General features: G+C 30.4%; 1 protein-coding gene and 1 long non-coding RNA gene across 7 annotated transcripts; one reads left to right on the forward strand and one right to left on the reverse strand.

Moving 5' to 3' along the window:
• Positions 1–6,324: 6,324 nt before the first annotated feature.
• Positions 6,325–116,304, forward strand: LOC122857589. 6 transcript variants are annotated; one of them, XR_006374231.1, is made up of 15 exons: positions 6,325–6,786; positions 7,546–8,030; positions 12,371–12,564; positions 12,658–12,878; positions 12,964–12,994; positions 13,066–13,206; positions 15,720–15,949; positions 16,027–16,141; positions 27,642–27,710; positions 58,889–58,995; positions 111,244–111,444; positions 111,607–111,838; positions 111,975–112,118; positions 115,745–115,981; positions 116,102–116,213. XR_006374231.1 is itself a non-coding variant. In XM_044159837.1 (12 exons), exons 2-12 carry the CDS (start codon positions 7,649–7,651, stop codon positions 111,716–111,718), a joined length of 1,803 nt encoding a protein of 600 aa, XP_044015772.1. In that variant the 5' UTR covers positions 6,325–6,786; positions 7,546–7,648; the 3' UTR covers positions 111,719–111,949. The 6 variants fall into 6 exon arrangements, 2 of the variants coding, with proteins under 2 accessions (XP_044015772.1, XP_044015773.1); XR_006374232.1 differs by having other exon boundaries at positions 115,829–115,981; XR_006374233.1 differs by lacking the exon at positions 115,745–115,981 and having other exon boundaries at positions 116,102–116,304.
• Positions 116,305–118,242: 1,938 nt separating this feature from the next.
• LOC122857613 lies at positions 118,243–119,915 on the reverse strand. The gene is made up of 3 exons (XR_006374244.1): positions 119,778–119,915; positions 119,175–119,685; positions 118,243–119,095 (listed from the first exon to the last, which is right to left on the reverse strand). It is a non-coding gene; the product is annotated as an uncharacterized LOC122857613 (long non-coding RNA).
• Between the last annotated feature and the right edge of the window lie 24,264 nt (positions 119,916–144,179).

Raw genomic sequence — 144,179 nt, forward strand, 5'->3', positions numbered from 1 at the left:
TATTTACGGCAAGCTGAAATAACAGACGAACTTCCCGGCTCTGATTATAATATATATGTATTACTTACCAGATCGTTGTTTTCGGTTTTTTTTTGCAATAATACCAGTCTCAGTCAGATTGACGTTGACTAGCTCAGGCTCATTTTCCTCAATATCCATCGACTCGTTATGCAGGACTACAGGCATATCAGCAAGACCGCCAGTAGCTTCATTCATTACGTTTTCTTCGTTAACGGTCTCTTTCTCTTTGTCCATATTCTGGTTGTCAAACGTCTCTTGAGGCTTGTTGCTTCGTACAAAAGCCTCGGAGATCCTGATTAGTCAATGGCTTGGGCAGAGACAACGTAGGAATAGCATCGGGTGTCAATATTCTTTTCTGAATAAAAATTCAGGCTTCGAAGTGGCATTTGCAAATATAACGACTTCTCAATAAGGCAAAAGATAAGTCGAGCAGATCGACATTGCCAGGAGCTCTCAACCATCGTAAACACCTACAGTACAGAAAAAAATGAAAAAGAAATTTGTATAGTGGCAACTAAAAAATTTTTTATTTTTTTTTATCCCTTTGCATTAATTCCTTAAGCTTTTTTTTCTTCCTAATAAATTCAATTTAATTCTCCCTAATAATTTTCTCGAAAAAATTAAATTACTACTAGCAATAGTAAGTATGAAAAATTTAAATTGTACGATAAAAAGAAAAATTAATTCAAAATAAATTTTTTAATATAATTTTATTTTATTTTAGTTATTATTATTTCATTAAAAAGCACCGAAATACAACTACGAAACTGAGCACAAAAGAGAAACGATGTCCCCCGTTGGTGATGTTTTCTATTGGTATCCGGTGTTACAAAAAAAATAATAATAACTAAAATAAAAAAATATTATATTGGAAGTTAAATTTTAAATTTGCTTTTTTCGTTGTAACTTGACTTTTTAATTACTCATTAATTTGTTTTTTTTAATTAAGCCCACCACTGCTCGCGCCTTCCGGGCGCTCACTTGTCATTTAGCTACACCTTTTATTGGTTAAAAACACAAATTATTTTCTATTAAAAATTTAATTTTCTTTCAAATAATAAATTTTTTTAAAACTAATAAATTTTTCTATTGATTACGCCCCCCACTGCTCGCGCCCTTTGGGCGCTCACTTGCCATTTCGCTACATCTATTAATGTATAATAATATAAACTGTTTGGATTAAATTTTTCTTTTACATTAAATGCTTAGCTTTTTTTTTCACGCGAATAATTTTTTCGAAAAAATTAAATTACCATTAGCAATAGTAAGTATGAAAAATTTAAGTTGTACGATAAAAAAAAAATTGATTTAAATTAATTATTAATACAATTTCATTTCATTTTAGTTATTATTATTTCATTACAAAGCACCGAAATACAACTATGAAACTGAGCACAAACGAGAAACGATGTCCCCCGTTGGTGTTGTTTTCTATTGTTATCCGCTGTTACAAAAAAAAATAATAACTAAAATCAAATAATATTATATTGGAAATTAAATTTTAAATTTGCTTTTTTCGTTGTAACTTGACTTTTTAATTACTCATTAATTTGTTTCTATAATTACGTCCCCTACTGCTCGCGCCCCTCGGGCGCTTACTTGCCATTTAGCTACATCTTTTATTGTTTAATAAAACAAATTATTTTTTATTAAAAATTAAATTTTTTTTACAATTAATAAATTTTTTTAAAACTAATAAATTTTTCTCTTAATTACGCCCCCCCCCCTGCTGGCGCCCTTTGGGCGCTCTTTTGCCATTTATCTACATCTTTTATTGTATCGTAATATAAAATGCTTTTAATTAAAAATTTCATTTTTTTTTTTCCAAAAAAATTGAATAAACAAATTCGCGAATAATATGAATGACCAAAAATTAAACCAATAATTCTACAACTATCCCCGACTTCTTAATGACTAATTAATTTCCTTTCTATCAAAAATATTTCCTATCTAAATTTTAATGGTTTTTAATCAAAAAATAAAAAAATCAATCAATTTACAAATATCTCCAATATCAAAAAAATCACATTAATAATTCTTCAAGCCACCCAAACATAACAACTACTATTTAATTTTTTTTCCATGTAGTTTATTGTCGCGTAATTATCGTTCATATATTAATATTATATTTCAATTTACTTACCGTACTCGATCACCAACAGGAAATGAAAATAATGGGAGACACTTTCCTTTGCACCAACACGTGTTTATAGCACATTGTCTACCCATCGTGGATATATCACAATAAATATCACAAATTAGAATTCACTATTACAATTCAAACAAAAACCTATATAAATTAAAAATAAAAAAGAACCTTGCAATTCAAATTAGTATATTGGGTTATTAAATAAAATAAAATTAAAAAAATTTTAGATTTTGGGGTTATGTTATCTCGTAGGAACAAGATTCCCAAATAATGTTTGTTTTATAACAAGATAAAACAATATATGATTCTCAAAGACGTCAAATTCCCGATTTTATTTCAATAATTCTATTGTATCACTTATTCAATGTAAATTAGACAATAAATTTATTTAATCAGCACACGAAAACTCAGACAGCGTGTTGTCACTTTTTGTTTTTAACGATTATTGTTATTATCCCGAATTACGAAAAAAGTAGTGGCGCTGATATCAGCAATCTTGACCCAGCTAGACCTGCCGATAAATAAAAAGGTTGAAAAAAGTCGGCATCGTAGAAAGTATATTGCTCTTATACCACATTATTTGCTGTCTCTTTCTACGACAAAAATTGGTTTTCTGCGTTGATGTACGGTCCACTGGTTACAAAAAATAAGCCCCTACCGATAGGGGGGGGGGGCTCGTAACTTGACTTTTTAATTACTCATTAATTTGTTTCTATAATAACGCCCCTACTGCTCGCGCCCTTCGGGTGCTCACTTGCCATTTAGCTACATCTTTTATTGTTTAATAAAACAAATTATTTTTTATTAAAAATTAAATTTTTTTTTTCAAATTATAAACAAATAAATTTATGTATAAACCTTATGACATAAAAATTAAACCAGTAATTGCATAACCAACCCGGACTTCTTTAAAAGTAATAAATCTTCCTCTTAATTACGCCCCCCCACTGCTCGTTACAAGGCTCGAGTTACAAGGTAATTCGAGCCATTGGTTAAATTAATTCTACTTTATCAACAGACAGTGGTTATTCATTATGATGACATTCTTGGCATCGTATGTCTAATATTATGTTTCCACTCTGTATTACGTAGAACAGTGTATAAGATATTTTTCTTCCATATTTTATTTGTTTTTCGCGGGAAAATTACAAAAATAACCGAATAATTTATACATGAATCATTTGTATTTAACAATAAAAGAAAATGTGTTGAAAAACATTTCTTGTGAATAAAAATTAAAAAGTAAATTGTTGACCGAGAGAAGTCGAGACGAGACGAGAGATAGATGACGAGAGACGAGAAAATTCGAGACGAGAGACAAATTTTCTCTCGTCACGAGAGACGAGACGAGACGAGAGACAGATCTTTTAAAGTCGAGACGAGACGAGAGAGAGCCGATTCTCGTCTCGTCTCGTCTCGTCTCGCGGCATCACTAATTATTCAGTTTTACTGTAGAATAATTATAACTTAATCATTTATCAAGATTAATTTTTGAAGGGTGCGTTCCAAAAATCACTTGGTAGTCCATTTTGATGTGGTAACATCATGGGATAACACGTGAGATTTCTCGGTTTAAGTTCTCGACAAGTCGTAAATTTTCGTTTGTTTGTTATTGTTTATTATATTTTTTTTTTAATTTTGCAACAAGCCTGAGAGCCAGGTAATCAGGTTCCCCGGGAGAAAAAAGCGACCATAGAAATTAACCGGTGTGAGACGTTACAGACGTTAAATTGCTTTTATGGTTAAGCAGTAAATAGGCCAGTTTTTATGGTTAAGACGTTATTCAAAAAAAAAAACCGCTTGACCATGGAAAAAATGGCTCAAGCATAGAAAAATTGTAATTGTGAAGTAAAAAAAAATGGGTAAAGACGTTAATATCTATGGTTGAGCTATTGCTATTTATACGAGTATTTGAAATATTATCGGTGGATGGTTTCTTTCTTTACACAAATTTATTTCTGTGCGGGATAGATCCTACGACTTCCTAATTACTAAAACTATACCCTAACGCGCGAGGCCATATTTACATGTTGAATAAATTTGAAATTTTGTTCACGAAAGCTACGAGGAGATCCATAAAAGTATTATGGATTTAAAAAATTAAAAAAAGTCCAATATCGTTATATTATTAATTGACAGTAGATATTATTTGCCTTTCCGTTTTAATCAATCATGGCGAATGTATCTAAGGAAAGGGTGTGACCAAAAAATAAATTCCCAATCTTCATTAATTCTTCAGCAATATTTGCCATAATAAATTGATATAATTATGGAAAATATTGCTAAGAAATTAATTAAGATTACGAATTGATTTATTTGTTTATCAACGTTTGCCATAATTAATAAAAAGGCTATGTATCTAAGAAATTGAAGTGGCCAAATAAATCAATTCGTAGTCTAAATTAATTTTACAGCATTATTTTCTATATTAAAATAAAATTATTGTGTCAAATTGCAGTTGAATTAATCTAGATTATAAATTAATTTATTTGGTTACATCCTTTCCTTAGAAAAATTTGCCAATAAGTTTTTAATTAATTAATTATGGAAAAAATAGCTAAGGAAAGGATGTAACCATTTTTCATTTTTTTCCTTCTTTTTTTTCCAAGTTTTTTTATTCTTTATATTTCATATTTTCCAAGTTTTTTAATGGACTTAGAAAATTTTCAATATTTCTACTTTTTTCTAAGTTTTTTTTATGGATTAAGAATATTTTTAACATGTTTGAAAATCAATAATAATAAGTAAAGCCTTGCTAGAGTATAGAAATTAACGGCTCGACCGGTGAAAAAATCCGAACGGCTTAACCATAGTAAATAACGTCTCGTGCAAGGATTTTTTTTTTTCACTAAATATTCGTTAACATCTTAAGTATAGAAATTAACGTCTCATAAAACGTCTTAAATGGGTATTCTACGGGAAAATATGGGTATTCTACGGAAAAAAATGGGTGTAACCGGTAAAAACATCATGGGATAACACGTGAGATTTCTCATTTTAAGTTCTCGACAAGTCGTAAATTTTCGTTTGTTTGTTATTGTTTATTATATTTTTTTTTCAATTTTGCAACAAGCCTGAGAGCCAGGTAATCAGGTTCGTCTCAAGCTTTTGCCCGTCGTCAATTCCTAGCGGGGTATAGGACATAGTGAAGTTGGAAAATCAGAAACTCGATCGTTTTATAAGTTATACTACCATCTTTTCGACTACGAATACGACATATTTTCTGAGTGTTATTTATCTATTTTTTGTTTAAATAACAAAACTATAAAATTTTGAATAATAATTGTCAATAAATAATCTTGATTATCTGATATTTTTATTGCCATCGATTTTTATGCAAACCTAACGATGATTTTTCATTAGAACTTATCTGAAACATCTTTAAGGAGTGATTTCAGATCTTATCATTTAAATAAAGCGTTTATAACAAATGCTTCCTTTAAATTAGTGAAGATTTGAGTGGAACAAAATATTACATGTGACAAAAAAAAAAAAAAAAAAAAAAAACAAGCATTAATTTAATATCTGTAAAAATAAATTTTCAATAGCGGTCTTGTTACAAGGCCAACATGCGAGTTATACAATATAAAAATAGAGCTCGTGTCGCTAGCCTTCAGAATATTATGTGTCAAACATCGAATCATATCAGTTGACCGAATTGTACATATTGGAGTTGCATAACTCATAATCGTATATTGCTTTATCATATAGTTTTTGTCATCCTTAATTATTCTTTTTTTCTGTTGTTATTCGAAATTTACTTCTGTATTTCATATATAATTGCTTGCCTTTTGAAATGTATAAACTTCTAGAAGATATACCAATTAAAACTTGTTTTTCCTTCATTCATTTAGTTAGTTACCTTGCTCGCGAAAATTTTCCGTTCAAAGTAATGTTTTTGTAAACCGTATATTAGTGATAGTGCGATTTTTCTTTTCTATTTTGTTATTTTCAACCTAAATTAATAACATTATCAAAACCGATAGTTCTCAAATTAAAAGATAACCTCGTTTGAAAACCTTGATTAAAAAAATATTCTCCCATTTATATATATATATATTTTTTTTTTGATTTCAATCTAAAATTGGAGTGTTGAATGCGAACCAGACGATACAGAAATGTTTCCAATGACTTCATTTTTTCATGTGCTCTCCGTGTGTTTCTCTTTGACTTTTTTCGTTACTCCCCGCCTCTTTTCTCTCATTGCATATTGCTTTATCCTCCAAGAGTAATGCATTATTGTAGTGCGTGCAAGAACGACTTGTAGTCATGTGTTTGAAATTATGAATCCACTGTTTATATTTTATTGATAGTGGCGAATAAATTATCGGATACAAATCATTTTTACGAATGTATTTTTCCTTTAACTGCAGCTTATCGAAAATCAAAAATACTTATTATCTATTCACTTATATTTGCTTGTATATTTCATTGTGTATTATAATGTATTTTTAATAAAGATGTAGAAAACTTTTGCATAATCACAAGAAGTATTCAACTACTATTGTGGAATGAGGCTGACGATAATTTTTTTTTTATTGTGTAATGGTCTAGAAGGAATAAACCTGTAATTTTATTTGCCTGGACATTATTTAATACAACAGAAATAAAAGTCGGTTAGTAACATATTGTAAAATACTATTTTCCTTGTTTCTGGACGTTTTATCAGTAATAAAAAAAAAATAAAAAAAAAGTTCAACTACATACATGTTCTTTGAACTTTAACATATTTCATTGAACATTAATGCATTTTATTGAAATTAAAATAAGTTTAGGTTAAAGAATAATCTGATTCTTATAACGAAATTTTTAGTGTTTATAATAAAAAGTAATCACATAGATCCAATACTACCAGTGTTTATTATTATAAATAATCGTCCACTCAAATATGACATGATGTCTATTGAACTAAAATGCAGAGTAGTTTTTGCAAACAATAAAAGGTTCAAAACAAATATTCAGAGTTTAAGTCAAGTCAAGTCATATTGCAAATTTCGTTTGAAAAATATTTTCTTGAAGTGACTCTTCTGTTGATCAAAACAAAACAGTATTGCTTGTAGCGAAAATATGAGTTATAATAATTACTTATATTAAATAATACTGTTTAGGCCAAGAAGATGTGTGGCTCAAGTTTGAAATTTTTTTTCTTGTCACTATCACTCCATATTCTAAAACAAGAATTTATTTGAATAATATAAACAGAATTTTCTTTTACATATAGATTTACATAAGATTTTCTATTTCTTAATACAAATAAAATTTTGTTTCTACTGAATAATTTTTCTTTTTTTTAAACAATTTTTTGTCGGGAAATTCATTTCTAAAAGCTAAAAGAAAATTTTCGGAGTCTATAAACTAATGAACGATATTTTCAGAATCAAGCAACGTCAGGTGACATAAAAAAATCTAACAATAAGATGATGGTCATAAAAGCTTCATGAATCAGTACTTATTTATGATTCTACATGTTCTATAATCATGAATGATAAAATTATACCAAGAAGAAAACTTTCAGTTTTTCAACGATCCTTCGATATTAATACGGTATTTGAAACGACTCAACATGATATAATCACTGAAAATCATAGTCTGAATGACTGCTTTCCAATTGATAATACTACGATGAATAATTCAGTAAGTGTCAGTACTGCTAACATCAGTCATCCAGAAAGAGACGATAGTTGTGATATAATTTCTCCATCTACCAGTGAAAAAACTGTTTTTCAAGCATCAAGATTCAGTTATTTATTTGAAAAAAATCGAAACAAAAATAACAATGATGATAATAAAAGAAAAAACGAAGGAAACGTTACATGCCGTGAACAGGTAACTGTTGAAAATCAATGCAATGATGAAAGAGGTAAATACTCAATTTCTATTACAATCAGAATAAATTTCTTATAGTCATATATGAAACTACGCAGAATAAAAAACGTAATTTTTGAAAAAGAATAAAAAAATTAATACTCAGTTTAAGTGAATCGACGTTTGTATTGCTAGATGCCGATTTCTACACTTTTTCACTCCTGTGCTAATTCGACGTTGTATATACGTAATACTTTTTCAATACATAAATTCGCTGACAGCTAGAATAATTCCAATACTCTTCAAATACAGGGTATATATGAAATGGGTATAGAATTTCCATACATACGCTTTAAGGGATTTCGTCGATTTTTTAAAACGAAGAGTGAGACAACATTTTTCTCTGTTTTTTGTCTTTTTCGCACTCATAAAAATATTGTGTTTCTCAAAGTCATCCGCAAGAGGTCTTTAGTGATTTTTCAATAATTCCTCATAAAAATCAATTTTTTCATACTTTAATTATTAATTGTAAAAAAACTAAGCTCCAAACCTCTTTTATTATTTTTCTATACGTTTTGTTTTGTCTCATTTTATAACCCGATAGTTTTTTTTCACGATGTCATATTGTCGATTAGAGATATTGGTATTTTCATGGACTTTTTTTTGACAAAAATCGCATTCTCCATAAGAGCCCATGTTAAAAGTTGTCAACTTTGAAAATTAATGAAAAAATAACGAGCTTCCACACAATTACCAAAAAATTACATAAAATGTATTAGTATTTCAAGAATCTACTGTATAAATTTCAAAGCATTCTCATATTCGGAAAAAAATCGACGAAATCCTTTAATACCTACGACCATTGATAATTTAAAAAAAAATTTAAGATTATTTTATGAACAATATTCTTGTACGTTCATAAATTATTCACGCTCAATTAAAATTTTGAAACCTATAAGAATTTGAACTTGGGACTTTTATTATATTGACCTTGGATTTATTAATCATCCGGGAATTGGACCCGCGACTTGCTAAACTACTTATCAAGCCTATGCCCTAACACGCAAGACCAACTTTACAATGTTAAAAAACAAAAAAATTTCTTTTACTTGACTACAAGTCAATACAAACAAATCTAACATACAAACATCGTAAAAATGATGATTTTATTTTTTATTTTCCAAGAAGCTACATCATGCAAAATAAAGTGACATCACGACTACAAAATACACGGAGAAAAATTTACATTTTTTTTTAATATAATACCATAGCAATTTTTGCGTTGTGTTACAGTAAGCTGGAACCATATGAGGATCATATTAAATTTTGAGACAGACCATAGCAATTTTCATTGAAAAACGCCACTTACTGGCCGTGCGATCTTCCGCGGTGTACCATAGTAATTCTTGCGATGGGCAAACGCAAAATTTATTATGTTTATAAACGCTTGTGAAAAAATATTGTAAAAAAACATTTCAAGCTCAGGATTTGAACCTCATATCATCGGGATACAAATTCTACGAGTTATCCGCTGCGCCACAACATCGTATCTGTAAAGGAAATATTATTTGTTTTACATTAACAATTTGAAAATAAGCAAAGTCACGCCTGCGCAGTCGACTAAAAAGTGGGGGCAGTTGACATTTCTGAGTCCTTCATCAATTTTGCTATGGCCCATTGTAATTTTAAATATGTTGCTTTGTATTTGTTAGTGACACCTACAGGAAATCCAAGAAAGTTATTAAAATTACTATGGTACATTGTAAATTTTCAGAGGATCATTTTAATTTTGTCCATAACAACAAAGTAAAATTTTAGAAATAAACAAAGCAAAAAAAAAAAAAATATTTTTTGCTATGGTGCAATGTAATTTTTAGACTGGATTATTTTAAATTTTAAATTTGGTTTCTGTAAAAATTTCTTTGTGCGTTGCAATTTTTTCATCGGGGAATAGCAAAAAAAAAACATGACAAAATCGCTATGGTACATTTTAATTTTTCAATACTACAATTGTTTTTTTTCGTTGAAATGACAGTAAATTTTTTAATAATCATAATATGGTTCTATGGTAATGCGGCACCATAGTAATATTGAGTGAAAATTTTTCTCCGTGTATACACCACTGAAAATACTGTTTACAACCTCGACTACAACTAATAGTTTCGTAGCGAATTACAAACGACTTCAAACATGGGAAATGAGACGACACGACTACAACGACTTCAAATGACTACGTTTTTTTTTTCGAATTTATTCACTTCTTAGTCTCATTCTCGTCTTTTTTCCAATTATTCTATTTATTTATCAACAACAATACAATTCGAATTAAATTAAAAAAATTAATAAATGGAAACGAATTATTGTTAAATTAACAAAGTTATTAAATGTTGTTCAACTACTCTTGAGCATCTAAGTAAATTGAATCTGACATTTTAAGTTAGCCATTATCAGTCTAAACTAGAGCTGACAGTGTTTTTCGATATTGTTTTATATCTATCTAAACATGAGATTTTATTGGATGCTTAATGACATTATTTGATTTATATTCTAATGTATACCAACTACACTGTACCCTGATCTTTTTCGTAGTGCTATTTAGTTTAGGCATACGAGAAGAGAAATTTTTAGTAAATATTACTAAAGCGTGATAGTAAAATTTATCGGTGATGACCTTTCTTGGACTTATTTTGATTTACATAACTAATTTTTCCCCCTCTTTTGAAGATTTCAGTAAAAATTCCACCATTGGTAATATGCTGTATCAATTGGTAAAATTTACTAGTATTTATCCCTAATTCTTCTCGATATACGTCACGAATCTTTAGTATATCTTGTCGCATAATTTAGTATACCTAAAATGTACCGACTGCCGATTGTAAATTTTAATGAAGTTTATAATAATATTTATGGAAAAATGTTGTCCTATTCACTGTAAAAAAAAATTCTATATTTGATAACAAAACTTCTTGTAAATAGAATTTTCGTTCTAGGAAATTTTCAGTTTTGAAAGAAGAAAAAAAGTTCTTGTTATGAATAGAAAACTTTTTGTTAAAAGACAAAACAATTCTTGAAACATGACAGATTTAGATTTGAAATAAACCTAAAATAGATTTGAAAAAAGAAAAATTATCCTCGTAATGATAATAAAACTTCTTGAAATAAATGCTAAAAAGGTCTTGAATTGAGACGCATACTTCTTATAAAAAAATCTTTTTGTTCTCACTTCATGAACAACAGTTCCAAATTTTAGAACAAGGCTTCTTGGAAATAATCCAAAATGGCCTTGAATTTAGACGCATACTTCTTGAAAAAAATCTTTTTGTTCTCACTTCAAGAACAACAGTTCTAAATTTTAGAACAAGGCTTCTTGGAAATAATCAAGTTGTGTTCTTGAATTGAGAACAAAAAGATTTCTATCAAGTCAAATTTAAATTCAGTTCAAGAAGAAAATTACTACTGATTTAAATAAATAAAAAAATTATTGATTTAACATTACTTTTGTTAATTACCAGAAGTACAGTGCAACTTCACATTGTGAACCATATTTTTTCCTAAACTAATTACCTATGAGGGGAACCGAACCCTTGACCGACGCAAACCACGATATCTTAAACCTAACGACTTTCCCACCGAGCCACGAGCGCATGTACATGACAGGACGAAAATTTCTGTTCTCATAAAGCACGACATTTAAGAAGAAAAATTAAATCATATTCCAATTTAAAAAAAATCAAGTTTGATAATAAATACTTACGAAAAATATAAAACTAAATGATATCAAAAAATCTAATATAAAAAAAAAAAAAGATGTGTGTTATTGTACGCACAGGGAAGTGAAACTTCTTTATTTTAATAATTTTTTACGCGATCGGTTAGGGGTAGATTGAGTAGGTTTAGACTTGAACGGCCAGTATAGGTGGCGTTCTTTAATGAAAATTTCTATGCTCCATCTCAATTTTTAATATGATGCTTTTATGGTACCAGCTTACTGTAGCACAACGCAAAAATTGCTATGGTATTATATTTTAAAAAATGTAAATTTTTCTCCGTGTATATGACTTCAAAAATTGTAGTCAATAAATTTTAGTGGCTTAATTGACTACAAGAACGGCTATTACGCTAACAGAGTAAAATTCATTTTAGTTATAGCACATTATTAAACTGCTGAATACACTTGGGGATTTTCTATACTTTAATACTGAAATCGAGCCATGGAAACATAAAATGATACCAAGTATTGTAACAGTATTGGAAATCTATATGTTTTTATATATTAATATTATTTTCAAACTTCTTCTATTCTTTTATACTCGTTCCGTAATTTTTCAATAGTGACTTTTTTTATTCCGGGTCGTTAGTATAGCTATTTCCTGTCAACCTATAATTATTCTACAGATTCAAAATTTAGAACACTTGATAAAAATGATGATATTCAGCGTAATAAATCACGGAACAAGTTCAAATCAATTGACAAAATACCAGGATTCGAAGTGATGAAATCAAGCGATGGGAATTTGTCAGAGAAAAATAAACTTGATGTGCCTGAAGATCAAAACGGAAATAATAAAACTGACAACAAAATGATTGAGGTTCATAATAATTGAAATATAATATTAATGTTATAAAAATAGAATTGATTGTTAAACATGTGAAACTTAATTGTAAACAAACGTCGTTTCCAGGAATCAAGTAAAATGAGGAGATCAATGTCAATTGACGAAAAAACTTATCGTTACAATCAAAAAAACAAAGTCATTTCTTGCTGTAATTGTCAATCAAATCGGTCCCAACAAGAAAACATAACATTGCGAAATTCGATAACAAACGAGGAATTTCAAGTGCCAAATCATGAACTGTTTCAAAAATCAGAAATTGTTAATCATATAAGTTTTGACAATACCGAGTAATAACTTTTGATTAAATTCTTTTGTATTTTTATTTACTAATGAAAAATGAACTGTAACATTCTATTTATTCATATTTAACAGCATCATTAGTTTGTCTGAAGAGGAGTTAGAGGTATGTGAAATGAAGCCTACATACAAAAGATTTCGACTGAATTTCCCAATTTTATATCTATTTAATCCTAGCGTAAGTATCTAGCATTCTCAATTGGTGTTTTAACGGATAAAGGAACATTATTTCGTCGACGAGAAATTTCGATCCGACAACGAGACCAAACTGAAAATAATCTCGTCAGTGAAATATTTCAAATGCAGCACGATATTCAGGCAAGTCAAATTATTATTATTGTGCGTAAACTTTTGCGTGTTTTAAATATAATGCCCTAATTTATGTTTTTTTGCTATTTATTATAAACATTAGCTAAAAAATAAGAACGCAAAATTTGTTCAATGAAATGACGATAAATGTGAATTTGCAAGATATTAATATTAAATAACCGAGGATTCGTAAATAAAAATGAAAGAAAACTAATGATTAGCCCGTGAATTGACAGTTGAAAAGTTATCGAGAATTTAAAGAAAAAAAAAAGAGGTTTTTCACATTTTTTGGTATTATGGCTCTGATAATTGCTTATTTAAAAATTTAAGATATGTGGATCGTAGAAACTAACTAAATATGAATATATATAATTATATATATAAATATAAATATAAATATAAATATAAATATATATATATATATATATATATTTCAAATATATATTTGTTCATAGGTTGCTGGTTCGAATCCAGATTGGGGAATTTTTTTTTTTTCTTTCTTTAAATTTATAATAAACAGATACAACATAAAATTTTTCTATACCGACTGATAATAAAAATAAAATATACTATTTTACCATCTCTGTTTTACCGATCAGGTTGCGGTCCCCTGTTCCTTCCGATCTACCTTTCCCCTTAGCGCCCTCGTATCTACAACTCTGGTAGAGACACTACTGACGTCACATTGTCATGAAACTGCTGCCACGTTTCAATTATTCCATGTTAAAGCTTTTTTTCAAGTTATCTAGATAACCTCCCGTGTAGGAATTGCCAAGACTCACAACACGGCCAAGTCTTGTTCCAATAATGGCACCCAATGCTTGGCAGCCAATCGTGCGCCATCCATGGGCCAAGGCTTAGCTGACTCATGGCTGGGTATTTGCTTACCAAGGCTCGTATTTTGATACTTGGCCGACCATTAGTTGAAGAAGAGGTGGCCAGCTCTTATTAAGCCATTTATCGGCCGAGTCTTGGTAAATTATTGGGTGGCCAAGACTCGAAACAGATGATTAAGTCAAGGCTTGGCTCATTAAAGGCTGGCTAGTCATCGATCGACCGTTCATCGGCCAAGTCTTGGTTAATTATTGGGCGGCCAACACTGGGAATATACATTAAACCAAGAGTTGGCACAATAAAAATTGGTGAACTTGACTTGCCATTTGTCGGACGAGTATCGATTGTTCTTTGGGTCACCAAAATTGATTATTTTTTCTTCTTTCGACATATATTAAGAGCCGCTGTTATGAATTCAATATTCAAAATTTTTTATTCAATTATATATATATATATGTGTATAACAGCTATACTCATTTTTTTCTTACATAACGAAAATTTCAAGAAAAAAAATTTTTTTTATATAAATTATTAAAATATATTCCGAGGTTAATGAAACAAATAAAATTTATATATCGGCCGAGTGTCGGTTGATTCTTGGATTGCCATGATTATGATGTAAATTCAAGTAGAACAAATTTTCCTCATCTCCAATTATTGCTGCTGTGGTTAAGTAAGTAAGGCTCTGGAGTTTCAACTAGAAGGTCCGTGTTCAAGTCCTGGTGATGTCAAATATTTATGGTGTAGTTTTTTCAGTCAAATAAATTATTAATTATATAAATAAAAAATTAAATTCTTTAAACAAATAAAAATTTTTTTTTTTTTATAAAATTATTAAATTTTTGGAAGTCTTGGCCGAGTATTGGTAGCCAAGCTTGAATTGGTGTCAATCCCCAAGCCTGGTACAAGCACTGACTAAGAGTGGTAGCCAAGACTTGGCAACATTTTGCCAGGCACGGCCCAATGCTTGGCCATGTTGTTTTCTCCTTCACGGGAGTTGACACTAAGATACACTCAACAGATAGAACGGATTTTCCAGAAAAGAAATTCGTTCGGGTTAGCTGTACACCTTGTATACAGATCGTGAGGCAGTTCTTATTCCGGCATCTTATTTACATCTTGATCCAATCTGGATCAGGAAATTTGACGGCTGTCCTCGTTCAGGTATCTTTATTATCTCCTCATCCAGCCAGAACCAGGATAGTTTTATCACACCTTGGATAGGGGTAGCCTGATTCAACCCTGATCAGAACTTGATCAATTGATCAGGTTACCTCTATTTAATTTCCTGGTCAGGATAGCATCGAGTAATCCTTTATAGGGATAGCCTAATCCATTCCGGATCAGGACTTAATCAAGATAAAAGTATCAAATTGATACTTTTTTAAATATTTCATAAAATATTTCGGTGGGGTCAAACAGATGCCTAATCTCAAAGAGATTTAAAAACAGGTGACCTCGTCAAATTTTGTTTAAATCTTGATACAATTTTTACCCAGAAGCTGTGTCCTTGAGAATAATGCATTTTCCCGATACATCACTACCATAAGCTTTCTTCCAATGAATACTATTTAAAATTCGCGATATAGAGTTTACTGGTGCTTGCAATCAATATTAAAAAAATGTATCTGCAACAAATTATGATTCACACAGAAACAAAACTTAACAACAGGTATTTTTTTACGCAGGCACTCGCTCTACCATGTTCCGACAGTGAAACTGTTGAGAAAATCGAACGGGCAAGAAATCGAATCGCTATATTATTGACATGTGCACAGAAAGTTTCTTGCGCTGCAGAGACAGTGGGCGCCATTCAGCAAGAGTGTAAACTTTCACATGACGTTTATCAAACTGATCAATATCTAAAAGTCTTACGCAGTAGATGCAACAAGTATGCAATGAATCTTGCAGAATCCAAGTAAGACTGTTTGAATTGAATAAGTTAATTTTTACATTGAGCAAATAAGATTGTTGCATAAGATTGATTATTTCTAGGCGAATTCTGTCGGAAAACAATATAATCATCGATGAAAATAATGGTGAACTAAGTGAAGAATTGACTCCAACACTTCGATACCGTGGACTACCAAGTTCAACGAATCGCACTATGGTTAGAAATTATTTAAACATCTACCCGAGTAGAAATTCAGGTCAGGTTCGGATCAAGCATCCTGGACCAAGGCTTTTGACTTGCCTGGATTTCTGGATCCGAACCTGATCAGGATGTAACGCTTTTTCGTAAGGTTTGGATCCAGAATGGATCAGGATACCTGATCAGGCGGTAGTAAAGATACATGATCCATAATGGATCCAGATACTGGATCCGAACCTGATCAGGATGTAACGCTTTTTCGTAAGGTTCGGATCCAGAATGGATCAGGATACCTGATCAGGCTGTGGTAAAGATACATGATCCATAATGGATCCAGATTCCGGATCAAAACTGGATCAGGATACATGATTTATTCAAAAAAAAAAAAAAAAATTAATAATTTCAAATTTATTTTTTTTTTAAATTTGAAATCTAACGCTTAACAGAATACAGATAAACTTTTATTATTACAAACTGACCTAATTGATAATTTACCTAACTAATTATTGCTACGACCGGGGTTCGAACCCTTCGCCACGGATTACAACGCTAGTACTTGACACGCTGGCCATTGAGGCATTCGATAATTGTACTAACTTTGTCCTCGATAGTTCTATTGTTCAATGATTAGGATAGCATCAGGTTATTCGTTTTATCCATAGAGTAGCTGATCCATTTGGATCAAGACTGGATCAAGAAAAATTATTTGAAAAAAAAAATAAATGCAATAATTTTTTCTTGATCAAGATTTGATCCAGAATGGATCAGGCTACTCTATTAAGGATAAAATACAGATAGCCTGATGCTATCCTGATCAGGCAATTTGTAAAATCACATTTCAAAATTTGATACTTTTTTCTTTATCCATTTTGGATCCAGCTAGCCTACTTAAATTAGAGTAGCCTGATCCATTCTGGATCAAATCTTGATCAAGAAAAAATTATTTGAAAAAAAAAAATAAATTCAATAATTTTTTCTTGATCAAGATTTGATCCAGAATGGATCAAGCTACTCTATTAAGGATAAAATACAGATAGCCTGATGCTATCCTGATCAAGCAATTTGTAAAATTCAAAGACGCGGAATTTGATACTTTTTCTATATCCATTTTGGATCCAGTTGTTTACTTAGCCCTTATTATAGTGTCCATTTGGATCAAATCTGATCAAGAAAATTATTTGAAAAAAATAAATTAATAATTTTTCTGATCAAGATTTGATCCAGAATGGATCAGGCAATACTCTATTAAGTGATTAAAATACAGATAGCCTGATGCTATCCTGATCAGGCCATTCTACTCTATCTTAGTAGTTTGATCTAGTCCGGATCAGGACTTGATCAAGATGAAATTATTTAAAAATTGAATAAATTTAATACTTTTATCTTGATCAAGTCCTGATCCGGACTGGATCAGGCTATCCCTATTAAGGAAAAGATGTAGTTGCCTGATCCAGGCTTGATCAGGATGTGATAGAGTTACTTGAATAGGGATAGCCTTACGATATCCTGATCAGGCCTGGATCAGTGTTCAGGCTATCCTGAACAAGTTTCTACTCGGGTAGTCCCTAGGAATTGCCAAGACTCACAACACGGCCGAGTCTTGTCCCAATAATGGCAGCCAATCGTGCGCCATCCGTGGGCCAAGGCTTGGCTGACTCATGGCTGGTTATTTGCTTACCAAGGCTTGTATTCCAATGCTTGGCTGACCATTGGTTGAAGAAGAGGTGGCCAGCTCTTATCAAGCCATTTATCGGCCGAGTCTTGGTAAATTATTGGGTGGCCAAGACTCGAAAAAGATGATTAAGCCAAGGCTTGGCTCATTAAGGGCTGGCCAGCCATTGATCGCCCGTTCATCGGCCAAGTCTTGGTTAATTATTGGGCAGCCAAGACTGGGAATATACAATTAAGCCAAGAGTTGGCACATTAAAAATTGGTGAACTTGACTTGCCATTTGTCGGACGAGTATCGATTGTTCTTTGGGTCACCAAAATTGATTATTTTTTCTTCTTTCGACATATATTAAGAGCCGCTGTTATGAATTCGATATTCAAAATTTTTCATTCAATTATATATAGGGGAACCCGAGATGAAAAAATCAAGTATTCGAATAGTATTATTGATATTTTATAGTGTTTGAATTATATCCGGCGATGTTTATGAGGTATTGTGAGAATACTTATGAGTATTTTCGATATTTTGGTGGTATTATGAAAGAAGTAAATGAAGAGCTCGAATATCGGTTCTTGGATACAATTATCCCTGACAGGTATTTTAAATGTTTGGGTATTTTAAAAGTCTTTGAAAAGTATTCTGATACTCCAGTTTTTGGACTTAGAAAAATTTCAATATCATAGCACCGTATTATGTAATAAACTCCAATTATTTTTATAGTTAAATAATTTATTTATGAATAAATTAATAATTATTTAATAATTTTTTCTATCCTTATATTAACATTTCCAATTTATTCTAGTAATCATGCTAGGGACACCACATCTTTTCCTTACATACATTTGCCAATAGCTATTTAACTATAATTAATTATGGCAAATGTTGATTAGGAAAGGATGTATAGTCAAATAAATCGAGTCGTAATCTAAAATAACGATAGTGAATCTCTTTTTTAATTTTTTAAATAAATTATATTTGTATCGACTTCGTAGGTTATGTCAACAAAATTTCAAATTTGATTAACTTTTAAAAATGGTCTCGCGGTAGAGTGTAGGTTTAGTAATTAGGAAAACGTAGGATCAAACCCGGATAGAAACGAATTTATGTAAACAAATATATATGTAAAACGCACTCTTGTTGGAATTATTTTTTTCAAATAATCAGCAGGTATTTTAACCGGATACAATTGTATTTTTGAGTATCCCGAGCAAGTATTTTAACCGGATACAATTGTATTTCAAATACTCGTCAAACATAATTATCTTGCTAAAAATACTTTTCAATCGGTATTCGAAAAGTACTTTTAATGGCGCTCAGAAACACAATTTCAAGTATCAAACACAATTGTGTTTCGTCAAAATACCTCAATTTTTTCATCTCGGGAAAGCGGGACAAAATGGAACACTTAAGGAAAAAATATAAATCGATGTATGACAATAGTATTTTCCGATTAGTTTTTCTCACTTATTAATAAAAAAAACATAAATAATTTTTAAAAATTAAAAAAAAAATTATTATTATAAATTTTCTTTATTGTTGTTTAATAAAATGTGATATTAATCACAAAAAATAATTTTTTTTTATTTCTCTTCATGTATAATTACGAACAATTGCTTTTAAATTAATTTATCACTATTTTTCTCGACGAACAAAAAAAAACATATAAAAAATAATTTTCTTTGTTCTTAAAAAAAATGTTCAAAAAATTTTCAAAAAAATTTTTTTTTTATTGCATCTATTTTCTTCCGGCTTTTTTAATCGAAGAGTGACGAAAAAATGAAAAAAAATATGAGTCAAAATATTTTTTTGGGTGTTCCATTGTGCCCCGCCGTTCCATTGTGCCCCGCTTTCCCCTATATGTGTATAACAGCTATACTCATTTTTTTCTTACATACCGAAAATTTCAAGAAAAAATTTTTTTTTTATAAATTATTAAAATATATTCCGGGGTTAATGAAACAAATAAAATTTATATATCGGCTGAGTGTCGGTTGATTCTTGGATTGCCATGATTATAATGTAAATTCAAGTAGAACAAATTTTCCTCATCTCTAATTGTTGCTGCTATAGTTAAGTAAGTAAGGCTCTGGAGTTTCAAATAGAAGGTCCCGTGTTCAAGTCCTGGTGAAGTCAAGTATTTATGGTGTAGTTTTTTCAGTCAAATAAATTATTAATTATATAAATAAAAAAATTAAATAGTTTAAACAATTAAAAAAATTTTTTTTTTTATAAAATTATTAAATTTTTGGGAGTCTTGGCCGAGTATTGGCAGCCAAAACTTGGCCCAGTATTGGTAGCCAAGCTTAAATTGGTGTCAATCCCCAAGCCTGGTGCAAGCACTGACCAAGACTGGCAGCCAAGACTTGGCAACATTTTGTAGCCACTCACTCATTCACTCTCATTAGTTATATGGGCAAACACTCGCTCGGTCTACGCGTTCGCTCGTTTCGAGCGTTGGCTCGTCCAGCCGTTGGCTTGCTCCGAGCGTTACATGGCCGACACACTGTTTTTTTTTTCACTACCCTGCGAAAAGAAGTTTCACTTCAAAAACAAACATAAATTTTATCAAACATCGTCCGATTCGGTTCGGTAGTTCAATAAATATCTTGCAAAAACAAATTCTGACACTACATTTTGTTGAATGAAAAAAAAAATAAAGGGCCAAAAAATTTGAAAAAAATATCGTAATGTCTACAGATGAAGCGTCGTCGATTGGGACATTGCAGGAATTGATCGGTTAATATTTACAATTGGGCTCTGTGAGAGAATGGAAATAATAAATCTAATAAGGCCCAAAAATTGAGAATAAATATGATGATTGCGTTTGAGGAAAAAAATGTAACATAATGGACATCGTAAAAGCCAATTCGATCCAGAACTTCAATTTTTATCGCAAAATAACAAAAAGTCACACGAAAAGTTAAAACATAAGTGTCCTACGGAACACTAAAAATCAAGATAGAGACTTCGTTTAGGCTCAAAACATTCGTCTTCAAAAACTCTAGAGCCCGCATCATAGACTTTTTCTGCTATGAGCGAAACAAACAAATTAAAGCAAAACAAAAACACCTTGAAATCAAAAAATATGGATCATAGAACAAAAAAGTTTTCAGAAAGCACTAGAACTTTCAAAGGAGCTTCTTTTAAGCTGGATGCAAAGTCTTCAAGTTAATAATAACTCCAAAAATGGCGATCCTAAAAAAACGACAAAATAACGCCAACAATAACTCGTAAAAAAAAATTAGCGTGTTGCGAGTACGCGGGAGGGAAGTGAAACTTCTTTCAGAGTAGTTGCATGTCACGTTATAATAATATGTGTTGTACACGTTATAATTTATGATATCAATGGTATTAATAATAATAATAATATTAATCACGATATAATATTGATAATATTATTACTAATATTATTTAAACTGATAAAACACAACAACTCTTCATGTCGAAATAATCATGATTCTTTAAACCCGCGAGATAACTATTGCTATTACTTTAACTATTTTTTGAAAATCAATTATTTAAGTATTAAACTAAGTTGAACTGTTTAATAATATTTAAATAAAAAAAAAAGTCGCACACGCATACACACATAGCAGCTGACGCTCCGAGTTTATACGCTAAATGTAGTACATGTTGTATGCTTGCCGGCTTCCCTTTTCTCTATGTAATTCTCCTCTCTTTATCCGCTTGTGACCGAGTGTGTGATCGCGCGTGTGACCAAGCATGTGACAGAGCGTATAACAGAGCGTGTAACAGAGCGTTTGGCGGAGCGTGTGACACTCAGCGTGACGCTACTGGGGCTTTGAATTTTGTCGCTACCCTCCGTAAAGAAGTTACATTTCAAAAATCAAGATAAAGACTCCGTTTTAGGATTAAAAAAATGCGTCATTGAAAACTCTATCGGCCGCATCATAGACTTTTTCCGCTATAAGCTTTTAATGCAGAAAAAAATAAAAAACATTTTTTTTTTTTTTCAAAAAGTATATGCATCAGAAAACAAAAATTTTTTAGAAAGCACTAGATCTTTCGGAGAAACTTCTTTCGAGCCTAATACAAAGTCTCCATGTTGGAAATAACTCCAATTATGGTGGTCCGAAAAAAACGACGAAATGATGCCGACAATAACTCGTAAAAAATCAAGATAGAGACTTCGTTTTAGCCTCAAAAAATGCGTCTTTGAAAACTCTATCGCCCGAATTATAGACTTTTTCTACTATAAGCAATAGTTTTTGAAGCAAAAAAAAAAACCTCAAAATTTGAAAAAAAAACGACATTTTTTTCCTTTTCTCAAAAAGTATGCATCATAGAACAAAAATTTCCTGAAAAGCACTAGACCTTTTGAAGGAGCTACTTTTGAGCCTAATACAAAGTCTCTATATTGATAATAACTCCAAATATGGCGGTCCGGAAAAAACGAAAAAAAATGGAAAAAAAAAACAAAAAAAAGGCGTCAGCAATAACTTGTAAAAAAAATCAAGATTGAAACTTCGTTTTAGGCTCAAAGAATGCGTCTTCCATAACTCTATCACCCGCAACATGGACTTTTTTCGCTATAAGCAATAGCTTCTGAAGCAAAACAAAAAAACCTTGAAATTTGAAAATTTTTTATCAGAAAGTATCACATCTATCACAGAAAAAATATCTTCCAGAAAGCACTTCTTGAAAAAGCTTCTTTTATGCCTAATACAAAGTCTCTATGTTGACAAGAACTCCAAATATGGTGGCCCGAAAAAAACAAAAAACGGCGCTCTATTTTATCTTGTGACAAAATTAAGAATAGTTATTTCTTATAAATGAAATTAAATTTAATAAAGCTATTGATCAATGGCTAAAAAAAGTATGTGACTTATCTCTTAATTTCTTTGGCTACATTATTTAATATTAATATAGCATTTTTAATCAATTTTTTAATAATTTTGATAAATTGGGCAATAAATAACTCAACGTAGAATTGGATCAAAGACTTCGTAACAGGCTCTTATTTTGCGTCTCAAAAAACTCTAACGCCCGCATTGTGGGTTTTTTCCGCTATCTTCAATGGTTTTTGAGAAAAAAATAAAACTCCAAAATTTAAGAAAAATTAAATAAAAACAAACGGATTTTGAATTTTCTGTATCAAAAACTATCGGAGATACAAAATGAACCCGTATTCTATATGATAGAACTTTGTGAGGACTTTGATTTGAGTCTAGTTTGATGTCTCTATCTTTATTATTCCAAAAGTTATAACACTTTTGAACAAATCTAAAAAAATTAAATATTGAATAATTCAAAATAGAATTGGAATTAATATTTTAATTAATTAGAATTAGAATTAATATTTTTATTAAAAAAATACAAATCTATTATAAATAAAGCTCATTATGACGTTTAAACAATTCAAAACAATAAAAATTAATAAATTGACTATCTCTTAATTCGATGTCGAAAGTCTGTCGAAACCCGTGTAGGAATCGCCAAGCATGGAAACATGGCCATACACTGGCCGATAAACGGCAGCCCATGATTGGTAGCCAAGCAAGGGCCATTAATGGGATATACTTGGCAAACGATCGGTCCATTATTGTGTTGCCAAGATTGGCAGTCTTGTCTTGGCCAACGTCTGGCCATTAATTGGCTGGCCATTTAATGGTTACCATTCATCGGCCAATTCATGGTAAATGCATTGCTGGCCATTTAATGGCTGCCGTTCATTGGCCGATCCTTGGCAAATTCATGGCTGGCCATTTAATGGGTACCATTCATCGGCCAATTCATGGCAAATTCATGGCTGGCCATTTAATGGCTACCGTTCATCGGCCAATTCATGGCATATTCATGGCCGGCCATTTAATGGCTGCCGTTCATCGGCCAATTCATGGCAAATTCATGACTGGCCATTAACGGCTGCCGTTCATTGGCCGATCCTTGGCAAATTCATGGCTGGCCACTTAATGGCTACCGTTCATCGGCCAATTCATGGCATATTCATGGCTGGCCATTTAATGGCTGCCGTTTATCGGCCAATTCATGGCATATTCATGGCTGGCCATTTAATGGCTGCCGTTTATCGGCCAATTCATGGCAAATTCATGACTGGCCATTAATGGCTGCCGTTCATCCGCCAATTCATGGCAAATTCATGACTGGCCATTAATGGCTGCCGTTCATCCGCCAATTCATGGCAAATTCATGGCTGGCCATTTAATGGCTGCCGTTCATCGGCCAATTCATGGCAAAATCGTGGCTGGCCATTAATGGCTGCCGTTCATCGGCCAATTCATGGCAAATTCATGGCTGGCCATTTAATGGCTACCGTTCATCGGCCAATTCATGGCAAATTCATGGCTGGCCATCAATGGCTACCGTTCATCGGCCAATTCATGGCAAATTCATGGCTGGCCATTAATGGCTGCCGTTCATCGGCCAATTCATGGCAAATTCATGGTAAATGCATTGCTGGCCATTTAATGGCTGCCGTTCATTGGCCGATCCTTGGCAAATTCATGGCTGGCCATTTAATGGGTACCATTCATCGGCCAATTCATGGCAAATTCATGGCTGGCCATTTAATGGCTACTGTTCATCGGCCAATTCATGGCTGGCCATTAATGGCTACCAACCATCAGCTAATTTTTGACAAAAAAAAAACAAGACAATAGAAAAAAAAAATTCAACAATGGAGCATTAAAATTAAATAAATAAATAAATATATTTGTATTTGAATAATCATCTTCAAAAAAGTCTACCAAGTCTACGAGTGAACTTAATTACTACAAGAGAACAAAAAACTTCAGAAATATATATATCGCGCTCGTGGCTCAGTTAGTTAAAGCATCGGTTTAGTGTAGGTTTAGGTTTTCGGTCGAGAGTTCGCGCCCGGCGAGAGGCAGGAAAAAAAAAACATTTATTATAAAAAAAAACAAAGTTGGACTCGATAATCTATATATGCAATTGAAAAAAAAAATATTTTTTTTATTTTTATTTATAAAAAAATTAATTTCGCAAGTAATGGGCCAATCTTGGCAAGTGTTAATGCGCCAATCTTGGCAAATGTTAATGGGACAATCTTGGCAAATTTTAATGGGCCAATCTTGGCAAATGTTAATGGGCCAATAATGGCAGCCAATATTAGAATGGTGTAACGCGCCAGGCCCGGCGTATGAGTGGCCCATTAATGGCAGCCCATTAATGGCAAAATTTCGCCATGCATCGGCCGTTGCATGGCCGTGTTGTAGTCTCCTACACGGGAAGGCGGTCAAAACGATGTAGAGACAGAGTCAATGCACATATAGTGATATAAAATTGAAAAAAAATTATTTTGGCTATTGTTCAATCTTTAAATGCTTTTATATACTGTTTTATTTTCTTTTTTCTTATGCAATTGTTATTAACAATAGATTGAAAAGCTATTAACAAAAAAAAAAAAACATTTTTTTCATTATTACAAGTTTTTTATGTTTTCAAATTATATTTTTATTAAAAAAATAGAAATCTATCATAAATAAAGTCCATCATGATGTTTAAACAAGTTAAAACGATAAAAAACGAATAAATTAAGCACCTCTCAATTCGGTGTCGAAAGCCTGTCGATTCAGTGACAAAATATCTCGGTAATAATGACCGAGTCAATTACCGATGAATGGTCTGAGGCTCGACAGCTTTCTGACTCCAGTAGATATGTGAATCATGTCAACCTAACCTCTCTACCATGTATAATTGAAACTCTCATTTAATGATTTAATACATATACTTTTGGTTTCTTTGTCACGATTTTTATGGATTTTCAGAATTATAAATAACGATAAAAAAAAATATTCAAAAAATATTGATGGGTTCTTGAAGCAATTGACATTAATACCACGTACAAATTTGTTCAATAAATCTTTATCAATGACTGAAAAAATGTGAAAAAAATTAAAATTTTTTTTTTTTTTTGTACTTAGTATATCTGACTCTGTCCAATGTTAAGAGATAGGGCTTAGATTTGAGACCACTCCTTCAAAAAAACACTCGGGTAACACGTTAAATATAAATTAAATGAATGATGGCAAAGCCTCATCACCAATGTCAGTTTTAACATGTATAATTTTAAGACGCACCTTGCAGTTTGGTGACCAGACTCAAAGTGATTTTATATTTTAATAATTCACTTCACAAGAAATTACCACATTACAGTCTGGTTGTAGTAACTGGGTCCTTACGGCGCAGGTAGGATTCTCCAATAGTGAACAACTGTGCCAGGCTTGTTACAAGCTTGTGTCCCGAGTCTTGGCAGTCTGAAATTGTGCCTAGCTTGACATAGGCAATTTTGCAATCAATGCACAAGCCTTGTTAATCCAGGCTTGTACCAAGCTTGTGCTTTTCAATTTTCCTGGCCTTACATAAGCCTCGATAGTTCAAGCTTATGACAAGCATGTGCTTTTCGATTTTCCCGGCTTTACACGAGCCTTGTGTCAAGCTAGTGCACGTCGTTTTATCAAGCTTGACACGAATCTTGACTTGAGCATATACTGAAAAAAAAAAAATTATAGTACCATGCAGACCATTTTAATCTGACAATAAATTTTTCTCGAAATATATGGCTTAAATTAAAAAATGATTGAAGTAAAAGTTGTAGGATTTGAAGGAGGACATAGATAAAGGAAAAAAACTTTTTTTCTCGATTATCTAAACAATATCGATTTTAACACATTAATTTTTCATCAAATTGGTAAGAACCGTTTTTTCGTTAGTATCAAAAATATAGAGAAAAATCCATCAACATGTTGCATGTTTATCTGCAGATAAAATCGGGCTAAAAAAAAAATAATTTTATCGAAAAATTTCTCAACTTAAAAGTGTTAGTTTGAATGCAAACAACTTTTTAGTACAAAAAAAAATATAGTAACCATTAAAAATAACTATGTTCATACCTGAAACTCCGCCATTATGAATTTTTCAGTTTTTTTTTTTTCTTCGTCTATGTCCCCCTTCAAATGCTACAACTTTTATTTGAATTATTTTTTAATTCAAGCTATATATTTCGAAAAAATCAGATTAAAAATGGGGCAGTCTGTATATAATAATACTATATAATTTTATATATGTATTTTGAATAAAAATTATCGGATTGCGACTATCGTGTTGGGCTCATGCAAGGACTGTGTAGGTTCAATAGAATTGATTCATATAAAAAATTTTGACTGCAACTTTCATAGTTACCTCGATGGTTGTTATGAAAGTGCATTGGAGTTCCATGTAAACGGCATGGGTTCAAGACTTTTTCGAGTCCGTATTTTTCCTTTCAATGATTCCGATTGTTCAAACTGTGTCAATAAAAAAATATTAGTATTCAAAACTATAACTAATTAAAATAGTTGTCATAATAATTCAATTGATATATTTTTTTTTAATTTTGCCATAATCCTAGTAATAAAGCCTTGGTACAAGCCTGGTAGTCCAGCCTTGGCATATTCTCAAATACTTAACAATCTTGGCACAAGCTTGGAGCACAGGCCTGACATAAGCATGTGAGCCTTGTGCCACACCTGGCACAATCCTCAACTCTTCTCTGCAGTGTTTACCATTGAGTTATGTATCGAACTAAACCATGCAGATATTCTAAGAATCGAACTGAACAAATTTGTTTAAACGCAATAAAATCGAAAAAGTTTGAGTTTCATATACAACCTTGCATGGAATAAATACCTACAAATAACAAAGTCAACGATGGTCATTGAGATTAAAGTAACAAAGTATGGTTGTTATTTTTAATTCGAGAGTTTCTTGAGAATTCTTGTCACGTACCATTACTATAAAAAATTCGATTCCAAAATTTACGTCAGAAGACAAAAAATGTATACTTTATAAATAATACTTGTTTTAGGTCACTAGGAGAAGAGCCAGTATAGCAACGATTTTTCGATCAATTGGGAACTGTCAAGAAAGATCAAAGGCAAATAATTTATTTTTACAATTATCATATCCAAATGACAATGATTTTTGTAATTAAGGTATAGAAAGTTTGACTTTATATATAAGTAACATTCCGTAATGTCGTGAATTTTTGTACTACTCAAGTACGGTAATGTCACTTTCTATTCCTTAACTGACAAAAGTACTTTGTGTTACTAGAGATAACGTAAGAAACTGATTTTTGAAAATCTGTTTACTTAAAGTTATCTTTTTTTTCAATAATAAACTAATGTCTTGGTCCAAGAAACTTGTAACTTTAAGTAAATGCATAAAAATTTTATTTTTAATCCATACACTGTAAAGAAGAAGGTAAATGTCAGATCTCAAGATCCTGGAAATAATTGTCCTTAGAATAAGATAACAGAGTTATGATTGCAGATAAATGAGTTTATATACCAAAAAGTATTTCTTTGAAACGTAAAAGTATTGATTAAAGAGGAAAGATGTCTTGATATAAAACATACTGTAGTTTGTTTCAAAATCAAAACGTCATTATTTAAAACTTAATATTCCAATCCAAATCTCTATGATTTTTCAATTTAATCTTTGAGGCTCTAAACTGAGGCTAAAAAGTATTATATCAGGCTTTCTTTTTCTTTATACCATGTTATAATGATAATTGAATGTAAAGAACATTATTCATCCACCCATATGTAAGTTTCTTAATCGATATTGATCAAGAGTCAAACAATTTTTTTGTACTACCTCAACCCGAGTGGAAATTTTAGTCTGGTCCTGAACAAGGTTTCTAGATGAGTTACTGGATTTAGACAGGTCATCCGAAGCTAGAATTTGGGACGCCATATCGGGGATCAGTATAATATATTATCATAATTATATTTTATTTAAAAGAAAAAAAAAAAAAAACTCGTTCAGGTTATTTTATTCAATAATATCTTATAAACATTAATATTCTTATTATTATTTTATTTCATATTAATATATTGATCATTAATGATGATTACAGATGCAAAAAAAAATTTTAATCATTTATTTTGTGACTGCAATTCATATAACTTGACGCCGTAGCAGTTTGAATTTGCGCGGCTCCGCCATATTGGGGATAACGACGATTTTACTTCGGATGACCTGTATATTGGGAATTATTCTAGGGACCTTGGTCCTGAATTTTGAATTTGGCTTATTACAAATGTTAAGAATTAGTTGAAAGATGACCGCTAGGTCTCGCGAGTTGCATTGATTATTTTCCCTTGCTTCTACCAGTAAACAACGCCAAATAAAACTTTGTGTTACCGAAATAAGTTTGACACATATTATAAAAATAGATAATATAATTAAAGAAGTTACAAAACATAAGTCATTCTTCAGTCAAGGAAGAGTTTTCTTGTTGCCAGAAGACAACTTCTTGGCAGAAACTTGCTTAAAATGAAATTAAAAATAGTTCAAATTAAGGAAAATTATGTTTGTATAAAGAAAAATAAAATTATTGTTTAAGACATCATGTTGCTTCCCAGGTAGGAATCGCCCAGCCGTAACGATTGTAACAGGCTTGGCACAAGCTTGATTTCCAAACCTTGTGTCCCAAGTTTGTGTCGAGCCTGTTACGATGGTCTGACTCTAGGCTCACACAAAGCCTTGGAAATCAGTCTTGTGTCAAGATTGGATTTTAAGTTTGACACAAGCTTGGATTACAAGTTTGTGTCAAGATTGGATTTTAAGTTTGACACAAGATTGGATTTTAAGTTTGACACAAGCTTGGATTACAAGTTTGTGTCAACATTGAATTTTAAGTTTGACACAAGCTTGGTATACCAAGCGTAAACATGACATTTATTTCGATTCATCAGGCATTATAATTGTGTCAAGCCTGTACTTTTTTGTTTTACCCGGCTTCACACGAGCCTTGTGTCAAGCTCGTTTTATCAAGCTTGACAAGAGACTTGACGTGTGCATATATTCAATTAAAAAAAAAAAAAATTATAATATTTAAATCTACATATATGTAGAGTGTAAATAGAAATTTCAAATAGCAATTATTAGGTTTTGAGTATCGTGCCAATCTGTTACAAGGACTGTATATTAAGTCTCGAATATATCTTTGATTCATATCAAAATTTTTTGTGAGTTTGTTATGAATACCCCGGTGGTTGACGTGATAGAGCATCGGAATTCCACGTGAGAGACCTAGGATCGATCCCCCAGTACGCCGTTTATTTTCGCTCAAATTATTATCGTTAATTCAACTTGGATCGTGTAAATAATAATAATGTCAAAAATAATAAATTAATAATAATAGTTATTTATATTTATTTATAATTTTTTTTGCAAGACTGTGTCAAGCTTGGATTCGAAGCTTGTGTCAAGCTTGGATTCGAAGCTTGTGTCAAGCTTGGATTCGAAGCTTGACACAAGCAAATACATGGTTATCATTCCAGGCTCTTACCAAGCTTGACACACGCTTGGAATCCAAGCTTGACACAAGCTTCGAAGCCTGGAATCCAAGCTTGACACAAGCTTGTCCCAATCGTCGATTCCTACCTGGGTTATATCATTCTGATAATTTTTTTTTTCATGCAATAATTGGTTTGTGTCAAGGAGAAAACTTCTAGTTGTAAACCATATGAGTTTTAGACATAAACATTATTGTAGTTATTATACGGAAATAACTTGTCGTTTTAAGCGACAAAGTAGTTTCAAACAAGAAAGAAACTTCTAGAAAAAAGTATTAATACATCTGAGCCAATCAGATTCACTGCCGTAAAAAACTTCTTTCAAACCGTTTTTCCTTTAAACAAACAATAATTTCTTAAATTATGGAAAAAAAATTCAAAAAAATATTTCATTCTTAATTTAAATAACTATAAATCTAAACTACCTGTCTAAGTTCCAAAATTTTGTTGTAATATTCGCCATCGTGGCACGTAGGATAACGCGTTCGCTTCCAACACAGTCAGTCCTGAGTTCCACCCCCACATTAGGCAAATAAAAAATTCGTTTTCGGTTAGTTTAGAAAAAAAACTGAAAACTGACATGCTATCTGCTATAAAATGATAGCGATGTATTAAATGTAAAATAAAGTGCCTTGAGTCAAATTGTTTAATGTTTAACGTTGGCAAACTTTTTTCATATTCAACGTCTATCTGGATGAAAATTAAGGTATTCTGATATTGATCTGAAAACAAAATTGTTAAAATTCAAGACACTTTCCTGTATAGAAGCATAAGTTGAATAAAAAACTAGTGAAAATTTCGCCCACTTACACTGAGAGAATTAAAACGTGAAATATCATTAAAAATCCCTTTATAATCACGGGTCAATATCACCAGATTGCACTCTAACGTCCACTACTAAATATTCTTAAGGTAGTATGTTAATTTCGCAGAGAAACAGCGAAAAATTCACAGAATCAATGTACATTAAAAAGTTAAGTTGCTCACATAAACTACGGGGTGATCCATACGAGTATAATTAATCTGAAGATTGAAAAATAGGTCGATCACCGTTATATTATAGAATTGACATTAGAATATTTATTAATAGGGTTTTACTTCATTATAAAAATAAAATGCATACCTATAATTTACTCATTTGACGAATAAAGTTAAAAAAATTAATTTTGATAAATTAAAATACCAAGGAAAAAGCAGTAGTTAAGAAAAAGATGAAGCTAAGGAATTAATGTAGACAAAGAAATTATGTGGTAAGCAACATTAATTCCTAAGCTTCATCTTTTTCTTAACTACTGATTTTTCCTTGGTTCTATTTATTTATTTATTTAACAATTAAAATTAATGCAATTTTTTTAAATAAATTAAAATGTCTGAAGACAAACCACGTGAAAATTAATCAAATGAAAAAAGAGGGGGAACTCGAAAACTACGTCATTATCCCGTGAAAAAATTGCAATGACTTTATTTTAATTAACAAATCTAAGATTTTATAATAATAATAATATTAATAAAATATTGAAAATAGAAAAATTTTAATAAAGAATTTTTTTTGCAATTATTATTGAAATATGAAATTTAATTTTAATGACAAATCGATGTTCGCGTTTAATAAAATATTAAAAATTGAATATTTCATTATATCGTAAATTAAATTACAGCCAAACCGTCGATTGAGAACCTCGGAGGCACTGTATATGTCACCGTACAGTGTTGATACCACGCAACACGAGTAAATAAATATTGGCCACCGTACAATGAGCGTACAATTAATGAAACGTTCACCGTAAAGCCATTGTACAATGCGGTGTTACAGTTCAACCACGAACGTCCACCGTACGTTGGACTTTACGTTGCCTCCCATATCTTAAATTTTTTCAGCCCCCAACGTACGCTCATCGTACGGGCAACGAGATCATTCTCAACTCACTGTACAATAATTGTACCGTGAGCAATTTTCTTTCTTTATACAACACCGTACAATTCTTGTACAACGATTTTCTGTCCATTGTACGTTCAATGTAATGTCAAAATTTACCGCGCCGTACCATTCCGCCAGGGTATGCAACGCAGTCACGGCATAAGTTTGTCATTATTTCATACTGACTAAATTGTTGTTGGATCCACACGGAAATAAAATAAATAATTTATATGTAAAATTAAAACGTGTATATAATTTATATAAAATTTATATATAACGATTATATATAATAGTTTATATAAAATTATATATAAATTTTATCACATTCCCCCTCTCCTTTCCTCCCATGAATTGTTTTTATTTAAAAATTTTCTTAAATTTTAATTTAAAAAAATCAAAAACAAATCTTCCATCAGGATTCGAACCCGGGCCGTTCTGGTTGGGAGGCAAGTACTTTACCTTAACTACAACTTAAGCCACAAATCTTATGATGAATTTTTGCAAAAATATAAATAAGAACATGACTTTTCACAATTTTTTTACTTTGTGGTTTTAATACCGATTTTATCTTTTTTTTCATAAAAATATGAACAAAGAGATGTTAAAATTAAAATTCAATATATTTGAATAAAAGCCAGTAATAGAATTATGATTAAAACAGCAAAGTAAAAAAATTGAGAAAAGTCATATTCTTATTTATATTTTTACAAAGATCTATCATAAGATTTGTGGCTTTGAGGTAAAGCACTTGCCTCCCAACCAGAAGGGTCCAGGTTCGAATCCTGATAGAAGATTTGTTTTTGGTTTTTTTAAATTAAAATTTAAGGAAATTTTTAAATAAAAACGATTCATGGGAGGGGCGGAGGGGTGGGGGAAATGTGATAAAATTTATAGAATTTTATATAAAAAATATATATAATTTTATATAAACTATTATATATAATCGTTATACATAAATTATATACCAGTTTTCGCCCAATAGTATATATAATTGTTATATATAATTATTATATATAATTTTATATATAAATTATATAATTTCTTTCCGTGTGGGAATGCATATTGTTACAAAGAAAAACTCAATGTTTAACCTGTTTATGGTATTGAATACAATTTATAATAACTTGCTGCTTAGATTTTCATTGTAATAATCATTTTATTTTATTAATTTAATTAAATTGCGAATTCGTACTAAGTGTATATCTGGAAATGTACGAGATCAGTATTGTGAGGACAGTCCCTGAATTCGCTGTTATATTAATGGACTAGTCCTCAAACTAAGATATGCACAAATTCATATATTATACGTATGAGTATATAAATTTGTGTATTTCATAGTGTTCCGGGTCGAACCACATGTCTGTCGGTCCCAAACTGACCGGACTTTAATTCTTTTTATTTTTTAAACAAAATACAATAAGTTGATAAATTTTAAACATTACTCTGTTTTTTATGGCTACTTCGTGAAACGACAAACTTTAGAATAACATGTGACTAACAATTTGATTTTATATTTTTTCTAAAATACTTTAAACAACGATTTAATTTATGTACTTTTTAATAGCTTTTTTACAAACTCGAATATTCCCACACATGGTCAACTGATGCATAGATTTTTTGAGTAAAAATCACGTAACAAATAAAACCATAAACTCAAGTTTCTCTTTGGTACTATTATAACATATTTTTTAAAGCATTAAATAAAAACATTAAAATCTATATTTTTTGTTTACACATGGTATTTTTTATGTCACTCTTTGGACCACACAAGGCCTAATTTTATGTCTAAAAATCCCACCACCTACACGTAGTTTTTTACCCTCTCTTGAACTAATTTTTGACTAATTAAAACTAATTTTTTAACTAAGTACACACCCATTTTTTGGACTTAACAATTTTCAACAAACTGAGAAATCAGTTGCTCTTCACACTCGTTTACGTAACATCTCTAATTAATATTGATTCGCGTACAACGGGATTTCTTTATACTTACAATATAAAATAGTAGTGTTTGTCCATGACAACACTTTTTAGCGTCAACTCAATATACAATATACAATACAATTAATTATAATTTTAGTGAAATAATAAAGTGAATATATTAATAGAATTTAAGCCACAGTGTTTGGATTTATTTAAAGTGTTATTCCTATTATTTCAATTTACAACCTATCCTCCACATCCTTTGATAGCCCTGTATCAAACTCAAGGCCTTACAACCCTTGTGAAATTATCGTGGTTCATTTGGATACGTGGTGCGATACACATAGTTTGAGGACAATCAAAGCAGCAAGTTATTATAAATTGTTTTTTATATCATAAACGGGTTAATTATTGAGTTTTTTTTTGTAACAATATGCATCCAACATCAATTTAGTGAGTGTGAAATAATGACAAACTCATGACGTGAAAACGTCATGTGTTGTATGAACATGCATCTCTGAGAAATTATTGTTTATACTTTTTTTTATTATTGCGTACTTAATCATCAACACCTAATTTTTTAGTGGACTTACACTTAAACTTTGTTTGAAGACATTTTTCCACTGTCCATACTATTTCAACATGATTCTGGCAGAATTAGTGATAGATGAGTTCTGTCATAAAAATAATGAATATGATACAAGTAAGGGATGTAAAATAAAATTTATAATAAGTCGCTGCTCAGATTTTCATTGTAAAAATAATTCTATTACATCAAAATAATTAAAATCGCAAATTAGTACTAAGTGTATAAATATATACAAAATCAGTATTATGAGGACAGTCCCTGAATTCACTGTTATATCAATGGACTACCCTGGTATAAATATTTCTCCGCCATTACTCCGGCTTTCTCCGGCATTAATCCGGCATTAAACCGTTTTTGGCCCATTTCCGGAGAAATTACATCGGCATGAAATTGATGGTGGAGGAATTACTCCGATATCGGATTGATTGTAGGAAAATTATTCCGGCATAAGATCAGTGAAAGAGACAAAACTCCGACATGAAAGTAGTGCTGGAGGAATTATTCTGGCATGAGATTAGTGCCGGAGAAATTATTCCGGCATAAGATCAGTGAAGACAAAATCATTCCGGCATGGGATCGATTGCGGAGATTTTATTCCGGCATGGGATTAGTGCCGGAGAAATTATTCCGGCATGAAATCAGTGAAGGAGAAATTATTCTGGCATGTAATTGATGGCGGAGAAATTTTTCCTGCATGAAAGAAGTGCCGAAAAAATTATTTTGACATTAAAGGAGTGCCGGAGAAATCATTTCGGCTTGGGATCAGTGGAGGAGGAAAAACTCCAGCATCAAACTAGTGGCGGATTAGTTTTTCCGACATTAATCTTATGCCGGAGTCATTACTCCAACATGATATTGATGGTTGAGTAATCACTCCGGCATGAGATTAATGTCGGAAAAATTAATTCACAACTAGTTTTATGTCGGAGTTTCTTCCTCCACTGATGCCATACCGGAATCAGTTCTCCGGCACTCCTTCCATGCCGGAATAATTTCTCCGGCACTCCTTTCATGCCGGAATAATTTCCCGGCCATCAATCCCATGTCAGAATAATTTCTCCTTCCCTGATCTCATGCCATTATAATTTCCCCGGCACTACTCCCATGCCGGAATAATTCCTCTAGACACTTTCATGCCAAAGTTTCTTCTCCTTCACCGATCTTATGCCAGAATAATTTGTCCGCCATCAATTCCATACTGGAATAATTTCTCAATTTCATGTCAGAGTCATTCCTCCGCCATTAACCTCATGCCAGAGTAATTTCTCCACCACCAACCTCACGCCGGAGTAATTTCTCCGGAAATCAGCTAAAAACGGAGAAATGCCGGAGTAATATTTCCACCAGGGTAGACCTCAAACTACGAATTGCAAAAATTCATAGTTTCATATTATACGTATGAGTATATGAATTTGTGTATTTCATAGTTTGGGGACTAGTCCATTAATATAACAGCGAATTTAGGGACTGTCCTTGAACTACTGATTTGGTATATTTTTATATATACACTTAGTACTAATTCGAAATTTAATATTAATTTTATATGATAAAATGATTTTTCCAATAGAAATCCAAGCAGCAAGTTATTATTATTTTTTTTTACATCTCGTCCTAGTGTCATATTCATTATTTTCAGGATAGAACTTATCCATAAATAATTCTGCCAGTTTGGAATTGCGACTAATCCATGATGTAGAAATAGCATGGATCCTGAAACAATGTCTTCAAATAATGTTTGAGTGAAGGTCCACTAAAAAATTAAGCCTTGATGATTAGCAGGGCCAAAGAGTTCAGTCAAATTTGGATGCCGTATGAATTCGCGGTTAGAATTTTAATTAAAAAAATCGAAAAAATGTATCGTTATATCGAGGTTATTAAGTTAGAGTCTACAACAGGGATACTCGATATATTGATTTCGTGTCGAGTTTGTTTTTTGTTTCAACTGAGCCTCTCTATATAACCTGCTGCTTGGATTTTCATTGTAAAAATAATTTTATTATATATCACTGTTATATCAATGGACTAGTCCTCAAACTAGGATATGCACAAATCTATATATTTATACGTATAAGATATGAATTTGTGCATATAGTAGTTTAAGGACAAGTTCACTGATATAGCAATGAATTCGAGGACTGTTCTCAAACTACTGATTTTGTATATATTTAGATATACACTTAGTGCTGATTTCCAATTTCATTAATTCAATATAGTAAAATTATTTTTACAATGAAAATCCAAGCAGCAAGTTATTATACATTGTATTTTATACCATAAACAAGTTGAACATTGAGTTTTTTGTTGTCACAATATGCATCCAACAACAATCTAGTCAGTGTGAAATAATGACAAACTCATGACGTGAAAACGTCATGTGTTTTATTTACATGAAAAATCATTGTTAATTTTTTTTTTTATTATTTTGTACTTAATCATCAAGACTTAATTTTTTAGTGGACCTCCACTCAAACATTGTTCGAAGACATTCTTCCAGAATCCATTCTATTTCTACGTCATTTCTATCTCTACAAATTTTGTTTCTATCGGTACGAATAAGACCAGGTCTATCTCATTTAAATAGAAAATAATTTTTTGAACAAATTTTTCTTTAGAGGTATCATGTAATTGTTAATTGAACATTTACTATTGCTGAAAGATCGAGTACACTAAAACTTCAATTTATATATATCGAAACGTCCCCAAAATATCTTATCTATAGTTTTTCGCCTGTATATGGGCGTAAAAAAAAAATATCTTTATAAAAGCTGTAATATATAATTTCTCTAATAATATATTGTCTACATATGCCTAAATCATTTGTTTATATACCCTTATATATATATATATATATATATATGTATGTGTAGACGTGATTTTGAGGTCCATTTCAGTCATTTATCCAGGACTTCGAGGACATTTCTGCATTTTGAGGACGGTCCCCGTTATTTTTTAGGTGACGACGTTAGTTTAAGGACCGTCCTCAAAAAAAATATTTTATCCTGGAATTATTTCAAGACCCTCAATTTTTTTCAATAATTTTCAGGGACGGTCCTCAAAATGCAGAAATGTCCTTAAAATGAACTATTGATAAAGGCATAGATTTTGAGGACAGTCCCCAAAAAACGTATTTAGTTTAAGAGCGATTTTGGGGACATTATTTGATCAGTCAGGATTTCAAAATTGTAAATTTCCAAGAGCTAGTTCTATTATTATGATTAATCCGGTATTACTTTTTAATTTTGATACAAATAATAGTTTTGAAATTATACTGGATTTTTCACTGAAGTATTAGTTAAGAATATTATTTTAATATTGAAGAATTGAGTACAGATGATACTCACTAATACCTGTATAAGTATATTAATTATTCGAGTCAATTAATGAGAATAGTAAATAATACTTCTAGCAGTTTTATTTTAAATATTCATATACGGATATAAAAGAAACTAAATTTTTTTTTTCAATATGTATCCAACAACAATTTAATCAGTAAGAAATAATGACACACTCATGACGTAAAAACGTCATGTGTTGTATGTGCATGCATCTCTGAGAAATAATTTTTTGTTCTTTTTTTTATTATTGCGTACTTAATCATCGACACTTTATTTTTTAGTGGACTTACACTTAAACTTTGTTTAAAGAAATTTTTCCAGTATCCATACTATTTCAACATCATTCTGGCAGATTTAGTGATGGATGAGTTTCGTCATAAAAAGAATGAATATGATACAAGTAAGGGATGTAGAATAAAATTTATAATAACTTGCTGCTTAGATTTTCATTGTTGAAATAATTTTATTACATCAAAATAATTGAAATCGCAAATTAGTACTAAGTGTATATCTGAATATATACAAAATCAGTATTTTGAGGACAGTCCCTGAATTCAATGTTATATCAATAGACTAGTCCTCAAACTACGATATGCACAAATACATATATTTTACGTATAAGTATATAAATGCGTGCATATCGTAGTTTGAAGACTAGTCCATTAATACAACAGCGAATTTAGGGACTGTCCTTGAACTACTGATTTTGTATATTTTCAGATATACACTTAGTACTAATTCGCAATTAAATTAATTTAATATAATAAAATGACTTTTACAATGGAAATCCAAGCAGCAAGTTATTATAAATTTTATTTTACATCACTATCTCGTTGCATATTCAGTACTTTTATAACAGAAGTTATTCAACAATAGTTCTGCCACTTTGGGATATTGACAAATCCATGATGCTGAAATAGCACGGATTCTGGATAAAGTCTTTAAACAATGTTTAAGTGGAGGTCCACTAAAAAATTAAGTCTTGATGATTAAGTACGAAATAATGAAAGAAATATTTAATAATAATTTCTCAAAGATGCATGTTTATGCAACACAGTCACGGCATGAGTTTGTCGTTACTTCATACTGACTAAATTGTTGTTGGATGCATATTGTTACAAGGAAAAACTCAATGTTTAACCTGTTTATGGTATTGAATACAATTTATAATAACTTGCCGCTCAGATTTTCATTTTAATAATCATTATATTTTATTAAATTAATTAAATTGCGAATTCGTAGTGAGTGTATATCTGAAAATGTACGAGATCAGTATTTTAAGGACAGTCCCTGAATTCGCTGTTATATTAATGGACTAGTCCTCAAAATAAGATATGCACAAATTTATATATTATACGTATGAACTGATGAATTCGTGCATATTGCAGTTTGAGGACTAGTCCATTGATATAACAACGAATTCAGGGACTGTCCTCAAAATACTGATTTTGTATATTTTTAGATATACACTTAGTACTAATACGCAATCTAATTAGATTAATAGAATAAATTAATTTTTACAATGAAAATCAAAGCAGCAAGTTATTATAAATTGTATTTTATATTATAAAGGGGTAATTATTGAGTTTTTTTTTTGTATCAATATGTATCCAACATCAATTCCGTGAGTTTGAAATAATGACAAACTCATGACGTGAAAACGTCATGTGTTGTATGAACATGCATTTCTGAGAAATTATTGTTCATACTTTTTTTTATTATTACGTACTTGATCATCAACATCTAATTTTTTAGTCGACTTACACTTAAACTTTGTTTGAAGACATTTTTTCAGTATCCATACTATTTCAACATCATTCTGGCAGAATACGTGATGGATGAGTTCTGTCATAAAAATAATGAATATAATACAAGTAAGGGATGTAAAATAAAATTCATAATAAATTGCTGCTTAGATTTTCATTGTAAAAATAATTTTATTACATCAAAATAATTAAAATCACAAATTAGTACTAAGTGTATATCTAAATATATACAATATCAGTATTTTGAGGACAGTCCCTGAATTCAATGTTATATCAATGGACTACCATGGTAAAAATATTTCTCCGCCATTATTCCGGCATTTCTCCGGCATTACACCGTTTTTGGCCCATTTCCGGAGAAATTACTCCGGCATGAAATTGATGGTGGAGGAATTACTCCGGGATGAGATTAATGGTAGGAAAATCACTCCGGCATGACATCAGTGAAGGAGGAAAAACTCCGGCATAAAAGTAGTGCCGGAGGAATTATTCTGGCATGGGATTGGTGCCGGAGAAATTATTGCGGCATAAGATCAGTGCCGGAGAAATTATTCTGGCATGAAATCAGTAAAGGAGAAATTATTCTGGCATGTAATTTATGGCGGAGAAATTTTTCCGGCATAAAGGAGTGCCGGAGAAATTTTTTTGACATTGAAGGAGTGCTGGAGAAATTATTTCGGCTTGGGATCAGTGGAGGAGAAAAAACTCCGGCATCAAACTAGTGGCGGATTAGTTTTTCCGACATTAATCTTATGCCGGAGTCATTACTCCAACATGATATTGATGGTTGAGTAATCACTCCGGCATGAGATTAATGTCGGAAAAATTAATCCACAACTAGTTTTATGTCGGAGTTTCTTCCTGCACTGATCCCATGCCGGAATAAATTCTCCGGCACTCCTTTCATGTCGGAATAATTTCCCGGCCATCAATCCCACGCCAGAATAATTTCTCCGGCACTAATTCTATGCCGGAATAATTTCTCCACAATCGATCCCATGTCGGAATAATTTCTCCGGCACTACTCCCATGCCGGGATAATTCCTCCGGCACCACTTTTATGCTGATGTTTCTTCTCCTTCACCGATCTGATGCCGGAATAATTTGTCCGCCATCAATTCCATACCGGAATAATTCTCCGCCATTAACTTCATGCCAGAGTATTTCTCCACCACCAACCTCACGCTGAGTAATTTCTCCGGAAATCAGCCAAAACAGAGAAATGCCGGAGTGATATTTCCACCAGGGTAGTCCTCAAGTAATTTCTCCGGAAATCAGCCAAAAACAGAGAAATGCCGGAGTGATATTTCCACCAGGGTAGTCCTCAAACTACGAATAGCATAAATTCATAGTTTCATATTATACGTATGAGTATATGAATTTGTGTATTTCATAGTTTGAGGACTAGTCCATTAATATAACAGCGCATTTAGGGACTGTCCTTGAACTACTGATTCAGTATATTTTTAGATATACACTTAGTACTAATTCGCAATTTAATATTAATTTAATATAATAAAATGATTTTTACAATAGAAATCCAAGCAGCAAGTTATTATAATTTTTTTTTTACATCTCTTCCTAGTGTCATATTCATTATTTTCAGGATAGAACTGATCCATGAATAATTCTGCCAATTCGGAATTGTGACTAATCCATGATGTATGAATAGCATGGATCCTGAAACAATGGCTTCAAATAAATAATGCCTTGATGATTAGGTACAAAATCATAAGAAACATGATTCACACCGACTAGACTGACTAGATGTTGATGCAATTGTGACAAGAAAAAACTCAATGTTCAACTTGTTTATGGTATACAATATAATCTATAATAACCTGCTGCTTGGATTTTCATTGTCAAAATCATTTTATTATATTAAATCAATTTAATTGTGAATTCGTACTAAGTGCATATATTAAACATTTACGGGATCAGTATTTTGAGGACAGTCCCTGAATTCACTATTATATCAATGGACTAGTCCTCAAACTACGATATGCACAAATTTATATACTTATACGTATAAGATATGAATTTGTGCATATAGTAGTTCAGGGACAAGTTCACTGATATAGCAATGAATTCGAGGACTGTTCTCAAACTACTGATTATGTATATATTTAAATATACACTCGGTGCTGATTTCCAATTTCATTAATTCAATATAGTGAAATTATTTTTACAACGAAAGTCCAAGCAGCAAGTTATTATAGATTGTATTTTATACCATAAACAAGTTGAACATTGAGTTCTTTCTTGTCATAATTTGCATTCAACAGCAATCTAGTCAGTGTGAAATAATGACAAACTCATGACGTGAAAACGTCATGTGTTTCATTTACATGAAAAATCATTGTTAATTTTTTTTTTATTATTTTGTACTTAATCATCAAGACTTAATTTTTCAGTGGACCTCCATTTAATGATTGTTTGAAGACATTCTTTCAGAATCCATGCTATTTTTACGTCATTTCTATTTCTACAAATTTTGTTTTTATCGGTACAAATAAGACCACGTCTATCTTATTTAAATAGAAAATAATTTTTTGAACAAATTTTTCTTTAGAGGTATCATGTAATTGTTATTTCAACATTTACTATTGCGGAAAAATCGAGTACATTAAAACTTCAATTTATATATATCGAAACGTCCCCAAAATATCTTATCTATAGTTTTTCGTCTGTATGTGGGTGAAAAAAAAAAATATCTTTATAAAAGCTGTAATATATATTTTCTACAATGATATATTGTCTACATATGCCTAAATTATTTGTTTATATACCCTTTTTCTTTTATATATATATATATTTAAAGACGTCCTCGAAATTTAGTTTATATAAGCGAATGTCCTCAAAATCATTTGTTTATACTTAATTGTTAATATATGCAATTTAAACAAGAATTATCTGTATAAAAACTATCATACATGATTTGTCTGAGTTTTATAGACTTATATATACCCCCACCCTATCTTCTGAAAAATGTCCTCAAAAGCATGCCAGCACAAACATATATATATATATATATACATTTAGAAACGTCCTCGAAATTTAGTTTATATAAGTGAATGTCCTCAAAATCATTTGTTTATACTTAATTGTTCATAAATGCAATTTAAACAAGAATTATCTGTATAAAAACTATCATACATGATTTGTCTGGGTTTTATAGACTTATTTATACCCCCACCCTATCTTCTGAAACATGTCCTCAAAAGCATGCCAGCACAAACATATATATATATATATATATGCAGCATTTCATGTATTTGGATTTCGCTCCAGGGGCGTACCTCGTCTTCTACTTTGCTAAAATAATTCCTGTAACTCACACAAAATTTTATTCATTTATGCAACACATAAAAATTGTCATGTCTGACCTCGACATGACCATGCACTTCTCGATCTAGTCCTCTAGCCGAACGACTAATCATTTAGCCGTGATTTAATTCTAAGCTCACAATCATTTGTGGCACTCTTTCATGACAAGTACTTTATGTCACTACTCGACTATCAAGCTAATCCCATAGCTAGATACCATTACGTTTATCATAGCACAGACATAGTGCAAATGAGAACATTCCATATTTTATTGTCTTTACCTTTATATTCATCTTCATTAACTTGTTGAAACATAAGCCAAGGTTTCATGTTATCAACAGCTACTACTTATGACCCTCACGCAAATCTTCAACAAGATACCTCTCATTTGGATGTTTTTCATCGACTCTAAACGGGCCCTTGAACTTTGACAACAGCTTCCTGCTGCTACCAGTGGCTGCTTCACTAGATATTTTCACCATCACCAGCTGTCCTTCTTGGTATACATCAGCTTCTCTTCGAGCTTGGTCATATCGCTCTTCTTGTTTTCTTTGATCTTCAGTGATGTATTTAGACATTCTTTCTCTCAGCTCGTTCAAGTCTACTCTATTAAAATCAGTTTGCACCTCAGCCAACAATTTAGATTCAGCTAACGATCTCCCCTTGTAACCCATTCATGCCTCTAATGGAGTTACATCTGTAGCTCGGCTCCTGACTGTATTCATGTTGCATTGGACCCCTTTAACCAACAGATCCCAATCTCGAGAATCTAATTGTGCTGCTGTTGAAGACAATGCGTTGATGATGACTCTATTATACCTCTCGTGGTGTACTAACAGCATTTAAAGTGTGACGTATGTTAGACGATTCACAAAACAATTTAAATTTCTTTGCTGTGAAGGTAGTACATTGATCACTCATAATTCTAGCTGGTGCCCTGTGACAGCGTTCAATAGCCCTGAAAATTTAAGGCTTGATGTACTGTAGTACCGCATCAGCCAACAGGTGGCGTACGTTTTTCGCAAGCGCTTTGTACGCTTGAGTTAATAACTAGCGGGCGAGTAAAACGAAAGAACACGATCTAGCTCGCCTAGCTTTTGGCTACGACAAGAACGTTTTTTGATATTTAAGTTGCGTGGATACACCAACGAAACCAAGACCCGGTTGCGTGGACACACCAGCCAACCCAAGATCCGGCTACGTGGTTACACTAGCCAACCCAAGACCTAGTTGCGTGGACACACCAACTTCCCAAGACCTATCTGCGTGGATACACCAGTTGAACCAAGTCCTGATCCAAGAACTGCGTGGATACACCAGTTGATCCAAGACCTGATCCCTAGAGTTGCGTGGATACACCAGACTAACCATCGAATACAGACAAAAACGTGGCATTCGGGTAATTGTCCAACGAATTTACGACCTCCGGTGTATGAATGTGTATGAATTAGAGATACTGGGGTGTTACTTGTACATGTATGTTGTTACGTGTAATTGTCATTGGGTTATTGAACGCGTCACTTATCTTTCCACTTCTCTTTGTAATAAACTTTATATTTATTTAACTATTAATTATTGTTGTCTAATTGATTGGGAGACCTTGGACTACCTACCGATACTGAGCCCGGCAAATAATTATACATTTGTACAAACCTATCCACGACTTCACGAAAATATATATTGCATAATTTTATAGGTTCGTTACAAAATTGGCGCCCAAACCGAGACTTGACAATTTGCAAAATCAATTAGACATTTTAAAATTTGAGAATTTATTTGAGTAAATATTTCGAATCCGAGAACTTATTCCGTGGTCTAATCATTTAAACCTTTTCAATTCGCGAACTTGATCTGTACTTAACATCTTTCACCTGACAATTGCACCATGGCCGACGACAAGAAGATATTTTTATCAACATTAAATAAACCAGAATTGATCAAAGAATTGGAAGCTCGCGATATCACGATTCCACCCAATGCAAAAAAAGAAACCTTGGTCAGTCTTCTTCGTTCTTATCACCGCCAAAATAAAACACCTTTTGTAGTCATGGCACCAGATTTCATACAAAGTCAAGATGACGATGATGAAGAAGAACAAGAAGTTGAAGATCAAAACACCACTGAAAAGGGTGAAAGATCAAACCAAGAACACAGCAACAAGACATCAAGACGATCGTCACCAAAAAGAACTCAAAAAACAGTCAGAAAATTCCGTATCACAGAAGATCTGAGAAAAGCGGCCCAGTTGTTGTCATCAACAACTGGATCCCAAGCCAATGTACCTAGTGATAAACCAAGAATCACAAGTATGATCAAGCAAATTTTTGACCAAAGAAGACTTACACCAAGTCAACCAGCGACACCACAACTGAGAAGAAAGAACACAATTGACAATCGTGGTTATCATTCAGATAACAAAAATAACAGAAATGACAGCTACTGGTTGTCACTTGAAAATGGTTCATCAGTCGAAAGTCAAAGTTCCGAGAAAAGAACTAGGACAATAGCTGAAATTCATGAACACGAAGATAGTCAACGCCATCAATTAAATACGAAATCGACCAATGACAAATTCAAAAGACCTGTTGTGCCGGAACGAAACTTAGACACGATCAGCAAAAGACACGATCACGTCGACAGTTTTAGGACACAGGATGAATATGTCAGAGGTAGATCACCAACTGATTATGACAGAGACTATCACGACGAACAAGGTGAACCAAGAACAAGATTACAGCATCAAAAGAAAAATCATCAAGCCAGACCAAGGTATCCAAGAGACTCATCATCTGACAGTTGGGAATCTTATGGATCAAGGCACAGAAATGTCTCCAGAAAACGTACTGCTTTTCCAAACCAGTCAACGCATATGTACAATGAAAAACGTGTTTATCAAGATCAACGGTCAAGACCCCAAGAAACACCAAGAACAAATTATGTCCGAGAAAATAATCCAAGTAACCCACGTATTGACACTTACCAGTACAATGATGGTCATGATTTACATCAACGTGATAATTATTACAGAAAAAGACAAAATAATTATTATGAACCAGCAAGTAACCATGACATGGAAAGACAACATGATTATCAAAATAATTGGAGAGGCGAAAGCCGAATCATGGACAAGGTCAGAAAATGGAACATCACATTTAATGGTGATGAAGAAGCAGTTATGTCTTTTCTAGAGAGAATTGAAGAGGTCACGACCTACTATCAATTAACACAAGAAGAATTAATTAAAGGCATACCAATGTTTTTAAAAGACAAAGCTAGTGAGTGGTACAGGAACAACATGAGAACATGGAGAACCTGGGAGGAATTTGCTTACGACTTGAAGCGATATTTCGCTCCAGGTGATATTCACATGCAGTTGGAAGATCGTATACGTAATCGTGTTCAAGCAAGTAATGAATCAGCAAAAGTATACGTGACACAATTACAAACACTGATGAGAAGACATGGTGGTATGAATTACACAGCTCAACTAGACCGTCTGTGGAGAAATCTACGTCCAGAATATTTAAGATATATCAGAAGGAACGATATCTATGACATAAATGACTTGATACGTCTTACTGATGAATTCGAACGTATACTGGCGGAAGAGAAAAACAGCAAAGTAACCATTAAAGTTGAACCTGAAAAAAAGAAAATAATACAGAAAAATGAAGTAGCAGCATTAGTCAATACACCATTTGCTAAATATGAATGTTGCTGGCGTTGTGGACAACGAGGTCACAGAAGACCAGATTGTCGCAATGCTGTTAAAAAGTTCTGTATTGAATGTGGTAAGCTGGGAGTATGGACCAAAGAATGTGTGTGTCCAAAGGCACCACGTCTACCACCAAAGACTGAAGTACCATCAGGTCAAGACAAAAACCAGAATAAGTCGAATGACAGACCATCTTCATCACTACCAATAAGCTGTGTAAAGGCTCCAGTCTTCCAGCTAACAAGTTCTTCTACTGTACCATCATTTACACAACAATTTCAACAACAACTTAGACCACAAGCAACCAACAATAACCAACAACTGCTGTTTGTCGAAGACAGTCACATATTTGTAAACGTAATAATTGGTAATATATTATACAAAGGTCTAATCGATACTGGGGCTGGGCGATCTTTTATTGGTCACTCAGTCTGGGAAGATATCAAGAAAAGGAAGTTGGCAACCTTATTACCATCATTACAAAGTGTCACGGTTGCTGACGGTAATCCTGCACAAATTGATGGACAGATTATTGTAGAGGCAAATATAGCCAGTGAAATCGACAAGTACACATTCATGGTTATGCCGAAATTAAAAACTGATATAATTTTAGGAATTGATATCCTGCAACAAATCAATCTAGAATTACAGTTTGGACCAACAATTCAATTAAATATTGTTAACACAGAAAAGACAATGATCAACGAGATTACAATGAGCATGGCCAATAACATTATTCAAAAAAAATTGAAACAATTTGAAAACGTAACAGGACGAACTCATTTGGTGACTCATAAATTACGTCTTAAACCAAATGTGGAACCAATTAAAACCAGATATAGTCCAAGAAATCCAGCAATGCAAGAAATAATTAACAAAGAAACTGACAAAATGTTAAACGAAGGTGTTATTGTGCCATCAAAAAGTCCATGGAGTTCTCCAGTTGTACTTGTGAAGAAAAAGAACAAAGAATACATTGATTGATTTTAGAAGAGTTAATAACGTGACAATAAAGGATGCTTATCCTCTGCCACAAATAAACTCAACTCTGGATAAATTAAGAAACGCTAAATATTTTTCATCCATTGATTTAAAGAATGGGTATTGGCAAGTACCAATGGATCCTGCTAGCCAAGAAATCACAGCATTCACGGTACCAGGTCGTGGTTTATTCCACTTCAAGGTGATGCCATTTCGTTTGCATGCAGCAAGTTCAACTTTTCAACGTTTGTTAGACTAAGTGGTGGGTGTTGATTATGACGACAAAGTATTTGTATACCTGGATGACATTGTGATCTTAGGTACCACACTTGAAGAACACGTTAAAATAGTCGAGATAATGTTACAAAGACTTTATGATGCTGGTTTGAAAATAAATGATAAGAAAAGCAAATTTTTACAAACAAAAATTACATACCTAGGTCACGTAGTTGATGAACAAGGTATCAAAGCTGATCCAGAAAAAATCAAAGCAATAACCAGTATCCCACCACCGACTTCAGTGAAAGAAGTAAGACGTTTTATAGGCATGATAGGGTGGTACCGTAGGTTCATCCCTGATTGCTCAACACTTACTCAACCATTGACCAGGTTGATCCAAAAAGATACACCATGGTCATGGGACGATGAAACTCAAGAAGTATTTAACATGTTAAAAAAAAAAATAACAGAAGCACCAGTCCTAGCACCACCACACTTTGAACATGAATTCATACTACAAACAGATGCAAGTAATGAAGGACTGGGTATAGTTTTAACACAAAAAAAAAACAAACTGGTTGAACACGTTATTGCTTATGCTAGCAGATCATTGACCAAGACAGAAAAGAATTTTCACACGACCGAGAATGTCTAGCTGTTGTATGGGGTATAAAGAAAATGAGACATTACCTCGAAGGGTACAAGTTCAAAGTAATCACTGACCACCAGTCTCTAAAGTGGTTGATCAATCTCGAAAACCCAGGTGGAAGAATAGCCAGATGGCTATTGTACTTACAACAGTTTGATTTCGAGGTAATTTACCGAAAAGGTACCGACAATGTCATCGCTGACATTCTGTCAAGACAACCAGTGATAAATGACCAAGAACTCGAGGAATTTGAAGGTGAACAGGTCGTTCTTGCAATCGAGCCAGAGCAACAATGTACTTGGTATCAAGAAATGGTGCAAAACGTCTTGCTAAATCCTGAAAATTTCCCCGATTACTGTGTGAATGACAACATGTTATATAAACATCTACACGCCAGTCTTGGCTGGTCAGAACAACGAGGTGAAGCATGGAAATTATGTGTACCTAGACCACTCCGTCTAAAGGTTATTGAAGAGAACCACAACACACCGACGGCAGGACATCTGGGAGCCGCAAAAACGATAGCTCGTACCTCTTTAAATTACTATTGGCCTGGTATGCAACGTGACATTAAAAGCTTTGTTCACACTTGCGATAAATGCCAGCAATACAAGCCAAGTCAACAAGGCAAAGTAGGTACAATGGGCACCACGGTCGCTTCCACACCTTGGGAAGTAGTATCAACTGATATCGTTGGACCAATTACCAGATCGTCAAAGGGATATACACATTTTCTAGTATTTCATGACAAATTTACCAAATGGATTGAAGTCATACCATTGAGACAACCAACAAGTAACGCAATCATTAAAGCATTAAAAGAAAAAATTGTTTTAAGATTTGGTTGTCCAAAGAAATTAATTAGTGACAATGGATCGCAGTACACAAGTAAAGAATTTACCAAAACACTGAAAGAATATGGGATTGAACACTTACGTATTCCTCCATATTCACCTCAATGCAATCCAACAGAACGTGTAAACAGAGTATTAAAGACCATGATTTCACAATTTGTTGAAAAATCACAAAGATCATGGGCTAAGTATCTACCTGAATTAACTTTTGCCTACAACTCAGCAAAACAAGAAAGTATTCAATGTTCACCAGCTTATTTAAATTATGGTCGTGAACTTGAACAACCAACAAGCTTGAGAAAAGAAGTAGAATTGAATAATCCAAACACGAAACTGGATCATGAAACCATGACAGCACGACTCCACGAAACATTTGATTTAGTTAGAGTTAATCTAGCAAAAGCGTATACTAATCAAGAGAAAAATTACCGCAAGAAACACAGAGAATGGTGTCCAAGAGTAGGTGATGAAGTTCGTGTTCGTTTACACCCTCTGTCAAAAGCAATTGATGGTATTAGTGCCAAATTAATGCCGAAATATTCAGAAATATGTAAAGTTATTAAAAATATTAAGTCCAGTTCGTGTCATGGTTAGTAATCCACAGGGTGAAAGTATGCATGTACACGTAAAGGATTTAAAAGACATTTAAAAACAATTATACTTCCACTCATCTGTAAATATTCTCCTTCTTTTTCTTTTCTTAATTTTATTTTTTTTTACGTAGTTTAATTTCCCGACGTGACGCGCGCATTATTCATTTACTCGTGGGAGGTTGTTTCAACAAGTGACAGGTTGTGAATGAACGTATGTTTGAGTGAAAACCAGTAAATAACAATTTGTATCTAGACAATTTAATTAATAAGTACCGTATCATTTTGTTTTTTTCGTATCATTTTATAATCAAGACAACAATGAACAATTTAAATATCGAGTTGGACGAGGAGGACCATAAGTGGGAGAAACAACAACAAGTACCAAGTGATACAATGAACAAGACTACTACAACGACAACAACAAATGTAACAATACAACCAGTAATCAAAGAAAACACAGTCGAAATAGAAAAAACAGCTTTATTACAAAATATAAACAATGACAAGCATGACAAACCAAGTGACATGATGAACACATCAACTGTAGTTGATCAGGAAGTCGTGACAGTTCCTGTACAGGTTAAGTTACCAACCAAGGAAAACGTCAAACAACTGCCACGTATTCCAAAAGTTGTTAATGTTCAAGAAACAACCAAGAAAAATACTGTTGAGAAACAACACAGTGTTAAGATCACCAAAAAGTCAAAACCTCGTATTACCAAAGAGGAGAAAGTCAGCTTGAACATTGGAAAAAGGAAGATTCAAAAGAAGAAAAAGCCAGTGGTTAACACAAAAGGTATCGAACAAGCTCAAGAAGCTATTAAAGCTGGGTTACGTCCAATACCTCTTGGTGAAAGGTTTGCAAAAGCAAAAGAAAAAAATGAAAGTCAAAGAATGTTAAATATGGGTGGCATACAAATCTTGAAGGGTGTATGGGACAACATGTCAGTGCCAGAACGCAACGACATGTTGGTAAAGAATCAAGAAAGGCAAGAAGCAAGAGCTCGTGAAGCCGCTAAGCGTGCTGCCCTACTCATTGAAATTCAAAATGCAAAAGCTAAAGCAACCAGACTGTCTAACCAAGAACAAAAAGAAAAAGAAATTGAGAACAAAAGAATAAAAGATGAGTTCCACTTGGCCCAGGTTAAAAACGCAATGTTGATAAATAAGATTGATGAACTAATGAAAGATCGAAATGCTCAACAACAAGCAACAGCATTCGTTGATGAGGTACCAGAATATGTACCAACACCAATCCATATTTTGGAGAGTCGAGCACGACAAATACAACCACCTCCATTAATGATCCATGAAATCACAATGACAACAGAACCGATAAATAACATCACGGTACCATCATCAAACGAAACAACCATGTCATCAAAGCCATTAAATGAAATTACAACACAAAAAGACGAAACTATGACATCATCGGTACAGTTGAATGAAAACAGGTCACCAGAGGAGCAACACTTGGCAATTTTGCCAGGCTTTGCTACTTCAAAGAACCCGAATATAATTTGTCGTACTCATATGGGTGACAATAAAACTAAAGTACCAAAAGAAATTTATGTGTTGGAAACAGACGTCGATAATTGGCCAAGTTCCAAACAAAAGCAGCGACGATATCTTATCATCGCTGATAACCAAGCACACGTCCGAGTGTTCAAGATTAAATCATGGGATACATTCAGCGACCAGGACCAGTTGGACCAATTCATCTTTCCAGGATTTTAAAGAAGACATTTTTTTCTATTATTATTATTTACTTTTGATATTGTTTGTTTTGTTTTAACTCACAGGTTGAGTCTACCGTATCTATGATACTTTATTCATTTTTATTATAATGTTTGATATTTAACCTTTTTATGTGTGTAATGTGTGTTAAAAATATTATGTTTGTATGAAATAACAATGTAACAATAGTTTTTTTTTTGAACAAAGGGGGGGATGCCATTTAACTTCGGGTTTAGTACACTTAAAAAATGGGTGTCCTGTTGCTTTGCAACCAAAACAAACTATCTCTTTGTTATTATATTTTTCTTTTTTTCTATCTTCTCTGTGAGACCACCAGCTGGGTCTGTTTGTATACATTTTGTCGAATGTATTTTCTCTGTCACTCTTGTACCTTTTTTCTTTTCTAGCATGATCACTGCTAGTATCTGGCATGTTACCCATAGTATACATGTGTGCATTGAAGGACCCAAGATCTGAGAGTCGTGCTGCTCTGATAGCTCTTGCGATAGTTTCATCTGGGATACCCCCAATGATTAAATCTATATATTGTTTATCAGTAAAGTTTGTTTTTACCTGATCAATTAGTGCCAACTTTTTAAAACAATAGTCACGTTATGATTGTCCTGGATGCGCTTTGTAATCCATAGCTACTTTCATCAATGATTCAAAGACTTCTATTCTACTAAATCTCTTAATCACTCTGCTACTTCACCCTCGCATTTTTTATTGAGCCTCGACTCTTCTAATCCAAGTTTGTACACTAATTTCAAGTTTACTTGGACCATAAATGAGAAAAAATAAAACAACTGAGCCCCCCTCAAAATGCCTCACCCGGGATTATAATAATAAGTACTATTTTTTCATAGTTCTTAAGGATACAAGAATACATTTTCGTTGTTTTTTGAAAATTTCTATTATTTTAATTGCTATTAATACATGGATTTTTTGCCAGTGTTATAAAAAAAAATCAGTTCTATTAATCTGCTGTAAGTAATTGAATAATTTTTATACAGTATATAAAAAAGAGACCGGTCTTTTCGAAGAAATTAAAATAATAAATTTAATTCAAAAATTAGCATAGATTATTAACAATTTTTATAAACAAATGAAAATTCTAATACTTTCTCCCTCTTTTTTTACATTTTTTCATTCTACCTTTTTTATTGTCCATTTTATTACGCAACTTTTAACGTTAAAAAAACTCATTAACATTAAGATTTGAAGAAATTATCAATAATATACAAAATCAAAAATATAATTTTTGTAAAAAACAAACTCGTTAAAGTTGTTCTTTACGTTAGATTAGTACTACTGTATATACTGAATTTCTCTTCAATTTAACAAAAAAAAATAAAAAATTCAAACAAACGATGATAAATAATTTAGGCGAATTAAAGCTGCCTGTGTTTGAAAAATAAAATCGAAATAAAAAAATATCACGTTTTATCCTTATTACACAAACAAACTTTAACGCCGCGGTTCTCTTCACAATTCCAAGATCAGGTTGACAGACAGCTAAGACTGAATATAATTTCATGATATGTCCATTCGAAATAATCGACAATACTTTCATCTAAGACTCGATATTGTATCACATGCAAATAAATAATTTTTCAATAGATACGTCAAATTATTGGGAAACAGATTTCGTATGCACGCCCTGGTAGAAATATTTCTCCAACTTTTTCCAACTTTCTCCGCCTTTTTTCCAACTTTCTCCGCCTTTTTTCCAACTTTCTCCACCTTTTTACGAAAATGACCAATGGTTGGAGAAAAGTTGGAAAGAAGTTGAAAAAAAGTTGGAGTAAATTTTTGGTTGAAGTAGGTTGGAAAAAAGTTGGAAAAAAGTTGGAATAAATTTCAGGTTGAAGAAATGGCGGAAAAAAGTTGGAGAAAAGTCGGAGAAATATTTCTACCAGGGCGTAATTGACAAAAATTTTTTTTGATTATTAATCAGGTACAGCTGACAAATTTGTCCTTTAAGAGGACTCAAATATGTGATGTAACTCCAAAATATCCTATTTTAAATTGAAAATGAAGAAATTAAAAAATCTTTTCTTTATGCCTATCCCAGGTAAACAAGAATAGTTGTCGTTTGCATTGATTGATTTTTATTGATTGTTATTCATCAGCAACTCAATTACAGCTGTACTAGTGTCGTGATAACTGTAAAGGAAGGTGGAGTTATCAAAAAAATACAGAAAAACAGAAATATAATTCACGTTTTCAAAAAAATTTATATGAAATACCCTGCAAATATCAAAAAATCTAATATCAAGCTCATCTAAAGACAAGCTGAAAAGTTAATCCAATAACAAGATATATGCAAAATAGTGAGATTGATGATCATCAAATTGCATCTTTGCTGGAAAGTTTTCGTCTGAAAAACCTAATCTTAGAATTGTGAAGAAAACCGCGGCGTTAAAGTTTGTTTGTGTAATAAGGAAAAAACGTGATATTTTTTTATTTCGATTTTATTTTTCAAACACAGGCAGCTTTAATTCTCCTAAATTATTTATCATCGTTTGTTTGAATTTTTTATTTTTTTTTGTTAAATTGAATAGAAATTCAGTATATACAGTAGTACTAAGCTAACGTAAAGAACAACTTTAACGAGTTTGTTTTTTACAAAAATTATATTTTTTAATTTTGTATATTATTTAACTTCTTTTGTTTAAACATTCAGCTTAAAAGTAAAAATAATCAATCAATTCATAAATGATTGTATTACCAAAAAAATAAAAAAATAATTTTAAAAATATAAGTGAAATAAAAAAATAAGAAATCCATTAGAAATTTATATAGTTCAGACTGATACTGATTTTAGTGGCAAGGCCGTTAATTTACCATTACGAAGGCATCTTTTTAAAAAATTTATCAACAAACGGCGCACGCAGGTGTCTTACGCCATCTATCAATAGTCACTTTACTGCGATCTAAAATACTGTCTGAAGCTAGGTTTTTCGGTATTTACACCAATTGTTTTCTTGCTGCGATCTAAAATAATGCCATGGATATCTCTCAGAAGTATTCCAGATCGTGGCGAGTAAAAAATTGGTAAACAGTACAGGCACTAGAAGCTCTATATATTATTATTGTCAATAAATATTATTATTATTTTATAAATATTATTCCAACAATAGCTAGAAATTTATCAACTAGTTGATTGGTAAATAATTTTTGTCACTATGATCTAAAATACTGACTGGGAATTCGTGGAAGTATTTCAGATCGCATCGAGATTTAACTTTGTATAAATTAGGGGCACTAAAAGCTCTATATATTACTATCATCAATAAATATTATTATTTTATAATTATTTTATAAATATTATTTCAACAATAGCTACAAATTCAATAACTAGTTGATTGATGAATAGTTTTTATCACACTGTGATCTGAAATACTGACTGGAGATTCACAGAAGTATTTCAGATCGCATCTGGGTTCAACTTGGTAAAAAGTACAGACACTGAAAGCTAATACACTATGTATCAATAATATTCTTATAAAATACTGTTATTTATGTATTATGTATTATTATTGTATATGTATTATTTCAACAATGATTACAAATACTGACAATTGAAGAGTTCAAAATTCGTTGATTGGTTTTTTTCTTTAATAAAATATGGCAACTTCGTAGTAGCACACACACAACAATAAAATATAAAGCAATATCCAAACGTTTTCCCGCAATATTTTGAGGCAGTGTTCAGCGTTGGATAGTTTGACGATAATGTCTGATAATGTCATACGTTCAATACTGCCTTGCAGTATCGCAGATCACAGCAAAGATTCAAAAATATTGGCAAAACAATCCTGCGCAATAACCAGCGTATGCAACTACAGTTGTGCTTGCCAATGTTAATTTGTTGACTAATGTACTTACAATCTTTAACATGAGTCGTTTCATACAACTATTATTTTGATTAGTAAAAATAATGAGAGGCCCTAGAAATCACAGGAAATGATAAAAAACAAGGTATGGTGCGCGCAGCATTTTTAAACTTTCGCTGCCATATGACATACTGCTAATCAGATAGAGCAGGATGACCAACCAATATTCTCGGGCGAATTTATCAGATACAGGACGCCAACTTGGTAAAAACTTCAAATATCGACAAAATCGACAGAAATTTATTTTTTACAAAAAAACGGGGGGCCGGTTTATCATATATTTATATCTTCTTAAATAATGCACACTGTAAAAAATTTTTAGCTGCAGCAACGAGCTGGATAGCTGTCTCTCCTATCCACGGCTAACTAACCTTTGGATAGTTAGCAGAGGATTGTTATTTTGGCAATCCACATTTGACAGGTTACTATTCTTGTGAAAACAGCGTGCCTACTCGTTACATTAGCTACATAGCTGTGGTAGCTATCCAAAGCCTGACAAGCTGGTATCGCTGTAGTAGCTATTTAGGATTGCGTATATGCATAACTATAAGTATATAGACATACGAAGTACAAACAATATATTAATGTACATTTACTAATTTTTAAAATTATTATCTAATTAATTTTATACTAAATTTGATGCACCAAATAAACGCCAACTTGAATACAAAATCTTATGCTAAATTTTTAATAACTATATGGATTAATTTAGTCATTGTTAATAATAATTTGGTGCATCTGTCAATAAAGAGAGGTTATGAACACAACAGCGGTTGACATTGAGATTATGTCGAACCTGACGAGCTGGTTAGCCACGCTAGCTATCCAGTCGGCTGGAATAACTAACCGATTGTCTTTTTCATATATCGGGCTAGATTATTAAATCAACTATCCTTTTTTAACTATCCAAACGCCTCGTGACTGCAGCTAAAAATTTTTTTCCGTGCACCGAAAAATCCGATAATAGGCTCATTTGAAACAAGGAACCTCGATTTATATAGTCAAACTGTTGTTATTTTTTTTTTTCGATTGCTCAATCAAAAGATATGGACTTGACTATAAATCAATGACGTTACACACACGAACTTAAAAGACATATATCCCCGGCAGTCTCTTGTTTTTGAACAACTTTATTAATTCTTTTTTCATCAATATTATTGTGTATTTTTAGTATAACTATTTCCTTCATCATAATTATGATTTTCATCAAACAATTTCATTATTTTTCATTGTTATGCATAACTACATATATTTTAAGTGAATAATCAATAATAATTTTCGTAATGAACAGAAATGTCATTTGATCAAATTATTATATTATTTATTTACGTTTACTTATTCATATAAATATTCATCTTTAATACAATATTTATATCTATATATTATTTCAATTTAATAATATCAATTAAAAAAATGACGTTTTTGAAAAAGGAAGTAACCATAACGTAGTAACCATACTAACTTTTCTTTATTTAATTACTAATTTATTAATACATCTCATACTTTGTATTTCCTATTATAAAAAGAACACTTGACCGCTTTTTATTTGTGATGTGATTGGTCGAAATTTTTTAGCATTTGTTTATAACTAATATTTTAATATTTTATTTCTCCAACTAACACGTTGCTACGTGTTGTATGGTTGCTACGTTATTTTATTCTTGACAATCATTCTATTTGAGTTGTGTTGTTTCTAGATCGAAAGTCATATTACAGCGTTTTATTAAGCTCAATATATTCATATTTAATAACGAGGTATGATTGCATTAATTAATACGAAGTAAAAGATGTATCAATAATTTAATATCTAAATAAGCAATTTATGTTCAACTATTCATATAAATATTTATATTTCATACAATATTTATATCTATATATTATTTCAATTAAGTAATATCAATTAATATAATGACGTTTTCGATAAAGGTAGTAACCATAACGTAGTAACCACACTAACTTTTCCTTATTTGAATATTAATTTCGATATTGCATATTTGCCAAACCTGACTGCAGTCTAATTCACAGGTCAAATTTTTTACAATTTAGGGCTTTTTTTTTGCCGGTGATGGCGCTTGTAAAATTTTTTTTATATAGATTTCACATACAAAAGCTCTACAAAAGCGCCGTCAGTGGAGGAAAAAAGCCCTAAATTGTAATGCCCTGTGAATTGGACTGCTGATCCATACGTGCATGAATCATTATTTTAACTTTATTTTTTTCATCATTATTAATGATGAACTGTATTAATTATTATCATTGTCAAATTTATTCGAACTTTAAAAAAAAAAATATTGAAGACTTGTCATTACGTTATAATTTGTAATATAAACCTGACTGATCTATACGTGCACACCGGGCTTCGCGCGCAGTAGTTTTCTTACTAATTGTCGCGCGACGCACTGGAAAAATATTGATAATTTCTTCAAATCTTGATGTTAATGAGTTTTTCTAACGTGAAAAGTTGCGTAATAAAATGGACAATAAAAAAGGTAGAATGAAAAAATGTAAAAAACGAGGGAGAAAGTATTAGAATTTTTATTTGTTTATAAAAATTGTTAATATCTATGCTAATTTTTGAATTAAATTTATTATTTTAATTTCTTCGAAAAGACCGGTCTCTTTTTCATATACTGTATAAAAATTATTTAATTCCTTACAGCAGATTAATAGAACTGATTTTTTTTTTATAACACTGGCAAAAAATTCTTTTATTAATAACAATTAAAATAATCGAAATTTTCAAAAAACAACTATCTTGATCACAACCTGATCAAGTGATCCTGGTCAAATCTTGATCAATAAATCATCAAGTTGAATGATTTAAAATAAATATTCTTTTTCTTTTTAACTGTTTCTATTTTGTTTCTACCTTCAAAAAAAAATTTATAGTCTCGAATTTCCTCCAATACGTGATATCAACTCAATTTTTTTCAAATTCTAAAAACACATGATTGGATTTTAGCTTTATTCCCTGGACTATGAGTGATGTCCAGCTGTGGAAGAATCTGTTATGATGGACAGGCATCACGGAAGTTGCGTAGGAGTTTGACATCAATGCATGAAAGTGAACAAGTCTAGATTCATTGCACGAAAAAAATATGTGCTACGTAGGGAGAGAAGATCAATGTCAAATTTAGTAGAGAAAAAAGGAGATGCACATGCCTCAGTTGGATGTTATCGGCGTATAACCTCCCTTATTGATATAAGCACCTATGTTTGAATAATTTGTATGTTTATTTCAGGACAGCGTCAGTCAACGAGATTTATTGCCTGGGCGTATAGCGATGAGAAGACCTTCCCTTACTACCCAGCTTTATGTAGTAGAACCAGAAAGGAAAAATCCATCAGAGTAAGTATTTTCAGATTTTACTGAAGTTTCAGAGTGTGTTAGTTCTAACTCTTTTTATTTACTTGAAATTGATAAATGCACGGACAGAAGATTCGTTGGAAAAAAAAATAACGAATTGTTATAAAATCTGAGTGTAACCCTGAGTCGTCGGAATTCATGACCACCACCTATTTTCTCCAAACGTCGGTAACCTCTTGATATATTTCGACTCCATTAAGCCTTGTGACTAATGACATTATCTCAGTGGCCGACCGAAAAAATCTCGGGGTAACCAATGAAAGAAGAGAAAAAAAATTATTTGAAGAACTTAAGGGAGTACCTCCATCGATTAGCTTTCTTACAATTGAGGGTCCGGATGCAATAACCAGTCGAGCGCTCGAAGACAAGAAAACGCTATGTTTCGGTGGGTGGAAAATAAGAAAAAGTAAAATTGATAAATCAGAAAAATAAAAAATACAGCCGTTAATAGAATTGAAAAATACATATTTTTCGTAAAATAAATTTTTTTAAATAATAATTAGTTAACGTGATAAAAAATAAAAACAAAATTTTTTTTTTGAAAAAAATACTTTTTTTTAATCATATAACTCGTGACAACTTCTTTAAAAATTAATAAATCGACTTGAATTTTTGACTGTAGCTTCATTATAAGCTGTCGATTACAACAGTATGAGCAAAAAACTCATTTATTCATATTGTTTAATTTTTATTATATGATTGTTTAACGTCGAGGAAAAATTCAATCTGTCTAACTTTGAATGAAAAAAGAGTCGAAGAAATTTAAAAACTGAGTAACTTGTCAGTGGCAATATTGTTGAGCAGTATATCAAGAAGTTTTATACGAATTTTTAGATATTTTTATTAATTATTTACCGAGTTATTAATTTAACAACAAATTGCGAGTTGCCGTTAGGACTATATATGCGTGGTCTTCGGCCCCTTCTCTCGTGAACGCCTAAGCTCGCGCGTCTGTTTATCCATATAAATACAAGCAGTATGCGCGCTTAATAAATATTTCTTTTTTGTCATTAAGTGTCTCGACAGTGACTCGAACCTACATCTACCTAAACCAATAAAAACCTATCTTCTAAATGCTGGTGTGTATCTGAATTCCCTAAGCCATCGCGTGTTAACATAAAAGGAGAAAAAATTTCATCTGTATTAAAAATGACCTTCAATGAACATAGAAAAAAAATTTTTTTATTAATAAATGAGATTGATCGAGACATAAATTAATGAAAAAAGAGTCAAAAGAATGAAATTATTCAAAAAATAAAATTTAATCCATTAATTGATATATTTCAATTTATTTCGGGAAACGGCTAAGGGAAGAATGAGACTAAATAAATTGTGTTCAAATCTAAATTAATTCCTCAGCCATTACCAGAAAATATTTTGATTTTTTTTTTTTGGCAAATATAACTAACGATTTGATAGAGATTTCTGATTAATTCATTTCAATACATCTTTTCTTCAGCTACTGCTTGTCCTCAGACATTTTAATTTATAAAAATGAATTACATGCTACTACTTATATTTTTTTTCTTTCATTAAAAGATCACCAAATATTTTGAGAATAAATTAGAACTTCAACACGATTTCACGAGTTTTATCTTTTCTTTAGCCATCTGCTTATAGTTTTTTAATAAATTAATTTAATTATTTCTACAAATTGAATCACTTAGAACAGGTAGTAGTTAAGAAAAAAAAGCACCACGTGATAAAGAAAAAAAAAACCGAGTGATTGAAAGAACCACGGCAACAATGATAAAGTCAAATAAGTCATGCCTTGAGAAAATCAGGTTTTTTTGATGTGTAAACATCTTTAGGCGCGGGTTGGGTATGGAGTAAAAGAAAAAAACATAGAATTTAGACGTCAGATCCGGTAACGGATCTGGGCAGGAATCCATTTTCTGTCAGCCTACATTGTGCCTTGCAGCGCCATGGTAATCGGTCGGTAACTGTTACCATCAGGCGTTCTGTAGTATAGATGAATTTAAATGCGAGTATTTATACGAGTATATAGTATTTATTACGAGTATTTAAATGCGAGTATGTGTATTTAATTTATTTATTATTATATATATATATGCGCCGTTGTAATATACAAGTATTTTATTTGTATTTATTAGTTATACTTGCATTTGTTAGGCGGAGTAAAGTTCATATTGTACATATATATTATATATACATGCATATGCAAGTATTTTTCATTTACAAGATTAATATACCTATTATTATTGTTCATATAAAATAATATTTCCTATATTGAAAACATAATATTGAATTATTATACAATAATAATTTATTTATAATACTGACTAATTTTATGTTTTAAAAAAAGAAAAATAGACATTGATGTGTTAGTTTAGAAGAGAAAAATATTATTGTAATTGTACGATGATTTTACAATATAATTTATTTATACTGTTTTAATCAAAGTAAAAGAAAAATGGTATACTTGATAAATATTTATATTCATAATTATTATGTTTATTATAGTGTATTAAAAAAGGTATTTTTTAGTTTAAACAATAATTTTTGATTTAAACTAAAAAGTGCCTTTTTTAATAAGTATAATGTATTACGTATGAAAAAACACAGTGATATTCAAAGTTTCAATATCGATATTATTAGGATTCAACTACATATGATATTTTATCTGTCGATATTTATTGATTTTAAATTATTCAAGTTCGTTGAGCATACTAAATGCGAGATAGTGTTTGTAAAATATAGTTTGGGAACTGAACTATCGAGGTGCTGTAATGTATGTTACACGGCGTATAAGAGTAAAGACGTATTAATATAAATAAAAATAAAAAAATATTAATAAAACAAATACAAATCTAATATATCGACACTTTCAGAGGATATTATCATATCCCAGACAACATGTTTTTTTATTCAGTTTTTATAGAAAATTTTCTCACGATTACGGGAAAAATACGGGAAAAATTCCTGCACAAGACCAAAGTGGTTAAAACTCGAGTTGAAGTATAGAAAAAACGGCTATTTATCGGTTATATATCGTATAGTTATCAAAATAACGATTAATTATAAAATTTATTTATATCAATCAATAAAGCTCGTCAAGGAGAAAAAAATGTTTCGATAAGAATTCAGATAATAATTAATAAATTTAAATATAAATATTTTTTTTTCAGATATAATAATGGCAGTCGATAAAACTCTTCGAGTAAAAAAGAAAGTCAAAATAAAAATTTCGATATATTAAAATTTTTTAATTTTTTCCAAAAACCGCTAGATTAGCTAGATTTTTTCTTTATAGCTACATTTTTTACTTAGCCACTTGATCTTTTACTTAGTCTTAATTATAGCCAAACACACCATAACTTTGTAATTTTACCGGCTTAATTTTTACCTCAGCTGCGTCTTCTTCTTAGCTAGATTTTTTCCTTAGCTAGATTTTTTATTCCCCTACATTTTTTTACTTAGCCGCTTAATCTTTTACTTAGTCTCAATTATAGCTAAACACACAATATCTGCATAATTTTACCAGCTTAATTTTTCTCTCAGCTTCATCTTTTTCTTAGCTAAATGTTTCGTTAGCTATATTTTTTACTTAGTCTCAATTATAGCCAAACAAACAATACCTACATATTTTTACCAGCTAAAATATTTTACTTAGCTACTTCTTTTCCTCAGCTCTATTATATTAACAATTACGAAACAAATAACCACCAATACCAGAAAAATATCGATAACTCGAAAAATATTCGGAATTCATTAAAAAATTTTATTTGAACTTTTTTTTCTACTTAATGAGTTTTATCAATCGTCAATATAAAATTAGGAAAAAAAAATCGATATATCGAAATTTTAAAATCATTGATTATTGAAAATTATTGAACAACAATAATTGTATGAAAATAGAAAAAAATAAAATAAAAACAAACAATATTTTCATAAATGAATGAAAAAAATTTGTTTAAATGTGTACTTATTATTATTTTGTTCAATTACAACAACACGCCGAAGATGCTTACACATAATAAACCCGCGAGTCTAGATGACTCACAAAATTTTTTTTTTTCATATCATGGTGCCCTGTGAATTTCAAGGAAAAATAACTAAAATTGATGACGTGAAAATAACAAGGCAATTTGCACCACATCAAGGGATGGCACTTGATTTTCTAAATGTATCGGCAGTTTTTCAAAAGATACACTAAGAGGAAGAGTTGCTAAAAAATAGCAAAATTTTGCTTGAAAGTTTTAGGCTTTGGTGAAAAAAAATGTATTAATTTTAGCAAAATATTTTTTGATTTAAGCAAATTATTTGCTTCAATTTGAGACAGTTTTTTTTTTATTTAAGAGAAAAGAGAATTAATTAAAGAGAAACTTTGCTAAAAAGAAAGCAAGCATATCCCTTAAAGTAAGCGAATGAGCAGTCTAGTAGAGACAAAAGTTGCTACAATTGACTGACATTTGATTCTATTTAATGGGTAAGTCGTTCAATTTAGGGATAATATTAATTCAATTAATAGAAAATTGTTTTTATACAAAAGATAAATAAATTAATTTGAAAAAATTATGAATTGATTTAAAACAAAAAGTGATCTAATCAAGACAAAAGTTGCTAAAATTAAGCAACATTTAATTTAATTGAATGGGTGAGTTGTTTCATTTGAGATAGTTATGGATTAATTTAAAAAAATTAAAAATCAATTTCAAACAAAAAGCGATCTAATCAAGACGAAATTTGCTAAAATTAAGCGACATTCAATTTAATTTAATGGGTAAGTCGATTTATTTAAGGAAGTTATAGATTAAATTAATAGTATTGTATAAATTTTTCTCATTAATCTCATTAATTATTAATTTATATTTACTTTTTATTATTGATAGAAATTATATTCAGAAATCGTTTCCAGAAATTCGTGGTTAGCTAGGTACTGACTTTTATTTTGAATTATTTAACACTAAACAGCTTGAATTAATATCATTTATTTGAAAAATCTTTACAATTATTATTTACAAATCTTTACAAAATCATACAATTTTTAACACAAAAAAAAATCTTCTTGAAATAAAATTTATTTTTTATTTTTTATGTATGAAATATTCCAAGAAGACATTTATTTATTTATTTATTTATTTATTTATTTATTTATTTATTTATTTATTTAATTCAATTTAACAGTATTACATACTTATTACAGAATTGATACTTAGAAACTATTTATAATTCTTTTCTTTAGCTTTTAGATTAGATGTTTATTTTTATTTTATTTTTTTATTTTTTTTATTTCTTGTTCTTTTCTTTTTTGTTATTATTTTTATTCATTTATTTATTAAGATATAAAAAGAAGAAAGAACAACAACAAACAGCAAGAGATTTATGATTAGTTGTGATTATACATAACTATTCTTTCTTAATTTTAATTTTAACTCTATTTTTTATTTTTTATTTTATTTCTTCTTTTTTATTTTTTCTATTTAATTTCATTTTGATTAATAGTGTTCTTTTTATTTGATGAAGTTAATCATGCAGTTGATTCTATAGTTATCAACTCTTTCAATGAAGTTGACTTTGCCATCTTTGGTGTTGTAAATATAATTCAAACTCATCACCATCTTATTTATTGGAGATGGCTTATCAAAAGTTGTTTTAATCAGTGGTAGTTGAATCGGTATATACTTTCTTTTATTCCCAAATGGTGCAATAGTTGGTAATTGATTTTTTAAGTATGGACAGTCTATCGAATTTTGTATGAGTTGTATACAGTACGTTGCTGCAACTATTGTTCTTCTAAGTGATAGTTCATCAAATGAAGTATTTTTTAGTAACAGACTGTACTCTGTCCCTCTTTGTGGATAGACACCAGTCTGTTTGTATTGTATATATTTAAGGAAGAATCTTTGGACCTTTTTCAATGCTAGTATGTAGTATTTTGTTGTTGGAGAAGTAACAAGTGATGCATACTCAATTTTTGACCTTGCATATGCAAAATATAATACCTTTATTGCATTAGTGTTTTTGAAATTTCTGTCGTTCTGATGATAAATCCAACAGTACTTCTAACACTTGATATTACTTTTTGGTTGTGTAAGTTGAAATTTAATTTTTCATCAATATACACACCAAGATCTCTGCATATTGTGTGACGTTTAATCTTTTGTTTGTTTATTAAATAGTCATAAATAATGGTTCTTTCTCTATTTCCTTTATAGGTATTTACCATAAATTTGCTTACATTAAATGCCAAGCCAAGGTCTTGACATCTTTTATCGAATATATTTAAGGATTCTTGTAGCTCAATACAATTGTTAAGAGATGATATTTCCATGAATAACTTAGTGTCATCAGCATACATTAGTGCTTGACACTTTAAGTTATCTGTAAGATTGTTGACAAATATTACAAACAATAATGGCCCAAGGTTGTAACCTTGAGGTACTCCTGAGGTTGGTTCAAAAGGTTTCGAAAGATGTCCATCAATTGTCACGTAATTTTTTTTACTTGTTAGATATGATTTAAGTAGTACTAACAAATTAGGAGGTACACCTATCTTTTCAATGGCCAAAATTAATTTTTCATGATTGACTTTGTCAAATGCCTTGGTGAAGTCAGTATATATCACATCCACTTGGTTACCCTTTGATGTAGCATTATGGACAAATGTAGTTAATGTTAATAGGTTAGTAATTGTTGATCTACCTTTAATAAATCCACGTTGATTAACCGATTGCATAGTTTTAAAGTAGTTATAAATTGTATTATATAGGTAAATTTCAATTACTTTAGCAGTGCCATTGATAATCGACAGTGGTCTGTAACTACCTGGATTTACTTTGTCCATATTGTCTTTGGGTATAGGTACAACTCATCATTTTTCAACTTCATAGTTTTATGTAGTTTGTTTTTTAGTTTATTTTTTTGTATTATGTCTGTTGTCATCCACGGGGGAAAGTTTTCTTTATTGTTATATGAATGATTGTTGTGTTTAATTGGTTGTGTTACTTGACCTATTGTGTGGTATATTAGATTGTAGAATATATCAACTGTTTCATCCGCATCATTGGCTGTTAACATGTCTGACCAATTGACATATGACAAGAAATAATTTAGTTCATCATAGTCTAAGTTCTTGTAATTGTATTTTATAATGTTGACATGTTCTATATTATTGATTATTGCCAGTTGGTTGGTTACTATGTTCTGATTAGATATTTTAGCTGTTATAGCTGCAGTAAGTGGAGGATGTTGGTCATCTATGTTAACTATTAATTCATCAGCTAATTTCACGCGACAATTTAGACAACAATTTGTATCACTTCTTGTCTTTGTAAAGATGAGATCCAATATATTACCATTAGCATCTTTTATATTGTTGTTTTGCTGTAATCCAAGTATATCACAGAATTCAGACAGTATTGATGCACCCCTAGCGAAAATGGCGACACCGATCCGACACCAATCCGACAGTCGGTTTGTGCATTGATCTCATACAAAAACGACACAAAACCGACACACGACTATAAGAATTTCTAACTCACAAAAATAAATAGTAAAAAGCATTTAAAAAATAAAATATTATGTCTAAAAATTTCTAAATAATATTCTTATAATTTAAGACACATTGGAATTTTTTTTTAATAATTTTTTTATTGAAAAAACTCAATTCTGTTTATGTATTAAAAGTGAGGTTAGCTGTCAGAATCATCTGTACACGACTGATTTGACAATTCTCACACAATTCCGACACACGACTGTGAGAATTGTAAATCCGACACAATTCCGACACAAATCCGACAGACGTACGACAGTATATTTTTATTTTGTATTTAATATAAAAAAAGAGCATTTTATTAATAAAAATTTCTGTTCAATATTAAAGTTATAATATTTTAATAATTTTAGGCATATTAGATTTTTTTTTTTTTGAATAAATTTTGACAAAATAAATAATTGGAATCGTCTGTGAGAATTTGCAATTCTCACACAATTCCGACACAATTTCGACACACGACTGTGAGAATTGTAAATCCGACACAATTCCGACACAACTCCGACAGACGTACGACAGTATATTTTTATATTTTGTATTTAATATGAAAAAAAGCATTTTTTTAATAAAAATTTTTGTTCAATATTAAAGTTATAATATTTTAATAATTTTAGGCATATTAGTTTTTTTTTTTTTTTGAATAAATTTTGACAAAAAAAATAATTGGAAACATGGGAAACCAAATACATTCGAGTTACAAAAATACCAAATACGTGGGAAACTGATTAAATGTATTAGTTTTGAAGAAAAACCAAAAAATGCCTATAATTATTAAAAGATTATAATTTTATTATTAAACAAAAATTTTTGCAAATCGCAAATTCTCACAGACGATTCCAATTATTTTTTTTATCAAAATTTATTCAGAAAAAAAAAATCTAATATGCCTAACATTATTAAAATATTATAACTTTAATATTGAACAAAAATTTTTATTAACAAAATGATTTTTTTTTATATTAAATACAAAATAAAAATATACTGTCGTACGTCTGTCGGATTTGTGTCGGAATTGTGTCGGATTTACAATTCTCACAGTCGTGTGTCGGAATTGTATGAGAATTGTAAAATCTCACAGTCGTGTACAGATGATTCTGACAGCTAACCTCACTTTTAACACATAAACAGAATTGAGTTTTTTCAATAAAAAAATTATTTAAAAAAAATTCTAATGTGTCTCAAATTATAAAAATTTTATTTAGAAATTTTTAGACATAATATTTTATTTTTTAAATGCTTCTTACTATTTATTTTTGTGACTTAGAAATTCTTATAGTCGTATGTCGGTTTTGTGTCGTTTTTGTATGAGATCAGTGCACAATCCGACTATCGGCATTTTCGCTAGGGACGCGTTAATTTTCTACTTGGTGTATTATTTTGCATGAATTCATTCGAGTTAAAATCGCCTGTGATGAAGAAATTGAAATTATTTTATCAGTGAAAAATCGATATAATTGTAACAATAAATGGATTGAATAATAAAAAAATACAAGTACCGAAAGATAATAATCGCTCAATTCTTGATCAAGTTTGGATCAAGCCGGTCTTATTAAGGATAAGTCAAGGTTTTCTTGATCCAATCTTGATCGTGATCTTGAAAAAAATACGACCGCTGAAATATACATATATTAATTGATCAATTCTTGATCAGGCTGGCCTTAATAAAGATGAGTAAAGGTTTTCTTGATCCAATCTTAATCAAGATGATTTCGAAAAAATGCAAGTACCAAAATGTATACTAATTGATCAATTCTTGATCAAGTTTGAATCAGGCTGGCATTATTGAGGATGAGTTAAGGTTTCTTTGATGAATTCTTGATCAAGCTGGCCTTAATAAAGATGAGTTAAGGTTTCCTTTATCGAATCTTGATCAAGATAATCTTGGAGAAAATACAAGTAACAAAATATATATTAATTGATCAATTCATGATCAAGTTTAGATCAGGCTGGCCTTATTAAGGATGATTGAAAGTTTTCTTGATCATTTCTCGATCAGGCTGGCTTTATTGAGGATGAGTTAAGGTTTTCTTGATCAATTCTTGATCAGGCTGGCCTTAATAAGGATAAGTTGAGGTTTCCTTGATCCAATCTTGATCAAGATGCACTTGAAAAAAATACAAGTATCGAAATGTATAATGTATGTTTAGTTTTGATCAATTCTTGAACAGGCTGGCCTTAATAAGAATGAGTTAAGGTTTCCTTGATCCAATCTTGATCAAGTTATCTTTAATCAAGCATCTTGATCAAATTTTGGTCAGGCTTCACGTGTTAGGGGAACATTGATGAAGTCGTAATCAAGACTTGAAGTCAAATCAGGCTAGCCTGACCAGATTTCTACTCGGGTTATTCGCTTGATTTAAAAGATATACTTGCTTTTTTTTTAGCAAAGTTTCTCTTGAATTAATTCTCTTTTCTCTTAAATAAAAAAAAAACTGTCTCAAATTAAAGCAAATAATTTTTTTGAATTAAAAAATATTCTGCTCAAATTAATACATTTTTTTAAAAATCAACGCCTAAAACTTTCAAGCATTATTATGCTATTTTGTAGCAACTTTTCTCTTGAATGCAGACATTTTTTTTCTCAGTGTACTATTGAGAAGAGTGAGAGTTAAGAATATAATTATAAAATTAAGAAAATTACGGGGTAACACTTAAAATCTCTTATTTATTTCATTCAGTTGGTGTTTTGTGTCAAAGGTTAGATGGTTTGCATCAAGGACAGGAAAGGCTAACCTCGTTTCTCTGCTACGAACACTATGATGATTGTTATAATATACAAACTTCTTGTTTCAAACGGCCGAAGGACAGAAACAAGAAAAAAACTTATCAATTTCTGCCACTGGCTGTTTGATACAAACAGTATGATGATTATGATGATAGATTAGCTTTCTAATTTGAACAATAAAGGACTTATAACGAGAAATAAACTAGTTTAGTATTAAAAAAAATGACTATTTCTATCTAACGATATGTAACTAATCTAACTAACGATATTCAACGAGATATCTATTGACATATAGAAAAGACCTCAAACATTACCTGAACTAAAACCTAACTTGAGATAATTTACTTTACGACCGGGATTCAAACGCTCGGGATTAGGAAATTTAAAAGTTGCACACTACTCACTGAGCCATTTTGACAATCGTTATCCGATAAAATGTTTTCGTTTCCATAAATTAAGGGAGTTAAAGGGAATTTGGAATTAATTAATTGAATTGTTATTCAAAAAAAAAAATATTATTTTTTCCGGCAATTTCAAAATTCTCTATGTGACAGAATTGAAATTCGTATTCTACGTTCGATCTCACGGTCAATCGGATAACGCGCTCGCTTCCCGCCCCAAAGGATCTCGGTTCGATCCTCGTTCAGGTAGTTTAGTTTAGGAAAAAAAAAAAAAAAAAAAATTCAATCTTAAAGTTGGATAAAGTTTAATAACAATATAAATAATTCAATATAAAAAAAAATTAAAAATTAAATTTTTTTAACATTTCCAACAGAATATTAGTTTGATTAAAAGAAAAAACCATTTGTATCAAACCAAACATCGATTCCTTCAAAACTTTTTTTGTTTATAACAAAATTTAATTTTTCTTAATTCATTACTTTGATTGTTTTTATTGAATCATCTGTCATTTGAAACAAACAGTACACTGAAAAAACATTCCCGCTGCAGGCACGGTCTATTGTACCGGTAATGGTAGACAGCTACAGTAGCAGGATGTCCATGTAAATCCACAGTAAGCACCCGTATATTCTCGGTAAACTGCTGCAGTACAGCAAACACTGTGGCAACTGAATGCGCACATCTGTATGCGCGGTCATATACGGTTTACGACTTTGACATCACTTATAGGTTAGGATTGAAATTTAGAATTTTTCAAATGTTCAATTAAACATTTCTTTTAATGTTAAATTTGAAAAAAATTTTTCACGTTAGAAATTAAACTTTTTACATTTTTAATTTAACATGTAATATTATTTTTATGCTATCATTATAGTTAATGCAATTTCTTCGTTTATTCAATAAGTTAATTTATTATTATTACACGGTAAATTAAAAATGTAATTTTTTTTTTTTTTAATTCTATAGTCAAATAAAATATATTTTTTTTCATATTGTTTATTCATATTTTTTTTATAATATACAAGATTTTAAAATCAATTCATATTCAATAATAATAGTAATATATAATTATATTTATTAATAATTAATATTAATAATATACATATATACATCATTTAATTTATCGAATGAGTCTTTACGTGTCATACAGCTATTCTTTGTACTGCTAATACGCCTGAACTCATCGACAGTAAAATGTTCGGCTGCAGCAGCAGTGCTGTACTGCTGTGAGAGCAGTACAGAAATTCCAAGTTGGGTGTACTGCTCTCACAGCAGTACAGCGCTTCGCAGTCTACTTTACTGCTACGGCAACAGGAACGTACCGTGCCTGCAGCGGGAACGTTTTTTCAGTGTATATCGTTTTAAACAAATGACAATTGTCTGTTTACAAACAGCCAACGTTTACATCAAACTTTATGTGGCATAACTTTAGAAGTTTTCGGCTTGAAAAAATCCCCCTGCCGTTTGAAACGAAAAACTTATGGAATATAATAATCATAATAGTGCTTCTGTCAAGGAGTCGTGGGGATTGCGTTTAGAAGTTTTTCTTCTTGACGCGAACCACTTATCGTTTTTAACAAGACTCTATCTGAATATTATAAACAATTTATTATTTAAAACAAAAATTTTTTGTATCTCTAAAAAAACCATTTTTTATTTAAAATGAATAATTTTTTTTTTATTTTAAACCATTTTTTGCCAAGAAGTGTTCTTCTAAAATTTGAAAGAAATTTTTCACAGTGTATACAAAAAAATAATAGAAATAAATTTTTACATTCCGTACATATTTCTTCGTCGTTGTGATACATACAGCTCTGGTTCTCAGTTGAAAGCAGCAAAGGTAATGCAGCACAGAATCGCACATTTTGCTGTAGATTTTTTTTGCATCGGCTATTATATATATATATATATATAAACACGAATGCAGTTTGTACATATAGAATGAAAAGAATAAGTAAGAAATTGAAAGAAAAGATAATATAAAAATAAAATAAATAAATATATATATTATGATGAAAAAGCACAAGCGCAAATTTAACTATTTTGATGAAAGTAAAAAAAAAAAAAAAGTGACAGGGGAAAAGTACAATTTCAGACATTGACAAACTTCGACAACAAAAAAAAAAATTTTGTGAGCCATCTAGACTCGCGGGTTTATTATGTGTAAACATCTTCGGCGTGTTGTTGTCATTGAACAAAATAATAATAACTACACATTTAAACAAATTTTTTTCATTCATTTATAAAAATATTGTTTGTTTTTATTTCATTTTTTTCTATTTTCATACAATTATTGTTGTTCAGTAATTTTTAATAATCAATGATTTTAAAATTTCGATATATCGATTTTTGTTCCTAATGTTATAATAACGATTGATAAAACACATGAATTATAAAAAAAAAAGTTCAAATAAAATTTTTTAATATATTCCGAACGGCTGGTAAAAATATGTAGGTATTGTTTGTTTGGCTATAATTGAGACTAAGTAAAAAATATAGTGTTACGTCTTGCTATCAATATAATAAATAAATAAATAAATTAAATACTTAGTAAATTCAAGGGCATATAAAATACCGAGTAAGCAGTTAAAATTTTTCCTTTTTATTTTTTGATTATTTTAGCAAAATCAACATTTTACTTGTTTCTCACAATATTATATTTTTTATTTCCAATTATTATTGCAAATCGTAGTTCAAAGTCACCTTAGCTACTCGATATTTTACATCCGTTGACGTTACAAATAATTCTTTAAGTAAAATATTAAATGCTGACAATCGTGGGACAGGTAAATTATAATTGGTCAAAGATGTTTCCACCTAAGATCATTCCTACTTTTTAATTTAATTTTTATGAGAATAATTATTTTAGAATTGAAGGAGCTTCACTCTTGCGACAACTTTTATTTGGACAATATCTAAATTAAATTTAAATCAATTTCATGAAATCAAATATAATTAAATAAATAATAAAATCAATTGAACTTTTACGTTTCTAATAAATAAAATTTTAAAAGTGAATTTAAATTAAATAATCTTTGTGTTTAAATTATTATTTTTCCGTTTATAAATTGACTGTTCCTAATACTATAAAATTATTGACTGTGACATTTCTCTGGGTCGTTGTTTTCTGTGCTTCGAGTTTATTTTACCGTTCGATTATTCGAGACTATCAACATCAACAGGCGACCATCCAGATTGACACACTCTCAACAATATTGGTTTCGGATTATTCTAACATCAAGGTACATCTACTATCATACACATTCCCTCCTAACCCGTTACCCTGTAGGGAATAACAAAACAAAAGGATTTCATAAAATTAAGTTGAATATCAGGCTCATTAATTTGTATTATTTTCAAATTATTATAATATTATTTTTCTAGTTAAACATTTTTCTTATTTTTTGTTATTTCATAGAAAATATAAATTGATTAGCTTGGTACGTAACAATAGCTAAGGGAAAATTTAGCTAAGGAAAAAATGTACCTGAGGGAATAATTAAGCTGGTAAAATTATGTAGATATTGTGTGTTTAGTTATAACTGAAACTGAGTAAAAGATCAAACGGCTAAGTAAAAAATGTAGCTAAGGAAAAAATCTAGCTAAGGAGAAGATGTAACTGAGGGAAAAATTAAGCTGATAAAAATATATTTGGCTATAACGGAGACTAAGTAAAAAGTCTAGCGGCTAAGTACCCGTGTAGGAATCACCAAGCATGGAAAGACGGCCATACATTGGCCGATGAACAGCGGTCCATAATTGGTAGCCAAGCAAGGGCCATTAATGGGATATACTTGGCAAACGATCGGTCCATTCTTGTGTTGCCAAGATGGCAGCCTTGTCTTGGCCAACGTCTGGGCACTGATTGGCTGGCCATTCATCAGCCTATTCATGGTAAATGCATTGCTAGCCATTTAATGGCTGCCGTTCATTGGCCAACCCTAACGGTACGGTCCAACCCGTTCTGAACCGTTATTAAACGGCTGTCTCGAGGTTGGAATGTGCGCAAAAAAAACCGAAAACAAATCCTTTTTTAACCTAAAAATAACCAAATCAGAACTAACTGTTAGTTGACGGTTGATAAACCTTGTTCGAACCAATAAAATATAATAAAACCGGAAGCCGAACTTCAAACCTCATACTAACCTAATTCCAAGTTACGAGAGTGATTGGGTCATATCGTTAGGGAAACCTCAACGTAACCGGAATCCAACTAAAGTTATTGAACGGTTAAATAACGGTTACAGCAAACTGGTATTCAGTTCACAAAACCTCAGAATAACCATTATATAACGTGGTTAGAGACAGTTATTCTTGCGCACATTGCAACCGTCAGGTAACAGTTATCCAACCACGAAGTAACCTCATGAAAACTTAACCCTAAAATAACTTGATTCCAACCCACGAAACGGGTTGAGTCGTACCGTTAGGGGGGTCCAGATAAAAAGCGAAAACAATAGGAAATTAAAATTCCTTATAAAAAACAAGACAATAGAAAAAAAAAATCAACAATGGAGCATTAAAATTAAATGAATGAATAAATTGTAGCGAGATAGTATTGCTCGATGGTGCGCCACCTAGTATGATGCGTGAGTGTGAGAATTAGTGAGAAAGAGACGGAGAAGAGAGAGAGAGAGAGTGGAGTTTTGGCTACGGAGAACGTGTGCTCCGCTCACTTCGGTCTGGCACTTCGGTCTTGCACCTTGTGTTTTTACACTTGTGCCTTGGCTGGCAAGCAAGACGCTGGCAAATATTAAGTTGGCCAAGCCAACTCAAATAAATTCAAGTACTGAAATTGTGAATATAAATATTAAACTGATTTTTCAACTAATTGATTGTTATAAAACAACAATCAATATCAAATTGTCATTAATTAAATCAAGAATAGTGTGTACACAACAAAAATTGTCAGTTAAAACAAGCTGAGCAATAAATCAAAACTTGGTAAAAGACGACGTGAATCAGGACGGCGTCCTTCCATAAATCACGCCGCCATTACTCAAAAATAAACTTGTTGCATCAGCGTTGAAGAAATAAAATCAATTCAACATCAATAATATTCATTGCTGGCATTATTCAACATCAATAATATTCATTGCTGGTCCGTACACAATATCAAATATTTGGACATTTACTTGGTCTGATCAACCAAGCACTCCAAGGCCAACGAATCATCGTCACCATCATCAATTTGGCATCAAGAACTTCAATCACCAGTCAGGTTATATTGTATGAGTATGCGTGTGTTTGGTATGAATGATTAGGGCATAATACTTTAAATAAATACAAATAATTTTCATATATTAAAATATAAAATTCTGTTTGATTGTTATTTTACATCCACTCAATTTCAGGGTAAATTTAAATAATCAATATTCATATTTTAAAGTAAATTTCATTGCATATTCATTTTGGTAAATTTAAACAAGTAAGATTGGTCGCTTTTTATATTTAACCAATAAAAGAAAATAAAATATAAAAGCCCAAGCTTACAAAATATATTTGTATTTGAATAATCATCTTCTATAAAGTCTACCAAGTCTACGAGTAAACTTGATTACTACGAGAGAACAAAAAACTTCCGAAATATATATCGCGCTCGTGGCTCAGTTAGTTGAAGCATAGGTTTAGTATAGGTTTAGGCATTAGGTCGAGAGTTCACGCCCGGCGGGAGGCAGGAAAAATAACATTTATTATAAAAAAAACAGCGTTGGACTCGAGAATCTATAAATGCAATTGAAAAAAAAAAATATTTTTTTTTTATTTATAAAAATATCTGACTTCCCAAGTAATAGGTCAATCTTGGCAAGTATTGACGGGCCAATAATGGCAGCAATATTAGAACGGTACAACGCCCCGGGCCCGGGGTATGAGTGGCCCATCAATGGCGGCCTTTCGCCATGCATCGGCCGTTGCATGGCCGTGTTGTAGTCTCCTACACGGGTAAAAAATCTAGTAGCTCAGTTAAAAATTTAGCGGTTTAAAAAAAAAAAAAAAAATTTAATATATCGAAATTTTTATTTTGACTTTCTTTTTTACTCGAACAGTCTTATTGACTGCCATTATTATATTTGCAAAAAAAATATATATATATTGAAATTTATGAATTATTATCTAAATTATTATCGAAAAATTTTTTTCTCCATGACGAGGTTCATCAATTGATATTAATAAATTTTGAAATTAACAGTAATTTTAGTAACTATACGATATATAACCGATAAATAGCCGTTTTTTCCATATTTCAACTCCATTTCTAACCACTTTGCGCATGTGTAGGATTTTTTTCCGTATTTTTCCCGTAATCGTAAGAAAATTTTCGATAAAAACTGAATAAAAAAATATGTTGTCTGGGATATGATAATATCCTCTGAAAGTGTCGTCTGGCCTCTGAATTATACTTATTAAAAAAAAAGTACTTTTTAGTTTAAATCAAAAATTATTTTTTAAACTAAAAAGTACCTTTTCAAATTCACTATAATAAACTTAATAATTATAAATATATATATTTATCAAGTTTACCATTTTTCCTTTACTTTGATTAAAAAAGTATAAATAAATTATATTGTAAAATTATTGTACAATTACAATAATAATTTTCTTTTTCAAACTAACACATCAATGTCTATTTCTCTTTTTTTAAAATAAAAATTCGTCAATATTATAAATAAATTATTATTGTGTAATAATTCAATATTTTGTTTTGAGTTTAGGAAATATTATTTTATATGAACAATGGTAATAGGTATATTGATCTTGTAAATGAATGTAAATAAAAACTACTTGCATATGCATGTATACATATATATATATATGAAAAGGACAAACATCATCGGTTTTCTGGACATTTGATTGGTCGTTGTTTTTTTCTCACTTACTCTTATATGAATTTCTTTCTGTTTGCCTTTTTTTATTATTTTTTATTTATTTCGTTAGCAACAAAAAAAACAAAAAAAAAGAGTAGGTAAGACATCGTTTGTTTTTTTGTTGCTAACAGCGTTGCCAACCATACCATAATTATGGTATGTTTACCATATTTTGATCTTCCATACCATATACCATAACGACTTTACCATATACCATAATTTAGTTTTTTCACCAAAAAATCAGAAATTTTTTTTTTTTAATTACAAACAGTAACGTTTTTTTTTCATATTGGTAGACATACTTCCTCCTTGCTATCAATCAAGAAGACTAGAGAGATCTCTTGATTGGTCCCCAATACTAGCACACAGTGTTGGGTAGGTAAGATACCATGTAAGATACTGTATCTTACATCATCGGTTTCATACATCGAGGTATCTTACATTGCGTTCCCAGCGCCTTCTACGAATAAAAGTGGAACCTTCGTGCTACAATTTGTTTTTATTCGATAAATACATGTAATTCATTTATTAAATAAATAAAAATTCCAAAAACAAGCAGTAGCTAAGGAAAAGATTTAGCTAAGGAATTAATGTTGCTTAAAAAAGAATTTCTTTGGCAACTGTAATTCCTTAGCTCCATCTTTTCCTTAGCTACTATTTCTCTTTGGGATTTTTATTTATTTAAAAAATTAGTTATTTAAAATCAAAGCAACATTAATTCCTTAAAATATAATTTTTTGGCAACATTAATTTCTTAGCTACATCTTTTTCTTAGCTACTGCTTTTCCTTGGACATTTTAATTTATTTAATAAATAAAATTACATGCATTTTATTTTTTAAATAAATAAAAATCCCAGGAAAAATAGTAGCTAAGGAAAAATAAAAATAGGAATTACAGTTATAAAAGAAATTTTTTAAGCAACATTAATTCCTAGCTACATCTTTCCCTTAGCTACTGCTTTTCTTGGACATTTCCATCTTTTAAAATAAAATGACATGTATATTATTTATTTAATAAATAGAAAATGTCGAGGAAAAGCAGTAGTAGAAAGAATGAACTAAGAAATTAATGTTGCCAAAAAATTATGTTTCAAGCAACATTAATTCCTTAAAACTGGTTTTCCTTGATATTATATATATTTATATAACAAATAAATTACATGTACCAATATATATCGAGCAATAAGAACTAATTATCGAGTCGACAGTCAATAAGAATGTTCAAAATGGCGTCAGAGGTATCTTACAGTTTCTTACAGTATCTTACAGTATCTTACTGTAAGTGTATGAAACCTCAAAAATCGACCATTTACCCATCACTGCTAGCACACACTTACACAGGAAGTTGATAAAAAATGTTGTAATGTGTGATGCTTTTTGGGTATATGTAATGAGCATAAAAAATGATGGTGATGAATATTTGTATAAAAATTTATCTGAGTGTGTGTTAAATATTTTAGCACTCCCACACTCAAATGTTGATAGTGAGAGAACTTTCAGTAAAATTAACTTGGCTAAAACAAAAATAAGAAATAAATTAGCTGTACCAACAATGCGTGGAATATTATTAGCTAGTCAACATGTTCTTTCCAATGGAAATTGCATTAAATTTAAGCTATCCAAAGAAATGCTTCCACGTATGACTACAAGTACTTTGTATGATAAACCAAATATTAAAGAAAAAGAAAATTATATTGATGATGATGATGATGAGTTAATGGGAGTTTTGTTTGATACAAACTAAAAATTTTAATAAAAAAAAAAATTAAACAATATATATTGTTTTTTAATTAAAAATATATTTTACATTAAAGAGTACTAAAATTCATATGATAAAAATTAAAAAAAATTAATATGAAAAATGTCATTAATAATAAATAAATATATTAATAAAAATAAGTCAATATGACTAAATAAATAAATAATGATAAAAAAAAATTAACTGCATGGTTTCATTTAATTTATTTCAATAAAAAATTTAAAATTTCCTTCTATACCATAATGGTGTCCATTTTACCATATTTTCCCCTACTTCATACCATATTGCTGTTTTCAGAGTTGGCAACGCTGGTTGCTAACGTAATAAATCAAATAAACAAAAAGATCTTCGGGGGATTAAATCAGTAACATATACGAGCGCTTGATAGACCGCACGACACATAAAATGTTTATTGTTTATTATTGTTATAAACAAATGGATCAGTAGAAATCCACAAAAAATTATATTTTACTTCTTCAAAATGTCCTTCATTCAATGGATTTTTCAGAAATACTGTGCAACGAATATCATGAGACCCGGTAGGGTCTCTCGTTGAAGTTCTTCAAAAACGCCGGGGATATATGTCTTTTAAGTTCGTGTGTGTGACGTCATTGATTTATAGTCAAGTCCATATCTTTTGATTGAGCAATCGAAAAAAAAAATAACAACAGTTTGACTATATAAATCGAGGTTCCTCTTTCAAATAAGCCTATTATCGGATTTTTCGGTGCCTTATTTAAAAAGATATAAATATATGATAAACCGGCCCCCCGTTTTTTTGTAAAAAATAAATTTCTGTCGATTTTGTCGATATTTGAAGTTTTTACCAAGTTGGCGTCCTGTATCTGATAAATTCGCCCGAGAATATTGGTTGGTCATCCTGCTCTATCTGATTAGCAGTATGTCATATGGCAGCGAAAGTTTAAAAATGGCGTAGCGATGCTGCGCGCACCATACCTTGTTTTTTATCATTTCCTGTGATTTCTAGGGCCTCTCATTATTATTACTAATCAAAATAATAGTTGTATGAAACGACTCATGTTGAAGATTGTAAGTACATTAGTTAACAAATTAACATTGGCAAGCACAACTGTAGTTGCGTACGCTGGTTATTGCGCAGGATTGTTTTGCCAATATTTTTGAATCTTTGCTGCGATCTGCGATACTGCAAGGCAGTATTAAACGTATGACATTGTCAGACATTATCGTCAAACTATCCAACGCTGAACACTGCCTCAAAATATTGCGGTAAAACGTTTGGATATTGCTTTATATTTTATTGTTGTGTGTGTGCTACTACGAAGTTGCCATATTTTATTGAAGAAAAAAACCAATCAACGAATTTTGAACTCTTCAATTGTCAGTATTTGTAATCATTGTTGAAATAATACATATACAATAATAATACATAATACATAGATAACAGTATTTTATGAGAATATTATTGATACATAGTGTATTAGCTTTCAGTGTCTGTACTTTTTACCAAGTTAATTATAAAATAATAATATTTATCGATGATAGTAATATATAGAGCTTTTAGTGACCCTAATTTATACAAAGTTAACTCTCGATGCGATCTGAAATACTTCCACGAATTCCCAGTCAGTATTTCAGATCATAGTGTGACAGAAATTATTCACCAATCAACTAGTTGATAAAGTTCTAGCTATTGTTGGAATAACATTGATAAAATAATTGAGAAATGATAATGCTTATTGATGATAGTAATATATAGAGCTTTTAGTGACCCTAATTTATACCAAGTTGAATCCCGATGCGATCTGAAATACTTCCAAGAATCTCCAGTCGGTATTTCAGATCATAGTGTGACAAAAATTATTCATCAATCAACTAGTTATTGAATTTGTAGCTATTGTTGGAATAATATTTATAAAATAATTATAAAATGATAATATTTATTGATGATAGTAATATATAGAGCTTTTAGTGCCTCTAATTTATACAAAGTTAAATCTCGATGCGATCTGAAATACTTCCACGAATTCCCAGTCAGTATTTTAGATCATAGTGTGACAAAAATTATTTACCAATCAACTAGTTATATTAAATTTGTAGCTATTGTTGAAATAATATTTATAAAATAATAATATTCATTGATGATAACCATATATAGAGCTTTTAGTGCCTCTAATTGATACAAAATTAAAGACCGCAGCAAGAAAATAATTGGTGTATATACCGAAAAACCTAGCTTCAGACAGTATTTTAGATCGCAGTAAAGTGACTATTGATAGATGGCGTAAGACACCTGCGTGCGCCGTTTGTTGATAAATTTTTTAATAAGATGCCTTCGTAATGGTAAATTAACAGCCTTGCCACTAAAATCGGTATCACTCTGAACTATATAAATTTCTAATAGATTTTTTATTTTTTTATTTCACTTATATTTTTAAAACTATTTTTTTTTTTTGGTAATACAATCATTCATGAATTGATTGATTATTTTTACTTTTAAGCTGAATTTCTGAACAAAAGAAGTGAAATAATATACAAAATCAAAAATATAATTTTTGTAAAAAACAAACTCGTTAAAGTTGTTCTTTACGTTAGCTTAGTACTACTGTATATACTAAATTTTTATTCAATTTAACAAAAAAAAATAAAAAATTCAAACAAACGATGATAAATATTTTACGAGAATTAAAGCTGCCTGTGTTTGAAAAATAAAATCGAAATAAAAAAAGATCACGTTTTATCCTTATTACACAAACAAACTTTAACGCCGTGGTTTTCTTCACAATTCCAAGATTGGGTTTTTCAGACGAAAACTTTCCAGCAAAGATGCAATTTGACGATCAACAATCTCACTATTTTGCATATATCTTGTTATTGGATTAACTTTTCAGCTTGTTTTTAGATGAGCTTGATATTAGATTTTTTGGTATTTGCAGGGTATTTCATATAAATTTTTTTGAAAACTTAAATTATATTTCTGTTTTTCTGTATTTTTTTGATAACTCCACCTTCCATTATAGTTATCACAACACTAGTACAGCTGTAATTGAGTTGCTGATGAATAACAATTTTTTTTATTTCGATTTTATTTTTCAAACACAGTCAGCTTTAATTCTCCTAAATTATTTATCATCGTTTGTTTGAATTTTTTATTTTTTTTTGTTAAATTAAATAAAAATTTAGTATATACAGTAGTATTAAGCTAACGTAAAGAACAACTTTAACGAGTTTGTTTTTTACAAAAATTATATTTTTGATTTTGTATATTATTTATTGTAAAAGAAATTGTTTCAACATTTAAAAAATTTTAACTCCATAATTTTTCACTGGTCTTTTGATTTTCAATATTTTTTTTTACAATAAATATTTGTTGCACAGTATTTCTGAAATATCCATTAAATGAACGACATTTTGAAGTAGTAAAATATATTTTTTTTTTGAATTTCTACTAATGCATTTTTTTATAACAATGATGAACAATAAACATTTTAGAAATTATGGATACATGCGCGTGTATTAAAAAATATACTTTTTAGTTTAAGAAATAATTTTTGATTTAAACTAAAAAGTGCCTTTTTTAATAAGTATAATGTATTACGTATGAAAAAACACAGTGATATTCAAAGTTTCAATATCGATATTATTAGAATTCAACTACTTATGATATTTTATCTGTCGATATTTATCGATTTTAAATTATTCAAGTTCGTTGAGCATACTAAATGCGAGATAGTGTTTGTAAAATATAGTTTGGGAACTGAACTATCGAGGTGCTGTAATGTATGTTACACGGCGTATAAGAGTAAAGACGTATTAATATAAATAAAAATAAAAAAATATTAATAAAACAAATACAAATCTAATATATCGACACTTTCAGAGGATATTATCATATCCCAGACAACATGTTTTTTTATTCAGTTTTTATAGAAAAATTTTTCAACGATTACGGGAAAAATACGGAAAAAATTCCTACACATGAGCAAAGTGGTTAAAAATGGAGTTAAAGAATCGAAAAAATGGCTATTTATCGGTTATAAATCGTATAGTCATTAAAATAACGATTAATTCTAAAATTTATTAATATCAATCAATGAAGCTCGTCAAGGAGAAAAAAATTTAGATATTAATTTATAAATTTTAATATATACATATGGGGCATTCCATGTCAACTCACAAGGTTTTTTCCCTCACCCTCTCAGCTTTGAAAACGAATATTTTTTTTGGGTGAATCATCGACTCAGATGTACCTCTGATTTTTTTTATATTTTTACCATCATTAACCGCCGAGCCAGAATCAAAAAACATCTCCTTCACAAGAGTAAACTACGATTTCGCAATTTTTTTTAATTCTGATTTTCTTACTGTAAGTATTAGAGCACAAGAATAGCTTAATTTCCAAATTTCATCATGGGATAACGATGGGTTCATTATACAAAATTTTTTTTCCATGACAAAGTTACTAAAATCAGGCAAGATCATATGCCCAAACAAGGGGTTTTTTTTTTGTTTCTTATAGGAAATTTCCTCACGATTACGGGAAAAATACGAAAAAAATTCTTACTCATGCGCAAAGTGGTTAAAAATCAAGTTGAATTATCGAAAAAACGGCTATTTATCGGTTATATATCGTACAGCTATGAAAATAACGATTAATTCTGAGAATCAATAATGGCGATCGATAAAACTCGTCAAAGAGAAAAAAATGTCCTGAAACAATTTCGATATCGCAAATAGTTTTTGAATTATCGATATTTTTTCAAAACATGTATACGATTTACTTGGCCGTTAGATGTTTTACTATAGCTGTAATTATAGCTAAACAATCAATATTCATTCGAGATGTCAAATTTATATTATGACATTTTTTTTCCTTGACAAGTTTTATCGATCACTATTATTGAATTTTGAATTCAATCGTTATTTTAATAGCTGTACGATAAATAACCGATAAATAGCCTTTTTTTCGATAATTGAACTTGATTTTTAACCACTTTGCGCATGCCCGGGAATTTTTTCGTATTTTTCCCATAATCGTGAGGAAATTTCCTATAAGAAACAAGAAAAAAACCTGTTGTTTGGGCATATAATCTTGCCTGATTTTAGTAATTTTGTCATGGAAAAAAAAATTTTTTATAATGAAAACCCATCGTTTCCCCATAATGAAATTCGGAAATTGAGCTAATCATGTGCTCTACTACTTACAGTTAAAAAATCAGAATTTTAAAAAATGGCGAAATCGTAGTTTACTCTTGTGAAGGAGGTGTTTTTTGATCCTGGCTCGACGGTTAATGATGGTAAAAATAAAAAAAAAATCAGAGGTACATCTGAGTCGATGACTAACCCAAAAAAAATATTCATTTTCAAATCTGAGAGGGTGAGGGAAAAAACCCTGTGAGTTGACATGGAATGCCCCATATATATATATTTTCCTTGCGAATATAATAATGGCAGTCGATAAAACTCTTCGAGTAAAAAAGAAAGTTGTGACGTATTTGCTTATATGATCACGATTGTTCACATTATCCAAACTTCACCGGATGTAATCCGATATTTTATATTCATTTTATTAATAATTTATTCAGCGTTTTGTCAAATTGTAAAATACCATAATCTTTTTCTTTTTCTTTTAATAAAAATACAATATTCTACATCCGTTGAAGCGAAGCTAAAATAAGTCAGCAATAATTAATTGCTGAGTATCATGAGAAGTGTTGGAAATGATTGGTCAAGAGGTGTTCCTACCATAAAACATTCTTGTTACCAGTCCTATAAAAGCCTATGTATTTTCAGAAACAATTGCTCTCGTAAATGAATAATTATCAAGGTAACATATACCTTCTTTTCGGCATATATTTTAATCAAATTTTCAAAATTTTTTTTTCCTTCTTAGAAAATAACTATGATTTTCAATGAATAATTCATTTCTCCTTTCAAAAAGTTTTTTGCCAAGAAGTTCATTTTTTCTGACAAGAATAATTCTATCTTTTTTTTATTCAAAAATTTTATTAGTGTATGTTTGCAAGCTTAACCAAATGAAACGTCGAATTAGTTAGTAACATCTGACACTTTTTCGCCTGAGGGACAAAAAAGTCTTAACTGAGAGACTTTATCGGATTGGACTATCCACTCAGCATATATTCTGCCCTGAAGAGCCGTATTCTTGACATAGTCAGACGTGAAAATCTTTCTACGACGGTTTAAGAGTGTCAGTGGCTTCGCTTATGTTTTTGTGTCACAACAAGATTTTCCACCCGACTATTTTGAGAATAAGGTGACAGAAGAGCGATAGTCACAATGTAAATAAATATATCCATGGTATCCTTGTTTCGTATATTTTTGTACACTGAGAGAAATCTCGGATTTTGACAAGCGCGAGCCTTCTTCATCCAAGTAGCTTACTTAATCGAAGATGGCCTTCTTCCATAAAGAAGGTGCTAGTAAGGCGGAAGAAATTCGGCATTTAGTTGAAAAAAGTGTGCATCTTTAAAATAGAACTACTTTATTAAATATTCAATAATGTAGGATTGAAACTTGAGCAACTTCAATCAAGTAGGATAATGCAGTACCGGTGGCCAACTAGGCAATACTGCAGTGTCATTAAAAGTAGTTCTGTATTTTTCTCGAACGGATACTGATAAGATTTAAATTAAAAAAATGACCAAAGTTACACAGAAGAAGCAAAGACTGTAAAAAAAGCTTATGATACTTTGAATAACGTGCGAACAATTAAAAAAAAAACGCGCACTTCTTTATCGAAAACGGGAGTTCATGAGAAACGTTACAATATTCAACGTTTTTCAGCCAAACAGTCACTTCTCCGAAGAAGTCCTTAATTTATAAGAGTCAGGTCTTGACTAGATTTCAAAATATACTATTTTTTCGTCTACGTTTCAATCCAAATTCATTCCTCAATTGTCATTCAATTCCGAAAAATAACCTACGTCGGCAGCCATCTCGGATACAGAAAGTCGAGTGCGATTCAATTTAAACCTCAATTACTGTCATAGAAATATGAAATGTTTTTTACTAGAAGGTCACTTCTTCTCTAAAGAAGTGCTTGATTTATTTGATTGCTAGTGCAACTTGATTTGAAAAATATCTATCTGTTGATCTACGTGTGCATCCTATCATATTTTAGATTGTCACTAGAATCTAGACACTACCCTACGTCAGCTGCCATCTTGAATACAAGAAATCAGGTCAGATTCAATTAAAAATTGACAACTGACGTAAAAACATTTAACGTTTTTCAACCAAACGGTCACTTCTTCTCTGAAGAAGTGCTCCAATCATTAGATTATCAGTGCAACTTGATTTAAAAAAGAACCGTTTGTTCTTTTACGTGTGCATCCTATCATATTTTAGATTATCGATAGAATTCAAACGATTGCCTATGTCAGCTGCCATCTTGAATACAAAAAATCAGGTCAGATTCAATTAAAAATCGGCAACTGACGTACAAACATTAAACGTTTGTCAACCAAACGGTCACTTCTTCTCTGAAGAAGTGCTTGATTTATTTGATTGCTAGTGCAACTTGATTTGAAAAATATCTATCTGTTGATCTACGTGTGCATCCTATCATATTTTAGATTGTCACTAGAAACTAGTCACTACCCTACGTCGGCTGCCATTTTGAATACAAAAAATCAGATCAGATTCAATTAAAAAATCGTCAACTGACGTAAAAACATTTAACGTGTTTAAGCCAAACGGTCACTTCTTCTCTGAAGAAGTCCTTAATTTATAAGATTCAGGTCTTGACTAGATTTCAAAATATACCGTTTTTTCGTCTTCGTTTCAATCCAAATTCATTCCTCAATTGTCCTTCACTTTCGAAAAGCAACCTACGTTGGCAGCCATTTCGGATACAGAAAGTCGAGTGTGATTCAGTTTAAGCCTCGATTATTGTCCGAGAAATATGGGATGTTTTATACTAGAAGGTCACTTCTTCTCTAAAGAAGTGCTTGATCTATTTGACTGTTAGTGCCACTTGATTTAAAAAATATTTATTTGTTGATCTACGTCTGCATCCTATCATATTTTAGATTGTGACTAGAATGTAGACACTACCCTACGTCGGCTGCCATCTTGAATACAAAAAATCAGGTGAGATTCAGTTCAAAACTTGATTACTGTCCTAGAATTAGTAAAAGATTATTACAAGACGGTCACTTCTTCCCTGAAGAAGTGCTTGATTAATTTCATTGTTAGTGCATCTTGATTTTAAGAAACACCATTTGTTCTTCTACGTGTACGTGTAATCATATTTTTAATTGTCATTAAATTCCCGAAAATAACTCACGTCAGCAGCTATCTTGAATCGAAGAAATTTCGTTAGATTCAGTTTAAAACTCGAATACTGTTCTAGAAATATTGAGAGCTTTTGACCAGACGGTAGCTTCTTCTCTGAAGAAGTGCTTCATTTATTTAACTGTTGATGCAACTTGATTTCAAAGTATACCATTTTTTCGTCTCCGTTAAAAATATAAATATATTCTTAATTGTTATTAAATCCCAGAAAATAACCTGCGTCAGCAGCCATCTTGAATAAAAAAAATCAAGTCAGATTCAGTTTAAAACTTGATTACTGTCCTAGAATTATTAAAAGATTATTACAAGACAGTGACTTCTTCCCTGAAGAAGTGCTTGATTATTTTAATTGTTAGTGCAACTTGATTTCAAGAAACACCGTTTGTTCTTCTACGTGTGCATCCAATCATATTTCTCATTCTCAATAGAATCCAGAGAATACCTTACGTCAGCAGCCATCTTGAATACAAAATATCAAGATAAATCCAATTCAAAAATCGGTGACTGACGTAAAAACATTCAATTTTTTCAAACAGACGGTCACCTCTACTCTGAAGAAGTGCTTGATTCATAATATTTAGTTTTGAACTAGATTTTAAGATATACTGTTTTTCAGTGTACGTTTCCATCCAAATAGTTTTCAAATTCATAATAAATTTTGAAGATTACCCTACGTCAGCAGCCATCTCAAATAAAAAGAATCAAATCAAATTTAGTTCAGAAATCGGCAACTGACCCCAAAAACATTTGACGTTTTCAACCAGACGGTCACTTCTTTTCTGAAGAAGTGCTTGATTCATATGATTTAGTTTCAAACTACATTTCAAGATGGACTGTTTTTCAGTGTACGCTTGCATTCAAATTATAATAATTATAGCTTACGTGATTTTCTTTGGCTAAATTAATTCTCTGTCAATTGACATATATAAATGTGGTAACATACTTTTCATAGACATTTTTGTCATAGCTTTTTATTCATTCAAATTTCATTTATATAAGTAAATAAAAAGTTATAGGAGAAATGTCTATGAAATGATGTGGCCAGTGGCCACACGTTTATTCATGGCGGATTAATTTAACCAAAGATATTATCACGTAGGCTATAAATAAAATATATTTGAATGCAAACGTACACTAAAAAATAGTAAATCTTGAAATGTAGTTTGAAACTGTATCCTATGAATCAAGCACTTTCCTGGTGGAAATATTACTCCGGCATTACTCCGGCATTATTCCGGCATTACTCCGACATTACTCCGGCATTTCTCCGTTTTTGGCCCATTTCCGGAGAAATTACTCCGGCATGAGGTTGATGGCGGAGAAATTATTCCGGCATGAGATTGATGGCGGAGAAAATATTCCGGCATAAAAGTAGTGGCAGAATAATTTTTTCGACATTAATCTCATGCCGGAGTAATGACTCCGCCATCAATCTCATGCCTGAGTAATTACTCCGCCATCAACCTCATGCCGGAGTAATTTCTCCGGAAATGGGCCAAAAACGGAGTAATGCCGGAGAAAACCGGAGAAAGCCGGAGTAATGGCGGAGAACTATTTCTACCAGGGTTCTTTAAAAAAGAAGTGACTGTCTGGTTAAAAACATTGAATGGTTTCACGTCAATCGCCGATTTCTGAATTGAATTTGACTTGATTTTTTGTATTCGAGATAGCTGCTGACAAAGTTTATTCTTTAAAATTTATCGAGAATTCAAAATATATTTGGATGCAAACGTACACTCAAAAACGGTATATCTTGAAATCTAGTTTAAAACTAAATCTTATGAATCAAGCACTTCTTCATAGAAGAAGTGAACGTATGGTTTAAAACGTTGAATGTTTTTACATCAGTCACTGATTTCTGAATTGGATTTAACTTGATTTTTTGTATTGAAGATGGCAGCTGATGAAGGGTAATCTCTGAATTCTACACGGAGAAAAATAATTTGTAGATTTTGCATTTTTTTTTGCGATTGAGGAATCCGACACAATTTATTTAAAAATTTACATTTTCTTTGGTAAGATTTACATTTTTAAGAACAAAACTGAATAAACATTTTTTTTTTGTAAATTTTACATTTTTATTGGGTGAAATTTATCGATAAAAATGTTGAAATATGATTTTTTTTTTTACTTAAAAAGAATTTGAAATATATCTTTGAAAAATGCGAATATTACAAATAAATGCGGTGAAAAAAAAAAAAAAATAAACATTAACGATTTTAGATATTTTTTGGTAAAATCTGCAGCTTTTAATTGTATTTCAGAAAAAAAGAAAAAGATACAAAAATAAAATGGAAATTTTACATCTAACAACTGTAAAGTATATTGAGAAAATAAGTTTATAGAAATTAATAAATTTGAGAGGTAGATTTTACATTTTTTTATTGTAAAAAATAGAGGTTGTCTAATTTCTCGGAAGCCTGGTAAGAAACATGTGTGCGTGAGAAAGTCATTCATCTTTTCTTTAACTACTGATTTTCCTTGGATATATTATTTATTTAATAAACAAAATACATATTATTTTATTATTGATGAATAAAAATGTCCAAGGAAAGGCAATAGCTAAGGAAAAGATGTAGCTGAGAAAAAGATGTAGCTAAGGAATTGAGGTTGCCAGAGAATTATGTTTTAAGCAACATTATTTCCTTGAAACATAATTCTTTGGCAACCTTAATTCCTTAGCTACATCTTTTCCTTAGCTACTGCTATTCCTTGGACATTTGTATTTTTAAAAAATAAATTTACATGAATTTTATTTATAAAATAAATAAAAAATGTCCAAGGAAAAGCAGTAGCTAAGGGAAAGATGTAGCTTAGGAATTAATGTGGCTAAGGAATGATTTCCTTGAAACATAATTCTTTGGCAACCTCAATTCCTTAGCTACATCTTTTCCTTAGCTACTGTTTTGGACATTTTATTTGTTTTAAATAAAATACATGTATTTTATCTATTTATTAAATGCGTTCATATGCTGGTAGCTAAGGTACATGTAGCTAAGGAATTAATGTGACTAAGGAATTATTTCCTTGAAACATAGCTTTTTGGCAACATTAATTCTTTAGCCACATTAATTCCTTAGCTACTCCTTTTCCTTGGACATTTGTATTTTTAATAAATGAGATTACATGTATTTTATTTATAGAATAAATAAAAAATGTCTAAGGAAAAGCAGTAACTAAGGAAAAGATGTAGCTAAGGAATTAATGTGACTAAAGAATTAATGTTGCCGAAAAATTATGTTTCAAGGTAATAATTCCTTAGTCACATTAATTCCTTAGCTACATCTTTCCCTTAGCTACTGCTTTTCCTTGGACATTCTTTATTTATTTTATAAATAAAATACATGTAAATTTATTTTTTGAAAATACAAATTTCCAAGGAAAAGCAGTAGCTAAGGAATTAATGTGACTAAGGAATTATTTCCTTGAAACATAAGTCTTTGGCTACCTTAATACCTTAGCTACATTTTTTCCTTAGCTACTGCTTTTCCTTGGACTTTTTTGATTTTTTTTCATAAAGAAAATACATGTAAATTTATTTTTAAATAATACGATCGTCCAAGGAAAAGATGTTGCTAAGAAAAGGATGTAGCTAAGGAATTAATGTTGCCAAAAAATTATGTTTCAAGGTACTAATTCCTTAGTCACATTAATTCCTTAGCTACATCTTTCCCTTAGCTACTGCTTTTTCTTGGACATTTTTATTTGTTTTAAATGAAAATACATGTATTTTATCTATTTAATAAATTAAAATGTCCAAGGAAAAGCAGTAGCTAAGGAAAAGATGTAGCTAAGGAATTAATGTGACTAAGGAATTCTTTCCTTGAAACATAGATTTTTGGCAACATTAATTCTTTAGCCACATTAATTCCTTAGCTACTGCTTTTCCTTGGACATTTGTATTTTTAATAAATGAATTTACATGTATTTTATTTATAGAATAAATAAAAAATGTCTAAGGAAAAGCAGTAGCTAAGGAAAAGATGTAGCTAAGGAATTAATGTGACTAAAGAATTAATGTTGCCGAAAAATTATGTTTCAAGGTAATAATTCCTTAGTCACATTAATTCCTTAGCTACATCTTTCCCTTAGCTACTGCTTTTCCTTGGACATTCTTTATTTATTTTATAAATAAAATACATGTAAATTTATTTTTTAAAAATACAAATTTCCAAGGAAAAGCAGTAGCTAAGGAATTAATGTGACTAAGGAATTATTTCTTTGAAACATAATTTTTTGGCAACATTAATTCCTTAGCTACATCTTTTCCTTAGCTACTGCTTTTCCTTGGACATTTGTATTTTTAAAAAATAAATTTACATGTATTTTATTTATAGAATAAATAAAAAATGTCCAAGGAAAAGCAGTAGCTAAAGGAAAGATGTAGCTAAGGAATTAATTTGGCTAAGGAATTATTTCCTTGAAACATAAGTCTTTGGCTACCTTAATACCTTAGCTACATTTTTTCCTTAGCTACTGCTTTTCCTTGGACTTTTTTGATTTTTTTTCATAAAGAAAATACATGTAATTTTATTTTTAAATAATACAATCGTCCAAGGAAAAGATGTTGCTAAGAAAAGGATGTAGCTAAGGAATTAATGTTGCCAAAAAATTATGTTTCAAGGTACTAATTCCTTAGTCACATTAATTCCTTAGTTACATCTTTCCCTTAGCTACTGCTTTTCCTTGGACATTATTTATTTATTTTATAAATAAAATACATGTAAATTTATTTTTTAAAAATACAAATGTCCAAGGAAAAACAGTAGCTAAGGAATTAATGTGACTAAGGAATTATTTCTTTGAAACATAATTTTTTGGCTACATTAATTCCTTAGTCACATTAATTCCTTAGCTACATCTTTTCCTTAGTTACTGCTTTTTCTTGGACATTTGTATTTTAAAAAAATAAATTTACATGTATTTTATTATAAAATACATAAAAAATGTCCAAGGAAAAGCAGTAGCTAAGGAAAAGATGTAGTTAAGGAATTGAGGTTGCCAAAGAATTATGTTTCAAGGAAATAATGTTGCTAAAAATATAATTCTTTGGCAACCTTAATCCCTTAGCTACATCTTTTCCTTAGCTACTGCTTTTTCTTGGACATTTGTATTTTAAAAAAATAAATTTACATGTATTTTTTTTATAGAATAAATAAAAAATGTCCAAGGAAAAGCAGTAGTAAAAGGAAAAATTATTAAGAATAATGTGACTAAGGAATTATTTCTTTGAAACATAATTTTTTGGCAACATTAATTCCTTAGTCACATCAATTCCTTAGCTACATCTTTTCCTTAGCTACTGCTTTTACTAATTTTTACATTTTCTTTTGCAGAATCCCTTATTTACTGAGAAAAAATGTAACTTTTACTTTTTTTTTCAATAAGCCTGATGTTTAGTGAAAAAAAATGTAAATTTTACATTTTAATAATGTGAATTCCGGCTTTGATCTGATTACATATTTTTTTTTGTGGTTTTTACACATTTTATGTTACGGATTCCCCAATCACAAAAAAAAAATGCAATTTTTACATTTTTTTTTGTTAAGTTTACAAATTATCTTTCTCCGTGTATTGACAATTGAAAATATGATTGGATGCACACGTAGAAGAACAAACGGTATTTTCTAAAATCAAGTTGCGCTAACAATCAAATAAATCAAGCACTTCTTCAGAGAAGAAGTGACCGTCTGCATAAAAATGTTGAATGTTTTTACGTCAGTCATCATCAATATCTTTTTACTTCAGTCGCCAAATTTTTTGGGTAGGTTTTAGCAATTTTGGTGGCTGAAGATGGCAGCTGACGTAGGGTAATCTCTGAATTCTATTGACAATTAAAAATATGATTGGATGCACACGTAGAAGAACAAACGGTATTTTCTAAAATTAAGTTGCGCTGACAATCAAATAAATCAAACACTTCTTCAGAGAAGCAGTGACCGTCTGGATGACAATTTTGAATGTTTTTACTTCAGTCGCCGATTTCTGAATTGGATTTAACTTGATTTTTTGTATTGAAGATGGCAGCTGACGTAGGGTAATCTCTGAATTCTATTGACAATTAAAAATATGATTGGATGCACACGTAGAAGAACAAACGGTATTTTCTAAAATCAAGTTGCGCTAACAATCAAATAAATCAAGCACTTCTTCAGAGAAGAAGTGACCGTCTGCATAAAAATGTTGAATGTTTTTACGTCAGTCGCCGATTCCTGAATTGAATCTGACATGATCTTTCGTATTCAAGATGGCAACTAACGTAGGGTAATCTCAGAATTCTATTGACAATTGATTGGATGCACACGTAGAAGAACAAAAGGTATTTTCTAAAATTAAGTTGCGCTAACAATCAAATAAATCAAGCACTTCTTCAGAGAAGAAGTGACCGTTTGGATAACAATGTTGAATGTTTTTACGTCACTCGCCGATCTGTCTTCTTAAAGATTTATAATTCGAGATAAATTCGCTAGGTGGAGTTTGTGACTTCTTATTCTTGTAGGTTTATTTCAAATTTTACAACAATCCATGATTACATCCAAAAAAAACTTATCAGAATGAACAGAATTTTCTTAATTCAGTAAAACCACTCTCTAATGAGAACGTTCCCTTCTTTAGACAAGAAGTGTAGCGTTTCTCTAAAGTTTATCGTTCAAGATTCGATCGCTAGATGGAAATATGTACTCACAATTTTCGTAAGCTTAAAATGATTGCATATGCTTAAAATCTGCTTTGAAAAAATGTAAGAATATCAATAAATATATAATTCACTCACACTGGCTCACTGGCTGTTATAGCCGAGAATCGGTATAATGCACTTTGACTCGTGGTAGTGTATTTCGCTAAATGCGAGAATGTGTGAAAGCAGAAATTTTATAAATATACAATAAATTAAATAATAAAACTAATAAAATATTTATAAAAGTAATTTAAAAAATTTTTTTTTATTTAAATTTTACCTTCTTTGACGGATAGTCGTAAAATGTAAATAAACCTTGTTGTTTCTATTATCAACTGAGATTCTTATTCACCGTATCCAAAGTACGCTGTGAAAAAAAAATTCACGTATTTTGCCTAGTAAATTGAGTATCCGCGTCAACCTTTTTTTACTCAGAAGCAAGAAAATAATATTTATTGCTAAATTCATATTTTTGGTAAAAAAACTCCCCCTACTTCAGAGAAGAAGGCACTGATTTTGACTAAACTTACAAAATATTAGATGAAACTTTAATTCTCCATAAAAAGTTATCTTTTTGTATATATTGAATAATTAAGAATCATTATTACTAGGGCTTCATGCGGTACGAGACGAGACGAGATTCGACGAGTCTCGGTATCGGTCTCGCTCGTTCGCACCAGGTCTCGGTCTCGGTCTCGGTCTCGGTCTCGTCTCGCAAGTCTCGCCGGGTCTCGCTTTTATACTAATATTTATTCGTCCAAGTAAAGTAAAAAAAGTGATTGAATAATACCATGTATATCAAATTCGTGTAAAATAAAAACAATTAATATTGTATTACCTAATTTTTTTTAAATTATAAAATATAAAATAATGCAATAAATATTGAATTATATTAATTAATAAATTGATTATTAATTTTAATATTAATAAAATTGATTAATCATACAAAATTATGACGAGAATTATTTTTATATACGACGTTTGTTTTTTATTTTCATTTATTAAATTCATAAAAAAAAATTTGATGTTTTCTTCAACGTGACCACAGAGGAACTGAACAACTTCAAGGATGAAGCATCAGAACGTCCTAATTGTGTAAACAAATACAGTAGACATAATCTTTCTGTTTCCAGAAAAAAAATAAAAATGAAAGACAAACGAATGTTCAAAGTGAATCTTGAAAATTTAAAAATCGTTAAATTAGTCTGAGAAAAGTCTTTAGAAATGCCATAAACAAATAGTATATTTTCTTTTTTTTTTTTCTTTTACTTCATCGATATGTATTTTTTTTCCAAGAAGTAAATCATTGCCTTTGAAACATCAAATACAACAAATATCAGTTGAGGAAAATATAATTGGCGTAACTTAAGTCTTTACAATTTTCATTGATACATAAGGCTTGTAAATATCTTGTGACTCTGGCGTCAGTGCCCTACTGTGCAGTGTCTTACTGTGCAGGAATATAACAGTTTTTTTTATTTTTAATATGATTCGATACGGTAAGAGGAAAAAAAAAAAAAAAAAAAAAATATTTAAAATTTTCAGAGTCTCGCGAGACTAGCGAGACTTTCAGACGATACTCTCGGTCTCGGTCTCGGTATCGTTTTATTGATTCAAGGCGGTCTCGGTCTCGGTCTCGGTCTCGGTCTCGGTCTCGGTCTCGCGTCTCGCGAGACGACGCATGCGAGACCGAGACTAGACTCGGTACCGCATGAAGCCCTAATTATTACAGAATAATTCAACGATTGGAAATATTGACAATTTTTTTTTTTTTTTGAAACAGGATTTACCTTTCTTGTGTGAAGAAGCGTTCGATGCAAATGTATCGGCTCCTTGGTACATTTCAATTCATGGAATTATCGATAAAATAACTATGATTTGCAATCAGTTATTTTTTTAATTTCTGTCAATCTGATTTGTATTTGTTTTGATAGTTCAATTCGGGATTTTGACAAATAAGAAATGAATTGTGTATAAGCGTGGCACGTATCACGACTAATCGCTACTGCCTTTGTGTGATATAATAGTTTAGACGAATAAAATTCTCCGTGCTAGAATAAAAATGCTGTAAAATTTATACGATAATTTAAATTCAGGAACTTATAATTTCGATTATTCTATAGAAATTCTTACATACTCTATAACGAAAAAGAAGTAGCAACTGAAAATTCTTACATTTCAATATTATAAAAAATTTTACGTAATCGAAAAAAAATAAATATTAAACATATCGATAATTCATTGAAACTCAATTACATTATGCTTGTTGCCAAATTTATATTTTTAGAAAAAAAATTCCCCCTACTTGAGAGAAGAGGGCACCGATTCTTTACTAAACTCACCAGACAATTATTTTAAAAATTTTGCTTTTCAATGAATTTTTTTTCTAATTCCATTGATAGTACGGTTTTTTAATATGTAATTAGTACATCTCTCTTTGAATCACATAGCTCATGACACTGCACTACTTGTAAAAATAAAAAAATTGTTATAAAATAGAAAAAAAAATTTTATCGAAGGCGGTGTATTTTCTCAGATAAGAATTACACTTCTTCGGTGAAGAAGCGACAGTTTTGTTCTGAATTATTTTGGAGTAGTTGTAAAATATAAGCGTCATTGAACCATCTATTTTCTATTCCAAAATATTATTGCTTTTCCGATTAGTAAATGCTGAGTACTACGTGCAAAGAAATAAATTATTGTGACGAAATGACTTCAATCAAGAAGGGCCTTCTTGTCTGGAGAAGCGAACTTCTCGTCAAAATCTGAGATTTCTCTCAGTGTATCATCAACACCCGTGTGGTAGGGACTGATCACCGCTATCGCGCATGCTTTACGAGTTCTAACATTCTTTTTTTGATAGAATTTTTAAGTTAGCCGAAAAAAAATACTCTTAACTTACGTCAACGACTTGTTGCTGCAATTAATTCAAATTATTTGAATACGTTTTCAACGATTTAGAATAAACGGAAAAGTGGGTGAGTCATGCCACAGAAATGAATAGTGGGCCTCATAAGCGTACAGAAAACTAATGAAAAATTCAAAATTCTAATTCTTACTGATTTTTTAAAATAAGGTTTATCAATATGTAGATAAATGAAGAAAGAATAAAAAATATTATTGAGTAATAGAAAACTTAGGGAACATGAAAAATGAGTCTTTTGGGAGAACTAGCAATATACAGAGAGAATACAAAACCGGAGGATTACCTCGAATCAGTCACACAGGCTTTTTTTTTAATGCGAACACTCACACATTTATAACGGCTAAGTTGACACTCGCCGACAAACGCTTTTTCATCCAAGACAACCAAGTTTTTATTATTATTCAATCAACATATTTAAGGATATATTTCAGACCGTTTTTCGGAACCAGCCTGGAAAATGGTCAAGAGATGTCAGAGTAAAAATCTGGTCAGGCTCGACGGATTTTACATCGGGTCTTGATCAAAAATTGCTTTTTTGTTTATTGAATTATTCATTTTAATATGTATTCATAATTTTTAATTTCAATAACTCCAACAAATAAATACAAAAAAATCATTTCGTACTTTATTAACTAAGATATATACTCGAAAATAATCCTTTAGGATAATTATTATATTGCACAATTTTTTTTTTTTTTTTTTCGATTATCAATTTCGTTATTCCTCTTGTGACGAAACTAAAATATAAGGATGAAAAACTATCTATTGCATCGATTGCTCAGTGGCCAACCGGGCTTAGGCATGCATTAAGAATATATTAGTTTAGTAACCCACACTGAGAAAAATATCCTGCGATTTGTACACAGATTATTGTAAAATTTGGGACCGTGGCCGACATCTGCGAAATACACCATAATTTTGTGTAATTTTTGCATAAATAAAAAATGATTCTACGTTATCTGATAAATCCCATAAAATTTTCATTGACTATATTGTAAGATTTATTATTTTTAAATGGAAACTTATTTGATATGAAAAAATGTAAAGTTTGCATTAAAAGAAAGATAAATTTTGTAATATTTTATTGTTAATTTTACATTTTTTTAAGAGAAATACCGATTATTCCGAGAAAATGAAACACCAGAATAATTTAATAGAATTCATCTTATTTATTGTAAAATTTACCGAAAAAACATGAAAAAAAAACATTTATTCAGTGATCTTTTTGATTTACGTCGTTGGAACGTAAAATTTACACTTTTTCCGTAGAAATATTGTGACGTACACATTGCTCCCACTCTTGCTTTTTTGTCGAAATGTTTTTTTGCCAAATAAATTAATACGTAGTTTGAATTACTTTTACAGCCATACGACACAATAATTATATTTTAAAATAAATAAAAATGATGTAAAATTAAACTAGACAACAAATTAATTTATTTAGCAATATCGATTCCTTAGCTATTTTTCCCATAATTAATTGATAAAAAAGCTATAGGCAAATGTTTCTAAGAAAAGAATGTTGCCAAATAAATTGAGTCGTAATTACGACTAGATTAATTCTACAGCAATTACGTAGTAAATAAAAGACATGTAATTTTACTTTTAAAAAACAAAAATGTCCAAGGAAAAGCAGTAGCTAAGGAAAAGATTAAGCTAAAGAATTAATGTGACTAAGGAATTATTTCCTAGAAACATAATTTTTTGGCAACATTAATTCCTTAGCTACTGCTTTTCCTTGGACATCTGTATTTTAAAAAAATAAATTTACATGTATTTTATTTATGAAATAAATAAAAAATGTCCAAGGAAAAGCAGTAGCTAAGGAATTAAGGCTGCCAAAGAATTATGTTTTAAAGAAATAATTCCTTAGTCCCATTAATTCCTTAGCTACATCTTTTCCTTAGCTACTGCTTTTCCTTGGACATTTTTTATTTATTTAATAAATAAAATACAAGGAAATTTATTTTATAAAAATACAAATGTCCAAGGAAAAGCAGTAGCTAAGGAAAAGATGTAGCTAAGGAATTGAGGTTGCCAAAGAATTATGTTTCAAGGAAATAATTCCTTAGTCACATTAATTCTTAGCTACATCTTCATATACTTGGACATTTTTTATTTATTTAATAAATAAAATACAAGGAAATTTATTTTATAAAAATACAAATGTCCAAGGAAAAGCAGTAGCTAAGGAAAAAATGTAGCTAAGGAATTAATGTGACTAAGGAATTATTTCCTTGAAATATAATTTTTTGGCAACATTAATTCCTTAGCTACTGCTTTTCCTTGGACATCTGTATTTTTGAAAAATAAATTTACGTGTATTTTATTTATTAAATAAAAAAAAAATGTCCAAGGAAAAGCAGTAGCTAAGGAAAAGATGTAGCTAAGGAATTGAGGTTGCCAAAGAATTATGTTTCAAGGAAATAATTCCTTAGTCACATTAATTCCTTAGCTACATCTTTTCCTTAGCTACTGCTTTTCCTTGGACATTTTTATTTATTTTATAAATAAAATACATGTAAATTTATTTTTTAAAAATACAAATGTCCAAGGAAAAGCAGTAGCTAAGGAAAAGATGTAGCTAAGGAATTGAGGTTGCCAAAGAATTATGTTTCAAGGAAATAATTCCTTAGTCACATTAATTCCTTAGCTACATCTTTTCCTTAGCTACTGCTTTTCCTTGGACATTTTTTATTTATTTTATGAATAAAATACATGTAAATTTATTTTTTAAAAATACAATAAATAAAATACATGTAAATTTATTTTTTAAAAATACAAATGTCTAAGGAAAAGCAGTAGCTAAGGAAAAGATGTAGCTAAGGAATTGAGGTTGCCAAAGAATTATGTTTCAAGTTACAGGTCCCCTGTAAATATAAATCGGTAACTTAAAAATTCGTCAGTGTTTTGCTAACTTTTTTAGAATTTTTTTCCGTATTTATAAATTTCTTGGTAAACGTTCTATATCTACGGTGTCATACCGGAATATTTGATGTTACATTCACAAATAATCTATATACCCTACATAGACTATAAAATAACTCGTGAATACAACGTAAAATATTCAATGCGCAATAAAATAATTCCGTGATAATTTGTTATATTCTACATCATATTCCCGTAATTATAAATTCCTGAATTTTTACGGTATTCTTTCGTAAATAGTAGTAACCACATGCAGAAAACTTAGTGTAAATAAATAGTTAAATACGGAAATGTCAACTTGGCCCACTTCGTAGTGGTTGCCCCGTAGAATTAACAAAAAAATTCTCTCAGTGTAGTCTATATTCATATCACAGTTAATTCTAGTTTATTTATTTGTTTTTAATTTTTATACTCCATTCATGTTTTAATTTTTTTTGTTTGTAATTAAAATTAATTAAGTTTATTTCTTTATTAATTAAATTTATCAATTAAAAATGTATTATTTTTTATTTGTCGAATGTCATCCTTGATATGGATGAAAATTTTCCGACTTTTAAGTTTACGCGCGATGGCTTAGGGGATAACGCACTGGCTTTAGGATTATAGGTTTATATAGGTTTAGGTAGATGTAGGTTCAAATCCCGGTCGGGACAAGCAAAAACAAAAATAAAACAAACAAAACCCGTTAATATTCTGAATAAAAAAAAAATCATTTTTTTTTTTTTGTCAATTTAAAATCGTTATATATTATTCAAAAACAAAAAAAAATGTAAATTTTACATGATTCGTCGGTAAAACAACATTTCTACAAAAAAAATGTAATTTTCGCAGTTTAACTTTGTAAAACAACACTTCTACAGGAAGAATGTAAACTATACACAAAAATACGTGAAACACTCGATTACTAAAAAAAAAATGAATTCTTACAATATTTCAATACGGTCCCAAATTTTACATTATTTTCTGTGTAAAAATCGCAGGATATTTTTCTCCGTGCATCGATCGCAAGCTCGAACCCATCTAATCATCCAATTTATATCTTCAATTTTTTTTCACCTTTCTCTCTAATTCTATCAGTAATCATAAGCAATTAAATAAATTGTTAAAATAAATTAAAAAAAAACCGATTTGACAAATAATTTTTTTTTTCATCAATTTTTAATAATGTTTCTTGATTAAGTCTTGATCCATGTCTTGATCAAATTACCTGATCAAAACTTGGTGTGAATTCAGCTTACCTGATTAGGTTTTGATCCTATCCTGAAGTTAATTTTTACTTAGGTGGTCCTTGAAAATGTCTTAATAAAAAAAAAGACAGAATATGGAAAAAAATGTGTGTGTTATTAAACGCACAGGGAAGTGAAACGTCTCCAGTAATTTTAACAAAGAATGATCGAAGGATTCCAGGTTGCATTATTATATTTCAAACGAGCGGCGTTTTTCAGTTTTCCTTCGGTTTAACTAATTCGTTCATTTATTCATTATTAATTATGAATCTCAAAAAATATCTGGAATAACTAGTTCGTTTTTCGCATCGTAACCGGGGTAAATAAAAGAACAATCGACTAAAAAAATTAAGAGTTTTTTTATTAATTTCAATCAAACTATTAACGTCGAAACATCTCGAAAAATATCCGAAAAAAAAATTTAATTAATACATTATAAATAAAACAGCATAATATTCTTTCATAAATATTTATATTGATAGAACATGTTTATAGTGATAGAACAGATATTTTATTTTTGGTTGAACACAACTGTATTTTCATTATCATAACATGAAAATATAATATTAAATGGAATAACCATTAAAAACTAATAATTTTAATTCATTCTAATATTAAATTGTTATCGTTTTTGTTGTTGTTGTTGATGGTGATGGAATGAATCACAAAATAATTTCAACATGAGAATCGCCATCAGACATAAAAGGATCATACAAATCATGTTCTTGTTGTTGTTGTTGTTGTTGTTGTTGTTGTTGTTCATCAACTGATAAAAAAAATCAATATAACATTCATATTATAAAATTTGTTATTGATTGTTATTAATTTGTTGTAATTAAAAAAAATAATAATAATTACCATTTGAGAAATATTGCTCTAATATTTGATAAATATTTAAAGAATATTGTGTCCTCTCAGTCACTTGAGGATCATCAAGATTTTTATCAGGATGAAATTGCTTGATATTTCCGCAATATATCATTTTCATATCCATCAAGCTTACGACGTTGTTGAACAATGCTCTTATATCGTTTCTAAAATCATAATGTGACATATGTTAAAGCCTGAAAAATATAAATAGATATAATACAAATTTTTATGAAGTACACTAGATTTTTTCCATTAGGTTTTTCAATGACTGCTAAAATGACTAAACAATAACAGAAGCGATACTAATTATATAATTGTAATATAAATCATGGTTCATAACAAATTCAATCTATCGTAGTCAAAGAAATGAACAGTTAATAAGCAAAAACAGAAGATAAATATATAATTGAATTAATAAATTAATTATAATTGACTACCTTCATTGCGTTACTTTTGTTGCACCCATCTTTTGTTTTTTTTAACTACCCATTCTAAAGAAGTTTCGTTTCGAAAAAAACTAAACAGTAATAATTTAATTTGAGTGTAAAATAATAAAATGATGGATTAATAGAAGCTTGGTAGTAATAGATTCGTGATTGATCGTTGATGAGTGTCAGTCTGGCTATTATGAATGTTAAGTATCTGCTTTACAAAAACAACTTGTGTCACTGATTCAGGTAGGGCATTTATTTTCCATCTTCTATACAATATGTAACCCTATATATAGTATTACATATCAAACAAAAAGCAAAAATAAATTTCTGTACAAAAAGGAGAGTCAAGTATTCGAAATTATTATTATTACAGAGGCGAAGCCTTACGGATTGAAATCACTCGCAAAAAAAAATAATGTTCATATCTTCTAAACTATTCAAGATAGAGAGTTTGAAATAAGCTTAAAGTGAAAGTATTGAAAAGATCTACAACCAAGGATATGAAAGAAAAAATTTTGATTGTTAGTTAATTAATTGTTGATAAAAATAGATTATGGAAAAATTTCAAACTCGAAATATTAAGAAAACTAAGAACAAATCATGGATACAATTTTTTGCCAGGATAGTTTTTTTTAAAAACTCTACAAGATTATGATTTTTTTTTATTTAGGGAATTTTAATTTCCTATTGTTTTCGCTTTTCATCTAGACCCTCCCCCCCAACCATGGTAGACCCCCCCCTGAAAATTTTCTAAGTCCCTAAATACGATGAATATGGAAAATATCATTGAATATACAGGAAAATATAGCAAAATCCCTGAATATAAAGAAAAATACGGAAAATATTGAAAATCTCAGTAAATATGAAGAAAAAATCACTAAATATAAAGAAAAATCCGATAATTATGAAAAAAAAATCAGGGAAATATTGGTAAATATCAAGAAAAACTTACTGAATATAAAGATAAATACACGGAGAGAAATGTTCAACAAAAATTGTGGTTCTGGTACAACAATTTAGTACCAAGATGCAAGTTTCGTTTTTTTTATTTGTTTTTCTTATAAAACTTGTTAAATGTTGAATATTATTTGTTTTGTAGATTCATAATTTTTGTTAAACAGAACCACAATTTTTATTGAACCACAATTATTAGTCCGCTTTATTACAAATTTTATTTTCTAATTTAATAATTTTTATTTTCACTTTAATATTTTTTGTTTTGTGCATTATAAATTTTGTTGTTCAGTACAACAATTTTTGAGGTCCAACAAAACTTGTATACCGCGTAAGAATTTTTGTCTTAGATCACCACAAATTTTGTGGTTCTAGAACCACAATTTTTGTCAGCTAGTAACAGATGATACACACTGATACACACAAACAAGCTTGGGAGGGGTGTGTTAGTTGTGTGAGTTATTACTGTTGGCCGTTACAAGTTATGCTTATGCCTCACTCTGAATTTGGAGAGATTGGTTTGCATTGGTTTAGACTTGTCATTGATTGACAAAAACACAAAAAAATATGTAGACATTATTTGATTATTTAATTATTGAAGAATTATAACAATTAATAAATTATAAAGTGCGTGAATATAAAATAAAACAGGTCGTGAATTTGCAGCTTATGTTAGATTAGTCAGTACATAATTTTTTTTAGTTGATTCGATATTTGTTCATCACATAACCTTTCTTTTTAAACGTCAATTTAATTTTTTTATTTATCAACTATAACTTCTTTTTTTTTTACTTATAGTTTTTTTTTTTTTACTCTTTTAGTTTTGTCAATTATATATTTAGAGTGCATAGATTTATAACATAATGCAAAACTGGTGGTAAAACGTAATTAGAATATAAGTATGTTGAAATAAAAATAACAACATGTTGTTATTTTTCATCTGCAGATGTATTATGCTAAATAAACTTAAAAATGTAAAACTACATTTATAAAAATAATAGAAAAAAAGTTTTGCCACATAAATAATTGTATTAATTGTTAATTAATTATTAATTAATTATGAATTATTATTATTATTATTTTTTTTTAATAAAAGAGTTCATTAATTTTTATTTAGGTAGAAAACAAATTTCGTTTATTCCGTAAGAATTTTCATTGAATGTTGAATAAATTTAATTGTTACTGGACAATAAATTTCATTAAAAAATCAAGAAATTATGTTTAATTCACAAGAATTTTTATTTGAAATTAAATAAATTTTATTGGTACTGGTAACAATTTTTATTTGAAGAAGAACAAATTTTGTTTGTTTTACCAGAATTTTTATTAGAAGTTATATAGGTTTTAATAGGTGCCCAATAGATTTTGTTGTTCAGAACCGTAATTTTTGTGCCCCGGGAACCACAAAAATTGTGGGTTGGTAAAACAAATTTTGATATACCCACATCATATTTTATTGGAATTACATCTTGGTACTTTTTTGTGGTTCTGTTCAACAATTTTAAAGTATTTTTTTAACAATTTTTGTTGGATATTTCTCTCCGTGTAGGATAAATATAAAAAACACCAGTAAATATGAAGGAAAAATCACTGAATATAAAGAAAAATACGATATATATGAGAAAGTCTCAGTAAATATGAAGGAAAATGTAGAAAAAAACCGGAAAAAATCAAAAAAATATCAGTGAATATAACGAAAAATACGATAAATATAGGAACATATCAATTAAGGTCTCTCCGCTCCCTTCCCAACTATGGAAGATATCTCGGAAATTTTCTAAGTCTTTTAATTAATTAATCTAAACACGATGAAATAGGAAAATATCGGGGAAATATCAGTAAAAATAAAGAAAAATATAGAAAAATATAAAAAAATATCATGGAAAAATCACTGAATATAAAGAAAAATATGATAAATATCGAAAAATATGAAAGAAAAACCATTGAATATATAAAAAAAAATACGATTTCAATTATGTTACCCCCTTCTAATATTCGAATGAAAATCTAAGAGAATTTATCAAATAAATCACAAACAAAAATAAAAATGGTATAATATAACTCAGATTGAACTAACTATATGGAAAAAAGAGGCAAAAAATTTCGAGGGAAAAAAGAGTGACGTAATAGCATTAAAAGAATTAAAAATAAATGAATAAAAAAAAATTAAAGATATAACGATGACTTTAACGATAACTAAAACGTTAAATCCTGATTCAACTGAGGGAAAAAAGTAAATAAAATCGAATTCGAGGATTTTACAAATAACTATTAAACATTGACATGCTAAAATCATGGTACAACGAAATAAATAAAAAAGAATTCAAAAAGTTAGAAGAAAACGATTCCGGATATAAAGATGACCCATTGAAAATAACGAACAAAATGAATGAATAATTTTCAGTTGTAACAGTAATCATTATAACAATAGAGAATAAAATAAATTTGTAATCACGAATTTCAATAAAGAAATTAAAATTCCCCCCGCAGGGCAGGCGGAGTTGCTCCAGCAACTGTTTCATTATTTTTTATTGTTGTTAGAAATTTGTTAATTAACAGAATATCAGAATTTGTGTTTTTTTAGGCACTTCATAACTTTTTTAAAAATTATCTCACAGAGTTATATTTGGTCTTAAAATTTTCCTCATCAAAATCTCTACAGCCAAGGCTATATTTGAAAATATTAAAACTACCCATTTTCAATTGTAAGACGATTGTTTATAATAATAGGTGTCATCGCAAACTTTGTAATGAATGAAGGGTCTTCAAAAAGTTGGACTTGGAATTTCTCGGAATTATTCTCGGAAAAAAATAATAATTTCGAATACTTGACTCTCCTTTTTGTACAAAAATTTATTTTTGTTTTTTGTTTGATATCATATCTTTTTGTAAAGTCTTTTGATCGTTTACAAATAAAAATAACGATACCCAACTGTTGCATTTCATCATCAGACATTGTACCATATGGTAATTCCATATGTATATCCCATGGTGGATTAGCCATTATAACAGCCAATTTACCAAGTAATGTCATATCAAGATAACGTAAAGCACATTGTATTCAGTGTGGTAGATATAATGTTAAAATTCGGTACGACTACCAGGTACAGATGTTTTTGTTATACAAGGCGCGTGGTTGTATTCATTATTGTGTATTTTTATTACAACTATTTTATTCATCATAATTATAATTTTTATCAATCATTTTTCTTATTTTGCATTTTCATGAATAACCATATATAGATCAAGTGAATAATCAATATTTATTATCGTAATGAACAGAAATATCATTTGATTAATTTATGAACAATCATTGAATCATTTTAGTGGCACCGTTGCCCGATCAAAGTACTAAAGTCATATTACAGCTTTTCATCAAGTTAATTGTATTTTATTATATTTGATTAAAAAAAAAAAACTTAGCAGTCATAGTTGCAACTAAACTTTACACACTAACTTTTTGTATTCATGTTTTCTTATTTATATAAATAATTACATCTTATACAGTAATTAATATGGTGACGTTTTTGATAAACATAGTAACTTTCTTTTATTTAAATATTAATTCATTTATATATATTATTTGTATTCATAAATATATAATACTTTCTTGATATTTATAAGAAAGAAAATAATAAAATATTTGTTATAAACAAATGCTAAAAATTTTCGACAAATCAAATCACGAATAAAAAGCGGTCAAGTGTCCTTTTTATAATAGGACAAAAAATTATCAACAATATCATTATTATCATTTGATAAATCTTTTGATAATTGACTTGTTGAATTATCAACTTCATACTGTACATATCTGTTGAAAATTAATTATTAAAATTCAGTACCACTACCAGGTACAAATGTTGTAATTCAATATGATTTCTTTTTTTGACAAAAAAAAAAACCGATTATTTTGTGTAAAAGCTCCTGTTTTTATAAAAAACGTAATGAATAAATGAATAAATAATTTAAAGTTTATTTTCAATTTTTCATACAATTCATTTTTTGTTTAATTAATATTTATAAAAATTATTTATTTATTCAAATATATAATTTTTAAAATTTTAATTAGTATATTTTATAAAGTTAAAAAAAAAATCAAGAAAACGTGAGTTCTATTGCACGTAGCCATTTTAGCATTATTTAAAAAAAAAAAAATTGTGAGCCATCTAGACTCGCGGAATATGTGTAAACATCTTCGGCGTGTTGCTGTAATTTGAAATAACGATAATAATTGGAATTGATAACGCTTGTCATTTAATTTCTTTGGCGACTTGGTATTTAAAATTATTAAAATAAATTGCATCAATTTCATTTGTTAAAATACCAAAGAAAAGCAGTAGCTACGAGAAAGATGGAGCTAAGGAATTAATGCAGCCAAAAAAAATAAATGGTAGGCAATATCAATACTTTAGCTTCAGTTTTTCTTTAGCTACTGCTTTTCTTTCTGATATATATTTTGTATAGAATACAATTATTAATTATGAATCAATAAATTTTATAGTTGTTTAATTTTTCAAAATAAATGACATGTATTTTATTTGTTAAATGAATGAATAAAAACTAAGGAAAAGCAGTAGCTAAGAAAAAGATAAAGCTAAGAAATTGATGCAGCCAAAAAAATTAAATGGTAAGCAACATCAATTCTTTAGCTTCGGCATCTTTTTGTTAGCTACTGCTTTTTTTTGGTTTTTATTAATTTATTCAACAAATAAAATACATGCAATTTATTTTAAAAAATTAATAATAACCAAGGACCAGCAGTGGCCACGGAAAAATGGAGCTAAGAAATTAATACAGCCAAAGAAATTAAAAAGTAAGCTGCATCAATTCGTTAACTTCATTTGTTCTTAGCTGCTACTTTTCTTTGCCATTTTAATTTATTTATTTGATAAATAATATTAATATGATTTATTTTGATAAATTAAAATACCAGAAAAAAGGAGTATCTAAGGAATTAATGCAGTCAAAAAAACTAAATTGTAAGCAACATTAATTTTTTTTTATATATGTATAAAGTAAATATAATTTATATTTGAATTATATTTTTCAAAAATATAAAGTAAATTATAAATTTGACTAGATAGATATAAATTAAATTTATTTCGTATTTATATACATTTTTCCAAAAACTCTTCCTCAAGTTGATTACATTTAAATCTTTGGTCTTCAAATTTTATAGTTAAAATTGCAAAAAATAAATATATATCATTTTTTATTCGAAATATACTGGCGAATATTTGGTTATTTGTAATAAATTATTTACTAATGATTATAATTACTAATAATAAAAATTATTCGTTATATATGTGCAGCTGAAACGTTTAAATGACTAATGTTTAGTTAAAAAAAAATTTTTTATTGACTATACTATACTACTTACAGAAATTCACAACAAACAAAGTAAGTTGAAAATAAATTTTAGTAATATCTTTTTGAGAATTTAAATGACGTAAATTTTTAATTTACTTTATAATTGTGAAAAATATAATTCAAATATAAATTATATTTATACTTTTTATTTAGAAAAAATATAAATTAAATTTATTTTGTATCTTGATTATATCTATATCTCTAATTTTTAAACTTCATAGTTATTAGAATTCTAAAAATAAAATATATAATATTCAATTGAAACATATTGACAAATACTTAGTTATGCGCAGCTAAAAAGATATAATTCCAGATGAATTATAAAAATAAATGTCAAAATGCATGTTTCATAAAAAAAATCTCACGACTTGATATGATTAGGATAACTACAAATTATTCACAAAAGATAAATATCATTAAAACATAATATGTTGGAGATACAAAGTCTGATGACACGTCCCTGACTAAATATATTTACAACTGCTATACTACCGGACACAAATCTTAACTTACAGGCTGACACTAAACAAACATACACAACCATACACTACACACACACTATATGCACCCCTATATAATATACTCATTCCAGTTCCGGCCGCCGTGCACTTTACACTCTTGCCTCGCATTATATATTCTCTGACTGCTAATTAAATTGCACTTGTTATTATTTATGATCTACCCTCACATAACCAACATAATATAATTAAAAAGTAAGATATGCAGCTGAAACGTTTAACTGACTAATGTTTATGAAAAAAAAAAAAAAAAATTTCATTGTCTATTTACAAAAAAAAGTAAATTGTAAATAAATTTCAGTTATAACTGTTCGAATTTGTATGCAATGTCATTTTTTGTTTTTTTAAGGTAAAAAGTATGTGTTTTATAGTTTAATTGAGAAAAAAAACAAAATGTTATGTTTAATTCATTATTGAAAAAAATTTACAAAAAGAAAACGATCCCATCTAATTAGCTTAAGTTTGATGGAATTAGAATAAGCTGTTATACTCATTCTATTGGAGTTTTTTTGGAGAATATTGGAGTGAAGTTAATTTTCTTTAGGAGTTAATAGTTTAATTAATATTAATTAATTAAGATTTAGGGGCGCAGGCAGCCTGAACTTTTTTATTTTTCAACTTGTTTAGGTTTTTTTTTTGCAACCTATACATAATTCTTTGGAGAATTATAATATGCAAAAAAAACCCATTGGGAGTTCTTCAATATATTATTAAAAAATATTATAACTTTTAAATTGTTGCTCAGCGCTGATTAATCATTTTTGTCCATTGCGCATCCCCACTCACAAATTTCATACATTGACAAAGTGACAGCATTATTTTTATAATTACTCCAAATTACTCCGAAATGTTTATTTATGATAAAAAAAATTCTTGAACATAAATTTATTGTTTTATAATTTAATCTTTAAAAACCAGGAGTATGATAGAGATTAGAGTGCATAGAGTGGAAAATTTGGAGTAGGGATGCGCCATGGACCAAAATGATTAATCAGCGCACAGCAACAATTTAAAAGTTATAATATTTTTAATAATAAATTGAAGAATGAAGAACTCCCAATGGGATTTTTTTCCATATTATAATTCTCCAAAGAATTATCTATCGATTGCAAAAAAAAAAAAACCTAAATAAGTTGAAAAATAAAAAAATTCAGGATGCCTGCACCCCTAATTCTTATTCAAATAATATTAATTAAACTATTAATTCCCAAAGAAAATTAACTTTACTCCAATATTCTCCAATAGAATAGTAGTATAACAGCTTATTCTAATCTCATCTTAGGCTAATTAGATGGGAACAAAGAAAACGAAAAGTAAATTTTAAAAAAATTTTGATTATGTCTGTACAAATAGGTAATATATTTTGAATTTACTTAAGATTTTTTCCAAATATAAAATAAATTTATTTTGTATTTTCATTGAATGAAACATTTAAAATTGCCTCATGGTAACAGTTACCGACCGCTGGATAATCTATTATACTATACCATTGCGCTTATTATAGTAATGGAGTCAGGCTAACATCCGTCAAAGGATATGACGCTCTTTTTTTGGTTTTTTTCATCTCACTCCAACTGCCACCCGCGCCTAAAGATGTTTACACATCAAAAATAATGAAAAAAAAAGATGCACATATGAAGATAAATTATTGACGGAGTATAAATAGCAAAAGTCATTTTTAAAAAGAAAATTTCAGAAAGCTAAATTCTTCAAATTAATATTGGCAGTCCACTTTAAATTAATATTGGCAGTGCAGCCAAAATATAAACACTAAAAAAAAGAGGTCGTAAGAAAGAGAAGAGAAATAATTGTGAAGCTTTACCAACTGAACAGAAGAAATCTGGTCGATTTGATAAAAACGCAAAGACCGTAAATATCAATTATACTTTAAATACACAACGAAAATATCTGATTTTTAAAAAAAAAAAAAACTCGACATCGATTTATGGGATCATTACCAAACCTCAGCATCCTCATTCAACTCTATCATATTTTAATTAAATTTCTAGAAGATTAGAGACGGAAGGGGACAAAATATTTGATGTATAATAAGCAAGGCCGCAAAGTTCGGTCAATTTTCGGGGCGCTTTCATTTTGTGAGTATACCGGTGTAAATAAAACAAATGATATAGTACCAATACGTCAAATGGGTATGTTTGTACGTACGGGTACTGTACTCATTTGTTTATTTTGAAAATATTGAGGTTGTTGTTGTTAGGTTAAAAATCAGACCGTATACGGTCTACTAAGATTATAGATACAAATTTTGAAAATTTAAATAATTGACCATAAGGGTGTTGACTCACTTTTTCTCAGTAAAGGATGACTTTACCAGGTAATTATGTATGCAAGTTGCATGGGTATGACTTTACAACTTTCTATTTCTTCAATAACTTCATCAATAATAATCTTAAATTAGAACTAATAATAGTTTCCTCGTTAATATCGGTATTTTCTTATACAATGGGTTTAGCCTCGAATTTTTCTGATGTATCATAAAATGGATATAATACCCAGAACAGCCAGGTACAAGATTGGAGTAAAAAATAATTTTCAGCCTAATTATTCACAATTTGTTCCGTCTTTTTTCCCGAATTTATTGTACAGCAATAATAATAATAATGATCAAAATAAACGAAAGAAGAAAATCAATATCAAAAGAAAATTTTCGAAATCGAATTTACAAACTATTGTACGAATACTGCCTAATTTTTTTATCCATATTTTCATTTATTTCTAACATGCAGATTTGTAAAAATTTCAGAAGCTCAGATGGTGTTGAAGAATTCCTAGAAATAATAAAACATGCTGAGCCACGACGAGCTCTACACGATAATGACTATTCAGTCCAATCTCATATCAGCTATCGGGATAAAGATATTGACGAGACAAGCTTGAATACAAGGACTCAGCAAGCAGTAGGAACGATTACGAATAATAAAAAACCATCAACACACAATTCTAGGTTTGGACATATTACAAAAAGATCTGAATATCGTACAATACTTATTTTTAAGTCAACTTCCATGCACTTACTCATTATTGGAAAGAAATTATCCATCTGTTACGCTAAAGAGTTTAAATAAAATTTATTGCTACTTTGTGAATTTTTTGTTGTTTTATATAGATTTCGACAACCATTCCTGCCACTTGGCTCTGGATCAGGCTGCTTCTTCACTTGGTATCTAATAATTTTGTATATTCTGATCACATATATGGCTTGGATTTACATGAAGTAAAAGATATCATAGGATTTAATTCCATTGTATGTCAGCTCATTATTCAAATAACCGTTTATGTAAGAGATTCAAGGTCATCTCATCGATGATAGTAAACAAATTCGAATACTGTAACTTGAGGTTTGTTGGTTTCATTGCAACAATAAGATGTATGAGTTTAAATAATCTCTAAGTTTAACGGACATGTTTTTTGAATTAAATAATAAAGTTGGATTCGATAACACTATGAATGATCGTTGTTTAATAATTTTTTCAGTCTATGTATAACGTTACAATACAAACTTAATAGTAATGTGTTGGTAGTAGTGAAACAAGAAGAGATTCTAGATATGCGGGCGGTCAAGGGAAAGGTAGATCGGAAGAGACGGGGGACTGCAACCTTGTCAGTAAAACAGAGATGGTAAGAAGTTTAAATATGTCATTTGTAACGTGTGGTTTTGAAACTATTTGATTATTTAAGATATTCAAATATTTAACACCTTTACTTATTTCTTATTTTAAGATTATACCGAATAAAGCGTAGGTCGCAAACAGTAGGTATACTACGAGATTGTACGTGAAATTTTAAATGTTTTTAAATTTTGGGTCTACGACGCTTTGTGCCTGAGTTATTAACGTTTTAAGTTGACCAATCAGAATCGAGCGTCGAAAATTATTATCATTATGGCGTCTAAATCCACGCGAGTGTTTACGCGCCATGGATTAAATTGTTTTTGTTTTTTTAATTAATTGAAAATTTGAACGCAAGATGTAGCTAAATCATAAATTTGCTGGATGAATGCGCAGCTGCAAACTCACACACACAGCACTCACATTAATCATAACAAAATAATCATTGTAAATTTAAAATCACATTCATATTTTTGATCACATTATGTGATTATTCTATGAATGTGATCAAGAAATAAATCACATAATGTGATCAAAAAATATATTCATTTCTAATTTGATCACATTATGTGATTTATTTCTTCATCACATTGATAAAATAATCACATAATGTGATCAAAAAAAATATAAAAGTGTTTTTAAATTGAAATGTGATCAATAAATAAATTACATAATGTGATCAAAAATATAAATGTGATTTTAAATTAAAAATGATTATTTTGTTATGATTAGTGTGAGTGCTGTGCGTGTGAGTTTGCAGCTGCGCATTCATCCAGCAAATTTATGATTAAACTACATTTTGCGTTCGAATTTTCAATTAATTAAAAAAACAAAAACAATTTAATCCATGGCGCGTAAACATACACGTGGATTCAGACGCCATAATGATAATAATTTTCGACGCTCGATTCTGATTGGTCAACTTAAAACGTTAATAACTCAGGCACAAAGCGTCGTAGACCCAAACTGTAAAAACATTTACCGTTTAAAATTTCACGTACAATCTCGTAGTATACCTACTGTTTGCGACTTACGTTTCATCCGGTATTTAAAATACTTTTAAAATAAAATCAAACACAATTTTTAATTTAATATTAATTATACTATTCATTGAATATATATTCCAAGATATAAACTATTCAAGTATTATACAATTGATTGGTGATGTGACAAAACCACATTACGAATATATGTTGAACAAATGTATTTTTCGGTCGCACTTTTCAATTTGGTGGCTGGACTCATAGTAAATTTTATATTTTACATATTAATTTACGAAACAACACCACATTGACTGCGTCATACGATAGGTAAATGTGATGGGAGCACCGAAATATGCGCAAGAGTGTTCAATCTCGTTATACTTGTTGACGTGAGAATTCTGAATTATCATAGGTCAGTAATGAGTGGACACGGGAATTTAATTATATCATTTCAACGTGGGATTTTTCACGTCTTATGTCTCACGTCTTACATACATTTGATGCATTCCAGGTCAAATCACCGAGCCATCGACCGGACTCTTGTCGATTCAGCTAATTCATTCTGATTTTCAGCTCTTTCTAAAATAATGTCAACTATTTCTCCTTATTTTCCATTGAGTAATTCGTATTGTCTCAATTCGATAACTCTATGCTGTTCAGGTAAAGTTTCGCTATCATTGCCTTTAACTTCAGTGATTTGTGGCATTGATGGAAAATCTGCAAGACTCGACTTTTCATTCTGTAATAATGTATTTATTTTTACATAAGCATTTCTGTAACCCTGATTAAGAGGCATTGTTTTTGAGAAATCTTGTGATAACGCGTCCTCGAATTTTTCCCACAGCTCTTCTGGGTGAATAGGATGACAATGTATTAAAATCCTCACAAATAATTGTCTCAACTGTTCGGGCATCATCCAAACTTCAGCTTCATGCATAGCGTTTTTCCATTCATTATCATCTTCTATTAATCCTAAAGCCAAACAGGTGCTCATGAAATTATCATACGTAATACCATTAACTGTTCTCAAATGTTCATAGCCTGTAGATCCTGTAACACATGTCAAACGTATTCTAAGATGGAACAATCCAGTTTGCGATGGACTAATAGAGTACATACGACCTAAAGTATAAAAATGACTTTTACGTGGTTCCCAAGTGTGAATAGATGCACTTGGTAATTTTTTATATACATACCGAGTAGGTATTTCAGGATATGATAGATATTGCTTGTGGATCGTGTCTATTTAAAGCAAAATAAGCAAATAACATTGACTCTCTGTTGAGTGCCGTTTGAATTGCATCATTATCATCAATGTCTTCGATCATAACAGCCTACTGATTTGGTAAATAAACTGCTAGTCACAGAACAGCATGACTTCGTTCATGCACTGAATAATTTAGAATACGTGCACATGCTTCCGGAGGACTAACGTATCGAGTTTCAATGTAATTACGAATTTCATCATGATGAATTCCATTTCGAATTTGATTCCCGTTTGAATCGGTTCTTAAATCACAATTGCTGCAGCATCATGACCTTTATAAATATATCTATACAAAATACTTCACAGTCTTAATGCTGGAGACAACTTCTACGTTTATATGGCAGCTAAGTTGCAGTAACAATTCTTTATTAGGAGGTACTGCGTGTCGATTATCAAAAGTAAAACCATCTTGACGACTATAAGTTTCATTGTTACGTTGCTTATAGAGAAGATAACCGTCTTCATCCAAAGTTGTTAGATTATTGAATGCTTTAGAATAGTGTTTAGAACACCTTCAGTTTTATCTAAGCACCAGTCTCAACATGGTCCATGAATCATATTTTTTTTAACGATTTCATGCAATCGAGGATTTTGAATCGGATCAGGAACTTCAGCTAAAATGTATTTACGAAGTCAATAATAAATGGACGTGTGGTAATCCTCGTTTTTCATATTCAACCACATAAACGTAAGCTTGAATTGCACCGAATATCTGTGTGTCTTTGATTATATTGATGAAGTCTTTTTTTTTACTCTCAAAAACACGAACTACTAAATCAGGTCTGTCTGAAGCAGTCTGACCATCGAAAAGGTTCTGAGTTATTTCATTTGATGACTGATATTCAATACGTAATAATTGTCTGTTGAATCAGATAAAAACTTATTCAAACCGTAAAATTCTATTTATCTCAATAATGTCTTTATTATATTCTAAAAAACTATTTGTTATTATTTTATCTCAAATTGCCTATATTCTTTATCTTGATATTATTTCTATTTTTCTCTTTACTTTTATACTTGGTTCTAGATCTATTGAGTTCTTTTAACTGATTTTCTTGTAATCTTATTCAAACTTCAGGATAAGGATAGTCAATAAATAGGGTATTGTTACTAAAATAAATAATTACAACTTATGATTAAAACAATATATTTTTTAATTATATAAAAAAGTTTAAGTTTATAATAATCTCGGTGCCAACTTGTTAATGAACAGAATAATATATGCTAGAACGTTTTAGAAGCTGTCTCCTGAAAATGATTGATCGAATATCAGTTATAATTATGAATTATTACTGCTTTTATTTGTTATTTAATTTGAATTCACAAAATTATTCTTACACTATTATACGGTAATAATATTGAAATTACTTATGTTTGTCACTCTAGCTTTGGTCCTCCTGAAAATTTATAATCGAATTGGATGAATAAATGATTGACAAATGAGATTTAAAATAATCAATTCTGCTTTAGAAAAAGACAATGCAAAACGTACCTGAATAGAGGTTAGAATTGTCAAATTGATTCCTTTCGATGGACAATTAGGTGCCAGCAGCTCAATAACAACAATTAACCGAAGACCTGTCCGAAAATGTCACAAAAAATATCCTCAATTGTTTTTGCAATGTATGTTCAAATTAAATTCTTTTGTCAACGTTGCTCATTTTAACAATTTTTTTATGACAATTCAATAAGACAAATTTATAATATGCAATTGTCAGTTTCACATAGTATTTTAACTTTCAGTACTCAATGATCAAGGCTGCTGTATACCGAATGCAAGATGAATGAGTATTACACCTGCCACGATTTGGAGCTCCGGGGAATACCGGGAAATGGGAACCATGTTATTGTTGACATTATTTTTGAGATTATTGAAACAAAATATACACAATAATTAGTCGTTGGTTGTGGCTAATAAATATTAATAAATTCGTGAAATTACATGTAATGTTGACATATTGCTTTTAAATGTATGATACTGCTGTATGATTCACCGGTATCATACCTATTCAACACTGGCTACTTCTGTAGTGTCAGACTGTCAGTTGATGTTTTTTTTAGTGAACAAAGATATTATTTGGTTATTTTTGAATATCAATAATAAGTTTAAAAACGATTGAATTATTATTGCAATATCGAAAATGGCAAATAACGGGTTGTCAATTAAAATAATATAAAAATATTTTGGAAATCTGGGTTAGGTGTTTACTTTTTTTTCTATCATTCAAAGTCCGGGTCAAAGTCAGTTCTGCCACCAAAAAAAAATATGAAACACTAAAGTCTGCTATATAAATTAGAGTATTTTTTGAATTCATTTTTAATTACAAAATGCACGCGTTTTTATATTTACATAATGACATAGAAGGCATTATAATAATCTTTTTTTTTTTTTATTATTATACAGAGTGTCCCATTTTAATTTATCATCGTGCTAAACAAGTAAAGTTGGGGTTTGGAGGGGGACGGAAAAATCCAAATTGGCGGAGTTTCCGGTATAAACATAGTTTTTTTAAATGGATACTGCATTTTTTTTTTGCACCAAAACGTTTTCTCCATCAAAACTAACACTTTTTATTTGAAAAATTTTTCGATAAAATTACTTTTTTTTCGGCCCGATTTTCTCTGTTCATGGATTTTCCTGAAAAAATATGGCTTTAATTAAAAAAAGTTATTTAGAAAAGTTGTAGCGCTCAAAAAGACAAAAACAAAAAAAAAAAAAAAAAATTTTAATTTGAAAATGGCAGAGTTTCCGGTATGAACATTTTTTTTTTCGAGGTTAGGTGTAATTTTTTTTTATTAAAAAATTGTTCACATCAAACCTAACACTTTTTCTAAATAAAATTTTCCGGAAAAATCGATTTTTTTTTCAGAACTTTGTTTATGCTTCTAACTCAGCCATTTTAATTTTTTTTCAGAATTTTTTTTTTTTTTTCGTTTTTGTCTTTTCGAGCGCTACAACTTTTCTAAATATCATTTTTTAATTAAAGATATATTTTTTTAGAAAATGCATAAACAGATGAAATCGGCCCGAAAAAAAAGTGATTTTATCGAAAAATTTTTCAAATAAAAAGTGTTAGTTTTGATGTAGAAAAGGTTTTGGTGCAAAAAAAAAATGTATTATCCATTTAAAAAAACTCTGTTTATACCGGAAACTTCGCCATTTTGGATTCTTCGAATTTTTTTTTTTTTTTTTCTTCGTCCTCCTCCAAACCCTACAACTTTTACTTGAAACATTTTACAATTTAAGCTATATTTTTCGGAAAAAATCCATTGATAAATTAAAATGGGACACTCTGTACATAAAAGTTACACTCAGTACAGCCTTTTTTAAGTGGCAAAATACAGCCAATTTTTTTTTTTTACATAATTTAAATTTACATGTCTTTATTATGATTATAATTATTTTTTTTTTTGCAAGTGTAAATTACATCGAGTATAGGCATTTTATCGAATGAAATTTGTTTTTTTTCTAACTTTCATAAAAAAAAATGACTCATTTTTTGGTCATTAATTACAAACAATTACATAAAAGTTCATTATTATTAATAATAATAATTATTATTATTTTATATACCGGAATTATACTTTTTTTATTAACATTGTTAATATTTTTTTTATATTCATACTATCAGTCACGTACGCGTTCAATCCTCAATGAAAAAATGTATAATACGATGAATACTGAGCCTTTCTATTATTTAACGAAACATAAAATGAAAAAAACGGAATAATTTTGTTATTAATCAACGAATATGAGAGTAATTTTTATATTAAATATGATATTTTTTCATAAAATTATTTGAAGAAAAAAAAAAACAATATTTGCTTGATGCATGTGGTACATTAACAAATAATCGTAAGTACAATTAAAAGGCTGGTAGGAAAGTAAGAAGTAATAGTAAAATAAAATAATAATTAATCACCACCAGATAAATGATCATCAGAAGTATCTGCCATCTTTTCAGACCGTTTAGTCTCAGGTTCTGAATCAACTTCAGAGTCGTGTGCAAATCCAGGAGCAGAGTCACTTTCTTGAATGACAATAGAATGTCCATTGTCATCAGAACCACTATCTGAATCAGATTGTGCTTTAATAGCTTGCCTACGACATTCAATTAATGGTCGATGACGTGATAATGATGCTTGGTTAACTTGGTGATGCACTTGGTCTTTGACCACGTCGAAAATTAACTGGAGAAATATCACAGTCAATTTGATCATCATAATGGTCTGGCTGTGCAAAATCATGCTGCTAGTGAAATGTTTTGAAAAAAAAAACAAAAATTAATATTAATTTATTGAAAAAAAAAGAAAAAAATAATGACCTGGTTTATTTTATTTACAGGTACTTGAACAGCATGTTGCTGAGCAGGTATGACAGCTGGTGCTAGTACACCAAATTGTTGTTGATGTTGAACTGCATTAACTTGTAGTTGAGCAACAATTTGCTGTTCAGCAGCTCTTCTTGTGATTGCACAATGAGAAATTAATATTAGGGTTTAATCAAAAAAATATAATTTAAATAATAATAATAGAATAATAGAAGTACTTTGCTCTGAACAGCATGTGATTGTGCAACTACGGCAGCTGGTACGAGTGCAACTAACTGTTGTTGTTGTTGTTCTGCATTGTCTTGTTAATCAGCAATTTGTTGTTCAGGTACAACAGCTGGTGGTGGTGGTGCTACGACATTATGTTGATGAATTGCATTGACTTGCTGAAGTTGAATTCCATTAACTATGACAAACAAATTAAAAAATTGTATTATTGGTCAATACAATAAGTGATGCATAAATAACAAAACATGTAGATTTACCTTGCTGAACTAGAGCACCTCGTGGAATAACTCTAAAACCGTTTCTAAGGCGTGCTGCTTCCATGATTTAACCATCAATGACATCAATCTGTGCCATACTAACAACATGTAAAATTAATGTGTCATAATTGTTACGACGGAGATCACCAATCAAAGCAACATGTGTTCCAGCAGGTAGTGATTGTTCTGGAGCCCCAGCAACGTGACAACACATATGATAAGTTCCATCAGTAATGGCACCACTGTCATAACTGTAATTACCAAATACAACACGTTTAAATGGATACCGAATGAAAGCAACGCAACGAGCTGGTCCGGTCATGTCACCAATATTACGTAACTCAACAGTTGGTACAACTAGTAATTGTGCAACGGGTGCAGCTGGGGTTGGACGGAGAATCTGTACCACTGTTGACCTTTAGATTGACAGTTCTATTGGCATCAGATTTCGAGAAAGATCATGATATTGTGCATTAGCAATCATCACCTTTGGACGAATAATTCTCAAAACCTTGAACGAATTAAAATGAAACATATAATAAACAAAACTGTTTTTTTTAAAAAAAAAAAAAAACATTTAAATGTACTCTACAAAGCAATTACCTGTCGATATATTCGTCCTTCAAATTCAGCTACCCGTTTTTGCCAAAAAAAGAACTCGCAATTCCCGTTCTTGCATGTTACTTATGACTGCACGTAAGACACGTACCCCAGATGATGCTGAGTTTGCACGTCTTCTCTGTTGATCCAAACGGACCAAAGCGCCAGTGACAGTAGTAACAAAAAAAAATAGAATAAAATATATATATATATATATATCTGATGACAAAAAAAATTAAACATAACCTCAAAAAAGCACGAGGCATAACTGATGAAAAAAAAATCAAATCTAACCAAAAAAATGACACGGGTTCAAACTATTTTTCACGAAAAAAAACCGATTAAAACAAATTAATTTATGAAATACTACAATTTTCATTGAACTACTAAATAATTGACACAGAAAAAAAAGATAAGAACTGCGGGGGGAATTTTAATTTCTTTTTTTATATATTGAAATTCGTGACTACAAATTCATTTCATTCTCCATCGTTACAATGATTACTGTTACAACTAAAATTTATTTAACTTTTTGACACTTTGTAAAAGACGCCATTACGCACCAATTATAGTGCGTAACGAAATACTTTTACGCACGATTTCTTGTTAAAAAATCTCCTTACGCTCTATTTTGGCGCAAAATGATGTCTATATTACAAACCTGGTGTCAAAAAGTATTGTATATAACTCGTACGTGAAGAAGGTCCTCCACGACTTTGAAAGTGTCATATTTGTCACCAGGTCGTTTTCGACTCGCCTTCGGCTCGTTATCAACTCCTGGTGACTCATATTGACACCTTCAAAATCGTGCAAGAATCACCTACTTCACGTACTAGTTATATAATATACTATACATTCATTTTGCTTGTTCCTTCTTATGGGTTATCTTCATGTCCGGAATCGCTTTTTCCTAACTTTTTAAATTTTCTGTTTTTACTTATTTTGTTGTACCATGATTTTAGCCTGTTAATGTCAAATATTTATTTATGAAATTGTCGGATTCGGTTTTATTTATTTTATTTACTTTTTCCCCTGGGTTGAATCAGGATTTAACGTTTAAGTTCTTGTTGAAGTCATCGTTATATTTTTTTTTTTGCTACAATAATTTTATCTGCAAATGAATTGATTGGTAGATGTATGATTTCTTGTATTTTTTTAAACTCGAAATTAATTTTTAACTTTTCTCACTAATCCTCCAGTGATCGTATATATTTAGTTTAACTTGACTGTTTAATAATTTATCGTGTAAATAGGTTTTTTTTTGAAATCTTTTCATTTTATACATTTTATTGATATCGGTACCTCAATCAATCCATGATATTTATTCGCAGCTTCTCCAAAAAAAATACATCTTATTTTGTCACTTTCATCACATATATCCATCGTAAATTTTTTACCAGTTTCTCGTTCGTTTTTTCGTTCTGACATTAATGAAAAAAGGAAGAAGCATTTTAAAAGATTTGACACATCTAATTATCCAATAATATTTATAATATGCCACTAGTCAACAAAAAAGTTATTGGTCTCATGAAAGACGAAAATAATGACAAAGCCATATTTGAATTTGTCGGGTTGAGATTCAGATTATAAAGTTATAGTTATGGATTTGATAATGATAAAATTTACAAGAAAGCAAAAGGTGTGAAAGGTTCAGTTTTGGGAGACATCGATTTTGATAATTATATGCCCTGTATTTTGATGCATTAAATATTAAAGACAAATCAATATTTAATATCTAATTGCATTTAGCTGGGCTGATGACAAACGAGCTTTTGATTACGATGGTGAAAAAGATACTTCATCTTGAGGTTTAAGAAAAAGATTTCAGTTATAATGGTTGAATATATTGTTGATGTTCAAGGATTTAATGATGTTGATCAAAGTTTCATTGTTAAAGAATTTGCAATAGCAAATTTAAATCAAGAAAATGTTATCAAGTCGGTAGTATTTAAGCCTCTATGTGATATGAGTACATTATCATCTGCTTGCAAAGTCACAAATAATTGGTCAACGGGAAATTTTCATGGACTGCCAGGAGATGTTAAATATAATGAACTGTAGCGATATTTATCGCCTACCTTGAAAACCCAGCGTATATTATTTTTCTAGACTTTCTGACGGTGATATTATTTAATTAATTTATCTAATTTTCTTATTTAAATTCAAGCTCAGGCCGGAAAATATTTATTTAACATATTTATTTATTTTTCTTTGTTAAAATCGGGGTGAACTCGGTAAAATGTATTCTGATTTATTATTGTTATTATTCGAAACTCCAGATTGATGCGGAGAGTATACAAATTCAACTCACTATAGTAAAAAGAGGAAGGGGAGTAGTATAAGATTTTCACGATATATTGTTTTAGAGTAGCACAAACTCTCTCTCTGCTTTGGGACTCCGAGCTGAACAGTCGTTCTCTCTGAATAACCAAGTATTCTGAGCCTCTATGGGTTATCCCTGAGAGTAGCCTTGTGTTCGTTTTGGTTATGTTTGACTGAGGTTAGTCCTGGTCTCGTTTAGCTTTTGATTGTTAATTTCGCGTGTATCTTTGATTTAAATTAATTATTGGAGGTTTGTGACGACGAACTACGATTGAGTTGATTCAATTAATTTGGATTTTTGGTAGAATAACGCGTAAATTAATTTTCCCATCACGATTTTAGTTTTGCTTTTGTATACGAATAATTTTTGAGGCTATTTACGGATTTAGAGTCGATTTACTGGCGGTTTGTGTAAGCAGATTTCGATTAAGTTGAGGTATTCTCGATTCTAATTTTTGGTTATATAATATGCTATTTTGGATTTTTGATACGTTTTTAATTATGTTTTGTATTTTATTATTGAGATTTTTGAATATAAATGTTGATTTACTGCTTTGCTTAAAATATTGTTTGTTAAATTTATTCTTCAATTAAGTCTCACACACAACTTTACCCGTCCCTCTCTCCATAACCCACACCCTGAGCGACCCTTGGTTTTCCTCGAAGACTGAGTCTATGGAAGGTTTGTTTCGATTGAGTTCTGGTGTTAATTTTGTGCTTTTAAATTCCGATTACGTCTACGATTATGTTTAAGATTTCGACTACGTTTAAGATTATGTTTGAGGTTCCGTTCAGTTTCCGTTACGTTGCAGTGTTGCAGTTGGATTTTCAACAGGTTTTATGGTTTTACTCCGATTTTACTCATTTTTTTTAGTTATTATTGTTATTATTGCGTTTGAGAATTTATTTTATAATTTTGAGTTACGAAACTACGTTTTTTAGTTATTATTATTATTATGTTTCTCATTTATTAATTTTTGGTATTACTGTTTGGCCTAAAAATCGAATAAACCAATAATATATTTTATATTTATTTATATTTATTTATAAATATTGTTTTAAAAATATTAATTCCCATAGCAACGGTCCGAGAAAGTAGCTGACTCAAAATGTCATGTTACAGAACATAGAAAAATTATATTGAACATAATGAACATTGTATTATATTTTGCTTGAATAATATCATGAACATATCATATAATAATGAGAATTGATTATGAGAAAAATCAACATTTAAATTTCCATAAGGATATGATTGTGAATTCAAAAACAGCTTTACATCACGCAAGTTGCAATGTTAGAAAAAATTTATTACTGTTCTGTAGCACTGACAAATAGCACTTCGGGAATTCTTAATTATTCCATAAGTCTATATAAAAATGGCCCCACAGACATATTAAATAAAAATATAAACTACTGTTCCGTAGCCCTGCCTAACCGCGATCCTTCAAGAAATTCTTATTATTATGAAGCTTTATCGAAACCTGGCCCTACAAGAATATTGCATCAAACTGCTAACTCAGGCAGCTCTAACTACCTACAAAAAAATACAGAAACTAGATCATTTTAAGATGTCAGATATGACCCTAGATATATGCATTCGTTTGAGGAAAATCTTACTCGAAAAACTTATCGCAGTGTTAATCCTAAAACCACTGCAACCTCGAAGAAAGAAATACAAACTGATTTTTCAATACTCGCGAATAATGCTAAAATTAATACTAATAATGCAAAAAGAATATTCAGAATAAATCTCGAAACTAGCAGATTAGAGAAAGTGAAAGAGTTATTATGTCTTGAGCATTTAAATATCGAAGAATCAGCTCATATCGATTTTATACTAAAAAAATATGCGAATCGTTTTAAATTGCCAGACGAGCCATTGGAAGCGACGCATCTTTTACGTCATCGCATACCTACGACTGACGCACTCCCTGTTAATAATGAAATTTATAGCCTCCCCCCCCCCAACTTAAGGGAAGAGGTAGAAGGTCAATTCCAAGAGGGCGTAAAGAAGGTATGATCAAACCTTTCGAATGCCGATATAATTGTCCTGTCTGGATCGTACCAAAGAATTCCGATTTAAAGGGTAATGAAAGATTGAAGATGGTCATCGAATATAGACCACTTAACGAAAAAACTGTTACTGATACCTTTCCTTTACTCGATATAACTAATATATATTAGATCAAAAAAGGCTCTAAATACTTTTTTGTCTTCGATTAAGCCTCCGGGTACCACCAAATTCAATGGAACTACTTGATGGACCTTACTTTCTCTACACCACATGGGCACTGGAAATTTACTCGCATGTCATTTGGCTTCAAAATTGCACCTGCCACGTTCCAGAGATTAACGAATTTAATATTTGTTGGGATGCGAGGTATATCCATGTTTATATACCTAGAAAACATAGTCCTTAATGTTAAAACCTTGGAAGAACATGATCAGAAGTTGGAACAGATGATGGAGTGGCCAATCTACAGTTGCAACCTGATAAATGTGGAATCCTAAAATCAGAAGTCCATCATTTAGGACACATAATTAGCAAAGATGGCGTCAAACTTGAAAGAGACAAAGTTAGCGCAGTTTCCATACCTAAAATTCCGAAAAATATTCGTCAATTCCTAAAACTCAGTGGCTACGTCCACAGGTTCATTGACAATTACTCTAAATTAGATAAACCTCTATGTACTTAACTAAAAGATGACACTTCTTTCAATTGAGGTGAAAAAGAAAATGTTTCATTTGAGTTACTCAAAAATGAAATGTGCGAAGCACCTATTCTACAATATTCAGACTTGGAAACCCTCCTATATCTTCCGGCTTCCAGTTATCCTATAGAAGGCGTTCTCTCTCGGGGCGAAATTAGAATGAATAAGCCCATTGCTTATTACTCCAGAGCACTGAGAGCAGCAGAATGACGCTATAGTACCTATAAAAAAGGAGCCCTTGCTTACTTAGATTCAGTCTTAAACTTTAGAACGTATGTATATAATTCAGATTTCACAGTAATAATAATACTGTTATTCATATTTTGAAGGAAAAGGGGTGGTTTTTTCCTGAAAATGCCCCACAACGAAATAAATGTACTATAATCGAAGAAAATTTTATCGTTTTTTTTTTTTTTTTCGTCAATTATTCAAAAAGTTATACGGTATTTCTCTGACAAGATTTTTTTTTTTTATTCTCCTCGCGGTGCCGGTGCGTAATTATTTTTAGTAATTAATTATCGTTTGATACAAAACATCATTAGAATATAATAAACAAACATTGTTTGATTCAAGTTTTTTTCTTTCTTTTAACAAAACAATTATTGTTTTTAATAATCAATGTATTTCTTCTTTTTGTATTTTGCCAAGAGGTTTATTTCTAAATATTAGAAATAATTTTTTATAGTGCATAGTTTTTTTTTTTTAATTTAATTTACAAAATGGTCAAACTGAGGATTTCTCACCATCCTACTCTAAATCACCGGGGGGAGCCATGTGGTTATCTCGGAAGCCAACTGCCGTAGGTGTAACGAGAACAAAACGTGAACCTAAGTCAGTCTTAGAATTGGTAGAAGGGCGGGGTCCACCCGATTAGATTATTAAATACGTAACCAAATCTAAAGGGAGCTACCGTGAAGTATTACATACGTCTATATTACATTGCGACTATACTATAGGAAAATACTGACGTCACAACAGCCTTTTACATAAAGATGTGGTACAAAACAGTGCTTAATTTTATGACCCAATTAGAATTATTCGCACGTCGTGTTGGAAAGAGAAAGAATTTAAAACCATGCAGTCGTTACGGAGTCAGAGATCAACAATTGTTAAATATAAACGACCCGTCAAATAGTGTGATACGAAGCTCGAATAATAGACGACGGGATCGAAACGCAATCCAGTCGTTACTTAGATGAATCACTGACTCTAGAATGACGCAACGTGGTTTTTACATAAATTAAACTACACAATTGTTATAATTTCACGAAGCAAACACTGAACCAATTTTTCATAAAAGGTACTTACATTAGCTGTCAGTATTTTTAATTTGAAAATCTGGTGGCGGCGTGTACCTTGACCTTGACCTTGGCTTGTATGTGACAGGCTGAATCGATTATTTTATTACCAATAAAATAACAGTGTGAATTTATATATTAAAACATATATATATGTTGTACAATAAAATTATACAGATTCAATATTATAAATATAGATTCAAATTTATTATTTTATACAGGTTGCTTACATGGAGTTTATAGGTCAAGATGCCAAAACTTTACCAGATTTTACCAGATGTATTCTTTATTGGATATTATTGTATTGTTCATTTGAAAAGTGGCTGTAAAACTGTCAACAGCAAAACGAAGGAAAGATAAATTCTGTATTGCCAGAAAATGTATCTTAGGTAATGAACACATAATATAAAAAAATTACAACAATTAATATAAGAAATTTAATAAACCATTGATCATGGGTTTTTTTTTGTTATATCTTTTGTTGCCGTTCAAAATAGTACGAATTAATAATTGCACATGACCCACCGGAGTATTGAAAATTTTAATTTCGTTACAAGTGATTTTTTTCCTTCTTGTTTTTCTGGTATCACATGTTAATTAATATACTCACAATTAGTGACAATTTCGAATACTTTACACTCTTTTTGTAAAAAAAACTTGTTTTTTTTTTTTATTGAGATATTACATCTTTTTGTAAAGTAAACAATTTATTCATGCTGTCGAAGTAGTTTGGAGGTTATGTCATGCATACAAACAAATAATAACATACTGCAGTATAGCCAATATATAAACAATAAAAAAAAGAGACGTCTCGGAGAGAAAAAAAAAATAATCGTAAAGTTCTACCAACTGAACGAACGAAATGTAGTTGATTTGAGAAGAACGCAAAGACCGTAAATATCAATTATACGTTAAATATATATTACCGCAACAAAAAAATCTGATTTTTTTTAAAAAAAAGCTCGACATCGATTTATGGGATCATTACCAACCTCAGCATCCTCATTCAACTCTATCATATTTTAATTAAATTTTTAAAAAATTAGGGACGGAAGGTGACAAAATATTTGATGTATAATAAGGCACGGTAGAAGTAGTCATTCTTATTCGCATCTCACCCATATTCTCATCAACACACGGAGAAAAATTTTCAGCAAATTTTGCTATGGCGCCATATCATTGAGGGTCTATCTTCTGACTATTCAAATATTTACTATTATGTTAACAAAAAAAAACAATTTTTGTCTTGAAAAATTAAAATGTACCATAGCAATTTATATAATGTTTTTTTTTTGCTATGTTCAGATTAAAAATTACAATGCATAAAGAAATTTTTACGAAGGCCAAATTTAAAAGTTAAAATAATCCAGCCTAAAAATTACATTGTACCATAGCAAAATATATATATATTTTTTTTTGCTTTGTTATTCATAAAATTTTACGTTGTTGCTGTGGACAAAATTAAAATGATCCTCTGAAAATTTACAATGTGCCATAGTAAAAATTTAATTCTCTTAGAAATCCTATAGGTGTCACTGATAAATACAAAGCAACATGGTTAAAATTACAATGGGCCATAGCAAAAGCAATGACTCAGAAATGTCAACCACCCCCACTTTTTAGCCGACCGCGCAGGCGTGTCTTTGCTTATGTTTAATGAAAAACAAACAAATGTTAGCTTTTGCAAATGTTGTTGTGTACGCAGCAATTAATGCTTGTAGGAATTCTGTTCGGAAGGTTTGGGGTTCAAATCCTGGTTTAGGTTAATAAATTAAAAAAATAAAATAAAATAAAAAGAAATAAAAAAAAAACAAATAAATAAATTATATAGATATTGACAATAAAAAAAAAAATTTTTATAATATTTTCAATAAATGGAATAAATTTTGCGTTTGACCAAAACAAAAATTACTATGGTACACAAAAAAAAAAAATAGCCACGCCTACACGATATTTTGCTATGGCCCATATGAAAATATCATGAAACCGAAAGATGGCGCAGCTCAGCTATGGGCCATTGTAAAATTTGCTATGTTTTTCTCGTAAAAAAAAATAAAAAATTCTCTCCGTGCACATATATATTTCTTTCTCATACTTGACTCGAGGCACTCCCGTGCCTCTTGATTGAAATTGAATGTTATTAATTCTATACATATCAAACATATAAGAAGTGTCCACTGTGCAAGTCGTGCAAAACCATTTATTAACAGAAAAACAACTAAATTTTTTAGTAATATCTGGTAGTATCTAGAGAGCAAGCACCAAGTTTCATAGTGTACACTCCCTTTTTTTATATCATAAAAACCCACCTTAACATTTACATGTGCACATGTGTGTTAACGTGTACACATGTGGACATATGAACATGTAAACAGGCCAACATGTCAACATGTGGATGTATATGTGTCCAGCCCGCGACACATTCTATTAATTCTTTATCAACTTTACATCGTCCAACGTCATTTGTTCGACAACTAATCATCTATGGATGAATAATAATTTGTTGATACATTGTTGCACGATGACTGTTTATATTTGATAAACAGTCATAATTTTAATCAGTTATTTGTATACAATCAGCCAACATAGTTTTATTTGAATTTTATTTTCATCTGCAACATCACGAGATTTTCGAGTTGCTGATTCAGATACTACAGCAAATGGATCAGCAAAACTATGATTATGTTTATGTCTTGCTGCACATCTACGTTTTGGTCTCACTATTGACATTATTAACAATTAATATCTGAGATTTATTGTATGAAATAATCAAATTATATTTTCTTCTTGAAAATGTAGTTCACAAAAGTAATATTGTTAACAATTATTATTACATTTGTTACATGAGCATCCTGCAGAAAAAAAGAAACATAAAAATAGTAAACAAAATTTAAATTTAATGATTATCAGTAGAAAAAGTTAATAAATAAGGTTTTAACAAAAACAAATACATCAATAATTTTATAAGCATGCCAGTATGATTTTTTGAAACATTCATTAATAATCAACTGTTAAAATAAGCAAAAACAATCGAATCATGGCAAGAATTCTTTTTTATCAAAGGGTTGGTCTAACAATGTTGAACTACTTACTTTTGGTATCTTGAATATTTTTGCCAATTAAAAAAACGAATAAGAAAAATTATTTAAATTATAATATAAATAATACAATAATTTTTTTTTTTTTTATTGAATAATAATGAAAATGCTGGAAAAATAGGTTTCAAAAAATAAGATGAAAACGACTGATTTAATAAGTATATCATAGATATTTATGTAGGAGTAGTGAAATGAGTGTGAGTGAGAGAGATGAAAGAAGGATGAAAGATGCATGTTTGTGAGTAGAAATGATAGGCGTGACGACAAACGTGAAGGTAAAGGAAAGTTAAGGATTAGGATTATGACTGTGAAAAAATGTGTAAGGTCGAAAAGACAATAAGAAAAAATAAAAAAGAAAATATTCTAGAAGGTAAAAGAAATCGGCAGAATGTTTGAAAAGAATGAATGTTGTCTGTGTGCATGGTGATTTTGAGGGATGAGAGTCAGTTCGTAACTTGTGCGTGAATAAGTAATACGGAAAAACGCTTAGTCCTAAAGACACTTTTGTATTGTTTTGAAGGTTGAAATTTAATAAATATACCTCACTATTGAATTAATAAGAGCCTCTAGAGTTTATTCCATATTACTATCATAAATAATCCATATTCCTACATTTATATGCTTTTATTAGTGTCTATTTTTTAATATATAACATTAGTAAATATATTTTCTGAAAATAACATAATAATTCAATTAAATAAATCTGAAACATATGTTAAAATATATTTAAAAAAGAAAATTAATCAAACTCAAATATATCACCATCAAGTATTTCGCATACTTTATCTTTTGGTTTTCTTTCTAGAAGTTCATTACTGGGCTCCCAGCTGAAACAAACCTTATTAAACAAAAGCTCTTTACAAAGAAGAAGAGCATCACAAGTATCAATAGCCATTCTATTGCGAAGTGGTGTTTTGATCAGCTTGAATTGTGAAAAGACTCGTTTACCTGCAGCACTACTCTGAGGAAGACTTGAAATGACCATCAAAAATTTACTTGAGTGTGGAAACATTTTTTGTTCCAGGGCATTTTTTACTTTTCCAATTAATTTAATAAAATTCTCAAATGTCTGATGATCTTTAAAATATTGAGCAACTTCTGGTAACATTCTCTATTCAGAATTGATGCCTCGTAGTTTGATTCTTTTACAACATTTGGAAAAAGTTGTGCCAGAGGCAAGATTGATGGTGAATCACCATTAAAAGCTATTTTTGGATTAAGTAATTGTATTTGAGTTAAAACAGGATCTTCAAAATTAATACGATCATGAATTTCTGTGCACAATTTAACATAATAATCAAGTGCTCGTACCTTAAATGATTCAATAATATCTGATGACACTTGATTTTTTGTCAGAAAAATTTCAACCTTAGCCCCATAGTAAATATTCTCAACTGCAACAAAATTATATGGATCAGAACAATTGATGTCATTTAATTTTGTTCTGTCAACGTAATTTTTTTTTTTAATTTTTTGAAAGTGTTTTATGAACCTCAGCTATTCTTGGTAGCAATGTATAAAGATTTGGTTCCTCACTTTGAAATTCAACGTTTAATCGATTAACTAGATCTAAAACATATGCCAAAAAAAAATAATAAAGCTCTCTGTAAACTATCTTCTTGCACAGCTTCTTGAAAAAATGTCTCAAGTACATCCCACTGTTCAATCATTCTTTTCATCACAGCTTCAAGTGAAAGCCAGCGAGTTTACAGCGAAAAAAACCGCTATTCATCGGTTATATGTCGCATAGTTATTGAAATAACGAATTATTCTCAAATTTAATAATGGCAATCAATAGAGATCGTCGGAGAGAAGAAAATGTTTTTTAAAAATTTCGATATCTCGAATAGTTTTCGAGTTATAATATTTTTTAAAATTTCGATATATCGATTTTTTTAAATTTATTTATTTAATAATGGAAGTCGATTAAGCTCATCAAGGAGAAAAAAAAATCGAATACAATTTTTTGATCGCGCGAATTATCGATATCTTTCTAATGTTAATGATAATTTTTTTCATAATTGATAATATAATAGAGCTAAGTAAAAAAATAAAGCTAAGTAAAAAATATAGCTAAGTTAAAAATATAGCTGGTAAAATTATGTAGATATTGTGTGTTTGGCTACAAATATATAGCTAAGTAAAAAAAATAGCTAAGTAAAAAATATAGCTAAGTAAAAGATATAGCTGGTAAAATTATGTAGGTATTGTGTGTTTGGCTATAAATATAGCTAAGTAAAAAATATAGCTAAGTAAAAAAAATAGCTAAGCAAAAAATATAGCTAAGTAAAAAATATAGCTAAGTAAAAAAAATAGCTAAGTAAAAAATATAGCTAAGTAAAAATTATTGCCAAGTTAAAAATATAGCTAAGTAAAAAATATATAGCTAAGTAAAAAATATAGCTAAGTTAAGAATATAGCTGGTAAAATTATGTAGATATTGTGTGTTTGGCTATAAATATATAGCTAAGTAAAAAAAATAGCTAAGTAAAAAATATAGCTAAGTAAAAGATATAGCTGGTAAAATTATGAAGGTATTGTGTGTTTGGCTATAAATATAGCTAAGTAAAAAATATAGCCAAGTTAAAAATATAGCTGGTAAAATTATGTAGATATTGTGTGTTTGGCTACAAATATATAGCTAAGTAAAAAAAATAGCTAAGTAAAAAATATAGCTAAGTGAAAGATATAGCTGGTAAAATTATGTAGTGTAACATGACATTTTGAGTCAGCTACCTTCTCGGACTGTTGCTATGGGAATTAATATTTTTAAATAATATTTATAAATAAATATAAATAAATATTAAATATATTATTGGTTTATTCGATTTTTAGGCCAAACAATAATACCAAAAATTAATAAATGAGAAACATAATAATAATAATAACTGAAAAACGTAGTTTCGTAACTCAAAATTATACAATAAATTCTCAAACGCAATAATAACAATAATAACTAGTAAAATGAGTAAAATCGGAGTAGAACCATAAAACCTGCTGTAAATCCAACTGCAACACTGCAACGTAACGGAAACGGAACGGAAACTCAAACATAATCTTAATCGTAGTCGAAATCTTAAACCAAATCGTAGTCGTAATCGGAAATTAAAAGCACAAAATTAACACCAGAAACTCAATCGAAACAAACCTTCCATAGACTCAGTCTTCGAGGAAAACCTCAGGGTCGCTCAGGGTGTGGGTTATGGAGAGAGGGACGGGTAAAGTTGTGTGTGAGAATTAATTGAACAATAAATTTAATAAACAATATTTAAGCAAAGCAGTAAATCAACATTTATATTCAAAATCTCAATAATAAAATACAAAACATAACTAAAAACGTATCAAAAATCCAAAATAGCATATTTTATAACCAAAAATTAGAATCGAGAATACCTCAACTTAATCGTAATTTGCTCGCACAAACCGCCAGTAAACCAACTCTAAATTCGTAAATAGCCCAAAAGATAATCAGATACAAAAGCAAAACTAAAATCGTGATCGGAAAATCAATTTACGCGTTATTCTACCAAAAATCCAAATTAACTAAATCAACTTAATCGTAGTTCGTCGTCACAAACCTCCAATAATTAATTTAAATCAAAGATACACGCGAAATTAATAATCAAAAGCTAAACAAGACCAGGACTAACCTAAGTCAAACATAACCAAAACGAACACGAGGCTACTCTCAGGGATAACCCATAGAGGCTCAGAATACTTGGTTATTCAGAGAGAACGACTGTTCAGCTCGGAGTCCCAAAGCAGAGAGAGAGTTTGTGCTACTCTAAAACAATATATCGTGAAAATCTTATACTACTCCCCTTCCTCTTTTTACTATAGTGAGTTGACTTGTATACTCTCCACATCAAGCTGGAGTTTCCAAATAATAATAATAATAAATCAAAATACGTATTACCGGGTTTACCCGAATTTTACCGAAGAAAATAAATAAATAGTATTTTAAATAAATATTCTCTGCATCAGCTGGAGTTTTAAATACAAAATTAAATAAATAATTAAATAATATCACCGGCGGAAAGTCTAACAAATAAAATAAGATGGGTTTTTAAGGTAGGCGATAAATATCGCTACAGCCCCCTCCGAGACTTGACGACGGTGAAATTATCCTGTTGCTCCTGGTCCAAACTGAGTGTAGGTTGGCGAAAGTAGTGCCACAGCCCCCTCCGGGGTGATAGTAGGTTCCTCCTGGTCGTGCACTCCGAATCGATGATTATCCTGAAACAAAACTACACAAAGATGGGGAGGAATAACCTGGACAAAATTATGGAGGTATCAAAATTTCCAATACAATATATCGGTATATATATTTTCTTTGTACACTGGGGCTCAACCACCAATTATTATAAAGTCCTTTGATCACGTGTCGGGGTTCGACTCCTAGGCTCAAGTCTCTTGAATCTCCAATGAAATATGGAACGACAATCCACAAGGAAGTGTAGTGGATTTACCTGCTGCAACCTTTGTCTTAATCCCTGAGGAGTCAATTTTTAGCGGTTATCCGCAATCTCTAAAGCGTCTTCATCGAGGGCTTTGTCCGAAGTGAGTTGCTGTCATCGGGTTAAGATTCAGAGATTAACTCCATGGATTTTGATTGGCATTGCCCGAATTACAAAAAGGACAAATAGTGGTGGTGACGCCAGAACGTCTGCATCGAAAACAGAAACGACGCCTGGGTTCTGGGCAATCACGATGTACGTGACCAAAAGATTCGCAGTTCCAACACTTGACAGCATTAACTAATGGTAAAGTTGATCTCTGGCTTGCAAAATACCCTGTACGTGGTGGGTTTGTAATACCATCAGCTTGCGTAACAGTTGGTGTTATTGGACTCGTTACTTGAGTGGATTGGTCGACCGCAAACGGAATCTGCTTGTTATGTTCGCGATATTTATTCCGTAAAATTTCCCGACCAATTTCAAGAGCTTCAAACTCATCTACATAGTCAGGTTCTACCTGATGATCGAACAACTCACTCTCCTCATTTAATATACGGAGGTTATTTGGGTGAGCTGGCCGATTTGGGGCAAAGTTGATGGAGCGTGATGTTGGGCAAGCAAAACCTGGGCAAAGAGATAACTCTGGCCTTGGAGGTTGTCTCCGGGTTTGGGCGTTTTGGCCAATTTTTTCTATGCGTACTGCCTCTTCCTCTACGGCTTGCATTGTCGTGAAGGCTTGTGGCGAAATCAATCTTTGGAAGGAAGGCAAGAGGTTACGGATCGTATAAATGACACGCTCGCTTTCCGGCCAGGGAGGTGAAGTGCGCTGGAATAAACCCCGCATGCAAGAAATATAACTGCGTACCAACTCTTGTGCACCTTGGGTCCTTTTATCAATCTCTTCGCGTAGAGCTCGTTGATAATCAAGGTCAGAAAAACACGTACGAAAAGATTCCTTTAGATTCTCCCAGGTTCGGAGTTCATCCGAATGGGTCATGAACCAGGTCAAGGCTGGACCTCGTAAGCAGAAGGATAAGGCTTGTAACAATTCACCATCACTCGCGTTTATATTCAATCGCACTTGATCAATCCTATATAGAAATTCCTCAACATCTTCTTCAGGTTTACCCGAGAAAAAGACGTTACAATTCATCAAGGTGCGCAAGATCATGGCTTGGTGACGAGAGCCTGGTTCTGAAATACGACAGTCTTCGATCAAAGGTGTGACGACTCGCCTAGTTGGCACCACAGGTAATCCTGATATGTCGTCGGGATATCCTCGTCGGCGAGGTAAATTATAGCGAGTGCTGTTACTTAGTGGTAGTCGATAGTCCTCAATAATTTCCGGATGTCCCCGCCGAGCTGGGGCTTCGCAAAGATTTATTTCCCGAATTGGTCTGTGACCTTTCAAGCTATGCGGATAACTTGTCGATTTAGGAGGTTCCGCACGAGTTGTCCCATCGTCTACCCGAATTTGAGGTAATTTCGTAAGTTTATTTCTATCAAATAATGACGTAGTCTTGGAGTGTTGATTCGCGTAAGATTCTGATAACGACGTTGGGTTCGTATCGGCTTTGGCTGTTGCTAAGGTCGATCCTTGGCTACAGCTAGGTATTAATTTAGGGGGCGGCATATTAACGGCGTCGTCATTAGCAAACATATCGCCTAAATCCGTAACCGACGATTCAACAGAGCACGTTGGTGACAGACGCTGGCGTCCACTGTGAGTTATCCCGTCAGCCTCACATTCGTCAACCGAATCAAACAGCATTGGTACTACGAGGCTTTCCCCATCGCTGGTTGTAACCAACTCTTGCGTCTCTGCAAGATCGAACGAGGATGAGTTGGTTTTACCTTTAGGACGACCACGAGGTCTCTTAGCCACATCTAACACCTTGGGGATACCCCTTTTCTTCGATTGTAGCGAGATCGACTCTGCCATTCCAAAGGTCTAGCACTACAAGTGTTAACAAATCTAAATTAACTAGTGAAACCGAGAGAATTAGTTATGAATTGCCGGGATTACTCGCTGAACAATAATTACGTATTGAATAAGATCGTACAATTCGCAAGACTATGAGACGTATAACTCAAACGTTGGGCTTACCCAGGTTAAGAAAGAGATCCGAACGCGTCGTATTTTAACCGGTCTAGTGAACTATGGGAAACAATAATATTTACAGAAATAACTCTTGATCGTATCCTAAGATTCAAGAGATAACTCTGATTCCTATTCTTAAATTTTGAGAGATAAACTTTGTTCGTTATTCTCAATCTAAAGAGATAAACTCTACTTTTTTTTTTCTTTTTTTTTTTTAAGCAAAGATTTTAGAGATCAACTCTGTATCGTAAACTAAAATCAGAAATTGTCTCTTTATCGTAAATTAGAATTTTAGAGTTCAACTCTTTATCGTAGACTGTAGTCGGTGGCGTCGGTTTTTCGGGAAACCGAAATACGTCAATAAAACTATTTTTACACTAATAATACCACCAGAGTAATTATTTAATTCCTTAAATAACTACCGGGGATTATTAATATAACCTCAGAAGACTTTTAAACAATAAAACAAAGCCCTCAAGTTGTTGCCAACAAGGGATATTAATTTTCTCACGCGGTGGTTTGCCACCGAGGTTCACGCAAAGACACCAAACTAAGCAAATTAATTTATCTTTTACTCTGATGGTCTGCAGCAATTATTATAAACTTCGGGTGAGTTCTATCGATAACCAGTACTGTAATACACAATAATTTAAATACTGGTGTATTTATTTTGAAGCATAGACTGCCGTAATATATTTATTTGATATGAATGCTAACCTACGCGTAACTGACAGGTCGACAGTGTAAAGCCAAGTGACAATATGGACGCTTGGCTTTCTACCGGCCGGCGTCTTCTCTCTCCAACTCGAATTCGTGAGCGCGCATGCGTTGCCGGGGTAACCCGAGACTCGCTCGGACAATGTAACTGGGCTGGCCCACAACGCACGAGTATACGACGTAGTATTGGACACAAACATAGAGTTTACTCGAAACAAAGGATTTTCCTCAAGTTTTTTTTTTCAAATAGAGATCAAAAAAAAAGTGGAATAAATAGAGTTAGCCTCTCCAATGTTTTTTTTTTTCTCTTTTCTTTTTTTTTTTTGTTTTATAATTAACTAAGGATCTTCCTCGAGTATATTTTTTTTATATAATTTAGAGACCGAATGCATTACAGGACAACTAGAGTTAGTCCCTCGGGAGTTTTCCTATAATTTATCCTCGCTCCTGAACTAATTCTCACAACAACAGGTCCCTGTTTGGGCGCCATTTGTAACATGACATTTTGAGTCAGCTACCTTCTCGGACTGTTGCTATGGGAATTAATATTTTTAAATAATATTTATAAATAAATATAAATAAATATTAAATATATTATTGGTTTATTCGATTTTTAGGCCAAACAATAATACCAAAAATTAATGAATGAGAAACATAATAATAATAATAACTGAAAAACGTAGTTTCGTAACTCAAAATTATACAATAAATTCTCAATAATAACGTAAACAATAATAACTAGAAAAATGAGTAAAATCGGAGTAGAACCATAAAACCTGCTGTAAATCCAACTGCAACACTGCAACGTAACGGAAACGGAACGGAAACTCAAACATAATCTTAATCGTAGTCGAAATCTTAAACCAAATCGTAGTCGTAATCGGAAATTAAAAGCACAAAATTAACACCAGAAACTCAATCGAAACAAACCTTCCATAGACTCAGTCTTCGAGGAAAACCTCAGGGTCGCTCAGGGTGTGGGTTATGGAGAGAGGGACGGGTAAAGTTGTGTGTGAGAATTAATTGAACAATAAATTTAATAAACAATATTTAAGCAAAGCAGTAAATCAACATTTATATTCAAAATCTCAATAATAAAATACAAAACATGACTAAAAACGTATCAAAAATCCAAAATAGCATATTTTATAACCAAAAATTAGAATCGAGAATACCTCAACTTAATCGTAATTTGCTCGCACAAACCGCCAGTAAACCAACTCTAAATTCGTAAATAGCCCAAAAGATAATCAGATACAAAAGCAAAACTAAAATCGTGATCGGAAAATCAATTTACGCGTTATTCTACCAAAAATCCAAATTAATTGAATCAACTTAATCGTAGTTCGTCGTCACAAACCTCCAATAATTAATTTAAATCAAAGATACACGCGAAATTAATAATCAAAAGCTAAACAAGACCAGGACTAACCTAAGTCAAACATAACCAAAACGAACACGAGGCTACTCTCAGGGATAACCCATAGAGGCTCAGAATACTTGGTTATTCAGAGAGAACGACTGTTCAGCTCGGAGTCCCAAAGCAGAGAGAGAGTTTGTGCTACTCTAAAACAATATATCGTGAAAATCTTATACTACTCCCCTTCCTCTTTTTACTATAGTGAGTTGAATTTGTATACTCTCCACATCAAGCTGGAGTTTCCAAATAATAATAATAATAAATCGAAATACGTATTACCGGGTTTACCCGAATTTTACCGAAGAAAATAAATAAATAGTATTTTAAATAAATATTCTCTGCATCAGCTGGAGTTTTAAATACAAAATTAAATAAATAATTAAATAATATCACCGGCGGAAAGTCTAACAAATAAAATAAGATGGGTTTTTAAGGTAGGCGATAAATATCGCTACAGTAGGTATTGTGTGTTTGGCTATAAATATAGCTAAGTAAAAAATATAGCTAAGTAAAAAAAATAGCCAAGTTAAAAATATAGCTAAGTAAAAAATATAGCTAAGTAAAAAAAATAGCTAAGTAAAAAATATAGCTAAGTAAAAATTATTGCCAAGTTAAAAATATAGCTAAGTAAAAAATATATAGCTAAGTAAAAAATATAGCTCAGTAAAATTATGTAGACATTGTGTGTTTGGCTATAAATATAGCTAAGTAAAAAATATAGCTAATTAAAAAAAATAGCTAAGTAAAAAATATAGCTAAGTAAAAAACCTAGCGACCAAGTAAAAAAAATTTGCATATATTCATTATTTTCGAAAAAAAAATATATATTCGTGCTTAACAATACGCGACAATCAATAATTAGCAGTTTTTTTTACCGAAATTTATTTTAAACATTCTCAAACAGATACCTACGGAATATTATAAGGTATCTATTTTGTTAATTAATTTAAGGTGTTAAGTTCAATTTTGGTTACAATAATCCAATGTCAACAAGTGTTGCCCATTCTCTTGAGGTTAGCCTTCGAAAGTGACAGTGAAAATCATTATTTGTTGTAAGTATTGATAAATAATAAAATATAATAAAATGTATGTATACATATAAATACAATATAATAATTTATGTTATTATGTGATAATTAAATTTATAAGTATAAGCACACGTACCCATACTTTTATACATACATGCACATATGTTTGTATACATATCCATATATATATATATATAAAATAATAATATAAATAAATAAATATAAATATAATAATCCCGTGTAGGAGACTACAACACGGCCATGCAACGGCGAAATTTTGCCATTAATGGGCTGCCATTAATGGGCCACTCATACGCCGGGCCTGGCGCGTTACACCATTCTAATATTGGCTGCCATTAATGGCCCATTAACTTTCGCCAAGATTGGCCCATTAACATTTGCCAAGATTGGCCCATTGAAATTTGCCAAGATTGGCCCATTGAAATTTGCCAAGATTCGCCCATTAACATTTGCCAAGATTGGCCCATTACTTACGAAATCAATTTTTTTATAAATAAAAATGAAAAAAATATTTTTTTTTTTTGATTGCATATATAGATTATCGAGTCCAACTCTGTTTTTTTTTATAATAAATGTTTTTTTTTTCCTGCCTCTTGCCGGGCGCGAACTCTCGACCGAAAACCTAAACCTACACTAAACCTATGCTTTAACTAACTGAGCCACGAGCGCGATATATATATTTCGGAAGTTTTTTGTTCTCTTGTAGTAATTAAGTTCACTCGTAGACTTGGTAGACTTTTTTGAAGATGATTATTCAAATACAAATATATTTATTTATTCATTTAATTTTAATGCTCCATTGTTGATTTTTTTTTTTCTATTGTCTTGTTTTTTTTTTTGTCAAAAATTAGCTGATGGTTGGTAGCCATTAATGGCCAGCCGAATTGGCCGATGACTGGTACCCATTAAATGGCCAAGGATCGGCCAATGAACGGCAGTCATTAAATGGCCAGCAATGCATTTACCATGAATTGGCCGATGAATGGCAGCCATTGAATGGCCAGCCAATTAATGGCCAGACGTTGGCCAAGACAAGCCAATTTTGGCAACACAATAATGGACTGATCGTTTGCCAAGTATATCCCATTAATGGCCCTTGCTTGGCTACCTATCATGGGCTGCCGTTTATCGGCCAGTGTATGGCCATGTTTCCATGCTTGGCGATTCCTACACGGGATTAATTGAAAAACCACATGCATAAGTACATGAATGTATATGTATGTTTCCATTCATGTATAAATACCTATACATATTTATATTATTATGTGTACATATATATTATATTATTTTATATATACAAAATAATATAATAATAATAATTACAATCATAAGTATACTTTTATTCATACATGCACATATGTTGGTGCATATCTGTATATATATTAGTCTTATATATATATTTATATTAATTATAATATAAATAAATAAATATAAATATAATAATTAATTGAAAAACCACATGCATAAGTACATGAATGTATATGTATCTTTCCATTCATGTATAAATACCTATACATATTTATATTATTATGTGTACATATATATTATATTATTATATTACTATATTATTTTATATATACATAATAATATAATAATTAAATTCATAAGTACATATATAAAAATATTACGATAAAAAAATTTTATATTAATCTCTTTTTAGAATTGTTCAATATGAACGCAGAACGTTGTGAAGAGACAGAAAAATTGTCATTATCATCACAAATCCCTGATGAATCTAGAATGGATAATGATCCCAACAAATTGAATGTTGATCAAAATAATGAAAACGAAAATGGTAATATTAATACTTATTCTTGACTAAATTGTAATTCAAAAATATTACAATACTAAAACTAATGTTTATTATAATAGGTATGCTTGAAAAAACAAAAAACAATCTAAGTCCATCAGTCGTCGAGACTCAAGTTTGCCATCCTGATTCAACTGATCAAAAACTACAGGAAAAAAAACTACCATTTTATCAAGTACTAAAAGTTCACAGCGATATCCTTCTAAACAATAATAATTCATAACAAAAAAAAAAATTTATATCAAATAGTTAATAAAATGAACAATAATATGAATACCGACCGTAATATCAATGGTCAAAAACAACAGAAAAATCAATAAAAGAAACTTACAGAGTCATAACCTCAATCACTCCAAAAAAAGTTTCACTTCCCTCGCGCGTACTCGCAACACGCATAATTTTTTTTATATCTTTTTCATATATTACTGGTCGCTTGGAATGATCTGTGCCGCGTTTAACCTTTCTGCGTTCAAGCATAGCTTTCACCATTTTTTTTTTTACTTCATTTGATACATTATCATCAAAGAGTGCTAGGCCAATGAGTTCCTCTGAGCAGTACCACATGTACTTAGATAATTTTAGCTGTACCTTTCCAGAGATTTTTTTATTTATTTTTTCAAATCGAATAAAATTTTTCAATAACGTAAAATCATGATTTGCTGCTTCAATTGCCAGTGGGGCATCGAACCATGATTTTATATAAAACTTTACGACAAAAATACAAATTTCCCGAAGAGCACGTTGCTCGGAAATCTTCAAAGCTAATTGTTTACGGAACAAAAACATTTTTAAACAATAAATTGCTTTGGAAAGAAACCTCGCATGATGCATCGCACCAGGTACTTTAAATTTTATTCTATTTGGTGGTGTCTTACCCAAAAAAATATAAGTTAATGTCAGGAATTCTTTGTAGTGACCTCGTGGCTGTTTCAACTAAAATTGCATCAAAATAAAATAAATTTATTATTAGAAACGATCTAAAAAAAAAAAATTTTTTAATGGTTCATATTTTATTTTTTGCTTACATACAAAAAATCTAAATTTGCATTGAGAACTTATTTATCTCGGTCGATCCACAACAAAAAAAAATATCTGACATTCATTTGTTTAATAATTAATACATAGTTCAAAAAAATGAGAATCAAAACTTTGAATAATAAAGATATATTTTTCACGAAATTTTGTCTCAATAAATTGCTATTAAAAGTTTATAAATAATAGAAAAATAGAATTCTAACAACTGATTTGTCTAGCTCACAATGAAATGTGATGATTGATACATCGAGACAAGTGATACTTTGAATTATTTGTTTGTTAATTAATACATAATTTAAAGATCAAAATATTTTTTTGAATTATTCATAACTTTTTAAGGAAATTTATTCTGACTATTCAATTTTTTGTATTTTACTGTGTTGTGGGCAATATAAATTAGCTTTCGTTGGAATTTTAGATTTTTTTATTTCAACAGAAAGTTGATAAAATATTTATAATAAGAGCGCTGACTAAAAATGAGAATAAAACTCATCTCTATTACGATCGTCATTTTCTTTTTTAAAACGAACAATGAGTATCGATGAAAATGACGTATAATTTTTGTATTTATCTAAAAAAAAAAAACGTTTCTTGAAACTTTTTATTCCTTCCAGGTGTCTAATCAATGTTAATGGTTTTTTTTTTTTTTGTCTTTTAATAATTAGAAAAAAAAAAAAAAAAATTTTGATTTTATTTTTTTCATATAAACTATTGTTTATAAATTGATTATTTATGCATTAATAAATGAAGTTTATTAAAACGCGTTTTTCAAGTCAAATTTGAAGTGTTTAGGTAAATTACTTTTTAAGTTATAAATTTTTAATTTTTTTTTGTTAAAGAATTTAATGATTTTTTGATATTTCTTATATTGTAACCTCATTCTAGACAACACGTGAGAGTAAATAAAAAAAGTATATACATTTTTTCAAGCTCATTATAAAAGCTTTAATATGGTATATTCATAAAATTTCAATCTTGTTAATTGAGAGAGATATTTCAGGATAACACAACAAATGTTTTTTTTACGTGTTAATCAAATAGGTTAATTCAACCTCGATTCGTAGACTCAAAAATTAATGAATCGTTTCGAAATTTTACCTGTCTTTTCTTATCATCAATATCAGCAATTTGAGCCCATGGGAGGCCGGAAAAAAAACAATTTTTTTTTTTGAAGCAGTCTATTATACATCCTAAGCTAAATAACTATGGTAATTTAGTCTTTATTTTAGCCAAAGTATAATCTATATACTGGCAGGTTCTTGGTAGTATGTGTGTCTGTAATCTATCTGGATAGACACACATATACTTCCACAGCAGAGAAGCAAGAAAGATCATGGTTTAAAGTTAAATGTCTACTAAATCCCTAGGAGAAAAGAGTTCTATAACTTCTTTGTATCGCACCACGTATCCAAATATACCACGATAATTTCACAAGGGTTGTAAGGCCTTGAGTTTGATACAGGGCTATCAAAGGATGTGGAGGATAGGTTGTAAATTGAAATAATAGGAATAACACTTTAAATAAATCCAAACACTGTGGCTTAAATTCTATTAATATATTCACTTTATTATTTCACTAAAATTATAATTAATTGTATTGTATATTGTATATTGAGTTGACTCTAAAAACGTGTTGTCATGGACAGACACTACTATTTTATATTGTAAGTATAAAGAAATTCCGTTGTACGCGAATCAATATTAATTAGAGATGTTACGTAAACGAGTGTTGAAGAGCAACTGATTTCTCAGTTCGTTGAAAATTGTTAAGTCCAAAAAATGGGTGTGTACTTAGTTAAAAAATTAGTTTTAATTGGTCAAAAATTAGTTCAAGAGAGGGTAAAAAACTAGGTGTAGGTGGTGGGATTTTTAGACATAAAATTGGGCCTTGTGTGGTCCAAAGGGTGACATAAAAAATACCATGTGTAAACAAAAAATATAGATTTAACGACCGGAAAGTCAAAGACGTTTTTATGAATTTAGTTTATTTTAAAAAGTTATAAATTTACTTTTTTTTATTGTCGATTTTACGATCATTCTGTGTATCGAAAATGCGTTAGTGCAGTTGTTTGACAGATGTGAGATTTTCTCTAATTCTTGACAAATAATGTTTTTAAAAAATATGTTATAATAGTACCAAAGAGAAACTTGAGTTTATGGTTTTATTTGTTACGTGATTTTTACTCAAAAATCTATGCATGAGTTGACCATGTGTGGGAATATTCGAGTTTGTAAAAAGCTATTAAAAGTACATAAATTAAATCGTTGTTTAAAATATTTTAGAAAAAATATAAACCAAAATTGTTAGTCATATGTTATTTGAAATTGTATGATCTCGTGATCTAGCCATAAAAAACAGAGTAATGTTTAAAATTTATCAACTT

This window comes from Aphidius gifuensis, linkage group LG5, assembly GCF_014905175.1.
Source record: "Aphidius gifuensis isolate YNYX2018 linkage group LG5, ASM1490517v1, whole genome shotgun sequence".
NCBI classification, from domain to species: domain Eukaryota; kingdom Metazoa; phylum Arthropoda; class Insecta; order Hymenoptera; family Braconidae; genus Aphidius; species Aphidius gifuensis.

What these genes read in the sequence shown, in the direction of transcription:
- LOC122857589 (XM_044159837.1), top strand. Translation starts at nt 7,649, where the DNA reads ATGAATGATAAAATTATACCAAGAAGAAAACTTTCAGTTTTTCAACGA. An exon ending in AAATGCAGCACGATATTCAG is followed by an intron (nt 13,207 to 15,719) that starts GCAAGTCAAATT and finishes TTTTTTACGCAG; the next exon opens with GCACTCGCTCTACCATGTTC. An exon ending in GAAAGGAAAAATCCATCAGA is followed by an intron (nt 58,996 to 111,243) that starts GTAAGTATTTTC and finishes TAAAAATTTCAG; the next exon opens with AAGCTCAGATGGTGTTGAAG.